Source organism: Capricornis sumatraensis, chromosome 16 (genome assembly GCF_032405125.1).
Source record: "Capricornis sumatraensis isolate serow.1 chromosome 16, serow.2, whole genome shotgun sequence".
Classification (NCBI taxonomy): domain Eukaryota; kingdom Metazoa; phylum Chordata; class Mammalia; order Artiodactyla; family Bovidae; genus Capricornis; species Capricornis sumatraensis.
In genome coordinates, this window is record NC_091084.1 from 32,079,295 (window position 1) to 32,221,280 (window position 141,986).

The 141,986-nt window shown below is 53.2% G+C and overlaps 1 protein-coding gene across 1 annotated transcript; it reads right to left on the minus strand.

Moving 5' to 3' along the window:
• Positions 1-15,313: 15,313 nt before the first annotated feature.
• On the minus strand, positions 15,314-83,760 carry NECTIN1 (nectin cell adhesion molecule 1). Its single transcript, XM_068989008.1, has 6 exons — positions 83,682-83,760; positions 28,883-29,233; positions 28,064-28,366; positions 27,495-27,612; positions 25,772-25,923; positions 15,314-15,858 (listed from the first exon to the last, which is right to left on the minus strand). The coding sequence occupies exons 1-6, from the start codon at positions 83,758-83,760 to the stop codon at positions 15,314-15,316; spliced, it is 1,548 nt and encodes a 515-aa protein (XP_068845109.1).
• Between the last annotated feature and the right edge of the window lie 58,226 nt (positions 83,761-141,986).

A 141,986-nucleotide genomic window follows, 5' to 3' on the forward strand; every position in this document is an offset into this window, starting at 1 on the left:
GTGACTGTGGGGCAGACATTTAGCCTCTCTGGGCGTCTGGTTAGTCATTAGCTAAATGAAGCCTCTTGCTTATCTCCCCAGCTGGCTGCAAGGATCCTGGGATGCCAACTTCCTTCCAGCCGCCCAAGGCTCTTGGTCTAGTCTAGCTGATTCTTGCTACAAACATTTATCTGGAGATCCTCCCTATGCTGAATATTCTACAACTTCAGGTCACTTCTACTTCACAATGTCGCCTCTGATACCATCTTGGTAGGAAATCTTTTTGCATGAGCCCTGCCTGCCTCTAATGACTCCATCTGCTCCCAAGCATGGTTCCCGAAAGCTCACTGGACCCCACCTGGGACTCTTGGTGCTTTGTGTACTGAAACCTGTCAGGCCCACAATCCCCCCAGAAGTTAGGCTGGTGTGACCCCTTCTGCACTATGTGGTCAGGATGTGGCGCTGCCCTTTAGCAGAGACTGTGGGCAGGATAGTTCAGTGGCCTCCGAGGCCAGACTGACTGGATGTGAAGCCCAGCTCCCCACCAGCAAGTTCTATGACTTTCGGTAACTCTCTTCATTTCCCTGGTAATAATGGTAATACTAATTCTAAATCTGAGGTATGGATTTAATACCCTAAAGTAATTTAAACAGTGCCTGGCACTCACTGAGTGATAAGTCTTAGCTATTATTAAAAGATCACCATTCACTTTGTAATTTCCAAAGATTATATAAATGTGAGGAATTCTTACTGTTGTTAACTTTCTGGGACTCAGTGTAGCCATTTGTGGGTTGGGGCAAATGATCTTTGAGGTTGCTCTGGTTCTCACGGTCTGTAGTTCTCAAGTAGGTAGATAGATGTCTTGCTTGGAATCAGCACAAGTTGTGCTGTAGGGGCAGTGGGATAGGGCCCGTGGCGGGGCACTCGGGGACCCGGGCTCGGAAGGGAGCGGCTGATCCCTGGGGCGTGATGGCAGGAAACGCACAAGAGGAGGCAGCGGGTGTTGGAGGGTGAGCCTTCCCAGGCAGGCAGGCCCTGTGCGCCGCTTTTCCTCAGAGCCTGCAGGAGGAACAGTCCCAACCAGCTTTGGACTGCAGTTCCCTTGCAAGCCTGCAATGCCTCCTGAAAGATCTGAATATAAGGGACTCACACTTATCATTGATCAAAACTCCAAATCTTCCTAGGGTGAACTTCATAGGAAAACCCTGGAGATAGAGATAGCAGCTGGTACTCCCTAAGTGACTTGCCTAGTGGCTCAGACGGTAAAGCGTCTGTCTACAATGAAGGAGACCTGGGTTCGATCCCTGGGTTGGGAAGATCCCCTGGAGAAGGAAATGGCAACCCACTCCAGGACTATTGCCTGGAAAATCCCATGGACAGAGGAGCCTGATAGGCTACAGTCCATGGGGTCACAAAGAGTTGGACACGGCTGAGCGATTTCACTGTACTCCCTAAGTGTGCTGTCAGAGGAGACACAGGGAGCCCATTCCCAGTGGGGACCCCTTCTCTACTCAGCTTTTCTGGAGGCTTGAATCTCTGCTCTACTAGCAGAGCAGATCCGTCACTTCTCTGCAGAAGAGGGTGGCAGGGGTTATTCTCACCAGTGAGGGGGAGACTGCCTACACTCCTCCACGTTCCCCCTGCCGCAGCGAGCCAGATTCTTCTGGAAGCTGCCCCTGCCCAATACCACTCCAGACACCTGGCCTCAGAATCAGTTACAGTGGAGAGAGGCGACAGAATGGGGCACAGTGATTCATCACTGTCGGGGCTGCCGGGGACCTGTCACCCCAGGCTGGCTTTATCTGCAGGGATTGCCCAGGAGAGGCCACCGAGCTCCCATCTCCCCGGCTCCTTGTTCCATGTGTATAAAGTGTTGGAATCAGAGAGGTGAAGGGTGTCGCTCAAGGTCACTCTGTGAGAAGCGGCAGAAAGAGGAAGCAGAGCTCAGCATCCTGGCTCCTAGTCCAGGCATCTTTCTAGCAGGTTCCCTGCCTCCTGCTTGTGGTCCAGCCCTGACCACCTGCACTTCCATGCCAACCCATTATAGTCATCAGTGAAAAGCCCATCTGGGTGTGGCTCACGGTCCCCTGCCTCCTTTTTGGTGAAACTCCAGGAAATCTGCATTGCTTATGAATTGATTGTGTAGAGCAAACGAAGGTCTCCCAGCTCACTCCACCTGGCGTCATCATCATGACCCTTCAACAGCTCATTCCAGTCACAGGGCGTTGCTTTGTGTCTTGTGTCAGAATTCCTGATTCCTGGCCCTTTCCCCTGCTGCTCTGGGACTTCTCCTTTCTTCCTCGTCCTCTGGATCTACTCATTCTGTCCTCACCCCCGCAAAGCCTCCTAGGAACCCAAAACAGGGACCCGACCTCAGAGGACCACAGTGTGGCTGGATAGACCCTCCAGAGAATGCATGACAAGTTATTAAAACAATTTTTTTTAAAGTCGAGGATCCTTACAAAACTCCAAATCTCTGATAGTCTTACGGAAGTGTCGACATCCTTAGTCTTCAGGGAAATTCAAATTAAAATCACAGTGAGATACCACTATGCCCTTGGCGGATGGCTAAATCTAGAAGGACAAGATGATATCAAGTGTGGGCAAGGAGGTGGGGACATCAGAACCCTCTTACACTGGAGCATACATTAGCACAACCATTTTGGAAAGCTGGCTGTATCCGCTAATCCTAGTGGGCTTCCCCAGTGGCTCAGGGGGAAAGAATCTGCCTGCAATGCAGGAGCCTCAGGAGACACAGATTCAGTCCTTGGATTGGGAAGATCCCCTGGAGGAGGGCATGGCAACGCACTCCAGTGTTCTTGCCTGGAGAATCCCATGGACAGAGGAGCCATGGGCTACAGACCTTTGGGTTGAAAAGAGTGGGACACAACTGAAGTGACTTGGCACACACGCACGTACTAATCCTAATTCCGCCCTTGCACACACACAAAAGAGAAATGAGTAAGTGCCCCAAAGTCACATACAAGCTTCTTTGTGGTAATTTTACTCGTAATTGCCCCAAGCTGGAAACCACATGTATATCCACTGAGGTCAGAGTAGAGGGCTGTCTTGTGGCACATTCACACAGTGGAATATTACACAGCCAGGAAAATCACACCACACAGGTACATCTCACAGACAGTGGATTGAGTGAAGCAACCCAGACACACAAGTAAGTACACACTGTGCATGATTCCATTTATGTGACGTTCCAGAATGGGGGTGTTGCCTGGGAGGGAGTTTGAGCGAGCCTCTGTGACTTGATCCAACAAGGGTGTTTATATATGATATGTGTGCTTAGTCACTCAGTCATGTCTGTCTCTTTGCAACCCCATGGACTGCTGCCTTGCCAGGCTCCTCTGTCCATGAGATTCTTCCAGGCAAGAATACTTGAGTGGGTTGCCATGCCCTCCTCCACGGAATCTTCTCAACACAGGGATCAAACCCAGGCCTCCTGCATTGCAGGCGGATGCCTTACCTTCTGAGCCACCAGGTAAGCCCATATATGACATGGATGTATACATATAAAGCTGTTCCCTTAAGGTTTGACACTTTGGGAATTCCCTGGTGGTCCAGTGGTTAGGACTCCATGCTTCCACTGCAGGGTTTGTGTTCAAAAACAAATAAATACATAAAATAACATGAAGAGCTCAAAGAAAATAGGACACACCCCAGGCTCAACCCCAGACACCACCTTGCTGACGCATTCCAGACCAGGGCTTTAAAAAAAAAAAAAAAAAGATTTGACACTATACTGCTTGTCATCTTTAATAAACATTTTTTAAAGCTAAGAATTTGTTGTTGTTTAGTCACTAAGCTGTTCTCACTCTTTTGCAACCCCGTGGACTACACCTTGCCAGGCTTCTCTGTTCATGGGATTTCCCAGGCAAGAACACTGGAGTGGGTTGGTTGCCAAGTCCTCCTCCAGGGAGTCTTCCTGACCCAGGGATCAAAGAGCCTGCTCTGGAGAAAATGTGGCCTCATGTTCCCGCAGCTGGCCCCAGTTCCCCACCACCAAGAGATATCTTAGCACAGGGATCCCCACCAAGGCCACGGTCGTGAGGGTGTCCCTCCCACCAGCTAGCAGCTAGTCATGTAAAATGATGCAAATCAGGGAGGAAGAAACTCAGTGGTCACCCCATAGCCAGGAAGGCGTATAGCTGGGATTCTACCTGGACTTGGTGAGAATCCTAATGCCTGAAGTTTCCATGACAGGTTCTGTTTCCCTGCTGCAGTTTGCTGCTGCTTAGGGAAGACGCTCAGTGGTAAAAATAATAGTAAGAGCTAATATTATCCTAGCTTAACTGAGCACTCACTCTGTTCTTGGCATTGTGTTAAGTACTTTACAAGGATGTGAAAGTGTTAGCTGCTTAGCTGTGTCTGACTCTTTGTGACCCCATAGACCCCCCGCAAGGCTCCTCTGTCCATGGAATTATCCAGGCAAGAATACTTGTCATGACCTTTTCCAGGGGATCTTCCCAATCCAGGGATCAAACCTGGGTCTCCTGCCCTGTAGGCAGATACTTTACCATCTGAGCCACCAGGGAAACCCAAAGGATGATTCTCCTTTAATCCCTACAGCAGCCCTCTGTGGTGGGTGCCACTGTTATCTACTTTACAACGAACTTTCTCTATATATAGCTATCTTTATTTATCCCAGAATTCTGTCCACCTGGATTGAGAAATAAAGTCCAGGGAGGGCAAGCGACTTGCCCAAGGTCCACACAGCCCACTAGTGGTAGAACTAGGGATTGAATTGAGGCCAGCGGACCTTAAAGCCCTGCCTCTTTCCTTTCACCAGGTTTTCAATAAATGTCTGCTGTGAACTAAACTGATGATAGAACCAGCATCTGAAAGGATCACAACAGGCTGAAATGCCGCCTCTGTCATTAAGATAAAACACAGCAGAGATATATGAAAATCACCACATTTAGGGGGAAAAAAATAGACAGCCCAAGCACAGGGGGAGAGAGATCTGCTTAGAGGCAGCACACCAAAAAAGACTCACAGGCTTACTCATCCATCTACCCACCATCCATCCAGAGATTTAACCACCAGAATGAAGCCCCTCTGTGGTCCATGCCACCACCATGAGGTCAGCTGGGTTGACTGTGCCCACAGAGCAAGAGAGAGTAGACCAGGTTCAGGGAAGACATGCAGATAATCCCCTGCTCCTCCACCCCCATCCCCTGCTGGTCAGATCAGTTCCAGGAAACTGTGTTTATGCCCTGGCCCTCAGAATGGGAGGGAGCCGGTAACGGTTTTTTTTTTTTTAGGAACAGCTGGAGTAGCTGGGATTTTTTTAAAGGCTGTTTTTTAGAGCAGTTTTAAGTTTCTGGCAAAATTGAGTGAAAGATACAGAGACTTCCCATATATCCCCCTGCCCCTCAAATATTCACAGTCACTGCTACCTAAATCCCACACCAGAGTTGTGTATTTGTTACAATCAATGAACGTTTATAGGTAGATGCTCTATGACCGCCCAGGTTCAAAGATCACAGGCATTTTTGATGCAGGTTTGAGACTTTCTCTGTGCTGGGCATTGTGATAATACTTTCTCACAGCTATTGGTCAACTCAGCCAAGACTTGAACCCAGGTTTGCCTGGCTCCTGAGTTCAGGTTCCTAACAGATGTGTTGCGAAGTGGCCTGGTGCCTAGAGCAGAGGAAGAAACCTACGGAAACGAGGTTTGGCGAGGAGTTGTTGTTTAGCCTCTCAGTCACGTGCAAATCTTTGCCACCCCATGGACTATAGCCCGCTAAGTTCCTCTGTCCAAGGTATTTCTCTGGCAAGAATACTGGAGTGGGTTGCCATGCCCTCCTCCAGGGTATCTTCCCAACGCAAGGATTGAACCGGGTCTCCTGCATCGTCAGGTGGGTTCTTTACCTCTGAGCCAACTGAGAAGCGAAGGACTGTCCTAGGAAGGCCAGGCTGTGTATCTTCTCCGGGAAATACCTAGACTAATGGGTAAAACTTAGGGGAGGGAAATTTCGTCTGAATAGAAAAGTGGCCCTCTGGTGGTGGGGCTTAGCTCCAGAGGTAGTGAGCTGCCCATCTTTAGAGGCACCAGGGATGCTTGGGGACAGCCCTCCCTTGGAGAGTTTGGGCCATGCCCCCTGCAAAGTCTCGTGACTCTCACTTGGATGAGTTCAGTTTGTTGAAAGTTTATTGGCCACCTGCTCTGCCCTCCCTGGGATGGGTGCTAGGGATGGATAAGTCAAGATGCCTGCCCCCAAGAGCGTGCAGCCTGGTGGGGAGGCAGCTGGTGTGGCTCCATCACTTGCTGACTGTTTTCTCATCCATGGAGGCTCTCTTGCGGCTGAAGGTCCCATGGAGATGAGCTGGCCACTAACTGAGGGGACAGTGTGTGCGAGGAGTTCAGGCTGAGGGCACCCCAGCCGGCAGTCAGCCTGAGTCATTCATCCCCTGCAAGGTCTGGGTTCCCTGTGGAATAGAACACCTTGCTCAGAGAAGGCTCTGGGGGCTGGAGGGGGTCCTCCAGCCAGTCCTCAGGCAGAGAGGAAAGGGCTCCTGGGGTACAGGTGTGCTGCCTCCCCCTGCACCCCTCTTGGAGGGCCCTCCCTCATCTGTTCACAGGGCCCTGAGGGGACTGTCACTTTTCTTCATAAACTTCATTCACTTCTTCTAAGGTGGTAACACTATGGAGCAAGGTCTCCATTCGGGATGGACCTGCAGGACTGCCTGCCTGGGCTTTCAGAATCCCACTTTGCTTTCTGACAGGTGCCCAGAGGCCAAGGGTTCGGAAATGTTCTGAAACCAGAAAATCTGCTTTGTTACAAGCACAGCTCCGTCCTGGCTCCTCAGTTTCCTCTAGGGACTGGCCTCTGTTGCAATCACTGTCACCTGGATCCCATCTCAGGCAGGATGAGGATGATGAAGATGATTGATGATGATGATGGTACATAGCATATTTGGTACTCAAACTCTTCTGTGCCTTAATGCACCAACGTGCCCACCTCCCCACCCTTCAGTCCCAGTTTCTTAAGATTTGCCTCTTCCTCATGATTGACACCTCAGACGACCTCTGCCTCTACACTAGGGGCTCTGAATCTGGCTGCCCATTGGACCTCTTGGGTGTTTGTTGAAAATATACCTGTCTGGGCCCCACTCCAGAGCTCTGATCCTACTGGCCTGGGGTGGGGCCTGGATATTTGATATTTAAAATCCCTAGGTGATTTGGGTTGTGTGTCCAGGGTTGAGTTCTCTGGCTCAGTGGAGCCTGTGATATGTGTGTTGATGATGCCCTGGGGCTGGTTCCTGAGCCAAGCAATGTGTCCCCATTCCTAGATGTTTCCCAGCTCAAGAGGAGCTTGGATGCAGCCGGGCCAGTGGGGCCAGCATAGATGAGGCCCCAGGGAATGAAGGGAGGGCACCCTCCAGCTGGGGAGCAGTGGCTGGCAGAGAGGAGGGGAGGGAGAAGGTGGTGCCTGCAGTTTCTCATCTGGGAGTTGATGGTGGAGGGTCGGGGGAATGGGATTTGACCAAGGGTGTGACATCAGGACTGTCAATCAACACAGAAAGTAAGGTTTGGAGGTCGTATAAGCCAGGACTAAGGTGGAGGCCAAGAGCTGCTCCCCCAGAAGCCTCTGGCTATGGGGACAGGGCAGAGGGGGTTGTTGAGGAGTCTGGCTGTGAGCACCTTCCTCAAGCTTCCCCAGAGCCCCTTTCTCCTCCACTTTCCCACCCAACTGTGTGCCTTTCTTTCCACAAAACCAGCACAGGCACCACCTGCGATATTATGACTTATGACAGGGAGTATATACTTGACCTTCATCCTGTTCCTGGTACAAATCCTAAAACTTTTGGAATTTCCTAAGGAATAGGAGTGACAAAAGTGTCTTGATTTTCTTAAGACACCCCTTTCAACCACATTTGAGTCCATGTTAATGAGCTGACTTTGGGAAAGCACCTAGGATCCGGATTGGTTGCCAGGCGAACGAACCATGCGATTAGGGGCTGGGAATTTTGATATCTGGGGAGGGGAGAGGGGCTGAAAACTGAGTTCAGTCACCAATGGCCAGTGAGTCAATTGATCATGCCTATGTGATGAAGCCTCCATAAAACCCCGAAAGGACGGGTTTGGAGGGACTTTTTGTGCTGGGAGAGGGTACTTCCTGGAGAGGGCATGGAGGATCCATGCCCCTTCCTGTATACCTTGCCCTCTGCATCCCTTCCGTCTGGCTGTTCCCGGTTTGGATCCTTTTACACTAAACCAGTTATCTAGCGAGTAAACCATTTTCCTAAATCTATGAGCTGCTCTAGCAAATTAATCAAAGGGAGGGAGGGAATCATGGGAACCTCTGATTTCTTAGCCAGTAGGTCAAAAGCACAGGGAAACCATCTGGACTTGTGACTGGCGCCTGAAGCAGGAGAAGTCTTCTGAGGCTGAGCCCTCAGCTTGTGAGATCTGATACTACCTCTGGGTAGGTTCTGTTAGAATTGAGTTGCTTGCTCGGTGGTGTGGGATAAAAAACTACATCAGAATTGGGACCAGAGTCACTTCGCTTCTTCTAGGAAGTCGTCCCCATGGGCTCTAGCGGGCTTTGACGGCTCCACTTGACACCAAGCGTGGCTTCTGAAAGCCCTGTTTATGCCCCGTGGGTGTTCACGCTACCCCGGCGGCAGGGAACTGAGACACTCGTGCCTGGTGCTGCTCCTTCCGCTGGACTCCTCCTGCTCCTACTGCACACGGTCTTGCCCTTTAGCACGTTCAGCACATGCTTTCTGATGGTCTGGTTGCCAAACTCTAGTTTCCTTTCTAGGCTTCAGTTCTCCACGTGCTGAATCAGTGTATTGAACTAGACCGATCTCTTTTAGAACAATTAATATAAGATCACTGCAGAGGGTGATTGCAGCCATGAAATTAAAAGATGCTTGCTCCTTGGAAGGAAAGTTATGACCAACCTAGATAGCATATTCAAAAGCAGAGACATTACTTTGTCAACAGAGGTCCATCTCGTCAAGGCTATGGTTTCTCCTGTGGTCATGTATGGATATGAGAGTTGGACTGTGAAGAAAGCTGAGCGCCAAAGAATTGATGCTTTTGAACTGTGGTGTTGGAGAAGACTCTTGAGAGTCCCTTGGACTGCAAGGAGGTCCAACCAGTCCGTTCTAAAGGAGATCAGTCCTGGATGTTCATTGGAAGGACTGATGCTAAGGCTAAAACTCCAGTACTTTGGCCACCTCATGCGAAGAGTTGAATCATCGGAAAAGACCCTGATGCTGGGAGGGATTGGGGGCAGGAGGAGAAGGGGACAACAGAGGATGAGATGGCTGGATGGCATCACCGACTCGATGGACATGAGTGTGAGTGAACTCCGGGAGTTGGTGATGAACAGGGAGGCCTGGTGTGCTGTGATTCATGGGGTCTCAAAGAGTCGGACACAACTGAGCGACTGAACTGAACTGAACTGAACTGAATATAAGATGCTAAATTGCAAGTTGGCCTGGAATACTCTTAGTATACCTCTGGTCTGGAGAACTCCTACACATCCTTCGAGCCCCAGGGGACATGTGACCTCATCTACAAGCCTTTCAGACCTTCCCAGACAAAATTAGGCTTGGCTGTTCAGTGCAACCATGGCACTTTGCACATGGCTTTGCTTCAGTCCGTGGCTAGCGTGGCATGGTTTAAGACCCTGGAGGATCTGAATTCTTTGGAAACAGGGATTCTGGATAGGACTATCACAGTGTGGCACAGTGCCTGGCTCAGGGTGGCCAAATGAATGGATTTCATGAGAGGGTAAATGAATCCTTCAATTCATCAAGTTCTTTCCCTTAACCATCTGCAGAGGGTAAGGTAAGGAGGATGGGAAAGAGGCTGCCATGATTTCCAGAGAGAAGCTCTGGCCACCCAGCTATCTAACTTCTAGTCCCATAGTTGAGGTAGGGCACTGATGGGCACACCCCAGGGGGACCTTAGCCTCTCAGATGAATCCTGTGTCTAAGCCATCCAGGGTCTGGCCCTCTGCTCTGCTGAGGGTGGAGATGGGTAGGGGATGAGGGCAAGGGCTGAAGTTTGGGCAGAAGTACCCTAAAGTGAAAGTGAAAGTGAAAGTGAAGTCGCTCAGTCGTGTCCAACTCTTTGCGACCCCATGGACTGTAACCTACCAGGCTCCTCTGTCCATGGGATTTTCCAGGCAATAGTACTGGAGTGGATTGCCATTTCCTTCTCCAGCAGATCTTCCTGACCCAGGGATCGAACCCAGGTCTCCCACATTGTAGACAGACGCTTTACCGTCTGAGCCACCAGGGAAGTACCCTAACTAGCTGGATATTCTTCCAAAGCCTAGCTCGACTAGAAAGCTAGGTATGTCCCAGCCTTCTGGAGTCCTGGTGGATGGGGCTGGGTCTGGCTTCGCCAACCTGGAGAGGCTGTGCCTGGGACTAATCGGCTTGCCCTCCTTCCACTGCCGCAGAAAGTCTTGGCTAATTTGCCGGAACGTTCTAGTTAAATGCCAATTAGGACATCCTGTCCATTGCTCTCTTCCAATGTATTAATAATGTAATTAAGCATTTATTGCCTGCACAAATTAAAAATTAACTTAAATGGACAGCCTGGAAAACTGAGGGAGTGACCGCTTAAGCGACCAATTTGCATCTCATTCAACTATCAATATCCAAACACAGTCTGGGGTGCTGGGTTTGGCCTTTGAGTGAGGGGCCCAGCCAGCTGCCAGCAGCTGCTAGCTTCTCCTACTCCCGCCTCTAACTCTTCCAGCCCCATTCCTAGGTGTGGAGGGTGTGGTCTTGCCCCAGAGGAGCTGGAGGGCTTGCTGCTGGGCCTCCATGTAGGCTTCCAGCATCCCCACCCGCTTTTCTCAGGGGGGGTATGGTGTGGATTTCACTGAAAGGAGATGCCGCTGGGGTGGCTGGCAGGGAGGCAGTCACTGAAGCCCCTGCCACTCCCACCCCAGGATCGATTTGTCCTGCATTCCAGCCCAGGAGATGGGAAGCAGATGGTACTGGATGGGGAGCAAGAGACCTTCCTCCAACCAACCTGCTGGGGCGGGGGCAGGGGGAGGGGAAGGGGAGGTGGGGTCTCTGAGAGCTCGCAGGAGATGCAGCCAGCAGGATCCTCCCCAAAGATGAAAGGATAAAGCTCTTGTCTCTGTCCTCTCCCTGGGGATCTGTCTAACATGACAGGTGTGGCACTGCTGGCTCGCTTCTCCTAACAGCCACAGGAGGGGACTCGGCAGGAAGGAGCAGGACAGTGGGGGTGGGGTGAGGCGTGTTGAAGGAACTTGAGTGGGAGCTCTGGGGCAGGAGGACGGGGATCCAGCCGGCACAGGCCCCTCCCTAGCACGATCGGTCTCCCCAGTATCTCAACATGCAGGTCCTCACTGCTTGTGCCTGAACAGCCAAGCGGGCCACGCACCCTCGTGTGGAAGATGGTTCAGTAGCAGCCTGCGAGCTGTGGTGAGGACCCAGGTGGGACTCGCGTGTTCGCTCTTGGGTCTCCTGCAAGAGGGTAGGGGCGGGGGCTCCTCTGCCCTGTGCAGGGGGTCCTTCGGGGTACGAGTCACTGTCCCAGAACCACAGGACCTGCGGCATAGGGTGGGGGCTGCCTTCCTTGGTTCTTCCAGCTGTACCCTGCCCCGCCCCAACAGCCGTGGGTAAGGACCCAGCTCCGGAGTGACTCGAGGCAACCAGAGAACCAGGGTTGTTTTAAAGACTTTATTTATAAAAAAGTACAATTTTTTTTTCCTCAGTACATTTTTCAACCCATCATTTTTTTTTTCTTATACAAGTAAAAGGGGGTGACGCAAACACCCCCTGGGTTAGAACCAGGAGAATCTGCAGGGCGGTCCCTGGACCAAAGACGAAAACAGTGACTAAGAAATTGAAGCAACGGTAGTGCATCACACTTTGTGGTGGGGGGAAGGGGGGCAGCTTCTCCTGGATTTTCTTTCCATTTATACAAAAAAAAAAAAAAAAAAGAAAGAAAGAAAACCATTTTTGTTTTCCTGGCCAAGAATCCCATTCCTCACAGCAGGAGTTGAGAGAGCAGCAGCACCGGTGGGATGGGGGCTCCTCTGGCCTCACACTCGGGGCACGGCAGCAGCAGCGAGGCCCCAGAAATGCCTTATGCCACAGGGACCCCTGGCACAACTCCAACTCCCTGTGGGCCTGGGGCCTGGGGGGCCCACCTGCAGGCTCCTGGAGTCCTTCCAGGCGAGCTGCCCACATCACCTCACTCGATCCCCAATTCCTCTGCTCGGGAGGATGGCAGAAGATTTATTGCACCAGTGACTCGGGCACATGGCAGGGGTTGGCGGGTGCGGGGGAGGGTGGGGGGCACGCGCCTGGGAGACAGGGCCCGGGTGCGTCTTTCTTATGGCCCGAGTGCTGGGACATCCGTTTTTCCTGAAGGGCTTTCAGCAGGTCCAGGCCAGCCCCCTGGTGTGTCTGCGGGGCTGGGGGTGAGCGCCCGTGTACGGGCTGGGCACCTGTGCAAACGTGCACACATGGACTGGGCCTGACGTGGCTGCACGTGCATGCCTGCGTTCCCCGATTCTGTGCTGCTGCTCTTCAGATCCTTCTGATCAAAGGGGACTCAGAGGGTTGTTACACATTAGAACAATATCAAAATCTTAAGGAAAGGGGGGGTATTGGTGCAGTAGGGGAGGGGGCGGGCAAGGACCATGAGGGTCACAGAGGCAGGATGACAAGTGGGGAGGCCTTGGCACAATGAAGACCAAGTTTATTTCATTTCCAGCAAAAGGCAGAAGCTCAGTTCATGCTGGGGGCATGGAGGAGAAGCAAGACGTCCTGGTCTCTGTTGGGCCAGACCCCCTCCCCCACTTCCCATGCCAGCTGCCTGCTGGCCCAGCAGTAGTAGCCACCTCCCTGCAAACTCAGGGCACACAAAACCCCGTCTCTGCAGCTCCAAGTGCTGACCCCGGTCTCATGCGCGCTCTTGGTCCCAGGTAGCAGCACCCCGGCTGGGCACGCTGCTGATGGGCCTCTGGCAAGTCTGGAGCCTCCCACGTGGCCCATACATGTGGCACGGACCCCCAAATTTGTGCTTTGCTGGAGGGGAGGGCTGGGAGTTGCCTTAAGGGGGACTCAGTGCTTTGGCTAGGCCTGGGGGCCTCCTAAGTCCATCACAGACAGAGGAGGAGAGGGTGGCAGTGCAGGATAAGGGAGACACAAGAGGAGTCCATCAGTCTTGTGATTTCAAGGGGGTGGAGAATGCCTCTCTCAGGCAGGCCCCTGGGACTTCCCCCTGCTAGGGGACAAGGGGGCCAAGCAGAGGGGCCAGAATGGTATGAGGCGGGATGGGGCAGTGATGTAACATGGAGAAGCTCCTCTGCCCTGGGGTGAGGGGACACTAATACTGCTGGGAAATGCAGCCCAGCTCCTCCACCCTCTCTGCCCTGTGGCTAGAAAGACCCCAGAATTTTCTCCCGACTCCACCCCATCCAGTACCCCCAATGCCAAGAGAGGGGAGCGCCGCCCCAGGGCTGGCATGGCTTCAGACTTCTGCTACGTGGCTACTGGGCGGACTGGGCGAGGGCTAGGGCAGCGGGGGCTGGGCGAGAAGGGTCACCCGCTGGTGGGTCCAGGGTTGCCAGGGCAGAGATGGAGCTGGCTAGGGGTTCAATAGCAGCACCAGGGAGGGGAGGAGTAGGATAGGGGGTTGGGGGCTCCCTTGGGAAGCCTATGGCAAGGGTCGGTTGGTGCCCGTGGGGCACAGAGTGGTCTGCCTCCCTCCCCTCAACACTTGCCACCCCACAGAGCCTCTGCACCCTGGGCTGAGTTCACCAGAATCCTCGCAGGCAGACACGAACCTGCCTCTCCCATCCCAGGGTCTCTCCCATCCAGAGTGCTGGGGGGGACGGGCTGGGCAGATGGAGGAACTGAGGCACTTTGAGCCGGGGGAACAGAGTGGGCCCACGAGGGGCCTTCCTCCAGGGTGTCTTGGGTGACTGAAAGGAACCCAGAGCCCCATTCAAAAAGGGAATCTACAACTCAAAGGGAAAGCATCTCCAGGGCTCCCCCGCCACCCCATCCAGAATGATGACCAGGGAGAACAGAGCGGGACGGGGTGGGTGGTGAGCAGGAGCGGCTGACTCAGGATCCTTGGCCCCGCCCCCCCGCGTGCTGTCCTTCTCGTGGGTGGGCCAGGACACGCTGCACTCTAGTCTCACCAGCCCACGATGGTGGAGCTCCTACTGTGCTCCTCCTCCACTCCCGGACGCCACTCCTTTCTGGCGTCCCAGCTCTGACTCCCCAAGAGAATCAAGAGTTGCTAGTTCTTGATAGATAGGGAGAAATTCAAGAAACTTCCATGCTGTAGGAAGTGGCTAAGGGCCGGCCTGAGATGCTAGGGTGGAGGCACCTAGGGGGCTTGCCTCAGCTCTCCCTGGAAGCTTCTGAAGGCTGCCCCTCGCCCCGGTCCCATCCTCTGCTGGAAGGAGGGGGAGAGGCGGAGCAGAGAGGTGGGCCTTGGGCAGTGTCCAGCCGGGGTAAGGCATGTGACCCCAAGGGGAGCACGGGGTAGACACGAACGACGTGTGTGTGCATGCAGGTGTGGGTATGTGTTGGCAGAGGTGCATGGGAAGCGTGGGCCAGAGTGACCTGGAGTCCTGCTACGTGGGGTGCAGACGGCGAACAGGAACCACCAGAGCTGCGCCAGCTTAACTCTCGGGAGGCCGATGAGGGAAAAAAACAAGGAAAACCAGCCTTCAGGAAAACACACTGCCCAAGGCTCCAGGTGGGGACCTCAACTTGATTCACCTAACGAACAAAGACAGCCCTGGGTGCTTTGGAAAAGCTGTCCCCACCCCCTACCTCTGGCGTGCCATGGCTGCCTAGACCAGGGGTCCAAACTCCTACTGTGTCAGCTCATGGTGGGATGGGGAGGTTGCTGGGTTCCCTCTCCCAGGGAAAAACGAGCAGCATCTGGGGTCCAGGGGAGGGGGCTGTTCCTCTTGGAGCCCCTTCAGCCGTCCACCAGCAAGGGGAAGGACACGAACAAATTCCAGTGTTGGGGGCAGGGGAGGGCTGGCTCCCCAAACCCTGGAGGGATGCCCAGGTACACAAGACGAGAACAGGGCTCCCTGCAGAGGGCGGCAGGAAGGGGGTGGTCTGGGAAGGAAAGGTACAGCGACACCGAAGCCACAGTGAACACAACACCATGGGGCAGGGCCGGGGGCAGGGAGGAAGTCAAAAGAAAGCCAGGTCGTGTGCCCTGGGCTCCCAGGTTCCCCGGGCAGCTGCGTGAGTCTCTGGCGAGCTCCTGGAGTGGGCGGCGGGGGCAGGCAGGGGGCGTGCGGGTGGGGCTGGGACGGAGGCTCTGGACAGGGGTCTACACGTACCACTCCTTCTTGGAAATGAAAGACCCGTCGTTCTGAGAGACCATGTTCTCGGCCAAGTCCAGCTGCTCAGGGTCGTACTGGTAGCCCAGAGTCCGGTCCCCGTAGCCGTCCTGACGGGCCTCAGCCTCGTCCACCGTGAAGTAGGGCCGCTTGGCGTCCTCGTCATACTTGGGGTGGGGGCCGCCCACCTTGCGCTCGCCCCCTCCACCCTCCTCCTCCTCCTCCTCCTCGTAGCTGCTCCCGCCCAAGGGGCCGGCTTTCTTGTCGTCGTCCGAGTCCTCCGGGTACTGCAAGCTCTGGGCCATGGGTGGGTGGTGCTGGGGGACGCCCGCCTTGCTGTAGCCGTTGCCGTACACATGCTTCTTGGTGCTATAGTCGCCCTTGAAGGTGTGCCGGCGCCGGCGCAGGGCCACCACGATCCCGCCGACCACAATCAGCACCAGCAGGACGCTCCCCACCACGCCCCCAACGATGGCCGTGGGCACTGGCCCGGCGCGCCGCCCGTGTTCGGGAGGAGATGGGGTGTAGGGGAACTCTGGGTGAGGAAAAGAGAAGGAGGGGGACAGTGTCAGTGCCTGCTCCGGCGGCTGAGTCAGCAGGGGTGGCAGGGGAGGCAGGCGAGAGGGAGACGGGGAGGCGAAGGCAGGAAGTGAGCCCAAGGCCAGCTCTTGTTCTAGAGGCGCCCCAGCAACCCCCACCCCGCAAATCCAGGAGACCAGAAAGCGCGCTGGTAGCTGGAGCCGGAGAAGACGGGAGGAGACAGTCCCGTGGCCCCAGAGCCTCCACACTGACTTTCTCCTTGAAGGGGAGCCAGTCCAGCCACGACCCGCTGTCCACGCCAGTCGCATGACACCCAGTGTCCCTGACACCCTGTAAAGTAGTATGCTATTCATTTCCATCTGGCACACGACGAGACAGGGCTTACAGAGGTTAAGTAATTTTCCCAAGGTCACCAGCCAATGACACATCGTTCTCTTGCACGGAAAGCCCGTGCGGAGGTCACCACTGCCCCTCTGCCCACACCTGCTGGTCACCGTGCCCTAGCAGCATGCCTTGGCTTCTGAGACGCCGAGCCTCGAGCAGACTGGGCACCTCATGCCTGACTTCATCTGCTCCCAGGGTACAGACAGGAGGATGGGCGCCCCAGTGCTGGCCCTGTAGATGCCCTGTGTGTGCCAGAAACCTGGGCTGTGGTTCTTGGCTGCGTTCTGGCCCTGCAGGGCAAGGTGGGGGCCGGGGGTGCAGCCAACGTGGGCTACGAGCAGAAGACACTCAGCCTGACCGTGCAGAAAGGGGGCGTGAGAGCACGTGAGCACCAAAGATGACAAGTATACACAGGAGAGCACGTGTGCGGGCACACACCCTTGCTGTCACACCAGCCCACATACCTGTGCTGCTGTGATGAGTGTGTGTGTACAAATATGTGCACGCTAAGGATGGAGGAGAAACTAGAAGGCAGAAAAAGTGAAAAGAGAAAGGAAGAGGGTGGGTGAGGAGGGAAGGCCGGGTGGGTGCCCCTGGGGCCAGGCGGAGGCCGAAGGGGTCCCCAGGTGAGGCTGAGGGAGGTGGTGCCCAGCACCGCCACAGGGTGGCACTGGAGACCGTGGCTGGCCTTGGACAGGAGGAGCCAGTGGGCAGGTCTGGGGCAGGCCTGGGCGGCTGACCTTGGCTGCTCTCAGCCCTCCTCTCTTCCAGCCAAGGGAGAGGGTCGATGTGGGCCTATGTTTTGGCCTCTGGGAATCGGTTTCTGCCAGCTCACTCCCTGATTCAGCATCACTCACTCCGTGGGAATCCTGTTCCTCCTATGAGGCCAGTCCCTCCTCCCAGAAGTGGAGCTGGTCTGGGGTGTGAGTGTGTGGTGTGCTGTCTGTAGCGGCGGAAGCAGGGCAGGGATTCTAGAAAAGAACATGAAGGGCTGTCCAGGAGCTCATGCTAGAAGGGCTAGTGAAAACATGGGGACCACATGAAGGGGTCCGTTTGTGTAAAGACAAAGCAAAGTGGGTGATTAAGTAGTTAATCCCACTAGGGGATTGTAAGTAGAAAAAATGTGGGAGACCCCTGTAAGCTAATGGTTACTCAAGAAAGCAAGTTTGCTTAACCACAAAACCAAGCAGGCTTGCTTAGCAAAAAATCCCTGCAACAGAAGCTCAGGACCTGCCCCAGGCAATAAAACAGTGGTGACACGAGGCCCACATTCTGACCAGTGAACTCAGTAAATTAACGATCCCTAGGACATGGTCTCTGCACACATATAAAACAGCAATTTGTGGACCTAGCTTGACCATGTGGGGACAAGGAAACTTCCTGCTCAACCTGGAGGAAGAGCTGATGATGGAAGCATGACGTCTACTTAAGAATGACAAAGATGTCTTCTCTCCCTTCCCACTTTTTTTTTTTAATTGTAAAACTGTAGCCCAGTAAGTTTTTGGAGTGTGGCACCCCCTCGCCCACCTGCTTGTAAGCCTCACAAGCATCCTAGTCCTAATAAATCACTTCTTATCTATCATTTTGCTTCTTGCTGTGCTGAGACCTATGGTACCAGAGCTCTTCAGAGCCCCCGAAATGCCACTCGATGGTTTCAGAGCCACCCAGAAGCTCCTGCTCCCGGCCTCTCGCAGGGGGTAGTTGGTAGAAAGAAGCGCACCCCCTGAAGACTCAGCTTTCCACTTGTCACCGTGTCCTTGGTGCGGGTCACCGAGTGGCTGCCCAATAAATGTTTATGGAATATTTGTCCTCACCTCCCACTTCCAGAACAATGTCCCTGAAGCTCAAGTGTCTTCTCCTGGTTCACCAGGTCCCATCTGTCTACAGCCTTGAAAAGGGCTCCACACCTGCTCCCTGTGAGGTGGGAGCTGCCACCACAAGAAATGCCCAAGAGGCAGCTGGCAGAAACCTGACGGCCTCTGTACTTTCAACCTGCCAGCTTCCTCTTCAGTTCTCACCCCATACCTGTGTGCTCTTGCCTCTTGCCACCTGCCTCATCATCGCTCCACCCACCCACCGACTCACCCATCCACTCAGCAAACACGTACCAACCATCTATTTATTTCACTAGTCACAGGATACAAATAACTCAGGACCCAGCTGAGGAACCAAACGACACTCTTAGGCAAAGCAGCATGCAGACATCAAGGGTGCTGGTGGTTAGGGGCTTTAGGAGTGCAGGGCAAGAAAGCATTGTGGCCTGGTGCTTGGAAAGGCTTTTTGGAGGAGAGAAGACTGAGGCCAAGCCTTGAAAGATGATGAGGACTTGGAGAGGCCAGCAGAATAAGGAAGGCATCAGGTAGAGAGACCTACCCTTCCTTTCTGACTTGCTTCCTTTGCCTCCCGAAAAATATAAGGAGTCCTTGACCCTCGGCTTTCTTTTTGGAGAGTTCTGTGTGCAGACTGCACTGTGGGGGCCTTCTCTCTGCCCCAGGGGCCTGGCTGGGGGCTCCATCCTCAGACCTTACCCTCTGCTCTCTGTCCTCAGGGAAGACCTGGCCTCAGGGTCATGAGTTACCTCAATCCTGCTGGCTCTCCAAACCATCTCGGGTAGCTAGCTCTGCCTGCAACTCTGAGGCTTTAACTCCAAAGGCCTCACAGACCACCGTTTCCCAGACGTGGCCATGGAACCTCGAGCCATCGGCTCAGAGGGTGGGCAAAAATACCGGGCCCAAATGCTTTGGGAAACGCACTGTAGATGAAGCATCAGAGCCCATCTTCTTACGCACACTGTGAACTGTAAGGAACACGCAGTGCTTCCTAGCCTACTGGAACACAAACCCCACCCTTCGTGACTCAAGGAGCATTCACGGGACAAGTATTTGGGGACATGCTTTGAACGTTCTTCTGTTTAGCACATCCTCCTTTGGGATCCCCTCCACCCTCATCCTCCCACAACGTGTCCACCATCTTCCCTCAAACCCCTTCCATTCAACACCACATTCAACACCATTTGACTGCTCTTCTGGCTTGGAATTTCATTTATCTTTGACTATTCCTTCTTCATCTCTTGGGTCAAAATCTGCCATCAAATCTTGTGGACTCTTCCTACTGAGCAGCTTCTCTCCTGACACCGTGTTTTACTGTTATAGTGGATCCCTGAATCTCCCACCTTCATTTGGTCTCTGCCCCGCATTAGTCACCCCATCCACAGTCATCAGGTTAATTTTCACTGTGTAGACACTATCACTCCCTTTCTCAAAGACTCGCAATGACGTCCCCATTGCCTGTTGGACCACGCCAGTCTGGTTTTCAAAACTTCATCTCGGGTTTGGCCAACTTGCTGTCCAGTTCATTCTTTACTGCAGGTCTTTGTTCTTGCTAATTCCCCTGCCAGGAACCGCCCTACCTCATCCCCTCCTGCCTATTTTAGTTCTTCTGTCTCTTCTTTGTTTTGCTTTTTCATCTCCAGCTCACACTTCTCTTTTTCCTTCAGAACTGTTACCTACCAGCGGTCTGTAGCTCTCATTCTTATCTAAACAAGAGCTCATTCCATTTTGTTAACCATATAACATATTACAGTAAAGCCTGATAGAGCAACTTGCAATAAATGCAAATTAGGATCTACCATGATTGGCTCTGGTCCTTCTGCCAGTTTTCAAGAGGCTAAAATTCTCTTCTGCAGGAACAGGGAAAGGGGTGGAGGAGGTGGCAGCATCATGATAATTGGGGACTGACAACTCAGTGTGTTACAGTTGTGTACAACATTAGTTCCACTGTATTTACTTTTATGCTTTCTGTAGAAACAGAAACCCAAGAAAAGCAAATCCCTCCTACTTTTCACTTGACTACATTGGATTTTGGAGGGCCTACTCATCATGGTCTGGTAAGGTTAACTGTATTACCCATTTCATGAGTGGCTGGTGTCCCAAACTAGCTGTAAATCCAAATTCAAAGTAAATCTCGCACCTGACCTCTTCTCACCTTCTTCATCACTACTACCCTGATCCCAACCACTGTCATCTTTCACCTGGATTATTGCAATAGCTGCTTAACTGGCTTCCCCAATTCCCTTTCCTCTATAGACTATTCTCAACACGGCAGCCACAGAGACGCCATTAACTCTGAGAGCTGAAGACGCTCTCCATGATCTGTGCCTCTGCCTTCATCTCTTGCTTTCCTCCTAGCTCACTCTGCTCCCAGTTTCCTCAGGGCCTTTGCACTGGCAGCTCTGTACCCTGGAAGGCTCCTGCCCCAGGGGTCCTAGGCTCGCTCCCTTGCCTCCTTCTCATCGAGGTCACCGTCTCGCAGAGACCTTCCTTGACTAACTTATTGCAAATCACAGCCTGCCCTTAGCACTGTGAATCCCTTACCCTGCTTTTTTCTTTTTTCCATATCACCTTCAAAATGACCACATAATTTTTCAAATGTATTTTATCTGTTATTTGTTGTAGTCCTCCTTAAGCTAAAGCGTAAGCTCCATGGGGACAGCGGCTTTGGCTCACCGATGTACCCCGAGGCACATAGGCTGCTTGGCACATGGTCAGAGTTCAAGAACATTTGGCGAGTGAATACTACAAAGGCAAGGTCATGTCTTAGAGGTGAGTCTGTAGGCCTCTTTCCCTTCTAGAGCCTTCATATAATCCCCCCTGCCCTAAGTCCTACTCCTTGCCTGGGGAATTCCACGGACAGAGGAGCCTGGCGGGCTACAGTCCATAGAGTCACAGAAAGTCGGACACGACTGAGGCGACTTAGCATGCATGCGTGCATGCATGCAAGCATGCCCTAAGTCCTAAGCCAGCTTATTCTTCCCTGGAGATTTTTGGGACCAAAGGGAACCTTGGCTATTTTGCCAACTTGAGGGTCAGCCTGCCTAGAGGCAGAGGACTGGTTAGGATGACCTTCCAGCCTTGCAGACTTCAACGTGAAGATGCTGAGTGAGGGTGTGGAAGGAGTGGATGTGGGGACCTAACTCATTTGTAAGCAGAGGTGGCTGCCTGGTGTGGAATGGAGCACCCTCCCCTTCCACCCCTCCAGCTGTCACATTCAGCCAGTAGCTCCTGTCTTCGTGCCAGGAGCAGAGCCTCAAAGGCCGCAGCTGGCGGGAGAGAAGAGTTGGGCTGTGGGGGTCTTGTGTGCTTCCTGGTGGGGGCCCCGCCGGCTCCCCTCACTTCCGCTAACAAAGGGGCAGCCAGGCCCTGTTGCTGAAGGCCGGCAGCCTCCCCTCTGGGATCACAGACTGGCTGGGACCCCAGGGCAGTGGGGGCTCCACATTTCCTTGGGTCTAGGGGTTTCCTGACTGAGGTGGGTGGGCTGGTATGTGGGGGCCTTTGATGGCTCGGAGGTAGAGTGAGGGTTAGTTAGGGTTTACAGTCTGGCTCTAGGATCCAGAGGAGGTTTGGGATCAACGTCTGGGCTTCTCAACGCCCGCTGCTTCTTCAGGCAGGCAGGCAGGCAGAGCGCGGGACCCAGAAGCCTCGGCCGGGGAGGCTGTGAGAACTACACCTCCCAGCATGCAGCGCTGCAGGCCCGGGGGCGGGGGTGGGGAGGCCTGAGGTCAAGCTCTGGGAAGCCCTTCTGCAGCTGCAGCAGCTGCGCACCGTGCAGAGCAGCGGGCAGGGCCTCATCACGGCGGCGCTGGAGGAGAACTGAATCCTCCCAGGGGTACAGACGCAGCTGCCCACCCCACAGGCTCCCCAACGGGCTGCCATGTGTGGCCTGGAGCAGGGCACGAAGGCCCTCAGCCCTCTGCACGCTCAGCACTCAGACAGCGCTCTCCTGCTTGCCCGTGCACGTTTACATGCTCAGAGGCACACGCCTACTCACAGGCTCACACAGCCCTCCCCTCCAGAGGGACCTCCAAGCCCCACCAACCCTGGGTCGGAAGGACTCCCAGCCTAAGGTGCAGACCCTGTTGCCTCACCCCCTCTCCCCACCCCGATGGCTGAGGGGCTCTGCACCAGAAATGGACATTGGGGACCCCCTGCGCTCCAGGGGCTTCCCTGCCGGCTCCTGGGAGGGCTCTGGACACTCTTCTCAGGACACCCCTGTCACATGCACCGGACTGATGTTGCCTCCTTTGGCCTCTTTAGTCTGGTCAAGGCTATACCCTAGGCTCCTTCTCGGCCCCCAGCATTGCCCTCAGAAGGTGGAGGAAGGAGAACTCACAGCTTTGGGGCCAAATCCATGAAGCTGCTCTTGGGAAATGGGCTTCCCTGAGGGCCCCGTGAAGCATACCTGCAAACTCTGGTGGGTCTGTCTCCTCTGCTCTCAGCTGCACGGCCACAGCCTGGCCTGTGGTTTCCCTCTAGAAAAACCCTCATTGTGCACACAACCCCTAACTGGTTCCCAAGTGCCATCCACACAGCCCCGCAGGCGCTCGGTCTTAGTCACCCTCCTCACCTCGCTGCTTCTCTGCTGAGCACCCTTCAGAGGCTCCCCGTGCCCAAGAGGGAGGAAGCCCCGCTCCTCTGCTCCTGCCCACTTGCTCAGCCATTGTCCTTCCAAATGCTCCGCCTGCCAGGGAGCCCCCACTTTCCCCATCATCGCCCACCACTCATCCTTGGAGGAACGACTCAGAGATGACCTTTCCCAGGATCCGGGACTGCCCCAAGAAGTCAGGGATAAAGTGGATCTGTACAGGCGATGCGGTGACCCTGCACACACATGTGTCTCTGGCACACGCCCTGCTGCACGCCTTTCCCCGCCCTGTTCTTCGTCTCTCCTTCTCCAGATGAGCCCAGGGCAGAACTATTACCTGGATGGATGGCCAGAATGAAAAATTAAATTTCCACTTATCCATCTCGTTCATGCATTCCCTCCAGACCAGCAGGGCTTGGAGCACAGGGCAAGGCTGTGTTCCCCCCAGAGACCAGTCGACAGGGATGAAGGCAGGTGGGGTTCGCGGCTGCGCGGATATTGCCCTTGAGTATGAGAACAAACAGCTCTGAAAAGGCTCAGGCCGCCTGGTTGAGTCTTCCTGAGGGGCTGAGAGACCTTCCCTGGGGGACGGCTAGCTACACAGCTCCTGGGCCCATTAATGATTCCGCGAGCATCACACCTCCCTGGCTCCTGCTTAACTGGGCTGTCAACAACAGAGTCCCCTTATACAAGGCCCTTCTCACCCCCGATGTGTGAATCTTTGGTGGCTGCCCCCACCCTGCTCTGTACTCAGGGATACGAGAGGACACGCTGAGCGCCTCTTCTAGCTGGAGCCCTGTGTGACCCCCTGCCCCATTCACCTTTCCCTAAAGACCACCTCGGCCTGACCACAGACCCCACGGAGGGCGCCACTGGTGCGATCATGCCCTAGGAGATGGCTCCCGCTCCACGCTGGTTTCCCTTCCTTCCTCTCTGTTCCCAGCCTGGATCTGGGAAGCTGCCCTCTTTCCTTCCCCCTTGCTCCTGGATCTGATGACTCCCTCTGATGGGCAGCCCTGCTTCACGGTGGTCCCGCGTCTCTTTGGGAGAAGGGAGGCCTTGACTTTTGGGAGAAGGGAGGCCTTGACTTTCCTGTCCTGGCCCTGCCTCTGGGGAAGGGCACACCATTTGGCCTTGAGGCCTCTGGCCAGTCCGCTCATGCTGGGGAATGGGATCAATGGGATGTCATTGCTCTGGGGTTTCTTGGCCTCTGGCCCTGATTTCCCACTCAGCAGTTTCCCCAGAAAGCCTCCCTGCTTGAGGGGGATGTAGTGATTGTGTCAGGGCATCCACGCTGTGTGCTGGGATGTGGAAAGTGGACTTGGCGTGAGTATAAGAAGAGCGAGATAAATATGCTGATCTCCATATGAAGTTGAGGCTCTACAAGGTGAAGGCCACACAGAGCCAGGACGAGCCCGTACGCAAACAGAGTCAGGCCACGTCTGTGCTGTCCCTCACACGACCTGCCTCCCCCAGGGGAGCACGTTCCCTTATGACCAGTGTTCACCCTTCTATGCCGCATGGCCCCAGGGCCAGAGCTTATGCCCCCAGGAGGCTCTTTCTGAGCTTTCCTTTGCTCAGATTTTCTCCAGGGCGTAAGAAGTGTGTGACTCTGGCCCTTCCATCCTTGCCAACTTATGGGAACCCCCCAAATCCTAGATTGTCTCCAGGCTCCACCTCTGACACCTCTTTTTTGGGGGAGGGGGTAAAGTCAAAAAGAATAGGTTTATTATTTTGCCAGGCAAAGGGGGACACAGCGGGCTCATGCCCTTAAAAATTTTCTGTCCCTCTGACACATCTACCACCTTAACCAGTCCGAGAGCCAAAGGCAGGGAGTTGAAGGAAAGAGCGAGTGACAAGTGACTCCACTCTCTTCCTGACCCCTGGCTAGACAGGGGGCAGAACGGCCCCGAAGACAGGTAGGTACAGCCCCTGGACAGCTTTGGAATGTTCTATCAGCAGCTGAGCCTTGTATGTACCCCTAGATGAGGCCTCCAACTTCTGAGAAACAGGTTCAGAGCCAATGCATCCTCAGGACTTGCCCAAGCTCTGCTCCTGGAGCCCAGTAACCACCATCCAACTTCCTATATCCCTGAGCCTAGCTCATGTCTCCATGAGGTCACTTCCTATCCAGCTCTGTAGCAGCATGACACCCTCACAGGTCACTTCCCATCCTAAGAGTTTCTTCCTGTCACTTTCTCACCCTGCAGCTAGCTCAGGTACAGGTTAAAGACACCCTGGTTGCAAAGTTGTGATGGCAGTTTACCCCTCTATCAGCTTGTTTTGATCCTTCCATTAATAATGATAATGACAGAGCCAAGATAATAACCATTGAACATGGGCCATTTATTGACAGACTGGTCTGTGCTGAGTGCTTGGCCTACATATATAAATTCTAACAACAAGTCTTGCAGGCACGTCATAATATGCCCATTTTACAGATGAGGGCTTGTGTGCAGCTGCTGACACGGAAGCCCACACTCTTTTCACACCTCATGTGATGTCTCCCCCAGAACATCCCAACCCGTGTGTTCTCTTTGCCCTAAGAGGTCAGGAGGCTGAATCTCCCTCCCATCTGCCCTGACAGAGAAAAATGCAGGGAAAACAGCAGTCCACTCACAGCACACACAGACCACCGTGACTTTGGGCTTCCTCCTGGCCTTCCCCTCTGAATCCCTGCTTGAGGTAAGCCCCACCCTCCAGCCCATGAGGATTTTCTGAACTACAGGAGCAGAACTCAGAGGAGATAAGGTCCTCCCTCCAGCCCACCCCACCAAGCCAGCATCACAGGTGTGTTGTTGCAGATCCAGGAGAAGGCTCTTACCAGCCCCCAGCCCCCAGCACCCCCAGCACTGCTGGAAACAGCACTTCCTCCTTCCCTCCTGAAGACTCCGCCCTGCCCATTCTGATTGAGCGGGGTCACCCTGTTTCACACACAGCCTTCATAGAGGAAAGAGAGACCAATGGCCACAGCTCAAAGGAGAACCAGAGAAGCAGGAACAGGAGAAGCAAACTTCCTCCCATGACCCAGCCCTAAGGTGGGGGATGCTGGCAGCTGAGGAAGCAGTGGGTGGGGAGAGGCAGGGAAGAATGCAGCTTCCTACCTGTGATATTGACCTCCACCTGGCCTGAGCGGGTGCCGATGGGGTTGGTGGCCTCACAGATGTAGGTTCCTGCCAGGCTGTAGCTGATGGGTCCCCTGAAGAAGAGAGTTCTGTTCTGGGCCTCCACGCCCTTGGGGAGGGAGCCATTCAGCCTGCAGGGGTTGGGAGACAAGGCAGAGCGTTATGATTCTCCAGCCCCACGAAGCTACCCCTGTGTCACCCACCTGACTCCAAGACCATCAGCCCTTTGGCTGCATTAATAGGCAGCATCTGTCTTGGAAGGAGTAAAAACAACAAAAGCAACAGTAATCTCTTGCATGTGGCAGTTTTACATTATTCTGTGTTTCACATTTGCTCATCACAGCACCGAAATGCAGATGGCACAGGTAGATACTGGCCCCACAGCATCTAAGAGACACTATGTAAGAGAAACCAGGTTCAAGGCCAAGGAAACATAGCTAGAAAGTGACAACTGGAGATCTCACCAGCTCTTTGGACTCTCAGCACATTGCTCTTTTTACTACACTGGTTCTTGATAGTTCTTGGTTTCCTAGGCAGTTGGTTAATAACCTAGAGTCCTAACCCCAAATCTGGGTTAAGAAATGGCAACCCACTCCAGTACTTTTGCCTAGGAAATCCCATGGACAGAGGAACCTGGTGCGCTACAGTTCATGGAGTTGTGGGGAGTTGGACATGACTTAGTGACTAAATAACAACAACCTCAAATCTACTAAAGCTGGGGTCCTGGCCTAGAATTTTAACAGGCTACTCGGGTAATGAGACTTGACCCATGTTTAGGAACTGTGTTCCATTTCACCATCTCCTTTCCTTGCTGGGCATATCACAAGTCTTTTTTATGCCGGGAGAGTTCCAGAAGTTTCCTTTTCCAGAAGACCCTTTTCCTTCCTCTTGATCCTCAGTGCCACAAAACTTTTGGACCCAGAACTGAAACTGGCAAGGAAGCCCTGGCCACTCACACCTTCAGAGCCACTCCTGGTCCCAGGAAGTGGATGGTAACAAACAGCTAGGGTGTGCCAGTGCCTCTACTTCCTGGAAAAAGAACGCAGACACAGTCTGGGCAGCCATCCTCTGGCCACCCAAGTCAACCTACTTCTTGGCTTCCCCATGCCCCTCTCCTTCTGTGTGTTCCATCCAGCTGTTCTCTGGGAAGAACCTTGGCTCAGGCTGTCACAGCTGGCTGGAGGGGGAGACTAGACCCGGAAAGGTTTAAGCCCCCGAACCACGAAGCCAAGAATGGGACTGGCCTTGGGGCAAGCACTCCATGGACACAGGTGTTCTGGGCTGACTGCCGCCTCTCCCTGAGAATCTGGGGGTGCTGGAGGGAAGGAAAAGAAACCGAGAGATCTGAGATGCTCCAGAAAGCCAGCCTCCCTGGGGACACCTCGGTAAAAATAAATACTGGGGGCTGGGATGGGAGTGACTCAGACTGAATCACCAAAGGAGAATGACAACGTTCTTGATTAGGGAGCAGAAAGGAGGCAGATCACGAGGGAAGCCCCCTGGCAGAATGGTTTGTCCTGCTGACCCTGATGCAGTCAAACATGGGAGGGTGTGTGTGTGTGTGTGTGTCTCATGGCCTCTCTCCTTCTCACTGAAAAACTTGAATCTAGACCTTCATTTCCTCCCTGCCCAAGGTTTCTGCAGGTGGAATGGGTGCAGCAAGGTTCCTTGCAAGGCAACCCGCCAGCCCCGCAGCACTTACGTTGTCCAGTGGTACTCAGTGGCTGGGGGGTTGGCATCGGCTTTGCACGTGAGCTTCACATCCATCCTCTGCAGGTACCAGTTGCCATCAAACCCCTCGATGGTCACCTCGGGCTCGTCTGTGAGACAAGGGGTGATGTTTGGAAAGGATGAGGTCAGGAGAACAGGACTTGGGGCGGGGGGTCGGGGGGAGCCTCAGAGGGTGATGAGCCTCAGATGGGGAAAAGACAAGGAAAAAGCCAGAAGATGAGGGAAGAGTGACAGGGGTTGGGAGGTCACAGACCCTCAGAGTAGAAGCAGCAGGGGAACAAGGCAGTGGGGAGAGGGCAGGCAAAGGGAGAAGACAGGGCAAGAGAGGACGGGAGAACAAAGTGCCCCCAGAAAGGGAGGCGGAAGGAGAAGAGGAAAGAGGAAGGAAGGATAAGCCGGTGAGGGAAGAAGGGGTGGGGAGAGGGGCAGGAGGTGGGAAGAAAAGGAGGGAGGGCTGGTAAGAGCGGGGGTGGTGGGAGGGGACAGTATGTGCCCCGCCCCCGCCCCGAGGCCCCGCCCCCAACGCCCTGCCGCGCTCACACTGCACGTTGAGGGTGAGGCTTTCCCAGAAGCGGTCCATGTGGTAGTTGACTATGCAGGCCAGGGACTGCCGGTGGGCTTCTCGGCTGGGCACCAGGCGGTAGCGGCTGATGACGGTCACCGTGCCGTTGGGGTTCCGGATCTCCTGGTACTCCGCCTCGCCCTTCAGCCGCGTTTCCCAGGACACCACACTGGGAGGCTTCCCATTGGCTGACGTGCAGGTGGCCACCAGGACCTTTTCATCCTGCCCCTTCCTGGCTCGAAGCACTGCCTGGGTGCCCTCTATCCAGTTGGTGGGTTTGGCTGCCGGGAACAAGAGAGCGCAATGGGTCTGGCTCTGCTGCCTTATCAAGGACGCACAGGCTGGGAGGGCAGGCGCCTGCCAGGCCTTGCTTCAAGGTCACCCTGGGCATCCTTGCCTCTCAGCTGTGCTTCACCAAGGCCCCTCCCAGCACTTCTCACAGGGACCTCCTTGGGTCTCACCCATGCCTTTCCTGCTCTCTTCTTTGTATGAGCTTTTGTCAAGCACAAGTCTTCCTGGAGTCGGCATGCTCTCCTACCATGGTGTCTGCCTGCTTCCTGGCCACCCAGAAAGTGCCCCACAGTGGGGCTTCAACCTGAATACTGATCCTCAACTCTGCCCACAGCTAAGGCCAGCCTCCATCCCTAGTGAACGGGGACAGCATGACAAGAAGGGACTGAAAGTGCCACGTCCAGAGCTTGGGAGCATGCCAACCCAAGGAGAACCTCTGCATCCACTGAAGATGGCCCAGCCCCCAGGATGTGCCCAAGCAGAGAGGCACGGTCAGGTCAGCTTACCCATCACAGTGAGATTGAGCTGGCTCTCTCGGTTGCCTGCAGGGAAGGTGGCAAACTCGCAGATGTAGACGCCCTCGTCCTCCAGCTCCAGGCGGGAGAGGCGGATGGTACCATCTGTGAAGGAGGGCCGCAGGAACTCCACGCGCTCGCGGTATGGGGCCAGCACCGAGACGCCCATGGCTGGGTTGTAGATGGCCACGTTCTGCTTGGAGCCATTGGTGGCCTTCTGCCATGTGACCTGGGTGATCTTCACACCCGGCAGCGGGTTGGCGAAGCTGCAGTGAAGCACCACGTCCGTGCCGATGAAGCCGTACATGGAGTCGTTGACCTGGACCATCTGGGCGTGGGCACCTGGTCGAGAGAGAGGGCAGAGGGTGGTCAGGGTCCGCCAGAGCCCCCACCCCGACTCCCTGTGTGCTGGTCTTTTATTTTCCAGCAGTCATTATTTTAAAACTTCTGACTATAAAAATAATAATTATCTGTTTTTAGAAGAACTGGGGGGTTATTGACAAATACTGAGAAGAAAATGACAACCCATGATTCCACCACTCAGATGTATCACTGATCACCTGATGGGAAGTCACCTCTTGTTCAGGCTTTTCAGTTGGCACTAGCGGTAAAAGAACCCACCGGTCAATGCGGGAGACAGAAGAGATGCGGGTTAGATCCTGGGTCGGGAAGATCCCCTGGAGAAGAGCATGGCAACCCACTCCAGTATGCCTTCTTGGAGAATCCCATAGACAGAGAAGCCTGGCAGCCTATAGTCCATAGTGCTGCAGTCAGACATGACTAAAGTGACTTAGCACGCACGCACGCACAACCTCTTTTACGTTCTTCTCCATGTATCTTGGTAACCATGTTTGTTTTTTTTAAAACAGTCATACTGTACATACTATTCCTTAAGCTGTATTTTCATTTAGAGATATATTATCAGTGCTGCTCCATGGCAGTAAATATCCCTCCACACCCTTAATTTTGATGAGGGTTGAATGTGCTGCTTTTTGGGCAGAAGCCCAGCTGAGGAGCCACCAGCTTCTTCACCTTTCTGGGCCTCAGCTCCCTCGTCTGATAAATGGGGTAGATAATCCAGTCCTCTCTAGCTCACAGGTTGCTAAGAGAACCAAATACTATGATGGATGAGGAGGTGTCAGGAGGCAGGAAGCGCTAGGGGAGCCCCAGGGGCCCCATCAATAAGGCCACTCCCACTGTCTTCTCCCCATAAAGGGCTGAGTGCCTGGGCCCTGGAGTGCACTGGCTCGGCCCCCCTACCCAACCAGGCTGAGAGATGCAGGCACTGCATGAGGCTCAGCCTCTCTGGCTCACGTTCGCCTTCTCAGTCATGTCTGGCTGTCATAACTTGGCATTTGACGTCCTCATCATCTGGGCTGTGCCATTCTGTCCACATCTCTCTGTACACGAGGCCTTCCAACCACATCCAACTGGACTGTTCCACGGAATATGCCATGTTTCTGAGTTTCCTTCCTCCTTCCTCCCGTTTTTGCGCCACTTTTTGAGTCTGTTATCAGCACTGGAGTCATGTCAATGAGTGATTCAGTCCCAGCCTCCAAGGAGCACAAAGCTGTAGAAGCTACACATCTAAGGCCACACAGTGAGACTTGTGAGATCAAATTGGGGCCCTTGGCGGTGAGAACATAGAGTCCTAACCACTGGGCCCCCAGGGAATGCCTGATGCTACACGTCTAGACTCCTGTCCCTGCAGTTCCCTAGAAGGCCCAGGCCCTTTTCCACCTATGGCTGTCCCGCTCAGGCCACCTCCTCCGGGAAGCTTCCCCGATCCTCTCAACCCTATAGTGGCTCTTTTCTGCCTGGGAATGTGGTTGTTCACACCTCTGGCTTCTCCTCTGCCAGATGATGACCTCCTCAGAGCAGCCTTTGAGTCTTTTCCATCCCTGTATCCCCAGTACCGGGCCCAGCCTCCAGTCATAGTAAGTGCTCAGGAAACATTTGTGGCCAGACAGATGGCAGTGGAAGACGGAGAGGAGAGACTTGCAGGCAGGAAGGAGTGATCAGTGGCATCAAGTGAATGAATGAACGCCCTCTAGTCTCCCTGCCGATTTTGCTTTATTCCCTCTCGAATGGCTTTTGTCTGAGCTTTTCCTCAACTCTGAACTTGGCTCAGCCCCCTAATCTACCTGGGCCTGCCATGCCCTCCAGTGGGCTCACTCCTGAGTTCTGTCATCAGCCATCCTTGCTTTCTTATTTCACTCAGTTACTTTATTCAGCACCATCAGTTAAGATCAACATCAGGCTCTGGACTGACCCTGAGGCAGGGGAGGGCCTAAATGGGCCCCCAAGGAAGTCTGCTTTCCAGAGTGGGAACTCGGGGCTACACTTGCCTCTGCATGATGGAGGTGGGAGCAGAGCATATTCCTCTGAAGGCCCCTAAGACTATGGTCAGTGAAGCATGCTGCCCTTCACACCTCCCCTAAGAAGGTACCAGCCAGGTCTCTCTAGGTCAGAGTGGTATCCCCATGTTTGGCACACAGCCGGCACTCAGGACATGCCTGCTGAGTAAACGTATCTTTGGCACTCGAAGCCAGGCCCTTGCCACGTTCTGAAAGCTTCCCTATGCTCCCCTCCTCTGCGTCTGCTCACATCCACACAGCCCTTCAAGGTCCACCTGGGATGCCATCACCCCATCTCTCCAGCTGTCCCCTTGGCCAGTCTGTGGGGTTCTGACATGTCCCTGGCAGAGAACACTGTGGGTTGGTGGGGGAATCATGGAGGTGACACTGAGCAGCGGGCTGGGGGTGCTGGCTTCTAGTCCGGCTCCGTCTAGAGCTTGCCTTGGCACCTTGGCAGGTCACTTCCCCTTTCTGAGCCCTATTCTCCTCCCACGGGAGGGAGCAGACTGGACTTCACTATCTCCTTGGTCCCTTCTGGCCTCCACTGTCTATGATTCTCTGAGCCACAGCCCAGCCCAGCCCAGCTGTGCCCCGCCCCAGACACCATCCCACAGTGAGGTCAGTGGGCCAGTCAGCCCAGTACTCCTGCTGACTGGCCAGTTGGCAAGGACCTAAGCCCTAGGCCCTCCCAGCAGTGTAAGCGGGTGCTCCCTCCCCCACCCCCCAGCCTCCACTCCCCAAGCCTGCTGGAGGCTGCCCAGCAGCTGAGATAATGTGGGTATAATTGGGGAACTTTCACCACACAAAGCTGGGAACAGGAAAAGCCAGTTGGGAGGGCTCGGGCCACTGGGGGAGGGGGGAGGGGGGAGGCGGGGTGGGGATGGTGGGGGCAGGAGGGATGTAGACACCAGGATCCATCTTGGGATTGGTGCCAGGGCATGGTGGTGGGGCCTAGAGTAGGACACAGCCTGCCAAGCCCGCAGCCACCCCGTCTCCTTCCACCGTCCGGAGTGTGGGGCCACGTGGTGTTCAGCGCCTGGACACAGACTGACATTCATTTTCACATCTTCAGCAGCGACCTCACCCTGCAGAGTGCCAGGAGGGGAGAAGGTGGACAGCGGCCTGGGCGTGGGGAGCAGAGGCTGCTGCAAGGGGCTCAGGTGCCCCAGGGGCGCTGCCTCTCACCCATTATCGCCTCACTAGGCTGAGGTGACCCTCCCCACCCTGTATGTGTTTTGGGATGAGGCTGCTGTCTCCCGTCCTGTGTGACTCCCCCAGAAGCAACCCCATGGTGGGCGGGGCAGAGAGGAAGGTGCCTGAGTGCCCACTCACTGGGCACCAAGTGGGTGGCCTGGGCCCTTGCCCCTCTGCCCGGTGATGAGCAGACAGACAGGTGAGAGGACTTCCAAGGGGCAGGCAGGGGCATCCTGACTTGGGCCTCTCTGCCTACGGCCCACTGTTAGCTTTGTCTGCTATTTCCACCTTAAGCACCTTTGCCACATTTTTGCTGCGTAACTAATTGTCCTTAAGGCAATTTTGCCGAAAAAGATAAAATAATAAAAAATAAGAGGGACATTAAAAAGGACATAGTGAAACAGGAGAAAGGCGAAACAAAATTGTTGTTTAGTCGCTAAGCTGCATCTGACTCTTTTGCGACCTCAAGGACAGGCTCCTCTGTCCATGGGATTTCCCAGGCAAGAATATTGGAGTGGGTTGCCATTTCCTTCTCTAGGGATCAAACCCACATCTCCTGCATTGGCAGGTGGGTTCTTTACCACTGAGCCACTGGAGAAGGTGTGTGTGAAAGCATGGCAATACTGTACCGAGAACTGATCTTGTTTTGTGGGTTGTCCTTGTATAAGCAGTAAACACTTGCCTACCAAGTCTTTCATTCATAGTATTTTATACTTTTTTTTTTGCTTGTTGATTCATCTCCTCATCTGGCATTGAACTTTTTCTTTTTTTACTGAAGTTTCTTCCTTCATTGAGAGAGGTATCACTTTCCAAACATTAGGGTGGATGTTTGTAATTGACCCTTGAGTTGCATTGGGAAAGCCTCCACACTGTAGAGTGTTCTTAACACATTGTCTCATGTCTGTTGATTAGACTCAAAAAAGTTTTATGGGAAATACAGGCTCAACTCTGTACCTTGGAGGCTCTCGGGCTCTTTCTCCTTGGCCTCTTTCTCCTCCAGTGTAGTTTTGTTTAAAAACATAAAACCAACTCTTAGGGCAAACTGTTATCTTCTGTCAGCTCAATAAAGCCATCAGTAACATCACTACCTGGAAGAAAAGCATCTCAACCAGATGAAACCAAACTGTCAACCAGTTATTTCATCTTTCATGGCAAAATTGCCTCATAGCCAACTCGTCATGTGGCCAAATGTTTGCAGTAAAAATGCTTTCAGTGAAAGTACCTAGAACTGCTATTGTTAGCAGGGTCAGGTAGGGCATAAGGGAACCCTTGGAGTTTGGGGTCACTGAAGACAAGGATCCCAGAGGTGTGAAATTGGGAGGCGTTGGGAAGACTGATAACAGTTGAAGACCCTCCCTTACCTTCCCCCCTCTCTAGGCTCAGGGACTCAGAACCCAATCTGCCCTGCACCCCCATCCATGGGATGCAGGTGGGGTAGAATGTCCCTCATTCTTTAGATTGGGTGGATTGGGAGGTTTTCAGAGAGGGGGGCACACCCCACCCCAGCGACGCTGATAGCTGCAGGCACCACCAAAAGAGAGGAGAAAGGGCTAGATAGGGGTGGGGCCCAGGAACAGGGCCCTTCTCTGTGCAGAAGAGGTGGGTCAGAAGCCTTCTCTGAGTTTCATCACCATCACCAACATCATCATTTCTCATTTATGAAGAAGGAGGCCTCCCTTCCTGGAACTTCACTCAACAAATGCTTATTGGACACCTACTGAGTATTAGGCGTGATCTGGGGTGCCCCTAGTTCCCCTCTTCCAGGAAGCCCTTCTGGACTCTCATCACCTCTTACTCGGCCGACACCTCTATTCTATTGCCCAACCGCATATTACTTGAGTCTGCACCCTTTTCTGTTTCCTGACGTGTGTTTAGCATGTTTTCTATTGTATCCCCACTGTCTCTAAACAGACCACAGTCCTTGCGGGAGAGAGGAGGAGCCGGGTTTGGCCTTGGGGTGAGCTGATTGTGTCACGGCTGATGCCGGCAGAATACCCTACAGACTCTCTCTGGTTCCCTTGACAGCTAGGGCTGGTCCATCAGCTGTCTGGTGGGCAGAAGGCACTGTCTCTTCTTCCCCACAGGTTCCCTCTTTTCTTCTATGAACTTTTTATTTTGTGTTGGGATGCAGCCGATTAACAATGTTGTGATAGTTTCTGGTGAACAGTTGAAGGGATTCAGCCGTACATACACACGCATCCATTCTTCCTCTGATTCCCCTCCCATCCAGGCTGCCACCTAACATTGAACAGTGTTCCCTGTGCTATACAGTAGGTCCTTCTTGGTTATCCATTTTAAAGACAGGAGTGTGTACATGAGAAGTAGAGGCTGCCCCATATGTGAGAATCAGGATCACCAAAAAGATACCATGGTGGAGCTCAAAGGACCAGGCAACGCATCATTTTACAAAGGAGATGAAGGTCCAGAGTGGTTGGGTCACTCGCTTGGGGATACAGAACAGTAGCACCCACCCCAGTGCTCTTGCCACTCTGCTTTAAAATAAACCCAGGCTCTCAAGCTAACTTTCTCGGTGGTGTCCCTCCTGGACTGTAACCTCAGTGTCTCCACTGGCACAAAAACACCAGTCACAGTACTGCAATCACAGGGCCTGGGCTACCCTACACTGGGCTTGGTGGGCAGGAAGGTCAAGGGACTCGGGGCAGGGATGGAGGCCCTGTCGGAGTCCAGTACTGGGTGTCAGGTGCTAGGTTAGGAACAGGGACTTTTAAGAACCCCGGTTGGGGGCACTTGCAGGGAGCTGCTATGTGCAGAGCAGGAAAAAGCCAGGGAGGTGGGGAGTGAGGGGGGAGAGTGCCCGTGTCCTTGGCAGAGGGGTTCTTGCATCCAGGGGATATCAAAGAATTAGTCTGTGGCTTTTCCTGACCTTGAGCACTGCTTATTTTATCCCTGGTCATCCTATGAGCTCTAGGGTCTGGGATCCAGGTCTGCACCCGTGCCTCAGTTTCCCCACTGGTGCTGAGACTGGGCAGTTTGGGCCACCTTCATGGCTTCTGAGAAGTGCTGAGCCAACAAGGCAGGCGTCGGGCCGGCCTCCGAGACGTCATGGACCTACAAAAGCCCCAGCTCAGCAACAAAACACAAAGGCTCCTCAGTTGTGGCCGACAAACCTGCTCCCCAAGGCCCTTCCCTGCCTGCCATTGAGCTAATCCAAGGCTGGGGCCACAGGTTCCCACGCAGTTGGGTGTGTCTCAGAGTGTGTGTGTGTGTGTGTGTGTGTGTGTGTGTGTGTGCGCGCGCGCGTGCGCGCGCGTGCAGGCAGGCGGGGACGGAGGGGGCGGGGTACGCTCTCCTACCCATACCACCTGGACCAGTTTCTCCTCCTAAGCTTTGAAACCTCAGACCCCTCTTCTCCCTAGCTGAGCAGGTGGGACTGGGCCCGTGTGGTGGGTGAAGGCTGGGGAGGGGCATTCAGAGCATTCGGACATGGGCTGCCTCTTCTTCTGTTCCCCACTCTTTTCCAGAGACTCTGCCCTGGTGCCCTCAGTCGGGTGGGCAGAAGTGGCAGGTCTGGGTGGGAGATGCTGGGCTTCCCAACAAGGCCTCTCTGAAACCAGCATCCTTTGGGATCCATATCTAGGGCTTTCTAGGGATGCTCCGTTGCTCCCTGCCCTGGAACTGGAAGAAAGGAACAGGACATCCGGTGAGAAACCAGCTAAGTGCTAAGTGGGGATGACTCACTCACTCTGGGGGGTGGGGCAGGGCCGCCAGATGAAACCTTGCTGAGTTAGCACAGTGACCTAAAGGTTATAGGTCCCCTCCTCCCAGCCCTGCTACATTCTCCAAATGTCAGCTCCCAGGGCTGGTTGGCTGGCTCTTCTCTTTCTCAAGTCACAACCTGGCCTCCTGGGGGACAGGCTGGTGGGGCAGAGGGGGAGATGTGAAAGCAAGCCCCATTCTGGGGTCGTCTTCTCTGGGAAAGCCTTGCCAATCAGTGTCACCTGGACCCAGTCGTTCTGTCAGCAGGAACCCACCTGAGCAAGGCTCTCACTGAAGTCCTTTGAACTTGTCCTATCTCGTATCTATGCCCTGGGCATATTTCCCTGTTGGTTCGGGAACTTTCCAAGAGCCCAGGCTACACCTCCAGCCTCCAGCCTTCCTGCTACATCCAGGATGGGGCCCAGGGTGACAAGGGCAGAGGGCTAGGCGAGGAAAATGGAGAACGGCAGCTGGCCCAGCTCTTGTGCCTGCAACCCTAGCACCCCTCACCTGGTCCGGGGGCATGAGGGCCCGAGTCTGCCCCACGCCCCTGTTAGCTCAGCACGAAGGCTTCCCTTGCCTCCTGCAGCACGTGGCCTTTGCCTGGTGGGCTTCTCTCTGGGAGTGGTGCCTCCTGAGGTAGCCCCAGGCTGTCCTGGGTCCTTGAGTCCCCTCCACACTAACCTTGCCAGCAGAGGTGATAACATCCCATGATCCCACAGTCGGCGGCTAATTGCTACTGTCCGAATCCAGGCGCCTCCGCCCTCATTTGGGGTCACAGAAACTGCCGATGTTTTCTTCTTGGCTGATGCACCCCCCACCCCCAACTCCCCACACAGGGCTGGCTAATGATGGGCTGTGGAGCTGGCGCCCGGCGCCTCGGGCGGGTCAGCACAGTGCGTGGGAGAGGAGGGGGCACGGCAGCCTGGGAAAAGCCCCAGAAGGAGCTAGAGTGGGAGCCCAGGATCTTCCAGGCAGGCCGGCCCAGCCCTGCTCTCTGGCAGTATGGAAGCCCAGGGGGGAGTGGCGGTGGTGGGGCTGCTCCGGCAAGTCCCCTCTCTCCCTGAAACCCAGCAGGACGGGCTGGGGGATGGGGATGAACCTGGGAGCGAGGCTTTGTCTTCTCCCACTGAGGAGCAAGTGGCCAGGGACGCCTGGACAGCTCTCCTACAGGCCTGATTCATGCTAGCTGCCCATCCCCAAAGCCCAGGGCAGCCTGGTCCTGAGCAGCTCCTGACTCCCCTCAGCATCCTGGGAACAGGAGCTTCTCTCCGTTCTGCCCCCTCCCTCCATCGCCAGCCTCCAGGGTCCCCCTCCCGGTCCATCGCCAGCCTCCAGGGTGCCCCTCCCGGTCCTCTCTCTTCTGTTCTTCATGTACCTGCCACCTCTTCTCTGACCAGGTGGTGGGAAGAGAGGATTCCTAACTGGACATTGGGAGAGGCAGGCTCTGGTCCCCATTACTTGGCCCCTTTATTCTGTATGGCCTTAGCTAGGGCGGTTTGCTTTTCTGACCTCAGTTTCCTTCTCTGTAAAATAAGAGTTGGACCCCCTGACCCTGGAGGACTCGGCTTTGCATGTCGCCTGTCCAGCCCTCTCTCTGCCCCAGCTCTGCACGTGGCCTTGGATCAGCCTCTGGGACTTCTCTACCCAGCAGTTACTCTACCTCTGGATACTGCCCAGCTCCTCCAGGAAGACCTCCCTGATTACGTGGCAAGCCAGGAACATCCAGGCTGCGCAACAGCAGAGCTGGGGTGCACAAGGCTCTTCCAGGGACACGTAATCACCAAGCACAGCAGATACTAGCTCCTAAATGCCTTTGATTTCATCTTTGTTCTCCATTCCCTCTGGCCCCAATCCAGACTTCTCCTAAGTCTCCTCCCCCCAGTTCAGCCCCTTCCCTGCCTCTCCACCTCCAGCAGAGTCTCACTTCCTTATTTTCTCAACATTCCTGGCCTGGGAAACCCCAGTTAAGTAAACCTCAACCCCTTTCCTTTGAACCCAGCACCTGCTATCTCATCCGGGTGCCTTGACCCCTACTCCCCAGGCCTTGCCCCTGGGGCAGGCCACAGTCGCCTCTCACACTGCCTACCGTACTACTGAGGCAAAGATACATACCTGCCTCCAGGCTTGCCCATTTACCCCATTTTCTACTCTTTAAAACATAAAATCATGATTTAAAATCCTTCCATGGTTTCCTGAAGCCCTGAAGATCAAGTCCAAAGTCCTTTTGGGCTCTGGGTCTCATCTTGGGCATTCCAGCCTCCAGCAGGCTCCTCCTGCTCTTTCTCTCCCACCACATGGGACAAGACCACCAGTTCCCTGCCATGTTCTTCCCTCTGTTAAACACATGCCCTAGGGACTTCCCTGCTAGTCCAGTGTCTAAGTCTTCCCGCTCCCAAGGCAGGGGGCCCGGGTTTAATCCCTGGTCAGGGAACTAGATCCCACATGCCTCAACTAAGAGTTTTCAAAAGTGAAAGTGAAAGAGGAAGTCACTCAGTTCAGTTCAGTTCAGTTGCTCAGTCGTGTCCGACTCTTTGCAACCCCATGCATTGCAGCACACCAGGCCTCTCTGGTCATCACCAACTCCCGGAATTCACTCAGACTCATGTCCATCTAGTTGGTGATGCCATCTAGCCATCTCATCCTCTGTTGTCCCCTTCTCCTCCTGCCCCCAATCCCTCCCAGCATCAGAGTCTTTTCCAATAAGTCAACTCTTCTCATGAGGTGGCCAAAGTACTGGAGTTTCAGTTTTAGCATCATTCCTTCCAAAGAAATCCCAGGGCTGATCTCCTTCAGAATGGACTGGTTGGATCTCCTTGCAGTCCAAGGGACTCTCAAGAGTCTTCTCCAACACCACAGTTCAAAAGCATCAATTCTTTGGCACTCAGCTTTCTTCACAGTCCAACTCTCACATCCATACATGACTACTGGGAAAACCATAGCCTTGACTAGACAGACCTTTGTTGGCAAAGTAATGTCTCTGCTTTTCAATATGCTATCTAGGTTGGTCATTCTTTCCAAGGTGCAAGCATCTTTTGATTTCATGGCTGCAGTCACCATCTGCAGTGATTTTGCTCATTCAGTAGTGTCCAACTCCTTGTAACCCCATGGACTATACAGCCCATGGAATTCGCCAGGCCAGAATATTGGAGTGGGTGGCCTTTTCCTTCTCCAGGGGATCTTTCCAACCCAGGGATCGAACCCAGGTCTCCTGCATTGCGGGTGGGATTCTTTACCAGCTGAGCCATAAGGGAAGCCCAAGAATACTGAAGTGAGTAGTCTATCCCTTCTCCAGTGAATCTTCCTGGAAGTTAGCCGGGGTCTCCAGCATTGCAGACGGATCCTTTACCAACTGAGCTATCAGGGAAACCCAAGAGTTTTATGCCACAACTAAAGATGATGTAATGTGCAACTAAGACCTGATGCAGTCGAATACATAAAAACCAGACAGAACACACGCCCTACTACCTGCGCACACCTCTTCATCCTTCCTGAAAGCCCTTAGCCATGACTTCTGGGGAAGCTTTCTCCCCCAGATCCCATGAGTGAGGTGTTCTTGCACCCTGAGGGCCCTAGGATCTCAGCTTTCACAGGTCATGGTATTTCCCCTACTGAGTGGAAAGACCAGAACTTCAGCCCTGTGCCTGGGGTCTAGAAAACATAAGGGGCCTCAAGGTGTTGCTGGAGAAGACTGTGAGCCAGCTAGCGTCCCGGGCCAGGCTTCGCCATTTCTCAGGTCTGACTGCGGCTTCCTGCAAATTCTACTTTAGCTGAGGGGCAGGGCCTGTATGACAGGACACAGTATGGTGTGGCCAGGTAGGGCCGGAGGACAGAGGCAGAAGGTGAGGCCTTGCATCTGCCCAGAAGGGACGCAGGTGAGGGTGTGAATCTCCTTCCAGAGGCAACCAGGAAGCCACACCCTGAACAGCGCAGGTCTGTCTGACCTCTCATAGGTCCCTCAACCCCACGTCCTCTGCTTGCTCCCTGCTCGCCACTTCCAGATTCTTCCCTCTGTCTTCTGCCCCAGTTCCTAGCACCCAGTCCCACTTCCTTCCTCACTCCAGAACATAAGGTGAAAAATGTTCTTCTCACCTTAGTGAGCTGTGGCCCTGAGGCCCCAAGGCCCTGCTCCCCAGGTCTCAGCCCTGCTAAGCCGGCACACTCCCCAGCTCCACACCACTCCCTCCACAGCCTGGATTTCTCCCCACCTGGCCAGGCTTTTTCATGCTCCAAGGACCTGGAAGCACCTGGCTCTCAGGCCAGCATTCGGACAGGTCCCTTCTCTGCGGCTGACACCAGCCCTCTCCACCCCAGTTGCTGCAGACGACACGTCTCCCAGCAGACACATGGCAGCCTGGATTCCCCTCGGCAAGTGTGTGTTTTTAATGACACATCTTGGGAAGTGTAGGCAGCAGCCTCCTTGGAAGGCTAGTGTGGGGGTGGGAGAGGCTGGGGGCTGCGAGAAAATACAGGGAGAATCCCCAGGCCTCCCAAGGAGAACCTTCTAAAAGCTCAGGGGTGACAGATGCATTGGGCCAGCCCTTGGCTTCCATGCCAATGGTCACCACCTGTACAGAAGCGGAGGTCTCTTGGTCTGCCTCTTACCGGGAAGGGCCTGTCGGATCACCCCAGGGCCCAGCTCTGCCAAGCTCTGCAGAAGCCCCGTCCAGCTCCAGGCAGCTGCCTGCCCCAATGGCTGGAGGCTGGGCCTGTGCGGGGAGGGAAGGCAGTCAGGTGGGTTTATAGTGCCAGCTTCAGGGAAGGTTCATTCTAAAAGGGCAGGGTTGGGGAGATTGATAGGGGAGGGGTAAGGAGGATATGGGGGTGGGGAATATAAGTAGTTCATTCATCCATGAGCACTGACTTTGGACTCAGATAGACCCAGGCTTCTGTCTGCTCCTTATTTGCTGGGTGACCGAGCAAGTGGCATCAACCTCTCTGTGCTTCAGTTTTCTCACACAGAAGCTCAGGGCTTCTTTGGGGGTCCAGTGGTTAAGAATCTGCCTTCCATTGCAGCGGCTGTGGGTTCAATTTCTGGTTGAGGAACTAAGATCCCACATGTCCCAGGGCAACTAAGAAGACCCAGTGCAGCAAAAAAATAAATAAATAAACCATAAATAAATAAAATTTAAAAAAAAGGCGGGGGGTGGGGGGGAGCATATAGGACTGTCTCCTGGGGTGGATTTGAAAATTAAATAGTTCACATCAGCTCTTAGCACAGTGTGTGGCATAGTTATACTACACGAGTGGTTGTATTATTGTCAGTATTGTGGTCTTGGGGAGAGGAGCTGCGGAGGGGTCGGGCAGGCTGGTTTCCAACTCCGCTCTACCAGCCCATGCCTGAGTGAGTCCCTGTCATGGGAAGACCAGTCTCCCAGAGCCTGGGCCCTCAGCGTCGGCACTGCTGACACTTGGGGGCTGATAATGCCTGGTGGTGCCGGCTGTTCTGTGCACTTAGCAGCATCACTAGCCTCTACCTGCTCCATGCAGTAGCAGCCGCCCTCAGGTGTGACAGCCAAAAACATCCCAAGACATTGCCAAGTGTTCCCTGGGGGGGGGGGGTGGCAAACCTGCCTCCAGTTAAGACCGCTCGCCTAGGGGAAGGGGCATGGAGCTCAGGCAGGGGTGCTGGAGTGTGGGATGGATGTCCAGGGCAGAGCCTGCTGGGCGAGGAGGGCCGGGGGACAGGGCTGGGGGCACTCTGGAGGGGATGTGTCCGCAATCTGTCCGAGGCAGAGAACTTCAGGCTCCAGTCTGGAGAGGAGGTACATGTTTGGGGGGCATAGGTGGAGAGAACCAGAGGCCCGGGGAGTTGGGATCTGACCGCTGTTTGCTGTCAGAACACGGGTGACAGAGCGGCATGTGGTCCTAAGAGGACGGGAAAGCATGGAGAAGGGAGAGTCAGGGAAGAGACGCAGACAGGGGGACACGTGCAGAGAGGCCACGAAGACAAGAGGGCTGTGTTTCTAAGAGCAGGAACGTGGTCGGCAGCATCCTCCTTCGGCTGGTAAACTGCTATCATTTCGGAAGGATTTTCACCTCATTTGGTTCCTGCTTAAGTGAAATCCACAACATGTGTTCTCTGCATTAGTGGAGTGTTTGTGCCTAATTAGTGGCAAATTCTTTCATATTAAAGTCATTACATTTTGCTGTTTGCTCTTCTCACCCCAGGCCTGGCTCGCCTCTGTCTTTCCTTTTAACACAGGCAGCCTGACATGCAGGTTGCTCAGCCTCGAGGACTCAGGAGACGAGCTCACGTACACACTTACGTACACACACACACACACACACGCTTACATACACACACACATGTACACATGCACACACACACTTACGTACATACACACACACACACACACACACACACACACTCACTACCCCTACTTGTGGCATTTAGACCCTCCAGCACCAGCCCTTGTGCCTGTCCCACCCTGGGCTGGCATTTGTGGCTCCCAGCATCTCTGTCCACACCCCAGGCTCCTCCACGTGGGCGGGCAGCTCTGAGTCCTACCCCACCCCCCAGCCCCCATCTCTGGGGGCTCCTCTTAGGAAAGGCTTTAGGGTCAGAATTCTTCCTGCTGGGAGGGACTCTAGGGCTGGAGTGAGGGGGTTCACCCATCCAGGCTGCAGGGTGGCGGCTGGGGCACTGCTGCTCACGGGCCAGTGAGGAGGCGGTGGCCCTGCCACTCAGGAAGCCATGTCCACTTACTCCAGGGCCACACGCCCACCAAGGGGGCAGGAGTGTGCTGGACTTGCCCTGCCCATGCAGCGGTGAGGGTCTTGGGAAGCATGCTGGGGTGGGGGCGGGGGAAGATGGGCTGTTAACCAGGCCCCACAGGAAGTCCTGGATCTCAACTCTAGTGCTGAAATGCAGTAGCCTCTAGGAAGACGCTTTGTAGCCAAGACACAGTGGTGACCCTGGACTCTTGGACAAGGTGTGAGGGTCAGAAATTAGGGCTCAGGGCAACCTGTTCCCCTCCACTTGCTTCTGATGAGCCTTAAGAAGGAAAAGGGGCCTGAGAAGGGAAAGGCGGCTGCTGCAGGCACCACCAAACCTGCTATTTCATCTCTGGGCAGGAAGTACTGGTCCGGACCAAATGAATGATACCATAGCCACATTGCAGCCCGAGGTTTAGCTCAGACGTAATATTTCCAGGCAGGGCAGGAGGGGCCCCCTCACTGTACTCGTGGTACAAGGACGGAACCAGGTCTTGGGAGGGGGGTCTCCTGGGACACTTCCTGCAGATCATGGGGGCAGGGGATGGGAATAGGGTGGGTGTTCCAGTGGGGCCTCCTCTGAACCTGGCCTTGGGTTCAGGGAAAGGGTCTTGGGTGCAGCAGGAGGGCCCCTCACTGAATAATCACTCCTGGAAGTCTGGTTGCCACAACCTGGCCCCAGACTCCAGCAGGTCAGCCTCTCTCTCCACACCTCCTGGTTTAGAATTGCCTTCATCACCCCAAAAGACTTTCCTGCCAGCCTATGAGATCTGCTCCCAGGCTCCAGATGGGCAGGGAGCAGACTTGATCTGACCCACTCTGGGCAGCCTTAAACTTCCTTACTGGGCAGGGTCTAGTGTGCAGACAAGACAGGGAGGCAGGAAGCAGGGAACCAGCGAATACCCGGGTCGTGGTTTCTCTCTGATTGACCTTCAGGTACTGTTGTCCCAGGAGCCTCCCCGAAGGGTCTCCACCGGGGGAGCGGAAGAGGGGGTGGCTTGAGGGGGACCAGGAAGCGTCTAAGGACCTGCTGGGGTAGAGAGGAGGAGGAGAAGCCCAGTCCTGTGCTCCCTTGTTGCATGGGAGAACCCAGTCCCTACAGAGGAGAGACTTCTTGATACTGCAGGAATTCAGGCTGAGGTTCGGGTAGCATGGTGAGTGACACCTGAGATGGCCTGGGTCACAGGATGGGACAGGTAAGCAGAGCTTCGGGCAAAGGGAAGGGAGAGCCTTTTACTGGTCCTTCCATTACATTCAGACACCCTCCCTTTTCCATATCCCTACACTCAACCTGCTCTGGTTCAGCTACCCCCTTCAACACTGCTCCTCTCCCCAGTCCCAGGCTCAAGTGAAAGTGACCATTTCTCCTCCAAATGTAAGCCGTCAGTGCTGGATCCTCAGCCTCTCTGGTAACACCCCTTAGCTGTGAAACCCCAAATTTACCATACCCACCTCAGGGTTAACCCAGAATAGCATCCTCCTCAACCACCAACGTGAACCCCAATACCAGCCCCAGCCAAGTCTCCATGTTGGTGCCAACCTAGACCACAAGACCTGGGTCACGACCCTAACACACGTGCTAACCTCTTCCCGGTTTTAACCACAGAATGAAGCAGAATCCTACATGTGATTCTAACCTCAGGTCTGAACTCAGCCTCAGCTTTGTGGCGTCCAGGAAGGCAGGCAGTCATGGCTCATGGTTTTCTTCCTGCCCAATAGTTCCCCCCTGGGGTGGCCAAAGAAAGGGGGGGTCTTCTAATGGTCCTGACAATTGAGTTTCTGGGGGAGGCCAGCTGAGCTTGAAGGCCTCCCTATGGGGTGGGTCTGTGTCTGACTGGTGGCTCATTCAGTTTTCTCCCCACCCTACACCACGGCCCAGGACCTTGTGGATACACCCAGTCCCTGGGTTGGTCCTTTCCCCAGCACCCAGGAGGCTGAAAGGAGTGATACATGCTAGCCAATTTTTCCCGCTGCAATTTTAGCATCAGCGATCACTAGCAGAGGGACCTATGATCACGCCCCACAACCTTCCCAAAGCCCAGCCTCTTTCACCTGTAAAATGGGCTTAAGCACATACACCCCTTCGGCTGGAGTAAGGATGGAGTGAGGGCCTCTGTGTAAAGTGACCTCCATGGTCCCAGGGTCTTGGGACTCCTCCTGCCTGCCCTGCAGTGCTCCCAGCGCTGGGCTGCCATCTGCCCGCCCTTGCCCTTCACTTTAGCTCCTTTTCCTGGCCGCAATGAAATCATCTTCCTCTTCTTGGCAAAATGCTGAGAGGACAGGTCCCTGCCATTGTCATAGGCCGTCCTCTCTCCACCCTAGCGAGCAGGTGGGGTGAGAGGGGACTCGAGAGGCAGGAGGAGAAAGCCCCAAGCCCTGGTCATTGCCCCCCCACCCAGCCTGTGCACTCTCCCTTGCTATTGGCAATGCCAGAGTTTTGAGTGTGTGTGGGGGGGGCCTTCTTCCCATTCTCCCCACCTCTCTTCCCTGCCATCCCTCTGTCCAACATAAATCTATCAGGAACCTCGCCCAGTCCTACTTCCAGCTCAGACTTGTTGGGGTTTCAGGAGTCGCTGGGTAGGGGCTGGCATGCCGGGACCTGCTTCTCGTCCTGCCTTGTGGAGAAAGCGAGCACGTAGGCAGCAGGGCATGGTGCCCGGCTGCGAGGATGCAGCCCAGCCTCTGCGGCCACCTGCCTCCCTTCCCTTCCCCTCCCTCTTTCCCTCTCCTTCCCATTCCCATGCTCTCCTCGCCCTGCCCACCGCTCTGCCAGGCGTGGTCCCTGAAAGCCCAGCAGGGGCCCCTGGAGGGAGCGTTTGCACGTGGGGGATGGGTGGGCCCCCACGTTCCGCTAAGTCTGGGAAGGGTGTTGCTCCCTACCTGCTGCCTCTCCAAGACTGAGCCCCTACCCTTAGCAGCTGAAGCCTGGGGTCCTGTGTGCTCCCCACCTCCCGAGGACCGAAAGGACAAAAGCACGACGTTCCCCGCCAGGGTCCTGCCAATGGCAAGAACAGGTAACACATGTATATTACCTGTCTGTGCCAGGCCCAGGTCTGGATGTTTACAGATATTAACTCACCTATTCCTCACAACAACTCTGGGAGCTCCATACCACTGTTATCTCTGAGAGATGAGGAAAGAGAGAGGTCAAGTAACCTGCCCAAGGTCACATGGTGGGTGAAGCCTGTTTGGTGTGGCAGTCTGGCTCCAGAGGCTCCTCGCCACTACACTGGCTGCTCGTGGCCTCCTCCTCCCTGCTGCATGAAGAGACCAGCGGCCAGCACACATATACCGAGGCCCAGGATCATGGGCGAGGGCACACGTGACACATGGGACCCTTGCCTGCTGGCAGCCATGGTGATGGGGCTGGGAGGGCAGACGCCCTCTCCTCTCCTCCTCTCCTCCAGGCTCTGGGTGAGGCTGAACCGCCAATCCCACTGCTGTCCGGAACACAGGGCCAGCTAGGCCCAGGGCAGCTCTGGCCAAGGGGATAATTCCAGGCACCTCAAAGATTCTTCCCCTGCATTCTTTTCCTCCCAGTCCAGGAGCTAAGACACTCGGTCTGGTCTCTGGCTGTGGATCTTCCTTTCTGTCCCCGGGACTCCCTTCCTGTGAAAGGCTGGTGGTCATCTCTCCCCCCGTTGCCTCTGCAGCTGTGGGGCTGGGAGGACCCGGCCTGCAAAGAGCTAATGCTGGTCACCATTGATTAAGCACCTGTGATGTGTCAGGCATTGGCATATATAATCTCAGTCTTCACAGCCATCCTGGGGTGGCAGTGGGGTCTCCCCAGCCTCGGGCCCAGGAAGGAGAGTGACTGCTAACTTCCGCTTTTCCCAAGGCCCCAGAAATGCAGAGTTTTTCTTTTCCTTCCCATTTTCCATCCCTTCTCCTCCCATGTGTCCTGCATCACCCCCCCAGCTGAGCCCCACCCACTCTGGGTTATTCTCTGCCCTGAAGCCCAAGAAGTGGGCAGCAGGTGCTAATGAAAAATGGGCAGACTCTTCATGTCCCTTCCCAAGCAGGCAGTTGGGAGGGGGTCCTGGGGGGCCCAGCTCAGTCCCCACGATGAGCAAGAAGCTTGGACACATCTCTCAGCCAGCTCCTCCTGCGGGCTTCCCATCAGAGGCTGCTGGGTGGGATGGGAGGTCAAATTAGCTTAATGAGTGAGGCCCCAGTTTTAATTGGGGCCCTCTGCTCTGCTGTGCCATCTCGGGCTTTTATTTTTAATGCTGGGAAAGGGTGGATTTTCTTTCTCTCTCATTCCCATGCATTTTCACCCTGGCTAATGGCTCCTCACTCAGAAAGGCCCCTATACTAGCTAATTGGGTTTAATTACTGGGGGGTAATTAATGATGCTATTGGAAAACTAAAATGTTGTGGGTGAATTTTGTGTATAAATAGATAGGAAAGTCAAAGGGACAGAGAATTCAGACAGACACAGGGAGGAAGGACCAGTCTGAGAATCCTTCCGCTGTGGTGAGTCCCTTCGCTGGGGACCATCTGGCCTAACCTCCCCAGTTATAGGTGAGGAAAGGGAGGTAAGGAGAAGAGCAACTCATCTGAAGAGGCCAAGAAGTTGGTGGGACTGGGGGAAGGAGGAATTGGCAAGGCTGGGCCCTGGAAGAAGAGCAGTGGGAAGGTGTGACTTTAGCAGCCTGAGCTCAGTCCTGTGACCATGTCCGTGAGAGCACCCGGGCACGGTTATCAGCCAGACACCAGCCCATAGCGATGTACTGTGGGTGTTTCTCTTGTTGTGGTTACAAGGGCCCTGCCTCTGGGTCCTTAGATAAGCAAACAGCTCATCAAGCCAGGAGGCAGTCAGGTGTAGAAAGAGTGGTGGGCGGCAGTGGAAGGCTGCCACCTCCACACCTCCTCTAGCTGGGTTCTCTCACCCCTCTGGTTCATATGGAAAGGGCTGGATGGGCGTCTCCCCAGCCATCTCTTAAGGCATCTCCCGTGTCTTTCCTACTTGGCTTACACTCACCAGCCTCACCCAGACGTGATGGGAGGATGGTGAGGTGGATAAGACACTTGCCCCTGGAAACTCATGGTGACCTGCATGTTTTGTACTATTCTGGGGAGGGAGAAGGCTGGAGGAAGGAGCAGGAGGTGAAGGGAGGGGAGAGGCCAGATGCCTGGCAGTGGACGTTCAGTCCACTCTACGTGGGCCCACGTGCCTCTGTAGCCTTAGTGATGCCTCTATGTCAAGGGCCCCCAGCACCCACCTGCCAGCTGAACACTTCTCTCCAGCTGTTCCACCCTTCCCAGGCCCCCCCCCCCCCACATCAGTCACCTCATTACATCCACTTGTGTCTCCTTCCTCTGAATTCCTGGAGTAGAGCCCTCGACCTTCTGATCCTCGTGCTCAGTCGCTTCAGTCGTGTCTGACTCTGTGCAACCCAGTGGACTGTAGCCCAACAGGCTCCTCTGTCTATGGGATTTCCCAGGCAAGACTACTGGAGTGGAGTGGGTTGCCATGCCCTCCTCCAGGGGATCTTTCTGACTCAGGGATCAAACCTGTCTCTTACGTCTCCTACACTGGCAGGCGGGTTCTTTGCCACCAGTCACAAAGACTGGGGAGCCCTTCTGATGCTTATTGCCGCTCAGTTGGGAATTTAGGCCTCTGGCATTTCTAATCTGGAGTCTTGGCACAGATTACACTAAAAACAGCCCACCTTTAGTGAGTGCTCACTACCTAAGAGGTATTGTTAGGCGGTGAATCTCATCTCATCCTCACAAAATTCCTCCCAGAGAAGTCTTCTCATTCACGCTGGGAAACTGAGGCTCAGGTTGGTGAAGTGGTCTGTCTAATCCACAAACGGATTTGAACACAAAGCAGATCTCAGCACGCCAGTCTCCCCCTGTTCTTCACTGCCTCGGGGGAAATCTAAAGCAAATCTGAGCTGCTTATCAGCCTCCACAGTCTGTCCCTGCCTGTATTCCCAGCTCCTTCTCCAGCTCTCCAGTGTCCCCACCCTCCGCAACAGTCAGGTCCCTAGTGCCCCAGGGCCCACAGCACCTGCTCTCCCTGGGGAGGGGGAGGCAGTACTGGTTATCTCTGAGTCACTCTGAAGCCCCTGCACCCGCATAAGGCAGGACCCCCATCCACATTTGCTTCATGAGCTGTGAGCCCGGCTAGCATCAAATCTCAGACAACAGACTCTGGGACAGGGTGCTCTGCAGACTGCTCCAGTCACCAAGACCTTTTAATCAAGAATTCTTAGAGAGCTCACGATCAAAGGAGAAGACCCTGGAGAATGCCATGATTATGTATAAAAAGGAAGAATTCTCTATAAGAGAAAGGCTGAGAGGCCCCGTATGTGAGAGATGCACCGAAATCCAGGCCCCAGTGGCAGGGTGGGAGGTCCCCTTGTAAGGACAGAGTAAAAGGACAAAGTAGGTGAATAAATAGTTAATCCCTCTAGGGGACTGTAAATAGAAAAGGTGTGGGAGACCCCTATAAGTTAATGATTACTCGAGAGAGCAGGTTTGCTTAACCACAAAACCAAGCAGGCTTGCTTAGGAAAAATCTATGCATCAGAAGCACAGGGCCTGCCCCCCAAACAATAAAACAGTGCAGACACGAGGCGCACACGCTGCCAGTGAACTCGGTAAATTAATGATCCGTAGGACATGCTCTCTGCACACATTGTTGTCGTTGTTCAGCTGCTAAGTCATGTCCAACTCTTTGTGACCCCATGGTCTGCAGCACACCAGGCTTCCCTGTCCTCCACTCTCTCCCAGATTTTGCTCAGATTCATGGCCTTTGAGTTAGTGATGTTATGGAACCACCTCATCCTCTCTGCACACATAAACAATAACAATTTGTGGACCCAGCTTGACCAGGTAAGGACAAGAAAACTCCCCTGCCCAACCTGGAGGAGCCGATGCTAGAAGCATGACATCTACCCAAGAATGACAGAGACGTTCTTCTCTCCCTCCCCACTTTTCCTTTGATTATAAAGCTGTAGTCCACTAAGTTTTCGAGTGAGGCATCCTCTTGCCTGCCTGCGTATAAGCCTTACAAGCATCCTATTCTAATGAATCACTCCTTATCACTTTGCCTCTCACCAAATTCTTTCTGTGAGGAGACATAAGGACTGTGGTTCTGGAGCTCTTCAGAGGCCCTGTAAACAACATCAAACTATAACCGGCCCCCTGGCCCCCCACCCTTCCTTTGCAATCCAGTTCAGCCTGCCAGGGCTAATCCTATCACTTTGCTTTCAGACCCATTCAGACCCATTCCAGACCCCTGATGATCCTAGATTCTGGAATGATCCAGAGGAAGGCGCTGCCCATTTAGTAGATGTTGAAATTGAGACCCAGAAGGGTGAGGTGATTACTTGAGGCTATACAATAAATTGGGCTTCCCAGGTAGTGCTAGTGGTAAAGAACCTGCCCGCCAACGCAGGAGATGTAAGAGACTCGAGTCGATCCCTGGGGTCAGGAAGATCCCCTGGAGGAGGGCACGGCAACCCACTCTAGTATTCTTGCCTGGAGAATAATATGGACAGAGGAGCCTGGTGGGCTATAGTCCATAGGGTCGCAAAGAGTGAGACATGACTCAAGTGACTTAGCATGCACATGCATGCATGCACACAATAAATTAACTGAGAGCAGAGAGTGAATCCAAGTCTCTTGATGTTCCTTTTATTATCCTGGTCCCAAAGGGATGAGGAAGAGAAATGGCATAGACACAGCACCTGGCTGAGTGAAGATGTCTGGGTAGGAGTCATTGGTGGGCAGGCTGGAGTCCCATGACCTGTTTTCAGAGACCCAGGCAGGCCCAGATCAAGGTGAAGGTGGGCATCTCCCCTATTCCCCTTGGTGGCTCTAGGCTGGGCCCCTTAAGGCTGCAGTCAGGAGGTGTTCTGCAGTTCACCCCCAGCCTGCCCCCTCGGGGTGGGGATGGAGGAGCGAGGAAGCCTGAAGAAGCAGGTCAAAGCAGATCCTCCCCATGTGCCCCACCCCCACTGAGAGCAGGCAGTTGGAGCCTGTAGGACCAGAACCCAGGCGCCCTGTCCCAACACGTCCCAGAGAACAGCTTGAGTGGGAAGCGAGGCAGTGAGTCAGGGCCAGGGGAAGGAGGAGGAGACGGGGAGGAGGGGAGAACCAAGGGAAAAACAGAGGGACAGGCAGGGGGCTGGGAGGCCTGTCCCGTCTCGGAAGCCACGGGGACTAGGAACTGGCAGGAACCAGGGGAAGGGTGGGTTTCCAGGGTGGGAAGAAAACAGAGCTGGCTCAGCGGGCTTTGGCCCAAGGTACCTGCTTCCCTGGTTACAGGCTCAGACAGGCCCGGGGAGCAGGACTGCTGGCTGGAGGGCCAGATAGGAAGCAACATCTAGCCGCCATTGTCTGGGGAAGAATCTGGTGAGGCCTGATAGTGAGATAGCTGTGCCACTTCACTTTGACAGTGAGCTACAATCAACAGGAGGCTAGCAGGCAGAGGTGGGGGAGCTGCCTTTATCTCCTATCTTCCATCTCTACCGCCCCCTACCCCCGCCCCTTCTCCCATCAGGCCTGACAACTGGGTGCTGCCCTCCGCAGCGGGCAGGGGGTGGCCTGGGGAGGGGCAGTGCCCACGCTGCTCAGGGGAAGGGCCTCCTCACCCACAGTAGTTGTAGGGGGTGGGGAGGTCGGGGTGAGAATTAGGGCGGGGAGACGCTTTGAACCCAGGACAGACTGGTGGGAACTGGTTCTTGACTCATGGCAGAGAAAGCGGGGGATGGCCAGGGCTTGCGCTTTTTTTTTTTCTTTTATGAGATGTGAACTTAAGCAATTAAAAATATGCATTTTATTTTACACCTGCCTTGCTGCGTCTCTTCATCTTTGCTTCAGCCCTCATCCCATCAGAATGGTTAGCATTTCCCAGCAACTTTTCATTCTCCAAGTGATTAGACAGATTGCATGTGTCCCTAAGTTTTCACGAGGCCCAGTTCCCCTCCTTTGCAGACTCCCTCACCCCTGAAAATAAGTACTGGTATTTGCTTCCTGCCTCCCAGAATTCTTGCAGCAAGTTATTTTATTTCCTCCAATAATGACTGAACCCCTCCTATGTACTAGGAAGTGTTTTCCACCTCATATCATTCTCACTTTTGTCCTTTGGAGCAAGTATTGACATACCCATTTTACAGAGGAGGAAACTGAGGTCCAGTGGTTGAGAAATTTGCCAAGTTGCATTGCCAAAAAGTGGTGCATCCAGAACTGAGCTGCTGTCTGCTGGTTTCTGTACACTTTTAGAATGAGATGGCCCTCTGTTTTTCAGTCTGTTCAATTAGAACCTCTCCCAAGACTAGAGTCCAGCTTTCTAGGAGGGCAGTGCTCAACTCACTGGCTGACATTCGGAGGTTTTCTGCAGATTTGCTGAAATGAATACAATGGACTTTCCCAAAGGACAGGGCGGGCATCAGAGGCCGAAGCCCTTGGTAACGTGCCCAGCCCATGTCCCCTGCCAGCCCAGTTCTGGGAGCAGGGGAGGGAAAAGGAGCAGAGACCGGGGTTTTGGAGTGGCTGAGCTTTCCTCATGGAACTAAACGGTGCCTGGACAGATAGCCGAGTGCCACACCTACCCAGGCCCTACCCTGCCCATCCCCGCCTGCTCCCTCAGGCGCCAGTTGGCAAGGGCTCCAACTGGACTTGGGCAAGAAAGCATGTCCTGGGAAAGGTGACATCCATGCCTGACCCTCTGGGCCAGGTGGCAGCAGCAGAGGGCAGTCAGCAGACAGAGGTGGAAGCCTGAACTTCTGAACTGCCCAACCAGAGGTCAGAGGTCAACTACCCTCTGCCTCTGACAAACCTTGACCCCCCCCAAAACTTTGCCCAGGTGACTCAATACATTTCTTCCCATTCTTTCAAGGTCTTCATCGGAGGGGGTCCTACATTTTCCCTGGGAACTACTAAAATGTACTAGACACTTTGTTGACAGGGAAGTTCTTTGTGAAGTCTGTCCTTAATCCTTCTTACTGCGGAGGAAGTACACTCTGTCCCTCGGTGGCTGGGGCCTGCTGGATCTGGGGCCAGAGCTGGAGATCAGGCAGGTCCTCCTCTTAAGGAGAGAACATGAGAGGTAGGGAGGGGATGCAGGAAGCAGACAGACCTGGCTTGAGCTCTTCTACTCACTGGCAGTGAGTCCTCATGAGCCTCAGTTTCTTTATCTGTAAAATGAACTTAATATCACAAAATGGGCTACAAGGAGTCAATAAAATAATGTATGTTCGTGGATAGTGTGACAAAGAGTAATTGCTCAGGAGGCGGCCACTGGTCTGTAGGTACTTTAGGGTCACGGACAGAACCGATAGGCTGAAACCGTCCCCTGGGATTGCAGCAGGCTTTTTCTAGCACCCCAAAGTAGACTCTAGACCCTTCCCAAAGACTAAGGTTATTCCCATTTGTCTGGATTCTAGAAGCTGCCCCATGCCCTTCTGCAGAAGAATGGGCAGTTCTAATGCTCTATAACAGATCTCAGATGACTCAATTATTTTCCCCCCTCCAAACTGGCATCTTTAGTTTGGTGCATAGCTTGGCCTCGGAGTCCTAGGGCTACTGGGCTGGGGACCCAGGAGAGCTTGGAGGATGCTCCCACAGAGGGTAAGGGGTCTCTGAGGGGGTGGTGCCAGCACAGACCTGTATTCACACCATGGGCTCTCAAGATGCAGAAGAAAGCAGGACCAGAGGGGCCAGAGGTTCGACTTGGGCTCAGGGGCTTCTCCCAAACTCCATGCCGGGAGCCTAAGGAAGTTCTGTGTCCTCACGGGAACTCTGGGACTCCTTCCCAGGTCTGGCCGGCCGACGCCAACTCCACCAGCCCCGCCCTCTCCCCGCGTCCTTCTCCCACCACCCCAGGCAGGCCGCACCCAGCACTGTCAGGGCCCAGCCCGAGTCCTGGAGAGCAGAGGCCCCTGTCCAGCTGCCCGCCACACCCCTGCACTCTGGCACCTCAGGCCTCAGGGCTGGAGTCACAGGAGGGCTGGGAGGGCCCTTTCTGACATTTCTCCAGGCTAGCTCGCTGCTCACACATGTGTGAGGGACAGTGGCAGGGGCCTGGCGTAAGGCCTTTGGAAAGACGTTAGCGGACTCACGGGGCCCGGGCACTGCCTTCCAGAGCAGGTGTTGGGAGATAGGCAGGGAAACTGAGGCTCAGAGACGCTCGGACCACCAAAGTCAGTGGGCAGGGGGCTGTGGATGAAACCCCCTCCTCTCAAGGCAGAATGAAGACACTGCTTTTCAGGCTCACGAAGATGGGGAAACCCAGTGCCTCTCTGAGTCTCTGTTCCCATCTGTACAGTGGGAATTCCAGCCCCCATGATGCCGGCACCTGTGCGTCAGCTGAGGGCAGCAAATGGACAAGCTCTGCAGAGACCGGTGCTGCTGCGACAGAGGTGTCTGGTTACTGTGGGGCCATGATCTGAGGGCAGGGAAGCGTGGCCGTGTGCCCTGCAGGGGTGAGGCCGCTCCTGAGAGCTCTGCCAGGAGGCCCAGAGGGCGCAGTGGTAGTGACCTTGCCCTTGGACCTGGGCCTTGTGGTCTGGCCCACAGGGCAGCTGTCCCCTCACCCCCAACCTCAGGCACGCTGTCGTGTCCCGCTGCCACCAGCCCTCAGCCTGTTCTTGGCTCTGAGGATCCCTGATGTAATACCTTCATCCTTTTGTGATGCCACTTACCAAGCGCTAACACCTAGCTCCTGAAAGGGCCGGGGCTGGGGGTCAGGAGAAACCCAGGTGCGGACCCCGATGCTGCCATGAGCCCGTGAAACTTGTGACTTTCTTTTCGAGGCCTCAGTTTCCTCACTTCAAACACAGGAGCTGGACATTCCATGCTTCCTTCAGGTACCTACCCCCCATATGCCCCCACGCCAGCCCTGACCCTGGCCCGGCTGGGCAGGGAGTCTCTGCTCCGTAGCCAGCTCCCACCCCATTCCACGTGCAGAAGGCAGCGAGCTCCGGGGCCGCAGGGGAGATGCTGCGGGGTGGGAGGCGTTCACTCCACATGTTCCCAGGCCCCAGGGAGCTGCCGATTGGCAGAAACCAAACGTCTAGGACGCGACCACAGCATGGCAGGCGAGAGAACAGACTGGATTTTGCAACCCAGGCGTGGCTGGTACTCAAGGGCTTCTCCTTTGCCTGGTTGTGGAGAGGCATTTCTCAGAGCTGGTTATTCTCTGAAACGGCAGGGCTGGGCCCAGTTCTGGGATGGGGACAGGAGGCAAGGGAAGGCACCCAACTCTGTCAGACAAATGCCAGCTCTCACCCAAGTCGAGGGCCAGCCTGAAGGAGCTCCCCGGCAGGAGTGGGGGGCTTCTGGGCTGAAGACCTTGAGCTCAAACCCAGGAAGTGAGGCAGCTATTAGTAAGTGAGACTCTGGTGGTGAGTCAGGTCTCTGCAGAGGTCAGGGGTGGGGGTGGGGGGATGAGACAGGCAAGCAGAGCAGGTGCCCAGCTGAGTTCTAGTCCTGTGTCCGCAGCAATTCACTGGGTGGTTTCCATAAAGTTCTTAAGCACTCTGTGCTCCCTTTTGGACATCTGTGACATGGGAACACCAGTTAACTGTTTCTTAACACCTCTTGAGGTTGCTGTTAGGGTCGAACTAAAAATGACTTTGTGAAAATGAAGGAACTCGGAGATCCTTCCAGTACTGTACTGAAGTTCCGTCTCCCAGAGTGACATGGAGAGCTGACTTTGCACCAGGAAGGTAGTGGCTGCTTCATATCCTCCTAACAGCCCTGAGGCACTGACTCAGTTTCTCAGATGAACTGGCAGAAGCTCAGAGAGGTAAAGCAGCTGAGACCTGGTGCAGGGGGTTTTTCTGGGGCTCCACCCACCGAGCTTTATGACCCACAGTGCGACTCAGCACCCCAGGTAAGTGGACCAGAGAACTTGGTGGGGTGCCTTTCGGCCTGAAGCCCCTCGAATAGGACCCTGAAGCCCAGATCTGGCCTCTCCCAGACTCCTCCCTCCCTCCTGCTCAGGGGGGCAGCTGGAGAGGAGATGAATCTGGGGGAGACGTTAATTAGTTCTGACAAATTAATAAAGAAAGCCTCATTTATTCTCCAGATCTAATTTCCTTCCCTGTGCTTTATTTTTCTGCCCAACAAGCTGCTGCTAGGGAAATGGAGGGGAAAGGTGCTGGCTGGTGGGGTCAGTCTGAATGGACGCAGCCCCATCACCCTGCTGCCTCCTCAGGGCGGGCTGCCCGCGCCCACCCCGCCCCACCCCTTCAATGCTCTGGGAAGCCAACCCCAGACATTAAGCTGTCAAACCACTCCCAATTATCTCCCTCCGTGCCCGCCGGCTCCAGGGGCAACAGTTGTAGCAAGCTGGCGTTGACTCATTCTGTCACCGGCCTGCCCTGCTCTGGGAAAATGCAATTTAATGAAGTCCGATGGCAGGACTGGGGCAGTCAGGGTCCCCGGAAAGAGGGTGGCACCAGCTTGGTGATGGCAGATAGCCTCTTTCTGTGGGACAGTGCCTGCAACCTGTCTGACATCATCTCACCTTCCAGCCGAGCCGAGACCCAGCGGGAGGGGTCATCCCATACCTCCCCTGCCTCCACTCCCCTCTTCCGCAGCTCTGAGTGACCAAGACATTGACCTTCTCCACCAGGGGCCTCCACCTCCCTCGGCTGCCTGTTTTCATAGCGTATGCTTGTGACAGCTGGGAAATTCTTCCTGCTGTTTCCTCTTGATCCCTTTCACTAAACAGCAAGGGCATTTCCCCACGTCTTCTGATATAGAGCCTGGGAGAGGGTCAGCCTCTGCCAGACTTCATCCAGGCCAGTCCTGGGTTGGGGAAAAGAGGCTGTCTGTAGACTTCAGAGCCAGCTCTGTGCTGCGAGAAAACGTGTCTTCCCTTTTGATTCTGGCTGGGCTGGGCCTGCCGCCAGCGCCCGTTCTCGTCCTACCTCATCAGGGGCACCTGCTGGGGACCCCAGGTTCTCTCGAGTTGAATAGCAGAGAGGCTCTGGCTTCAGGCTCCTGGGTTCAAATCTCAGCTCTGCCTCTGGCTAGCTACGTGATTACATGCTTTCTGTATTGTACTTGTATACTTCTATACAGATGGAGCTGCTGCTGCTGCTGCTGCTAAGTCGCTTCAGTCGTGTCCGACTCTGTGCGACCACATAGACGGTAGCCACCAGGCTCCCCCGTCCCTGGGATTCTCCAGGCGAAGCTGCTGCTAGCAGTCGCTAATTCACGTCCAACTCTCTGCAACCTGATGGACTGTAGCCCACCAGGCTCCTTGGTCCATGGGATTTTCCGGTCAAGAATACTGGAGTGGATTGCCATTTCTTCCTCCAGGGGATCTTCCCCACCGAGGGATTGAACGCATGTCTCCTGTGTTGGTAGGTGCCACTGAGCTCCCTGGGAAGCCCCAAAGACACAACACTTGCAGTTAAAGGCTGGGGAGGGGGATCTCAGCAACTGACACAGGGATTTGGCTACTGTGAGGACAAAAACCACGGTAATGTGTCCTCAGGGAGGTCATCCTGTGTACAGGTGTTTAACAAATCAGAAGACATTCATGTGTGATCAGTAGGTCATACAAGGAGCAAATGCCACTGACCTCCTCATAGGCTGTTGGGAAGATGAAACAGATTTCTATGAGCAGAGCCCTGAGAGCAGAGCTCAGCGCGGTGCTGCTGCCCGTCATGCCGACTGGCCCCCAAGGGCACCACGCCTGCTGTAGAGGCAGGGCCCCCACAGGTGCTCTTCCCTCCTCTTTTTCCCCCTTTCTCTGGTGCTCATCCTTCAGGTCCCCCCTGTCTGTGTGCTCCAGCCAGGCCATCCCATTTGGCCACTTCCACACCCACAGTGACCTGTTCACTCTCTGTTTCCCACTAGACCATACGCTCCATGAGAACACAGATGGCACCCAACTGCTCAAGGCTGGACTCGCCAAGACCTGCATGTGGGCCTTAGTGATTGGTCATCGAGGGTTGACCAATGCCTGACATGACCTGAGGGAGCCAAGGCGCTGAGCTTCCCCCACCCCAGTGGAAAGAGTCTGGGACCCGGCAGGTTTGAGAAATTCTGACAGAGACAGAGGGGGCCTGGTCCTGCCTGGCTCTATTCTGAGGCCCAACAGTAGTCAGGAAGGGCTTTCATGCCAGCTACCAAAGGGACAGAGAGACGTCTGATAGAAAAGGCATTTGGACATCTCCAGGGTTCAGGGACCGGCCGGCCTCTGGGAAGCCGCATCCGCCCAAGCCCTTCTCGTCTCTGAGTGCCATGGACTTCCCCAAGTGGTTAAGTCCGGTCACTGGCCCCACACACTGGTTCATTGGCCACCGAGTATGGGCCGGCAGGGACTCACACGGACACGTAGTCTAACCCTCCTGCTGTGGTGGTGGTGGGTTAGTCTTTAAGTTGTGTCAGACCTTTTGTGACCCTATGGACCATAGCCTACCAGGCTCCTCTGTCCAGGAAATTCTCCAGGCAAGAATACTGGAGTGGGTCACCATTTCCTTCTCTGGAGGTCTTCTGGACCCAGGGATTGAACCTGCATTTCCTGCATTAGCAGATGGGTTCTTTACTGCTGAGCCATTAGGAAAGCTCAACCCTCTTGTACAGATGGGGAAACAGGTCAGAGAGTGCCCTGGGTGACTCAGCCAGCAAGTGGCTGAGCAGGACTCTTATACCAGAGGCTGGCGCTCTTTCCCTGAAAGTTCATAGCCCATGTCAGCAAAGCCGCTTCCGGTGAGACTAACAAATTTGATTCCTGTCACCCTGCATTATTGCCAAAGTAACTCCTGCCTTTAATACTCCAAGTAAGATTCCCAAAGGATCAATTACATACGATGCCAGGTAGCCTGCTGCCAGGTTAATCTAATGCACGCTCGGTCCTTCCAGACCGTCCACTCTACTCCATCGTGCCTCTTCTCCAGGACCAGTCACCACTCTTTTCAACCCTCTGGGCTCAGATCCATCAGGAACCTGCTTCCACGAGTCCCTCGAGCTCCCAGCTCAGGGACCCTCCTTAGCACCAGGATGTGGATCTGCGGTGGGAGGAGTGCCTTACCCAAGGCCGCACAGCGGGTGTCCCTGTGTCCCTGCTGGTGGGGGGCTGGCTGTCTCCCTCCCTCCTCCTCCCGGATCTTTCTCAGGGCTCCCCCAGTGTTTCTTGAGATGCAGAGAGCCCAGAGTTGCGAGAGAAGGGCTTCCAGAGGCAGAGAGCTGACCTGAGCCCAGGAAGAGGTCCCCCAGGGCCCTCCCAGCGTCCACCTCTCCGTCCATAACTTCAAGTACTAAGCACTGTGAAGGCTCAGAGGGTGCCTGACTCTCCTCCCTGGGGTGGAGACAGGCCACCCTGCCCCCTCCCAGGAAGGTCTCTCCAGCCAGGCAGATAGGTGCAGAAAAATGGCTGAAAGACCATTTGGGCCTGTGTGCACACCAGAGAGTGAGGGGAGGAGGCAGGAGGGAACCCAGATGAACTGGGGCCTGGGGCAGCAGGCACTGAGCCTCTCCCAGGACAGATGGCCTGCCTCCTAGGCCACTTGTCAGGCCTGAGGCTGCAGGAGGGCTCAGACCTTCTTCCACTCAGCCTAGCAAAGGCTTCTATGAAGAATGTGCATGGCTCTGGCTGAAAGCCTGCCACTCACAAGTGGGGTTCTCCAGCGAGTCCTGGGCCTCTCAGAACCCTTCTCAAGGATACATCGCGGTGCCCACCTTGACCTGCAGAGGATGCTGGGAGAATGAGGCGTGCACACTCTGTAGACGCTATAAAACCCTGCAGGAAGCGGGGCACTGTCAGAGGGGCAGGGATGCACAGGTCAGGGACAGCTCTTGGAGCAGGTTGTGGCGAAAGGACCTTCAAGCTGACAGTGTGGATGTATCTGTGTGATTCTATGCGATGGCTGCTTAATTTGAGATCGACGGTGGCCAGCGAAACCTCACTGAGGCAGGGGGCAGCTGAGGAAAGAACCAGGGAGGCAAGCCCACTGACCGACCATGTGGCCGGCTGGGAGAAGCGCATTTCAGGTGGGAGGAGAGTTGCAAAGGCCCTGAGGTGGGCATGGGTCTGGTAAGCTTGGCGGGCTTGTCTGGAGAGGAGTGGTGCAGGGGCCGGATGATGGAGGGCCCAGGCCTCCCTTCCAAGCGAGATGGGAGCTGCTGGGGAGTGTGACCAGCAGGAGCTGGGGGGACACATGAGTTAGGGCAAGGTTGCTGATTCAGTAGGGCATGCAGGCCGAGGCACTGGTTAGGAGGCTCCTGCAATCACCTGAGACCTCTTAGCAGACTCTGCAAAGATGGGGAGAGCTGAGGCCAGAGGCAGTGCGGGGTGGGGTGGGGTGCACTCAGGTGTTGGGAGCCCCCCTCCCACCTCTCCAGGTGAGACAGCTGGCAGCCCACTCCCTCTCCTTGTAGACAAGCTGTCTTCCCCTTCCTGGGCCTGAAACAGAGGCCAGGAGGGGCAGGGGTGAGGAGGAAGCCTGCACCAAACAATGGCCTTGAGCCAAGACAAGAGCGATGCTTGTTTCCCTTTATTTATGATTGTTATGGGGAGAAATAAAGCCTCAGGTCGGCCAGGAGCCAGGCCCTCGCCCTTCTCTCTCCTTCCACCTTCCCTTCCGTCCCACCTCTTCCCTGGGCACAGGCCTTCCTCTGACACAGAGATCAAATAACTTCTCACTCAAAGGGAAAGATACTATCTCCCCTTACAATTCAGCACCGACACGAGCAGACCGACATCCCCAGATTAAAAGGCAATTAAGCAGCTTTGTTTTTGCAGGGGCAGAAGGTCTGCCTGGCACCCTCCATTGGAACTGGATCCCACTGTGGGGAGGGCCAGCGGCTCTGGTGACTCCCCATGGAGAAGGCTGTGAGTCTTGCTAGGTCCCAGCCCACCCCGGCCGCCAGCCCCTCATTGTTCCCTCAGCAGCAGGAAGGACCGTCTTCCCTCAGTTGCTGGTGTCCAAGAAGAGGCAGGGCCCCCCACCCCCAGTTCAGCTCATTCTCTTTTTCCTACAAACCCAACCCTCGGAGTAGGGGTGGAGGCTTAATTTGTCTCTCTCACCACCCTCCCTTCAAGAAAATCCAATTCTGATTGCTTTCCAGCCTATTTCAAATAATAATAAACAGCATGGAACTGCTACATCAAGGTTTCTAATCTCTGGGAAAGGGCATAAAAGACAAGCAAAGAGAAGGGGCCTTAGTGATTCCTTCAAACCAGAGGCCTTGGGCCTCCACTTCCTTCTCTCAGTTAATCTGTGCCGATAGCACCCTTGAGAATAAATAAATGCACTCCCCCACTCCAGACCTTTCAGAGCATTTGTTTGCCCCCTCTCATTTAATCCTCAATTAAACTCTCGAAGTTCCATACTATTATCATCCCGCTTTTATAGTCACTTGACCAATATCTATAGGAGAGAAGGTCAGAGAGGACCCTCAAGGGACTTCCCTGGTAGTCCAGTGGTTAGGACTCTGCTTCCACTGCAGCGGGCAGAGGTTCAGTCCCTGGCTGGGGAACTATAGACTTCCCATGCCCTGTGGTTTGGCAAAAAAAAAAGGAGAGGACTTTCAATTTTTTCCCATGATGCTGGTGAGGAGCGAGAGGTTTTAGAATCATCATTTGCTTTCTAGTAGTTTACGTCTACTATGAAAAACCTAGACAGCATATTAGAAAGCAGAGACACTCCTTAACTGACAAAGGTTCGCATAGTCAAAGCTATGGTTTTTCCAGTAGTCATGTATGGATGTGAGCGTTGGACCATAAAGAAAGCTGATCACTGAAGAATTGATGCTTTTGAACTGTAATGTTGGAGAAGACTCTTGAGTCCCTCGGACTGCAAGGAGATCCAACCAGTCCATCCTAAAGGAAATTAGTCCTGAATATTCATTGGAAGGACTGATGTTGAAGCTGAAACTCCAATACTTTGGCCACCTGATGTGAAGAACTGACTCCTTGGAAAAGACCCTGATGCTGGGAAAGATTGAGGGCAGGAGGAGAAAGGGATGACAGAGGAAGAGATGGCTGGATGGCATCACCGACTCAATGGACATGAGTTTGAGTAAGCTCCAGGAGTTGGTGAAGGACAGGGAAGCTTGGTAGGCTGCTGTGCATGGGGTCACAAAGAGTTGGACACAACTGAGTGACTGAACTGAGTTTCTATCTAGTAGTTTCTGTCTGTCCAGGACCATAGGACCACTGATACCCCTGCAGGCTGAGGTGGTCAGGGAGAGTTCTTCCATCCTGAAGGGACCCTTGAGGGATGGGGAGGTTTTCTTCAGACACAGGTATAAAGGCTACCATCCTTACCTTGTCATAAATATCCCTGGGCCATGGGGTTCCCACTCACCCTACCAGCCTAAGCCTCATGCTGCCCTCCCTCTTCCTGCGCCAGGTTCTCTCCTCCAGGATATTTCAGGCACTGACCCTTATGTGCCTGTGAAGCGTTACTGTGTGCCAAGCACTGTGCTAGTTCATTGGGTAGAGGCCATGGTGACAGTGGCAAGAGGCAGGAAGGTAGAGGGATAAGAGAGGAGAATAAAACATTTTCTTTTTCTGTGCAAGTTCAGTCTAGCAGGGGACCAGTTCAGTTCAGTTCAGTTCAGTCACTCAGTTGTGTCCGACTCTTTGCGACCCTATGGACTGCAGCATGCCAGGCTTTCCTGTCCATCACCAACTCCTGGAGCTCACTCAAACTCATGTCCATCGAGTCAGTGATGCCATTCAACCATCTCATCCTTTGTCTTTCCCTTCTCCTCCTGGCTTCAATCTTTCCCAGCATCAGGGTCTTTTCCAAGGAGTCAGCTCTTCGCATCAGGTGGCTAAAGTATTGGAGTTTCAGCTTCAACATCAGTCCTTCCAATGAATATTCAGGACCGATTTCCTTTAGGATGGACTGGTTGGATCTCCTTGCAGTCTGAGGGACTCTCAAGAGTCTTCTCCAACACCACAGTTCAAAAGCATCAATTCTTCAGTGCTCAGCTTTCTTTATAGTCCAACTCTCACATCCATACATGACTACTGGAAAAACCATAGCTTTGACTAGACAGACCTTTGTTGGCAAAGTAATGTCCCTGCTTTTCAATATGCTGTCTAAGTTGGTCATAGCTTTTCTTCCAAGGAGCAAGCATCTTTTAATTTAATGGCTGCAGTCACCATCTGCAGTGATTTTGGAGCCCAAAAATATAGTCTCTCACTGTTTCCCCATCTATTTGCCATGAAGTGATGGGACCAGATGCCATGATCTTAGTTTTCTGAATGTTGAGTTTTAAGCCAAGTTTTTCACTCTCCTCTTTCACTTTCATCAAGTGGCTCTTTAGTTCTCCTTCGCTTTCTGCCAAGCAGGAGACCAAACATGAAAACAAATAATTACTGAGTGATAAGCGCTGTGTTTTGTTTGTTGGTTTTTTAAAGTATGAACCAAAATCCACGGGAGCTCATACAAGGAGCGATTCTGAGGATGGTGGAGGATCATGGAAGAGGTGAGATTGTTTAGCTGGGTCTTACAGGATAAGCAGGAGCCCCTCAGAGAGAGAGGAGGGAACGGGATGAAGGAGGAGGATCTTTAAAAGCCTGGCTGTGGGTGCTGGCTGTGTGGTGCGGAGGTGACAGGAAAGGGAAGTGAGCACCAGTTTACAGACAGCCCTGTTCCAGACAAGGGTCTGCCCTTCAGTCGGCCGCAACTGAGAGCCGCTGGTGCTGCTGAAGCAGAGGGCCGACATGGAAAGAGGCATATGGGATGCTCAGTGCAGGGTGCCACCACAAAGGCTACCCCGTGCGTGCTTCCACTTACACTAACTGTGGTGAACACGTGAATCCAGATGCAGAAGTAGACAGTGATTGCCAGGGGTTGGGGGTGGCTGGGATCATGGGGAATGGCACATGGGCACAGGGCTTCTTTTTGGGGTGACAAAATTGTTCTGTATTAGGGAGTGGTGATGGCTGCGCAACTTTGTGAATATACTAACCCCACCGCATCATACACGTTAAGAGGGTGAACTTTATGGTAGGTGAATGACATCTCAATAATAAAAGATGAGGCACATGAAGAATGATGCGTGGCAGGGAGCTGGACCCCACTTGGATAGAGGAAGGCTGGCCTCTAGACCTCTGCAGGACAGCAGCATCCCCCAAACGTGGGGGTCCCTGGCTCAGCCCTGCTACTCTAAGCATTGACTTGCTGAGCTCTCTCTTCCTTCCCTGCCCTGGGCTGGTTCTGCTGGGGTTGGGGGGCACTAGAGATCCTGGAACCCCACCTCTGGACAGGCTCCCCACCCCATGTCCCCGCCCCACATCCAGGAGGTGTGGTGGCACAGCACGTTACACCTGGGACCAGAGTGACAGACAGGTCACCTGACAAGCCACACCACTTATTTTTGAAGACAGGCAGGTCCCCTGGTAATAGAGCAGGCACGGAAGCAGCTTTGCTGCAGATGGGGAAATTAGGGCAGAAAATAACACCGTGAAAACAGAACTGTCTGTCCAGAAATAGGAAAGAAAAAAGCCTCACCCCCCATCCCAGTGTGTCAGAGCCTGTCTGAGCTCCTGGGAACCCTGGGGCCACCCCCCACCCCCATCCCCACTAGGCTCAGAGATTTTCCGTCTGCCATGCACTTGCTGGGGCCACTCTACTCATCAGGGTTGGGGGGGTGGGGGGATGGGAGAGCCCTGGGCACAAGGGCTCTAACAGAGTCCTTTGTGTGGGGGCCCTGAGTGTTTCTAAGGTGGCTGAGGGAGCACTCATCCCCTTGGGAGGGAAGTAAGGGATTCTATTCTCAAAGTCCTGTTATCTGGAAGGTTCGTGGGGACTGAGGTTTCCTGGACACGGGCCAGGGAGGGGAAATGTACTGGCCATCAAAGTGAGTTGAAAGTTCTGATGCTTGTAAATTGGGGGGTTGTGCCTGTGTTTGGTCCCTGGTTGCAGGACATTTTAAGATGCCTGGATGGGGTGAGGCAGCGGTTTGGAGGCAGGGGTGGCTGAGACTAAAAAGCACACGCAGAAGCTGCAGGCTTTCAAGCCCCTAGATTTCCCTTCCAGCCCCATATGTGGGTAAAAGGGCAGGGCTATCTCTCTAGCCGGAGCTTATGAATGGAAGCGGGAGGGAGCCGTGTGTGGGGAGCCCAGAGGAGCCTGGGAGAGAGCAGGCCAGCCGGACAGGGAGAGGGGTGCTGGGGGACTTCACGCCCTGGCAAGCAATCACTTTATTTTCACTCTGGGCTTGGGGGTGAGGGCAGGGCAGAGACGAAAAGGGGAGGTGGAGCCGGACTGAGGGGGAGGACCTCGCTGATTTTTCCCAGCATCCCCCAGGCCACTTCTCTAACCACAAACCTCAGTCTCAAGCCACTTGGTTGTCATGGAAACAGGACGGAATAGAACAGATGGTCTCCACTAGCCAAATTCCAATTAAACAGGGCAGAGATGGATCAGAAAGGGGGTGTGATATGACTGGGCCATAGAAGGCTCTGCCCTCCAACCCCACCTGCCCATGCTGGGCTGCCACAGGATGGACAGGAAGTCCCCGGTCACTTCAGCAGACCAGGGGCAGGGTCAGAAGGGAATTCTGGAAGGAGCCTCTCAGAAGGGGTGGAGAAACCTGCCTGGAGGGAGTCATCCCTGTCTCCTGTACCCTCAGTCTCTCAGTTCCCAAATGTGAGCGGCTTGGAGAGTGGCTGCACTGGGGGAAACACACATTTAAACCTACAGAAACACCGAAGCACACGCCTGCCTGCATATATGACCAAGCACACCTGTGCAATTAAACACTGCTGTATACATACAGACGTGTGTGTTTGTGCATGTTTGCAGGCACAGAAACACATACGGGCACACGCAAAAAGGTTAAGGAAAGTCATTAATCAGAGACACATTCTTAGAACAGTACAAAGAAAATGCTTTAGGAGATGAAATAAGCAATTTATTTCAATTTACTTAATAAACATGTATTAAGAATCTATCAAGTGCCTGAAAGAAGGAATTATATACACACTCTCTTTCACACACACACACACACACACACACACACACACACACACACGAGTAAAAGAGTGATATGGTCCTGGGCTCAAGGGACGATGGACTAATATTGCAATCAAGTGCCATGACAGTAACAGGGAGGAAATGATGAACTTGGGGAGGGGTGTTTAGAGAAGAAAGGGCCTTGAAGGATGAATGGGACTTTGCCAGGCAGTGAAGTAGGACCCCTAAATAGAGAAGATAGTGCGATCAAAGGCCGGGAGGAATGAAAGGCGAGGGATGGCGAGTAGAGGGGGTGAGGCCAGGGTGCAGCAGCTAGTGGAGGAGCAGGCCCCCTACAAATTTGCACTCAAACACAAACGTGCCTAGAGATGCACCAGCTCACACACTCGGAAACCACATATCCATGAACACCTTCACACACACATGAAAATCAGAGCCCCCTGCTCCCCAGAGCTCCATGCATGGGAGGTACTTAGTAAATGTTGACTAAGTGGGAAAGAGATGCTTTTGTTTGCTGCCAACAGCACGAGGGGAGGATGGGAAGTGTCAGGAGAGAGGGAAACATCAGAAGTTTTAGCATCTTGATTATGTTGCTGTTGTTCAGTCGCCAAGTCATGTCCAACTCTTTGCAACTCCATAGACTGCAGCATGCCAGGCCTCCCTGTCTCTCACCATCTCCCAGAGTTTGCTCAAGTTCATGTCCATTGAATCAGTGATTCTATCTAACCATCTCATTCTTTGTTGCCCTTTTCTCCTGCCTTGGTCATAGGCTTAGACAAAGGGCCAGGAAAGCAGAGAGGTATGCAGAGGAAGGAAATCTCAGAGCTTACTGGGCTTGAGAAGGAGGGCAAGCCAGAGCTCCCACTGGCGTACTGCACATTTATGGAGCACCTACTGTGTTCAAAGCACTGAGCTGGAGCCTGAAGACATTGTAAGGTTCAGTTCTCCCCTTCAAAGACCTCAGGGTCTAGGGTGAGGGGTGGAGAGAAAGTTCCAGACAACGCAGTCCCAGAGGCTGGTGAAGAACTCAGGGGATGGGGCCCTTTGGCAACCAAGCATTTCATGGCAGTTTTCACATGGGGGGCTTTGGACTGCCCCAGCAGCAAGAGCCAAGGCCCGGGGCAGGAGTGGAGGAGCTGAGAGGGAGCTGTTAATTCCTGCTGGAAACTTGAATGGGCTTCTCTGGTGCCTCAGAGTGTAAAGCACCTGCCTGCAATGCAGGAGAGTTGGGTTCGATCCCTGGGTTAGGAAGATTGAAGACATGGAACCTTGAATGTGCCCATGGCAGGCCAGGGGAGATAGCTTTGGAAAAGTAGCTTCTGACTACAACAAGAGCCTAGGCCAGTGGTTCCTAACTGGGGGTATCTTTGTCCTAGGGAACATTGAGCAATGTCTGAAGACATTTTGGAAGGAATGATGCTAAAGCTGAAACTCCAGTACTTTGGCCACCTCACGCGAAGAGTTGACTCATTGGAAAAGACTCTGATGCTGGGAGGGATTGGGGGCAGGAGGAGAAGGGGAAGACAGAGGATGAGATGGCTGGATGGCATCACTGACTCGATGGATGTGAATCTGAGTGAACTCCGGGAGTTGGTGATGGACAGGGAGGCCTGGTTTGCTGCAAATCATGGGCTCGCAAAGAGTCGGACAAGACTGAGCGACTGAACTGACTGACTGACTGAAGACATTTTTTATTATCCCATGGAGGGAGGTGATAGGAGGATGCCACTGGCATCTACCTGGATGGAAGCCAGAGATGGTGCTGAACATTCTATTATGCATGGAATCACCCAGCCCAGGATGTCAGCAGTGCCAACTGCGGGTGGGAGCACTGGCCTTGGTCACAGAGTCTGTGCTTTAGGAGCAGCACTGGGCGTTGGTGGGGGGGTGGGGGGCACGAGGGTTTCAGGCAGAGCAGGAGTGTGACGTGCCCCAACATCTCCTTGCTCTGTGTGTGCAGGCCACACGGGAATAGGGAGAGCCCCCTGCACTCCTGTGTCTCAGAGGGTGGCAGCGTTGAGACTGGGGTGGGGATGGGGGTCCTGTAGAAATGGGACCAGTAAGAGCTGACAACAAATCAGATGCAGAGGACAGAGGAGAGAGGGCCCAGCTCCAGCGAAGGCAGAATTGGGGTTCTGAGCACAGAAATGGCGAAAGCCCAGTGAGGGCTGTGTCCTGGGAAGAGAAGGCCTGCATGCAGGGCCTGAAGTGGGACTGTCCAGCCGGCAATCCGAGGAGCTGACCTGGAGCACAGGGCAGGCTGAAAGTGGACACAGCAGGTAGAGGAGGCTGTTCTGAGGCCCCACATCCTCCACACAGCCTTCCCAGCCCCTCCCATGGCCCCCCGTCCTGAAGACAGGCCAGAAGGCTCCAGGCACGGCTGGCCTCTCAGGCTGCCCTGGTCACTCTCCTGGTGTTTCCTCACCACTGCCACTCGGACTCCAGGTCTTACATCAAGGTCACGTCCCCAGGGAAGCCTCCCCTAGGTTAGGGCCCAGGTGTCTTTCTCGAAACCCTGTGTGGACTTTAATCACTTAAGTAATGCTCAGAGCGGGCAAACCACCTGTTTTCCGACAGTACCTCATGGCTTGGCTCAGCCCCAGCTCTTGCCAAGGACTGAAACGGGCAGGGGAGGCTCTGAGGTCCCTGGCACCAGCCCACTGCCGCCTTTCCCTTTTACATATTCCGCCCTGCCCTCACAGCTTACAAAAGAAGTGTTCTGAGAGCCACCAGGATGGGCTGGCACCAAGGGTCCAGGAAAAGGCTTGGAAATCTGCACAAACTGCCAATGGGAAGTTTTCCAGGAATTACAAATCAAAAACGCCACCCAAAGGCCAAACCACAAGGACATGTGCCTCCCTTCTCCCCATCCCATTCTACCACCCCCCTCCCCCACCCCGACACATCAGTCTTTGAATAAAGTCTTTAACCTCAATTTAAATGGCTAAAAGTACTTTTTCTTGCCAAGAGGTACCTGGTTCTTAAAAGATGCTCAAAGAGCATCTGTTGACTAACTGACCTCACCTAAAGGATTAAGGAAGAGCTACCCACAGGATCACCCCAGGACCCCATCTGGCCAGCAGAATGGGCCCAACCAAGTGAGTCAGCGGGCACCAAGGAGAGTGATTACAGGGATGCTCTGGGGTGGTCCAAGGGCCTGCCCTCCCAGGAGGAAATATCTAGGTGCATCCAAAGAGCCTGTGGGGCAGGCCTGCAGTCAGTCCCTAATCTCTCTTGGAGATTAAACACCATGCTGGCTCAAGAGACCAGAAACCAGGCAGGGGGGTGGGGGTGGGGGGCGGCGGCGGGGGCGGCACAGGGCGGGGGGTGGGGGTGGGGGTTGGGGGGGAAGGTGGGCTTCTTTTCAGAGGTCCAGGGAAGAGCCTAGAAGGATCTCCAGGTTGGAGGTGGGGGAACTGAAAGTGGGAAGAAAACACTAAATGATTGATTAACTCAAGTTACTAATTATTAACCAGCTAGACTCTTGGACTGAAGGGCCCAATTTCTGGCCTTCCCCCTTCACCAGGGTTGCATCCCAAGCACCTCTGGGATGCCCCACCCCCACCCTGCCTGCTGCCCCACGCCTCGCAGGCATCTCCAGCCCAGCCTTGCTTTTTATCTCTCCCTGCCCTTCCTGGTGGCCGCTACCATTGAGCATCAGCTCCTACTCCCCACTCTGGTGGGGTGTCTGGAGAGAGAGGGATGACAGTGATGGAAACTACTATTTGGGGACATGACCGGGTGACCTAGGGGGCAGCTGGGGGGAGGAGCCATCCCCTCTTCACTTCCCACCTCCTCTCTCCCACCTTCCAAGGGCAGCTCAGCACCTTATCTCCCCCTGCTGAGCTGCAGGGTTTGGTGAGGGGGCCAGGGTCTCCTGCAGGAGGGAGTGGGGCAGTTGGCAAGGAGCAGTAAGCCTGTGAGATGGGGGAGAAGGGTCTCCAAGCCATGCCTCCTGGGTTCCAGGGACGGGGTACTGGAGATGAATAGGGTGGAGACTTGGGGGAATGGGTCCTGACTGACCTCCTCTGGGGGTTCAGGAAGGAGATTTCTGGTTTACTGTTAGGATAAAGGGAAGCTCAGACTCTCCAGTGGCCAAAGACTCATTTCACCACTGGCCCTGGGAATTCACCACTAAGAAACCCACAATGGTCTGTCGGGTGGGGCGGTAGGGGGTGATTAGTGCCTGGTCGGTACTGATGGACTGCCTGTTGGGGGTGGTGGTGGACTGGCAGCTGTAGAATCTGTATCGCAGACTGTAGATCACAAGGTCAGACGGTGAGGTGCCACACCCTGCCACAAGCCGTGGCTTGCTCTCCCAGCCCTGGGACATGCCATAGAGCGGCTGCACCATGGCATGAAGTGCCAGGCGACAGAAGCTGCAGGGAGATCATCCCACTGGTGGCATCCTTCTGTGCACCAGTGACCACACCCATTCCAACCGGTCCCCACCCATGCCCACGAGGACACAGGCTGCTGGGAGAATTTGGGGGCTGCCTGGACTGCCTCCTGGTGAAGCAACTGCAGGCAGAGGGTCCCCTGCCCTCCCCACTGTCCTTGTTATGCCCTGAATCTCTGCAATATGGTCCCTCTCACAGGTCCCTCACCAGCTTAATTCCTTAATTCCCATAGGAGATAAACGGATCTCTCACTGCAATTTATCGTTAATCCAAAGGAAAACAGGGGTTGGGAATGGGTGAGGTGGAGGTGGGGAAGGGGTGGGGTGGAGGTGGGGAAGGGGTTCAGAGGAGATGGGGAGGGCAGCCAACCCACTTTGCCTCCTCTTGGCCCTGGGGCAGTGGCTGTGGCTGGGGACTCCCAGGCTGAAATCCCTGGGTCAGGAAGCCTGTGCCTGGAGCATCACACCTGTTACTGGGGATCTAGACAACTTGCTTCCTAGGAAAGCATCTGAGATGGAGGGGGTGTCAGACTTGGCTGGATGAGGGCATGGGAGAGAAGACCCTGGGTGCCAGAGGCTGTCTTTAAATGCCTGAAGGACAGGACCCCCTGTGCAGAATCAGACGTGTTCCACACAATTCCACTGGGGTAGAAACAGGAGTAACTGGTGGGGGCTTCAGGGAAACAGATTGCAGCTCAGCACGAGGAAGAATTTGGGGTAATCACAACTGTACTGGCTTCCATGTGGGGTGGTGAGCTCCCCGTCACTGCAGGTACTCATGCTGAAGCTGGATGATCATCCCACAGGTCGGATGTGTTTGAGGGGTTTTAAGAAGTGACTGGGTGTTATATTATTTGATTCCCCTTCCAACGCCGAGACTCTGGGTGTTCTGTGACCTACCCTTCTGGTCTTCCCTTCCCCTTCAGGGCAGGGGGTACCCTCTGCTGAGAATCCAGCTGGAAGGCTCTTTCCAGACCTGGGGCTGGGAGGGAACAAGTGGGCTCAGATGTGTAACCTGGCTTGAAGGGTGAAGGAGCACTCACCCTCCTGCCTAGTCACCTCTGTCCCTTCACGTCCCAGGAGGGAGAGTTTAGGGAGAGGACAGGCTTCAGTAATAACCACATGAGGCCCCAGCTCCTTCGCCATCTCCCAGTCAGGCCCCTGCCCTATGGGCATGAAGAGGTGGCACCCTGAGGTGTCACCGGCTGTGTTGGGAGGTCAGAGGGCGGGTGCTATCCCATGCTGGACTAGAAGCTCCAGGAGGCACGAATGGGTGCAGGAACGGGCACACCACCCCTCTCCCATTGCACACCCAGGGCAGTGGGAGCCCCGTAAGTGCTGGCTCTGGGCTCTCAGGGCAGCTAGACTCCTGCACCTGGCGTAGCTTGGTTGAGAGCATGTAACGCTTGCTTCTAACTCCCTCTAATAAGAGCTTCCCTGGTGGCGCAGTGGTGAAGAACCTGACTGCCAATGCAGGAGAAGAGGGTTCGATCTTTGGGTTGGGAAGATCCCCTGGAGAAGGCAACAGCAACCTGCCCCAATATTCTTGCCTGGGAAATCCCATGGACAGAGGAGCCTGGTGGGCAACAGTCCACCGGGTCACAAAGAGTCAGACACAACTTAGTGACTTAAACAACAACAACAACCCTGTAAGAAGCGAGCACAGGATGGCATGGGTCACCAGATACCTTCCCAGGTGACCATGTGGGTGGTTTTCCAGGAGCCCAGGGGCCTGAGTACTTGACCCTTCCTGAGTTGATCACCCTAGAGAGGTCATAGGAACCCTGCAAGGGATCCCCTCCCCCTGCCAGCGTGGTGGGCCATGAACTGCTGGGAGGCTCCTGGGCCTGGCTTCCAGCCCTAGGGAAGGGACCTCCCTCCAGACCCAGGCTCCTTGGGCAGGCGGCAGCTAATAATAGCCAAGTGGTGTAAAGACTCGCTCTGTACCAGGCACTGTGCTAATCACATTACAGGCATTGTTTAGCTCGTCTAAACCTCCCAGTATTGCATCCCCATTTTCCAGTGAAGAAAACTCAAGTTTAGAGAAGACAAGACACAGATATATACTTCGCCACATGTGAGGAATAAAAGGCAGAGACCACTTGGCTCCAAAACAACCAGTGGGTTCAGTCAATTTGCTGGGAAAAAAATAGTCAAACCAGTTGTTTGTGATCCTATAGACAAAACAATTATCTAAGATTGACCTTCCGCATTCTCCAACTGGCGGCTGGGGGGCAGTGCAAAATGCTGCCTCAACAGTCATCATCTTTGCCCGCCCTTCCCCACTTCTTCCCCTCAGGATCCAGATTCTGCCTTTCTCCCACCAGGGAGCTGGATGAGAGCCCCCCACCTCCACGGGGGAGAAGATGGCTATCAGAGGCTGCTCAGGAGCAGACACGCAGACACACACACACACACAGAGCACGTGACCTCATGTGCAGGCACACACACACACACACACACACAGAGCACGTGACCTCACGTGCAGGCACACACACACACACACACAAGCCATAAACCTCTCTCATACACACACAGAGGACATAAAAACCCTTGTAAAGAAACACATAAACCAGCACAAATTATCATTACAGTGCAAACTGTGTACACAAGTGCCGAGGGGGTAGGAGTAATGGTGTGATGGAGACAGGAGAGGATAATGGAGCTCTTTCCTGGCAAGGGTGTTTCTATGCACAGCTGGGGTGTATGCGTGTGTGGAGGGGTGACCTGCAGAGAAGCTCCCTGGTGGCACTGTCTGTCCCCTGTCCCAAGCTCCCAGGAGGGAAGGGGAGCCACCAACACCCTTCCCAGTTATCCCACAGCAGTGCTGAGAGGTGGGGGCCAAAGAGTGTTGCCTTCCCTCCTCCCATGACTAACACTGCCCCTACCCCCACCCCACTCCGCTTCAGATCCGACCTGGAGGCCCATTATCTGACTCCTGGGAGGTGATGGGGGTTGGGAAGGGTGTTGAGGCCCAGGCAGGGGTGGGCACAGGGGAGCAGGGGCCAGGGGCTGTCATCTAAGTTCCCCAAAGGCTCATCCATCAACCGAGCGGAGATAATCAGAGTGCGCAGCCGGCCCAGGATGCTGATTACTCTCTGGGCACCACAAACACAGGGGATAAATCTGGGAAGGGGCTGGGAAGGCGGTGTCTCGGTAGCAGGGCCGACCACCCTGCCTGGGAAGGGAGAGGTGGCCTATCCATCATTCTGAGAGATGCTGCAATCTAGGCCACTGAGATCAGGTTGTTTGGGGGTGGGGGAGGTGGGCAATCATCATAAAATAATCTACAGTGCAGTGTGGCTGCTCTGCTCTGGTCTCATTTACACTCGAGGAGAAGCCTGTCCCTGCCCCTGCTCCAATTTTTCACTTGGGAGCCACTGCAGAAGCTTCTGCCACTGACTTAAGGCCCTCAAAGGAGGCCTGGCCCAGAAGGGACACAAGAGGAGCATCCAAGTGGCTTGACTCAGAAGCACCAGTGGGCATCACAGGCCCTGGGGTGGGCAGGCGCAGGGCAGAGCTGGCTCCTTTGTGCTGACGAGGCAATCCTTAGGTCTGCATGGAGGTCAAATAGGTCTTAAGACCTCCTTCCGCCATCACTTCCAAGTCCTTCCCAGGGAGGGTAGGGGGGCAGATTCCAGCCCCAGGAACCGATCCCGCAGCTCTGGCCTAGGTCCGGGCCACAGAGGCCACTCTGTAATTCAAGCTAACGGAGCATGGATAATCTAGAACAGCAGAGAGTCTGGGAGGAATTTCTCTTTGGCGTCGAAACATATCAGATGACTGTTTTGCAGCCGAGTTACCTTCCTAATTAAGCAAGGGAGTTTGTGAGGCCTGAGCGCACATGCTGACCTGCAGGGTCAGGGTGTGGGGCAGGGGTACTGGCCCCAGGTGACCCTCAAGAGGACAATCCACAGGTGGGCCATCTGGACTCCACACTTGGTCCTCGGCCACAACACTGGGAAAGGGCGTTGATTTTTCTGCTCCCACGATCGTCCTTCCTGGGAAGTTCGCTACCCTAGCTGTGAGGTGGCCAATGCCTCTGTCCCCTGGGTCCCCATCCTGAACCTGCCTGGGGCATAGGAAGCACCAAGCCCTTTCATCCCAGGAGATCAAAGCAGCTGGCACGGGTAAACACCCTAAATCCTCTCCCTGCCCCGCTCCCCAGGTAGGGGCCCCTCCCTTGCCATCTTTTGGGATCTCTGGGTGAGTGCAAGAGAGAGGGGAACCTTCCAGAAGCTTAGAATAGGAGCTGGCATAGGATCAGTTTGCTGAGCCGTGGACCCACCCAGGATGTGGAACCAGCCTGGAAACACCTGCTGGGGGCAATTCCAGGCAGATTCTGTGAGGGGCGCTATTATACCTGCCTCTGGTCTCACAGGGAGACATGGTGGGAGGCCCTCAGATGGCATCAGTGATGCTCAAAGGCTCAGGGGATGGAAGAGCAATAATGTCAAGACATCTCCCTCCAGCAAAGGCACATTAACAGTCCCAAGACACAACAGTGACAGTGGCAGGATACACCAGGAGTATAACAACTGTACTTCTAGTACCTATAAGGTATCCAAGAGATAAGGTAGTAACAACCGCTGAAAATTTCTGATGATAAGCATTAATAAGCCCCTAATGCTCCAGGAAGGCCCCAGTTCATTCCTGCATCATCAAAGGGAGCAGGTGGGTAGGCTCTACGATGTTACACAGGGGTGATAGGCATTCTGGAGGCAAGGTCCTATGTTCCCCAGGCTTATTAAGGATCATGGACATTGGGCCTGATTTCCTGAATCCAAATCCTGGCTCTGCCACTAAATAGCTTTGCGACCAGAGGCCAGTTACCTAACCTCTGCTTGGGCCTCATTTGTTCATATGTTAAAAATGAGGAGAAGAATCCTCCACAAGAAGTAAGTATTGTTATAGAGATTGAATAAGTTATTACCGGCAAGATGTTCGTAACAGTCTCCGAGTGTCTAAAAACTCTTGAGAACAGTTTGCTGTTGTTATCATCATCACTGTCCAAACAAACAATGATGTATCCACCTAGTAGGTACTATGCAATGATGTATCCACCTAACATTGGACTATGTAACGAAGTATCCGCCTACCGTGTAATCGGTCCACAGAGTGGCCAACCCTGTGCAATGCCCTGGGGAGTCCAAGCCCCCTCAGCAATGGACCCTGTCCTTTTGGAGCTCTCAGTCTTATGAAGATAAACCCCAGGCCCAAATAACTAATGGAAAGATGTAGAGTGGCTATTGCCATGGGTGGCATGGATGAGGTGCTGCAACAAGGGGTGGTTCTCTGAGTGAAAGAGGTCATCTCCAGTGGGGGGCTTCATGATGAAATACTCTCAACTTCAGTTTTTGGATATGGGAAATAGGGGAGGGTTGGGGGGAATGATGCGTGCAACGGCACTGGGGTGGGAAAGTGCACAGACTATGTGGCTGGCTGGGAGGGGTGGCTGGAGCTGAGCCAGGGAGGGGGCAGCCATCAGATGCTTCTGTGCTTGTGAGCATCCTTTTCAGGCGAGGATTAAGTATATTCATCCAAGAGACAGTACAGGCAGTTTGGAGCTGGAGAGCCAGGAGTCGGGGACAGAGGTGACCCAGGGGCTGCTTCAGCGGTCCCCTGAGTGAGAATACTGCTTCCAGCCTCTCCTGCAGTGGGACCCTCATCAAGCTGCAGCAAGGCTGGCTTGGCTCTGAGGCACCTTGTCTACTCACTTTGTCCTAGGAGCTGACAGCATTTGCCCAAGAGAGACCAGGACTAAGGGAGGGGATACCTGGGGTGCTGCTCAGGGGCCAGAGAATGGACCCCATGGGGGCAGCCGACCAATCCCACTTGGGGCTCAAATTCCAAACAAGCTTCAGGGTCTTACAGGGGAGCATCCATCAGGGGCTGGTTCAAGTCTCCAGCCCCCTTTTCTCCAGAGCAGGGCTGACTTGCTGACATCTGCCCAAACAGATCAGCACTCCCATCTCCGCTGACTCATTTGGCGGGCGCTCCTGACCTGAAGTGTGGGCTGGCCTGCATGACCCCTGCACGGAGCACTAAAAACCAGTTACTCCGGCCTGGCACTCTCTTTCCTCTAGAAGACTGGGGCACTAAGACGGGGCAAGGTTTCCTTTGCCCTCATCTTGCTTTTCATGGCTACATCCACTGGGCCCTGGTGATGTTTTGGTGATGGGCTGGTCTGCAGGTGGAAAGAGAGATAAAGCAGAAGGGGGGGGGGGGAGGGCAGAGAAGCTGGCTGTCAACAGGCACCAGAATTTGCTAAGAAAGGAATAATCCTGTCTTTGGTGGGACGAACCCCAAGATGCAACCAGTGCTCCAACACAGCCATTGTGGGCAAGTTAATCTACCTCAAGGAGAGGAGTGCGACCAGGAAGCTCCCCACTCCCATCCTCCACCACCCCAAGGCCGCCAGATGGTGAAACTGCATCTGTAGGGGATGAAAAATGCTTCTGACATGGGGCCCCCAGGTCTCTATCCCCACCTTTCGGACAGAAAGGTGGGCTACCATTCAGACGTGTCTCTTGAGAGTATCCCCAGACCTGTGGCTGTGAGTGGGCTTGTTGTCCCTGTCCCCAAAGGCCTCCTCCATGGAATGACAGTGTTTTGCTGAGCTTCTCAGAAGGTGGACTCCCCTGCCCAGTTCTGGAAGGAGCTGTGTCCTTATTTTCTGAAGGGAGGGGGCAGTGGTGGTGGTGGCGTGTAAAACTGAGGGTCCAAGTGGGCAGGAGGAACCCCATGTTTCCAGCTTTGGGGAACATGCATTCCAAGAATGCACAGATGGAGGTGGGGAGGGAGGACCCTACTCAAGCCCGTAGATCAAACTCAACTCCCAGTGGGACATTCCTGTGCCCATGGCCACTGGCCTGTTTTGCTGCCTGGGCCACGCCCGCAGCTGTGTCCCAGTGGGGCCACCAAGCCAGCGGAACTAATGTCCTCTAATGAGATCCGGGCCAGAGTGGCCGGGCGGGTTTTATTGTCTGTGGCTTGGTAATGAGACTCCTCATAAACTGGGAATGAAACTGGGATCTGCATGGACCAGAGAGGGGTGGGGGTAGCCCAGGAGAGGGACTTAACTCTGCCTACCAAATCTCAGCCCCTCCCGTTCTCCACTGCTCCAGTCAAGTCCACAAAGCTTTCTGAGCATTGCCAGCACACCGGCTGTATGCCTGCCTGTGTCCTGGAGCTCTGTGCTCACACCTTGGGGCCATGCCCACGTTTTGGGTCAGATCCTGGGAGTGATGCTCTAGCATTTGGAAGGATATGCTCCCCTTGACCCATTCCCCTAGCTGTTCCGTTACTGGGCCTCTTGTGCTTTGTGTCAACGTGAACTGCGGTAAGCTCCAGCAGGGCCACCCTCTAACCTATATATATCTCCATGTATATATACCTCGCTTCACCAGGTGGGGGATGGTATAAGCTGGTGGTTGCTAGCAAAGCAAATGACTGCCCCACTGGACACATTCTGTCATGATCTGGCTCAGCCTCTTTTGCATCTGTCCGTCCCAGTCCATCTCATCTTTCCTCATCTACTGGATTTGGAGTCAGAAAACCTGGCGTCTAATCTGAGCTGGGCAGCAAGGTACTAGATCTACACCTCACTTTTCTCATCTGTAAAATGGGAGAACTATTGATACCCTGTACATGGGGTTATTGAGAGGACCAGGTGAAATTATGAGCTGAAAAGAGTATCACAAATATCTTTATTATTATTGGTGAAAGCATTCAATCTGCAGCAGGAGAAACTGAAGGACTTTCTGTCAGTGAGAAGGGCATGACCTCTGGAGGGATCTCTACTTCTCCGGCTATACCATCTTGCCTGAAGAGCTGGTGCATGGACTGCTGGGAGAGGGGCCTGTGGCCCGTAGAAGTTTGCAGGGGCTGAGTCCCGGGTTCTCCATGCCAGCCTTAGGCTGCCACCCCAGCCAGTGTTCCAGATGGGCCGCAGTGCCTAGCTGGGTTGCAGCCAGGGAGTGAGGTGGGTGCTGGGGAGAGCCCTTGGCAACAGGCTGCAGAACAAAGGCCACACAGCACCTTCTGGTCGTGCAGTGCACGACTACCAGGGCTGGGCTCAGGTAGATGCCTGCAGCCAACCAGGCCACCTGAGTCCCCCACGGCTGCTGCAGCCCTTGCTGTCATTTCCAGGTGGGGAAGCGAGGTCAGCAGTGGGCAGGCAAATGAGTGGCTCTTTCTCAAGAGAGTGTGCAGTTGGCAGCGCCCAGCTGGCAAACACAGAGGGAGCCAGGACCACTCAGAGGAAAGGCATAGAACACAGGAGTAGCTGCCACTACTGCACATTTATCACAAGCTGGGCAATGCACTGAGCACTTTTCAAACATTACTGTTGCTCTAATTTTCATAAACCTTTGAAAGTGTAGTAGCAGAAACCCATTTTACAGATGGGAAAACTGAGGCCTACAAAGCAATTTAACCGGGCCCATCAGGCTAGCAAATGGTAGAGCTGGGATTCAAATACAGTCCAGCTGGCCTCGCTTTGCTGCCTTACTCTCCTGGGCAGTCAAGATGGGGTGATCTCCAGGTTGTGGGGAAAGGGACTGAGCTATCTGCTGTTCCCTCTGAACTGGGCCCTGGGACTACAGCTGCTCGGCCCCTAAAAGACTGTGAAGGCACAGATCTCATGAGCCACTGAGAATACATACCTACTGCCCCTCCCCGACCCGAGGATAACCCTTGGGGTTACCCATTGCCCTGAACAGCCTACATACAGTCTGTGATCAGGAAGGCTTTCTTTGTGTCCTTAGGTTTCTCCTGTGGCACTGAGTTAATCTCTCCTTGTCAGAGTTCAGATATTAGGTCCGATGTGTTTTCGCTTATCTTTCCCCTCTCCCTATTTTCCAGTTCCAAACAGCACAGGAGAATCCAGAGCTTAAAGGGTTAACTGGGCTAAGGAGTGTTATCTCCAGCTCAGGGCTTTCCCTGTGCAAGGTGATCCCAGCTCAGATCTTAAGTTACTCCAGCCCCAGCCAGCACATCTGCTGCTGGCTCTACAGACCTGGTCTCTATGGAGAGAGGCAGACACCACAGGGCAGAAACACTCACCAGCCTGACTTGGGCATCGGGACCTGGGCTCCCAGGACTGCCCTCTTCCCCACCGCTTGCCCTTCATTCCCACTTGCCTTTCCAACAAGGGGACTACTGCTTTCTGCTCTGTGAACTGGGGTGCTCCAGGCACGTGTATGCTGCTGAACTGGGCACACATATGGTTCTACAGGGTTTTTCAGAGCCTATGACTCAGAGCTCCTTTTTAAATGCCCAGAGTACATCACCTTTCCCTAGATGACCCTTTTCCTCAAGTATTCATGCAGGAAGCAGAGATGCCAAAGTAGTAGCTGAAAACCTATTTCCTGTGGCCCCTCCTGGCTGCTCAGGAATCCTGAGAAGCAGAGGAAAATCTCTCCAGGTGAGCATCTCCCTGTGAGGATCCAGAGGCCCAGCCTGACATCAAGGGCAGAGCAGAAAAAGAAAGGGGTACTCAGGCTTCTTACCCCCAAAGGGTGTGGCAGATCAGTCTTAGAAGGAGCTGGCTAAGGGCAAATCCTAGGTCTCCTCCAAAGTTACCCTCACTGACACTGATATAAACACAGGCCTCTCACAAAATCCCAGTCAGAAAGCCATAAGAAATCAATTGCATGTGACGATGCATTTGCTGTATATTTATGCCCCTGTCCCATGGTGACACACAATCCCAGTGCACACACTTGTCCTAATCCCCGTGGCTCTGTATGTGCACAGTGAATTGTAGATGGCCAACACAAGCACACAGTCTTGCACACATGTGTGTGCACCCACTCTATATGATGGTGAGGCTATAAGCAAATTATCAGAAATGTTATAGCCTAAGTCCCATAGCTGGCTATTACTCCTTCTAGCCTGGCCCACAGGCTGACATTCAAAGTTTAAAAAAAAAAAAAAATCAGCAAAACAGGTAAATATACATAGATACCCTTTCTGCCCCCACAGCAGGTAGGAGCCATTCGATTTACCAGGTTAACCAGGAAAGACACAATCAGGAAAATTGAAGGTAAATTTACACCTCCCTTGGGTATTTTCTGTTTGTGCTGAACAATGAACATTAGTCAGCTGCTAAACAATGGCAGTTATCAGAGGCACAGCAACTGGGGCTGCCCCCCGGTCCCCACCCTCCCCAGCCTGGCCCACTTGCTCAGTCGTCAGCACTAGGGTTCTGGCCCGAGACCATCCTGGCTGTGCACAACTGGGTCCTGGATCAGGCCAACGAGGTGGATTTATTGTGCAAAATTGAGTGGCCGAGAAGGGAATGGACATCATAGTCTCGGCCAGCATCAGGCAACCAGGGGCTGCCTGTCCCATAAACACAGAGAGTCAGGCTCAGAGACACCTTCTAGACCGCTCAGCCCCAGGTGCTGGGCCCAGGCACTGCAATATCTCCTCCTCCTGCCTTCCAGCCTTGACTATTTGGCCTTGAATCTGATTCGGAGACACTCCTCTGACATGGGCACTGGGATTCTTGCTTATATTCGCTTGCAAACCCCAGGCCGGCGGAATTGGTTTTGCCATAATGTCCTGCCCAGCAAGCCTGGACACACCACTGTCTGTGAATGATGGGGAGACAGGAAGATAACTCAACAGTCCTGACTCCCCGGGTTTCAAAGAAAACCATCATGACAGCGAGTTCTGCATAGGCTGCAGAGAAGAGGGTGCTGCTGTGGCCCGACAGGTCTTCCGAGGGTGTGCATGACACCTGGGGTGTGTGTTCTCTTCCCAGACAAAAGGTTTGGGGAAGCCAATTAGGGAGGGTGTGGTGTAGGTGGGACACCAGCTCAGCACACCTGCTTCTAAGGCAGGTTCTCTGCCTCCTCTCCTGGGCTGCCCCTGTTCCTCTGGGATGCAGCCCCCGGGGTCCCACTGGCTCTCTCCTCTGAGTGATCAGGCAGAAACCCCAGACTCATTTCAGAGGCTGATGGGGCTCCACTACCCTGCCTGGTAAAGTCTGTGTTGCTGAAGACACACTTCAGTGTTTACACACCAAGAGCCAAATTTGGAGTGTTTTGAAGTCAGGGGGCCACCACACAGCCCCAGGGTGGGGGGGGGGGGTCCCCGTCTCCCATCTCATCAACCTCCTCTCCTCATTCCTCTATACTCCTTGCCACAGCCCAGAGGAACCCAGAAAAGAGCATCAGGCTGGCAGGTCCCCGTGGAGAAGGAGGTTGCCTGAGGGTGATGGTAGATGGGGTTTGGAAGGTGACTTCCCCCAGCCTCTGTCCAAGTGTCATGTGGGCACCGCCACATCCACCTGTCTTTTCACAGAGGCACCAGGGGCGCGGGCACCACGTAGAGGAGCCTGGCTGGTCGGGGAGCTCTGGCTGCCCCGCTGATGCTACCCAGCCATGACGATTAGGATTAATCAGGGAGTGCTTATGAAGTGCCCATCTGAGCTGTGATTCCTTATCTGCGTCCCACTCCCTCATCTGGAGTTTTGGTTGGGGGGGCTGGTGTCCACACTTGAGCAAGGTGAGAGCATCACCTCCCTGCCCCCACTTCCCGAGTGGGATGGAGCAGCGCAGGCCTCCACCCCTCCAAAGATGGAATTAACTACAGGGACAGCACCACAAAGCTGGGAGAGAGCGCGACAAAAGGAGGGGGGTGAGTTCACTCCCCCTCCCCAAATCTTCCGCTCTTTGTCTGACCCAGGATTACATTAACCCCTAGTAGGCTGGACTAGTCAGGCCCCAGGAAAGCTGGTCTTTTGCTGGGTTCTGAGTGTGGGCAATATGGAATTGAAGGGTTCCAGAACCCCGGTGGTCAGACAAATGCTAGAACCAGAGCTTTCAGCATCTCCTGTTGGCTTCCCTGGAGGTCCAGTGTAAGATGAAGACCTTTCATTCTCACCAGAACCACCCTTGCTGCAAGGGACTCAATCATGCACCTTTGAAATGGGCAGTGACACCTGTGTGCCCTGGAATTTACCCTCATCGACACAGCAGGGCAGCACCCCTACCCCCTACCCCAGGCTGCAGGGCTGGGGGCACCCTGGTGCGCCTTTCACAAGCCACTTTGGAGCCATGGGCCACTCGGAGACATTTGCTGAGCCCTGGCCGGGAGCTGGCGGCAGACAGGGTATAGAAGTGAATGAGGCCAGGTTCCTGCCTTCCAGGAGCGCACCCCAGCCCCACGTCTAGGCAACAAACTGCCGTTTGTGTCTGCGGCATGGAACATATCTCCTCCATATCTCCCTCCGCTAGCAGCGAGCGGAGCCCAGACCCAACATTCTTGCCCCACGCAGAGCTGGTCTCTGCACTTTCATCCCTTCTTTTACCACCTAAGGCCAGGGCCACATGCTTCAACCGAGCCCCCACAGTACCCCGCCCTCCCCAACTGCCCCCGCCCCGACCCCAGCTAGGGCGGGAGGTCGTCTCAGATTTCTTCCACGAAGGCTGGAGGAATCTCCACCCCAGCCGCGCCGGTGTCCCCAGCCACCGTGGGAGCCGGGCAGCTTCCCCAGGGACACAAAGGGTTAAATCCAGCCGCGGGGACTCGGTCGGATTTGCCTCCTAAACGCATTTTCCAGTTCATTCCCCAGCACAATACTCCCGGACCGGTCCCAGCCTCCGCCCCTACCCCATCCGTCAGAGGGGCCACCGGGGGCCACCCCGGGGGTCGGGCGTCGGGTTAACCCCTCGGCCGCCAGCATCTCAAGGAAGGACACGCGGGGCATCCTCGGGAAAGTGGGTCACGCAGCCACCTGACTGGCACGAAGCCCGCGGCGCCTCCTGCGGGAGAGCCCCCCAAACTGGGACCGGAGTTCCAAGGCAAAGCCTAGCTCCGCGCTGGGCGGGGAGATTGCGATAGCGCGCCGCCGGGCCTCACCCTCCCGGAAAAGAACCTCAGGTGAGCGAGAAGCCGCCTCTGCCGCAGGAGCCTGCTCCCCGCGCGGGTTGGGGGGGAGGGGGGCGACGGGAGGGGGCCGGAGCGCCCAAAATCTCTTGGCAAAGGGGCTGGAGGAAAAAAACCCGAAGCCCCCGCCACCCCTTCCATTCGCCAAGCCCACAGCCCACCAGCTCCGAGACTGACGCCTTCTCCCTGGGGCTGTTGTCTCCTACCCCGAGACGGTGATTACGGTGATTATTTTGCATTTATGTAACATGCAGTGTTTCCAAACTGCTTCCCGAGCTGAGAACTGGTTATTAAATAAATAGAACGCTATTACATATTATTATTTTTTGTGTGTGAAAAACTGCGCGGAGAAAGTGCTTTCTTGCTACACAGAAACGTGCATCCGATTGCTTCCCTGCAGGGCAGGCTGTTGGGCTCCTCAGACTCTCTCTCCGCTGAACCACCCGCACCCCCCTTACCTAAGCCGTGACCCAACTTTTCTGGCTCCTCTCACTCCCTACAACCCAGACGTGCCCGCCATCCAGCTCCCAGCCCCGGGGAGGCACTGGATGGGGGGTTGGGGGGTGGGGAGGCAGGGGGCGGAACGCGCTCACCTGGGAGGAAGAAGGCGGTCAAGCCGAGAGCGAGTCCCCACCAGCGTCCAGCGGCGCCCGCAAGCCCCATCCGAGCCATCGGGGGCCGGGGGTCCAGCGAGAGGAGCCGCGAGGAGAGCGCTCCTCGCGCTCCAGAAAGCAGCCCGGAAGACGAAGGCGATCCCTGCCGGCCGGCGGGCGCTCCGAGGATCCAGGTCAGCCTCAGCCGTCGGCCGGGGCGGGGTGGGCTGGGTGAGATCGGCGCGGCCGCAATCCGGGCCCCGGGCCGCCGCCGGCTCAGAGGCTCGGCAGATGCCCGCCGCAAGTTGCACGAGTCATGCCCCTTCTCCTCCTCCGCTCTTCTCCCGGCGCCGGTCCCCGCCCTCTTCTTCTTCCACGCAGAGCCGGGCAGGGGAACGGGACCCACCCCCGGCGCGCCCGGCTGCCCGGCGCGGGCTCCCGGCCCCCGGCGCGCTCACACCCTCCCGCTCGGCTCCAACTTGCAGGCGTCCATGGCCGGCCGTCCTCCGAGGGCGGCGGGACGAGCGAGGGCGGCGGGCGGGCGGCGCGGTGGGCTCGGGGCCCAGGCGGCGGGGCGCGCGACTCGGCAAGCCGGGGCGATCGGGCGGCGCGGCTAAGCACCAGGCGAGCTATCGGGGGGCGCCGCGTCCCCCGCCGCGCCGCGGCCGCTCGCTCTGCCGCGTCCCGGCGATCCGCAACAATGTGGAGCTGCCCGGGCGCCGAGTCGAGCCGCGCTCGCTCCTCTCCCTCTCTTTCTCTCACTCGCCGAGCTCCAGCCTCTCAGCCGCTCTCCCCGTGATGTCAGCCCGAGGGGGAGGGGTTAGCATTAACCCCCTCCTGGCTGCCCACGCGCGGCCCGCGCCCGGCCCCGGCCTCCGCCCCGCCCCGCCCCGTACACCCTCCGCCGCGGGCAGAGGCGGGATCCCCGGCGAGGGCCGTGGGGGTCGCGCTCAGGCCCACTGGCTCGGGAGATGCCCCTCGGTCGCCTTTCCGCCGGGGAGAGGGCCGGAGGGCTAGCCGCCCTTCTCCGTCGCTGACAAAGGGAGGCAGTGACCCCTAGCGGCCGGCGTCGGGGGAGAAGCTGCTCGGTGGGCGTGGAGTTAAGACCGGGTGGATGGGCGGAGTCCGCGGGGGTGGCGGGGAGGGAGACTGTGGAGGAGCCCGCGTGCAGTATGGAGAATCCGGGATCCCACAGTGTCCGAGCTGAATAGGGCTTCTCCAGGCCCTCTCTTCCAGCCCTCGCCCCGTTTTGCAGATGAGGAAACAAAGGCCCGGGGAAGGGTAAGGCGATTTCCCGGGGCACGAGCAGAAACGTGGCAGGCCTCGGACTCGAACTCAGGAACCAGAGCTCTCACGCCTCTGCATCATGTGAACACTCAACCGGGAGGCCGCTATGCGGGGACCTTACGGGAGTCGGTGGTGGGCGCATTCGCGGGGTGAGATGGGGCCCCTGAGGATTCTGATCTTTTCTAACCCGCTCTCCCTTCAGCAGTTCCTTTTCCAAACACTGAGGCCCTCTCCCCTCGCTAAATAGAGCAAGAAATCGACCTGTACCCACTTCGGGGGGAACCTCTGTTTTGACCGATTTTGCAGGGTACCCGAGAAAGGGACTCATCCAGTTAGTGTCCACGAGAAGCAGGGACTCTCCGCCAGATCCCGTTGGCCACCCACCACATCCGGGTGCGGTTGGCTTCCAGCCAAGGCGGCTGAGCCCTCCGATCCTTGGCAGCCCAAGGCCTGCCCTCTGCTCCTTCCCTCTGGACCCCATCCTCACCCCCGGAGGAGACAGTGTCCCACTAAGGAGAAGCAGTTTCTTCCCAGATGCCTGACCAGACAATGCTCCCTTTGCCCATTGCTGCCCTTTGCCCAGCAGGCAGAAGCAGAGGGGAAGTGGCCCAATCCTGATAAAATGTAAATTCTAGTTCCTGGGAGTAGGAGGAGCAGGAGGATGGGCAATAAGGGCACCACTTTCCAGCTGTTTGGAATCTGGCCCTGGAGTGTCCCTGGGTTTCTTGCTGAAGTCCGTAGACTAAAGTGCTCCTATGAGCATTTACACTCCTCAGTACATCTTTTACACTGAACAAATGTAATTGGGCTTTCTTGTTCCAAACATCACATTAGGCTTGGGGTTACAGAGACTTGGTCATTGCCCTAGGAGCACTCAATCTAGTTAGGGGACAGAGGGGGAAGACAGACAGAAACAGATGCTATAAACAAATTTTAACGTGTGTGGTGTGTCCCAGAGATGCGCACACATGATTTAATGGGTCGCAGAGAAAGTGCCCTGTTCAGCCTGGGGTGGGGATCAGGGAAGTCTTCCCTGTGGAAGGGACACAGGGGCTGAGTGAGTCATCTATCAGACAGAGCCATGCGCTGGAGGAGAGTGGCATTAAGCTGTAGCCTGAGACCAAGACGTGGGGAAAGGAGAGACCTGCAGTGAACCCTGGGTAGGCACCAGGAGGGCTTTAGCTGAGGAATGTCTCATCAACTTGTCTTGTTGTAGTCCAGTCTGGCCCTAAGTACTTTGAGGAACAGGGCTGGATTGAGTTCATTGCAATGGTTTCAGACTCTGCCTCTGAATACTTGATTCACTCACCATTGGACTGTCAGCTCCTCCAGGACAGGACCATGTTATAGGAGCTGGACCCCATAGGTTAAAGGGGCAATTCCAGATGAACCAATGCCCACTAGTTTCTTGCTTGTATTCTTCCATCTCTCCATTCTTGGATAAGGCTTTTTTTTTTTTTTTATTCCTGCGCTTAAATAGGCTTCCAGAGAGAGTGTGTCTGGAGGTTGGAATGGCTGCCTAGGGATGGGTTGGGTGGAGAAGATGGAGGTGGATTAAACCAGTCCCTGAAACAGTCAAAGCACCAACATGAAATAGTCAAAGCACCAATGGCAGTGTGTGTGTGTGTGTGTGGTAGGTTGCAATAGATATAAAATGGAGCCAGGAAGGGGTGAAGGGAAATAAGATAGAGCTTATTTACTCAGATAGATGATTCACTGAACAGATATCTTTTTGAGCACCTACTATACTGTGAAGTGAGGATACCAAAGTAAGCAAGAGCCAAGACCCTACCCAAATAACTATCTTATAGGATGGAGGTTGCATGGTGCCAAAGAGAACCAAAGGAAAAAAATGTCAGCATCCAGAGGAGAGTCTGAATGCTTCTCACTGTGGAGAGCACAGAAGGCTTCCTGGAAGAGGTGGCCCTGAAGTGTGGATCAGATTTGGACCCAGGGAGATGGAGGAGAGAATTTTGGTGGAGGAAACAGCTTGTACACGAACATGGAGATGGGACAGGTCGGGGCCTGTTGGGGAGCAGCAGGTGGTCCAGTTTGCTTTGTATTTTGAAGATAATAAGAGAAAGCGACAGGTAGGTTGTCCCTACACACAAGACTGTGAAAGGTCTGGAGTGTTTCTCTCAGTGATGGGAAGAAACACAGGACCAAGTTTCTGGTCCTTACTGTTAAACTGGAAGGAAGCCCAGGGGTTATTCTTGCTTCTTCCCTTTTCTCCAGCTGAGAGTGTGGGCATGTGTGCATGCTAAGTCGCTTTACTCTGCGTCCAGCTTTTTGCGACCCCATGGACTGTAGCCCACCAGGCTCCTCAGTCCATGGGATTCTCCAGGCAAGAATACTGGAATGGGTTGCCATGCCCTTCTCCAGGGGATCTTCCTGACCCAGGGATGGAACCCATGTCTCTTACATCTCCTACATTGCCAGGCAGCTTCTCTACCACTAGCGCCATGTGGGAAGCCCCTCTCCAACTACCATATTCCAATTCAAAAGCAGAAGCTGAGTGTGTCTCCAACACATGTCTTAAGTCTAGTGACTTGGCTCCATTTCTATTGGTCTCACCCTAGTCCTCTTGCTCATGGTTTCTCCCTGATCCTTGCAATGTCCTCGGGCAGTATAGCCAGTGCACACTGAGGGGAGGGTGTACAATGTAATGGTCAAGCATATGGGACTCTGGAGCTAGACTGCCTGGAGTTGAATCCTTAAACTCCCAGCTCTGCCACTCAGCAGCTGTGTGTCCTTGGGCCACTGACTTAACCTGTCTGTTCTCAGCTTCCTCAAGTGTAGAATGAAGGCAAATAAAGTACTTACCTCATGGAGTTGGGAGGATTAAATGAGTTAAACACATTAAGTGCTTGGAACAATGCCTAGTGAACAGGAAGGACTGTTTTAGTGTTAGTCATCATTATTACTATAACCTCTCTCCCCACATCCAGTTTCGCTGCTCTCTGCCGTAGTGCCAGAGGGATATATATATATATATGTTTAAGGCTTTTTTATTTTAAACTAGTTTTGGATTTACAGAAGAGTTGCAAAAATGGTACACATGTCCTTCATCCAGCTTCCTCTAATATAAACATTTAACATAACCGTGATACATTTGTCAAAACTAAGGAATAAGCATTGGTATAATACTATTAACTCAACTACAGATGTCTTGTTCCTCCACTAATGTCTGTTTTACGTTCCAGGATCCAATCAGCAATGCCACGTTGCATTTAGCATCGAACTGTCTTCTAATACAGATTATTAGGTCCCAATGCCTGAGAACACTTCCTTGGCCAGTCAGCCTCTGAGATGAGTGTCAAGTCCCCAGGAGGCTGGTGAGGCTGCACTCTCACCCACTGTCATTCTGCTCCAGGGTGTTAAGTCAGAGTTGCTGGGCTTTCCTGGGATTCTGGCCACCAAACTGGCTTCCTCAGCCTTCACCTGCGCTGTTCCATCTGCTCCAAGGCTCTTCCGTTTCTTTTGACCAGCTGCTTATATGCCCTTTAGGGCTCAGTTTACATGTGCCCCTGCCCCAGGGTGGTTCACTCTGCCCTTCAGACCAGGCGAGTCCCTTCCTAAATGCTCCCTCAGTTTCCTTTGCATCCTTGTGATCACTTCAGTAGTTTATAATATGTGGCTCACACCCCCCTGGGCTGTCAGCCCCTCCAGGGCAGGACTACTTGGGTCTTGTCCCAGCTTTATTGTTGGCGCCTAGAATGCGCCTCGGTAGGCACTAAGCGAAAATGTGTTGATTGACTAACATCCTGTGCCACTTTCTACCAATCACTTCTCCTCTCTGGGCCTATTTTCTCATCTGCGGACTGAGGAATTTAACTTTTTCAGTGGCTTTCCAACTGTGGTTTGAAAGCCCTTGAATTTCCCGGAATCTCCATTCCCTGCTTCAATAGGAACCATGTTTAAACAGCATACTGTTTCATTACACTCTTTCTTTCTGTACATCATGACATTTATTTATTTATTATTGGGTCTTAGTTGTGGCATGCAGGCTTCTTTGGTTGCAGCTTGCAAGCTTCTGTCTAGTTGTGACACTCAGGCTTAGTTGCCACACAGCACAGGAGATCTTAGTTCCCTGACCAGGGATTGAACTCATGTCCCCTGCACTGGAAGGCAGATTCTTAACCACTGGACCACCAGGGAAGTCCCAGCATACTGTTACCATGCTCTTTAAATACTAGGCTTCTTCTTAATGGATTCTGCTGCTTAAAAAGTTTGAACCCTAAGACATATTACCTTGTATATTATGTGTTGCATAGAGCTGTTGGAACTGTGCTTCCAGGAGATGAATCTGGCAATAATGTGGGTAGGACAGACAGATGAGGATTGGTCAGTGAGGGAGGAGGGAAGCAAGGAGAGCAGGTTGTCATGGAAGCCAAGTGAGGAGAGAATTTAACAGAGGAGGTTGCCAACAGCGTCTGACGCTGCAGAGAGCAGGTGGGAATCAGAGGAGGTCATTGGATACAGTGGCAAAAAGACTGGTGACCTTTGGGAGAATGGTGTTGGGGGTAGAGCAGAACCCATATCAAAGTGGGAGGAGAAGGGGGTGGAAGGTGAAAAAGCAGAGGCAGCTGGTGTCCACCCTGCTCTTGACGAGTTTGGTGGTGAACTGAATCAGCGAAATGGATCAGAAGCTTGGAGAGGATTAGAACAACAGAGACCAAGGGGCTTGTTTCCTCCTTGGTGATGGGAAATCAAAAGTTCCTGAGCATCTTGAGGCAGCAGGAAGAGAGCTAGTGGATGGCAAGGATTGGCAAAACAGGTGGGAGAAGCAAAAGGAGGTGTGCTGTCGTGGGCAGGTCCTGCAAGAGGCGTGTCTGGTGGGACTAAGGTGGAGGAGGGTCAGCCTTGCAAAGGAGAGGACTCATCTTTCTCTGACCCTGGAGGGAGGTGAAGAGAGCAGTGAAGATGGAATTCTCGGGAGTAGAAAGCAGGGAAGTTAATAATAAGGTCGTGGCAGTAAAGTAGGAGCTGGAGTTCACGTGAGAGAGAGGCTGGAAGGTGGCCTCGGATCTCCTAAAGGAGAAGGAGGTGGAAGGATGGTGTGACTAGCAAGCTTCCAAAACCCCGAAAGGCAAAGGAGCAACCTATCCTGTGTACTTTCACTGAGAAGAATCATGGCCAGTGAGTGCATGCAGTCAGGGAAGCAGATTTCAACTCAGTCTAAGGAAGATTGTTTAGGGAACCCCATCAGTGGAACAATGGAACCAACACCCCATCCCTTTTCAGACTGAAGCCCCAGGTACATTTATCAGGGGCGCCCTGGATGGGACTGTTGCCCTGGATGGGGAGGGATTGGATGAATTCCATCTTCTGTCCTGACTCAGACTCAGTGATTACTGGAATGACACCTCAAAGAACTGGCCCTCGGGCTCAGCTTTATCACCTTCTCAACAGCTGAGGGCAAGGACTAGACAGAGACAAGAGGAAGTTGCCCTCCCCAGGAAACTGTCCCTACCACCCTCCCTTGGCTTCCATGGACTCTTGCAGAGAGACAGCTGTGGGGCTTGGGAGAGGCTCAAAGTCAATACAATAAAGACGTGCCCTCCTATCCGTCTCCCAGGCCCCTCTCTACCTTTTAGTAATTGGCTAATAAAGCTCACTTTGATGTGAGGGGAGTCCCATTAAGAAGTCCCCAAGATCCCCCAACCCCCTGAAATCTGTTGATATGACGAGATGAACCTGCATTAGAGTGATAATCTGAATGGGGGTCCCCTCTCCTGTGACCCTGGTCCCCAGTCTGGGGTCATTTGAGGCTGAGGGCAGGGGGAGAGAAGAGGAGGAGGAAGAATCTCATGGAGGAAGTGTGTGGCTCAAGCCCCAACCAGCTCCAGAGAGAAGCCTCTGGCATGGGTGCCCCCTTCCCTAACCTGACAGGCCAGCCTCACCCCAGGCAGTGTTCCCGGGGGGGTGGTTGGGAAAACCACAGCATTTAATTACTGTTCTCATCACCCTGGTAGCTGTGGTGATTATGATGGTGCCTCTGTATCCCACAGTGCTTAGCAACATCTAATTATTGTTATTCTTACAGAGATCCCTGCAGAGCCTCTCTATTGCCACGGCCGCCATTGCTCTGGAAGACGACAGATCAGCTGAAAGCAGCTGCCCCCCGGGTTCGATGATCTACTGTGTCAAAGTGGTACCTCGATGGCTAACAGGCAGCTAGCCTCTCGGGCCATGGTTTCCCAAGGATCTCCGTGGCTCTGGGGCTGGAGCTCTGAGTGATGGCTGAAAGGCCCCAGTTCCCTCTTGAACCACCCAATTCTCTAGAAAGATGGAACTCCCGAAGGCAAATCCAGGTGTTCCTCTGAATCAGCACATCCAAAATCCTAAGGAATTGCGGACGTGACAGCAGGATCATTCCTGATTTGGGGTGGGAATACTTCAAACTCAATTGCAGTGCTGAGAAGAGAGCTTCGGTGAGGATCTGCATGGACCAAGAGATGGGAAGAGGATGGGTGAACTCCAGCCTGGAGCGTTCCTGATGCTGAAGGAGGTGAAAGGGAAAAAGACTTACGGAAAGGAAGAAGGCACTCAACCTCCCACCCACAGTCTTTTCCCAGTCGACAGTGACTTTAGATCTGAAAAAAGAAAGCCTCAGTTGCTCAGTCATGTCCACCTTTTTGCGACCCCATGGGCTGTAGCCTGCCAGGCTCCTCTGTTCATGGTATTCTCTAGGCCCCTTTAGATCTGGGGTCAGGATAATTATCAGGAGGGACTACTCATTGAGAGGAACCCTTTTTTTTTTTTTTTTGAGAGCCATATGGAAGCCAAGAAATGGAACAGAGGGAGGAGGAGAGTTCCTGGATCAGCCCAAGCCCTGCAGAGAAAGTGCATGGTGGATGCTCACCCTGGGAGTGGATGTGAGTCTGAATGTTCTTCTCAAGGGTGCTGATCTTTTCAGGACCAGATGAAAGCTGTGTCCCTCTGCCCTGCAAACAGCACACATGCACAAAGACGGTGTTTACATGGCAACCTGCAGAAGCCCAGCTGGGGCCCTGAGCTAGCAAGCCCTGCTGAGAAAGGGGTTTTTCAGGAAGGAAGCGGCCCTGAGCCCAGGCTCCCTGTGATCTAGGCTAATGGGTGTTAGTGACATGGAAGACTCAGAGGAAGCAAATCTAAACAAGAGTTCAGTAATGTGAAGTGAAGAAAGGCACAAACACGATGCTTGCACTTTTTCTCAGTTCTGTAAAAAACACACTGAGAGAAGACTGCAAAGGCAATGTGGAGAAATGAAAACTTTTTGAGTGAAGTTTTTTTAATTCTAAAAATTTGCTTTAATATCATGAAGTTATTTTAATAATAGATTTAATTTTTTCTATGTTACGTAAAGTGCCTTTCCTCCAGAAATAAGCCTCTCTCTCAATTGGATTTGATTTAGGTTAATATTAATGCCCTACACTCCTTGAGCACCTTCTTCTGAGAAGAGGTGCTCCAGGACAGTGCTAAGTGGCTTGGAGGGGACATCCAAAGGGCAGGCCATTGAATTCTAAGAACCCTCAGGAGGCAGTCAGGGAACAGTCACGTGATTTGGAGTCAGGCATCCTAGGTTTGTATCCTAGACTAGAAGCGTGACCAGCTGTCGTGCCCTGTCTACTCACGACCGAGGGGGTCCCCAGGACGCTGTCAGTGCTAAAACTAGGAGAGTCCTGGGCAAACCAGAGTGAGCTGGTCCCCTGTGAATGAGACACTTTAACCTCCCTGTGCTCAGTTTCGTCGTGTGTAAAAGGATGCTGGTGACTGCCAAGACCTTTGTAAAAGCACTTTGTAAACTCTACCATCTTCAACCCAGCTGGGGATGATGGTGATGATGCTTATTGGTGGGGTGGGACGAGGGGAGGCCATAGGGGGAGGGATGATTCTCCCCAGCCTTGAGATCTGAAAGCCCAGGAGCATGTTTATACACACATTATACGCACATTGTGATGTGTATACATGGAGCGCTTGAGGCAAGCACTCTCTCTCAAAGGCTTTTAACAATAATCCATTCACTAAGTATTCATGCACCACCTATGACCTAGGCATTGGAATGAAGCCACGGACATGTTCACACCCCCGCTGAGGCTGGGGCCAAAGTCTAATGCGGAAGAAAGGCTCTGCTAGGAAGTGGGAAGATAAGGAAATCTAGGCCCCCAGGGGAATGTCCAGTGAATGGGAACCCTTCCCTAATCTAAGGGGTCAGGAAGAGTCAGGGAAGCTTTCCTGTGGAGGTGAGCTGAGCCCTGAGGGGTGAGGACAGGCTAGTCAGAGATACCCTGTGGAGAAATCAGACAGAAGGAAAGGCAGTTAGATGGCCCAGGGGGCTGCGTGCATCCAAGGACTGAGAGTTCAGTCCCATGGGTGCAGTGCAAGGGGACGAGGGCTGGGTTGGGGGGTTACGGCTAGGAGGTGTGTGCCCAGGTGGTGTGGGCCTTAAACACTGAAGTTTGGACTTAATCCTGAGGTCAGTGAGGAGCCATGGCGGACGCAACAGAGAAAGCAAGGACGTTTCACACCTGGCCACTTATCTGTGCTTAGACACACGGTCGTGTCTGACTCTTTGCAACCCCATGGACTGTAGCCCACCAGGCTCCTCTGTCCATGGGGATTCTCCAGGCAAGAATACTGGAGTGGGTTGACATACCCTCCTCCAGGGGATCTTCCCAACACAGGGATTGAACCCAGGTCTCCTCCATGGGCAGATTCTTTAATGTCTGAGCCACCAGGGAAGCCCAATAATGTTGGAGTGGGTAGCCTATCCCTTCTCCGGGGGATCTTCCTGACAAAGGAATCGAACTTAGGTCTTCTGCATTGCAGGCAGATTCTTTACTGTCTGAGCCACCAGGGAAGCCCATTCAGCATCCCACCCCTATTATGGCAAGATGTTGCTCTGGGCCAGGCACTGGGTCTGGCCTGTTATAGCCCTGTCCTCTGGACTTACGGCCCCAGCTGTTTTCCGCTCCCACGCCCCCCAAGTCTGGTCCATCTGCTGAGTGCTCCTGTGGCTTCAAGCATGGAATAGTCAATTTGTACTTTCCACTGGCAGGGGCCCTCCTGCCTGGCACAGACCGGGGCTCCAGAGAGTAGCATGGTGGCCCCTCCCAGGCACACTGCTGCCACCACAGTGGGTGTGTGAGCTTGATGGCTGCGTGACAATGAGCTCAGGGCATGTGGGGGGCTCCCGCAGCCCAGGTGGCTGATAAATCAGTTAACACCATCGACCCAGGTACAAGGAGCTGTATCTGGGTGTGCAAGCATGGCTGTGCACTCATAAGCATGTATGTGCACACCCATACTTGTGTATACACACTCAGATTCCCTGAAACTCAGGCAAGCACACAGAGAGGTTCACTGCTATGTGCATGAAACGAATAGGTACATATTACATGACACTCGCCCAGCACTGACACACAGATGTCACAGTTGCTCCATAGCCAGCCTCACGTCGATGCCTGTACACCTACACGGGCCCAACCCCCACCTCAAGTGTTCAGCGAAATGCCTGGCACATAGGGTTATTATATTGCTACATTTGATGTGATATTATACTAAGACACTTGAATGAGTGCCCGTGTACCGATACACTCACAGCCACATACTTTGCTCATAGGCATCTTTAAAGGCAGATGTTGACACAGGAACTCCATCTTTCCACGAGCCTGGTACATACACCCCTGTGCCTACAAACAAGCTCCCTCTCAGAGACACACAAGTTGCCATAATCGACTTTCCCAGCTGCACCTACACACAATCACAACAGCAATAATAATAATAGCCAAACCAGGCTGGGTGATTGCTTTATATTTTTCAAAGGCCTTTCAGGGCTATAATCTCATATGATCCTCACAGCGGCCTGGTGAAGTAGGTGGGTGGAACAGGCATTATTACCCCAGGTTTACGGTTGAAGAAGCAGAAGCTAGAGAGGTTAAATACACCATCTGGGAGGCAGCCTGGAACCCAGCTCTGACTTCTCCATTGAGGTGAGCTTCCCATGGCCTCCGAGGCCCGTTTGACAGCTTCTAGCTGTGGCTGTGGAAAGCAGTACTCAGGGTGGGGGGTTGGAGGGGGGTCAGGGGGCCTGGTGCTAGATTCTGGATTCCTGGTCGGAACACTTTCTGGAGCTGACCCAGGCTGAGGAGTGGGAATTGGAGACTGATAAAGGGAAGCCGTCTTCATTAGAAATCCCATAAAATCTCGTTTACAACTCCTGTCAGATGAAAGGAGCATCTGTAAGGGCTGTGTTGGAGGGAAAAGCAAATGCCGATTTCCTTTAGGATTATCCAGCTACGGACAGCTGATCCCAGAGGGCCAGAGGGCCAGAGGTCCTGGGTGGGGTGGGGAGGCTGTCCCATCTGGGCTGTCTCCAGCTCCGCGCACTTCCTCTCACCTCTGTCTGAGCTGGCCCTTGGGTCCTTGAGCTCTGGTTCTAGGAGAAAGGGAGAGAAAAAGGACAACGAAGCCACCTCAGCCTCCCTCAGACCCCTCTCTCCTGCCACACTGCAGCCCAAGCCTGTCTCTTTTGCCCTGTCCTAAGCCGTTAGGACCCGTTCAGCATCCTCCCCAACCTGGCTGGGACAGAAATGCAGAACAAACTGCCAGCCAGACACCTGGCCTGTCAAGTCCATGGAAGCCAGGCCCTGAGGTCTCGGATCCAAGAACTTTGAAAGTGATGAGACAGCTTTCTTCAAAGGCCCGTACTCCACAGGGGAGGCGGCCTCCTGGTGAATGAGCAGGCAGAGCGATCCTCCCTTCCTGGGCTTCCTCTGGTGCTGGTGGTTCACTCCAGCTCCATCATCTTAGTTCCTGCCTTAGTTTTTGCATCTGTAAAATGGGCACCGTAAGACCACCCTTAAGGTGCTGCCATGAGGATGAGATGAGATGAGGTGTGTGAGCCCCCGGCACCGTGCCCCACTGTGGAAGGAGGGCCTCCCTTGCCGGGGCTGGAGGGGCGGCGTGGCAAGAGGCGTTCCCCAGCCTCCTGGGTGTGCCGGCTCTGGCTGGGAGGGAGGGAGGGAGGGAGGGACAGGGAGGGGACATCTGTTTGACACTCTTGTCAGCATCCATTACCTGGTGTGTATTTTCCCAGGAGCTGATTACATTACAGCATGTGTTGATAAACATTTGGAGTCGGAACGGAATGGAGACTGAGCAGAATGTTAAGCGGGTGGTGGTTTGGTCAGGATGTTGAGAAGGGGCTGGCTATGTGAACAGGAGGTGGTGACGGGAGCCCTGATCTGGTGACGTCCTAGCCTGCCAGGCTCCTTTTTCTTTCTTTCTCTCTCTCTCCCCTCCCCTGTACTCTTTTTGTTGGCCCCCGGCTGGGCATCCAGACATGGCCCCAGAGGCAGCGAGTTATGGCAGAAGAGTGGAATTAGGACCCCGGTAGTTATGGATTTCAATCCTAGCTCCTCAGACTGGCTTTTGGCAAACTGGGCCAGTTCCTTAAACTTCCTGAGCCTCAGCCTCTTTTTCTGTAAAGTGGGCTTAACATCCACTCCACAGAGTGAAGTGAAGACTAAATGAGAAGCCATCAACCAGGCTGGTACCTGGAACTAAGCACTCAGTAAACATTGGTTCTTTTCCCAGTTTACCCAGAGGAAAAATGTCACCCTCGCCTTGATTGTGCTTTGGATGTTAGGCAACTGTTTCCTCTGTCTGCTAAGAGGGAGTGGCCTATGTTCTTTATAATGTAAACTTTCTGCTTCCAACCCTGGTTGGGACTGGAGCAGGCAACCCAAGGTGAGAGTGGAAGCTTCCCCCTAAGTCTCTATACACTTGTACAGGTGCATGCATGCCAAGTCACTTCAGTTGTTTCTGACTCTGTGTAACCCTGTGGACTGTAGCCCGCTAGGCTCCTCTGTCCATGCAGCTTCTCCAGGCAAGAGTACTGGAGTGGGTTGCCCTGCCCTTCTGCAGGAGATCTTCCCGACGCAGGGATCAAACCAGCATCTCTTACATCTCCTGCATTGGCAGGCAAGTTCTTTACCACTAGTGCCACCTGGGAAGCACACACCTGATCATGTATGACAGTTAATTATTTGTGTAGTTAGCTGCCTGGTGTTTCTTTCCCTCACACATCTGCACACTTTCTGAGGACAGGGACTGTGTTACCCAGCCACAGTCAAATGCTCAGGGTCTAGTGCCATGCTTGGCCCTGGAAGGGATGGATGACTCTCACCCATCTGATTGGTCCAGAGCAGAATGGTCAAGATAACCCCTACCAGACCCTCTGTTCTGTCTCCTCCCACAGCTGTTTCTGAACTCAGAGCACCGGCTGTACTTCCATTTGGCCTAGATTACCTCAGATTCACATTTCCTGGATCTCTTGTCTCTCTGAGGTTGTGGGCTTCTGGAGGAGTGGGGCATTTAGAACTTCAAGAGCAGGACGTGCACCATCGACAGATGAATGGACAAAGATGTGGAAATATATATATATATATATGTATATGTGTACACATACAATGGAATATTATTCAGTCATAAAATAGTGAAATTATATTATTTTCAGCAACATGGATGGACCTAAAGATTATCATGCTAAGTCTGAAATAAATCAAAGACAAATATCACATATCACAAATATCACTTATATGTGGAATTAAAAAAAAAATGATACAATGGAAACTTATTCACAAAACAGAAAGTCACTCACAGACATCGAGGACAAACTTATAGTTACCAAAAGGGAAAGGGTGGAGAGGGATACAGCTGGAGCTGGGGGTTAACAGATACACACTACTGTGTACAGACTTGATAAACAAGGACTTACTGTGTAGCACAGGGAACTATATTCAATACCTTGTAATAACCTATAAAGGAAAAGAATCTGAAGTATATTCAGATTGGTGCAGTGGTAAAGAAACTTCCCAGGTGGTGCAGTGGTAAAGAATCTGCCTGCCAAGGCCCAAGAGACTTGAGTTTGATCCCTGGGTCAGGAAAGTCCCCTGGAGTAGGAAATGGCAACCCACTCCAGTATTCTTGCCTGGGAAACCCCATGGACAGAGGAACCTGGTAGGCTACAGTCCAGGGGGGGTCACAGAGAGTCAGACATGCCTGAGCCACTGAGCAGGCAGACATATATATGTGAATAACTAAATCCCTTGTTTATATACCTGAAACGAGCACCATATTGTAAATCAGCTATGCTTCAATTTAAAAGAGAGAGAAGGGCATCCTCAGTTCCTGAGGACTGAAGCCTTATAAATTCCTTGGACATGAATAAATGAGAGAGGGAATGGGGCTCCTCTCTCCCTGCCCAACCTTGATGCACCAGCCACCCATGCTCACCTCCAGGCTCCTGGGGCCTCCAAAGTTGCTGGGGTGGCCCGGGGGGGATGGGAGGAGCACGACTGCCCAGCGCCACCTAGCGGGCATGGGCCCAGGGAGAGCTCGTCTTCCCGGGACTGTGGGACGGACGACTGCCTCCGGAAGTCAGGGAAACTCCAGCCGCTGCCCCTGACTGCCTTATCTTGCAAGTCCAGAGGTATGGAGACCCTTCTTGGGAGCCCTGGACCCGAGGGTAGCAAGCTAGGGTCGTGTGTGCCCAGGTGCCTATAATGTGGCTTCCCCCAACCCCAACCCTCCCCCTACCTTCTCAGCCACAAAGAGGCCATTGATTGGGAAGAGTAGCTGGGTTGTGGTAGGGAAGCTGGAGGGGATGTGCAGCACACACACACACACACACACACATACACACACACACACACACACACACACACACACACACACACACACACACACACACGCACCCCGCCCCCTGCAGAGTGGAGACTGGTGCACTGGTCCTCAGGGAAAGCTCTCTGCATCCTTGGGAGGCTCCTTGTCCCCCTCCTGTTCTGCCTTCTCCTCCCTCCCTTCCCCCGCCTAATTTTTGTATCCACCTTTGGACCAGTGCAGGAGCAAAAGGTTCATCCCAGGCTGACCCAGTTCCTCATTCCCCCCAGTGTGTGGTCTCCTCTCCTAGCAAAGTGTTCCTGGCACTTAGGGGCCCTTTTTAATACCAGGCGAAGCCAGTATTGTTAGGAAGGAAGAACTGCTGTTGCAGCTGCTGCAGACAAATAATATACAGCAGTGCATCCTGGGCTGATAGGAAGGTTTGAATGTGCTGCTGCTCTGATTTATCTGCACTTGGCCCTCTGCACAGAATGGCTAATGGATGGCACACAGCACCCAGGGGAAGTGTTGGGGGACTGTGTGAGGTGGGGTGCTAGTCAGAACAAGGCAGGGGTAGGAGTAGGTTTGGCTGGAAGAGGGGTTGCTAATCTGTCGTTGTTTAGTCACTCAGCCGTGTCTGACTCTTTGTGACCCATGGACAGCAGCACACCAGGCTTCCCTCTCCTTTACTGTCTCTTGGAGTTTGTTCAAATTCATGTCCACTGATGCCATCCAACCATTTCATCCTCTGTTGCCCCCTTCTCCTCCTGCCCTCAATCTTTCCTAGCATCAGGGTCTTTTCCAATTCTAATCTGACCCTCCTACAAATTCTTTCTTCATTCCTTCTGCAATAGGGAAGTCCTTACCTCTTGTAGCATCCAAATTTTGTGGTGTTGGAGAAGACTGTTGAGAGTCCCTTGGACTGCAAGGAGATCCAGCCAGTCCATCCTAAAGGAGATCGGTCTTGGGTATTCATTGGAAGGACTGATGTTGAAGCTGAAACTCCAATACTTTGGCCACCTGATGCAAAGAACTGACTCATTGGAAAAGACCCTGATGGTGAGAAAGATTGAAGACAGGAGGAGAAGGGGACAACAGAGGATGAGATGGTTGGATGGCATCACCAACTCAGTGGACATGAGTTTCAGTAAACTCTGGGAGTTGGTGATGGACAGGGAGGCCTGGTGTGCTGCAGTCCATGGGGTCGCACAGAGTTGGATATGACTGAGCGACTGAACTGAGCTGAACTACCCCTTGTAGCGTCCAAATGCTGTATGCCCTGGTGCTTTCGAGGCCAGCATTCCCAGGACTGCCCTAGGTTCCCAATCAGTCCACCTACATCAGAGGCAAAACCAACACCCAGTTACCTTGTCCCATGCCTGGCCACCTGCTCCCACGCGCTGTCTTGGAGCTGGCCTGCTGTGGGGGCGGGGAGGTTGGCAGTGGGTGCCTGTAAAAAGACAACTGGGAGTGGTAGGGAACAGGTTTGTTGAAATCCCACTCAGCGCCTCCCTGAAAGGTCCTGCCTGCCACCTGGCTGCTGTGTGTACACAGGAATAGGTCAGGTGCTAGGGGAGGGGCTGGCTGGGGACGCTGGCTTGCCTGGTATAAAATACTTCTTTCTGGTCCCCAAAGTCAGTGTGGAGAGTGCACCCTTGAATGTATGCCCTCATTTGTATGCAAGGCTGTGCCCATGTGGGTGCCAGGAGATGCACATTTATTCATATAGTCACAGTTTTTGAGCTTGGAAGGGCCTTTGGAAGAGACCCCTCCACCCTCACCCTACTTCTGCCACATCCATGCCAAATGTTCATCTGGATTCCACTTGATTGTTCCTGGTGGCAGGGAGCTCACTACTTCTTAAGGAAGTCCATCTCTGCTTAGACAACTGGAATACTGAGTTGGGAATTGTTCCAGGCAGCCTGGCCAATCTCCTCCCACCCCTGCCCACCTAACACTGTAGGAAAACAGGGCCAAGACAAGGTGTCAAGAAACAGCACCCCAATATATATGTTACAGCCAGTGTTTACTGCATACCTGCTATCAATCAGGCACTGCATTAAGTGTTGCCCATTAATTCACCCTTATAATCTTCAGAAAATTCTTTGAGGTCATGTTTGTCATTAGCCCATTTTACAGAGGAAGAAACTGAGAGACAGAAAGGTTAAGTCCTTTGCCTGAAGTTTCTCAGCCAGGTAGTGGCAAAGCCAGGATTCAGAGCCAGGAAGTCTGGCTCCAACTGAGGTTAATCACCACATTATACTTGCAGGCAGCACCCAGAGAATGAGAGAGAGCAAGAGAGAGAGCACGCTGTGCACACGCACAGGTGTGTATCTTCACCACCATTTCCCGAAGCACAGCTCAGTCATGTTACAGGCAACTGGGATCCCAGGACAAGGAGCTAATGCATTAGGAACTGCTCTTCATCTTTTTCTCTCTCTTCTTCTGCCAACTCCTCTCCTCCTCTATCACCACTGCCTTCACCTTGGTCTAAATTAAAAGTCATCTTCTGAGCCTTTGTCTGTGTACAGGAGTTCTCCAGAAGCAAGAAATTCATTTGGGAGTTCCCATGCTAAGACAGATGTACTAGCCTAGACAGACATTCGGGGACATCCGGACAGTGAAGTAGCCTAGGATAGATGAGGCTGTGGACAGGGAATAACTGGGGAAGAGCTATATTCACGTTGCACACCAGCCAAGGGTTAGGTGGTACACGGTTCAGAGAGTTTTATGTTCAATTTTATGTCTAGACAGAGTTTGGGATGAGGTTATCACTTCTCCTCTAATTAGTGCAAGAAGGCTTCCCCAGGCGCTGGTTTCAGGAGCTCTCCTGCTGTTTCGGCTCTGCCATCTGTCCCCAAGAGTGAGAACTGGATAGAGTAGGGGGAGGGAGAGGCCCTAGATTGGGAGTTGGGATGCCTGGATCTTTGGTCTTGGGTCTGCCTCCAGCCTGGTGTGTGACTGTGGCCGAATGACCCTTCCTTCCTGGGTCTGTACTTCCTCACTAGTGAAATGAGGTTAAGACTTGTCTCTTAGGCTCCTTCAGTGGGTGTACTCCCTGAAGTCTCATAGCTCTGTGCAGGTGGGCAGGTTGTACACTGTGCAAGGATTCTCAGTCACGAGGTGGACAGGGGCTGAAATCCAGCCTATGCCCTTCTCACAGGCCATACTCCGGGGTGGGGCCTGTGTCCATTTGGAGAAAGAGGCACCTGTTTTCTCCTTTGCACAGAGGCATCACACAGGTCAGCAGTGACCTGGCAAGAGAGGGCTCAGGTGAAGGCCTGGGTTGTCCTGCACCCCGAAGGACTCTGCTGTACTGGCCCAGAGCCCCTGGGAGCCAGCTCACCAGGCCGACTATTCCTACCATCCATCACGGTGGGGAATGGGCCCTTGGTGAGCCTGGGACCCGCAAATCATGGAAATTAAGATCAATTAGAGGGGAACCAGCAGCCCCTTGGCAGGGCTTGGGGCCTCAGAGGCGGCTCGGGTACTTTATGGATGTTTCCTCCTATTTTGTGGTCCAGCTGGGAGGTAGAAACATGCCAGCTCAGCACAAGGCTTCATCTAGATGTTTCTAAGCCACTTGAAGGGACGGCATGTCCTCAATAGGATCTGCAGCTCCCTCCCCAACCCACGCAGGCCCTGCTTTCCTGTCCATGGGGGCCGCTCAAGTCAGTAGCTAGTCCATGGGGTCCTCTCTGCCTCATGCAGCGGCTCTTTCCTCTTCATCTCTGCTCTGTCCTCCACACAAGGCCTCTGGAGACTCAAGCCGGGGGCCGGAGGAGGGAGAAACAGCAGCAGGTGGCCTTGTGGGGCTGCGGGCAGTTCACCGCCCTGCCCCTGCTCCCCTCCCTCTGCGCTCCCACATCACCTGGCCCTCCTGCTGACAGGGCTCCCCTTTTCCCACTGGGGTAACCCCCGATCAAACCCTTCTCTCTTCAGGAGGCTGAGCTCTCAGAAGCCATGCAGAGCCAAGAAGGAGGGCCCCATGGCCCTGGTGGTACTGGCAGGATGGTGCCACAGATGCAAGGACAAAAGTGAAATGAATTCTGCAGCTCCCCAGGTCCTTGGTACCTTTAATCCATGGCCTCTCCTTTCCCTGGTTCAGCACCCCATGTTCTTCCTGTGATGAGGATGGAGGTGAGCCTGTTCTTGGGAGAAGGGCTGGCCCTGAAGGGCCTGAGAAGGACAGAGACTTAGCTGGAATGGGAGGGAGGAGAACCCGGGAACAGGAGAGCTGTTTGTCTGAAATTCCTCAGGCTGGGAGCTGTGACACTGCATGGGGCACCCTGAGCTCCTGCTCTGCCTCGGGTCTGGTTTTTTAGGGTTGAGGTCACCTTCTGGAGGAAGAGACCAAACTGGTGTGGAAGGGCCATCCTGCCCTGAGGCCTCGGAGCTGGCCGTCAGCTGACCTGCTCTGTTTGCTTCTTCCATCACTGTGGGCAGAGCAGCCCTGAATTCGCAGCCTCACCGGACTCAGTTGCTGATAGAGCCTTCTGATGGGGGCCCAGGGCCAGGTGGTGAGTCCCAAGCACAGAAGGGAGACAGAGTTGGATGGAGTGGTGTCCACGCCCTGGCTCACACGGGTGAACCCAGGAGAGGGGATGGGACAGCAGGTCCGAAGGGAAGCCTAGACATGCATCCTTGGAGGCAGGTGGGTGAGAGAGGCTGCAGGGGGCAGAGATACAGGCTCTGCCCAGGTCCAGTGGCTCTGCCGCAGCCGTGAGCTCATCCCTGTCTCCCTCAGGCTCCACGTAAGGCTGCTAAGCTCGTTACACTCCACCATTCTGCGACCCTCATCATGATTGACTTGACCTTATGACTCATCTAAATGGACCTGGGCACACAGCTTTAGCTCTCTGTGCCTTGGTTTCCTCGCTTGTAAAATGGGAATAACCATAGCATCTTCCTCTTAGGGTTATTGTGAGGGTTAAATGATTTAATGACATTAAGTGTATAAAAGGGTACCTATCACATAGAAGATGTTATATAAGTGTTAGCTATTGTATTATTACTCATGCTATTGAAAAAATCTTACTATGCTTTTTTAAGACTTCAGATCTGGAGTCAAGCAGACTCAGGTCAGGGCCCTAGCTGTTCCAATGAATAAGCTGTGTGACCTTGGGAAAGTGATTTAACCTTTCAGAGCCTCAGTTTCCTTCTCTGTAAAATAGATCTGATAATAATAATACCAACTTCATGAAGTTGTGATGATTAAGAGAGACAACTGAAATACATTTGCTAAAGGAATTGTAACGTTCCTAGCACAATACTTTGCTTCATCTTCCTGGCTAGATATTAGATTTAGGACCGTTTCTAAGGGAGCAGGTGTTGTTCAGTGGCTAAGTCATGTTTGACTCTTTGCGACCCCCATGGACTGCAGCATGCCAGGCCTTCCTGTCCCTCACTATCTCCCAGAGTTTGCCCAATTTCATGTCCATCTCATCTTCTGCTGCCCTCTTCTCCTTTTGTCTTCAATCTTTCCCAGCATCAGGGTCTTTTCCAATGAGCTGGCTCTTCACATCAGGTGACCAAAATACTGGAGCTTCAGCGTCAGCGTCAGTCCTTCCGATAAATATTCAGGGTTTATTTCCTTTAGAATTGACTGGTTTGATCTCCTTGCTGTCCAAGGGACTCTCAAGAGTCTTCTCTAGTGGGTTGGACCCCTGACTGATAGTCATGACCTTCTGAGCAATTGCTCTTGATTGGACACCGTAAGTACCCAGAGCAGGACTTTGGCTCTGCTCAGAAGCAGATCCGGAAATGGGGTAGTGGTGGTGGCAGGCAAGGCGATGGGGACTCAGCCTACCTGGGCTTCTCACGCAGAGAATGAGTGGTGGGCATGGTTGTGGCCAGAACTGTGAAGGGCACAGATGAGCTTTGTCCCTAATGGGTGCCTTCTGATGGCGATGGCACCCCCTCCCCCAGGATGGTCAGAATGAGCAGGGAAGAATGAGATGGAACATCAGACCCCAAATAGCAAATTTGTTAGGTCCCCTATATGCTCTCATAGCTCTCTATCTTTGTCTTTAACAGCTCTTATCACGATTTGTAAACATGTAAATTTTATTAGTGATTATTGAATGTTTGTCTTTCCCACTAAAATGTAATCTCCTGAGGGTAGGGACCATGTCTGGATGGCTCATCATAGGATTCCAGAGTTTGGACCAGCATCTAGTACACAGTCAGTGCTCAATGACTTTTTGATGGTTGAATAAATAATACTTTGTACTAAATACAAGTACAGTTAGTGCTTATTTAGCTTTCACTATGTATTGGCCATTATCCTAAGCTTTTGACATTTGTTGACCTGTTTAAACCTCACAGTGTTCCTATGAGGTAGTTATTAATATTGTCCCTACTTTGCAGGTGAGGAAATGAAGGTACAGACGGGTTGAGTTACTTGCCCAAGATCACACAGCCATCACTGATCGAGCCAGGTAGTTTGGCTCCAGAGTCCTTGCTTTCAAGGACTACGACTTTCTTCTCTAAAGGAATGAATGAATGAAACATGTTAGATGTTTGTCACGTGTACTACACGTGGACAAATGATTTTTGGAGAAGGGAGTGAATAGTGTGACCCTGAAGATTAGGCTACATGGTCCTGATGAGCAGGACACAAATGGCCTGTAAAGACTCCTTGGAGGAAATCTCCTTTCCATTGCTCAACCTCTCCCCAGCCAGCTGCTGAAGGGTAGGCAGTGACTGTGCACTCAAGAGTCTCTAACTTGCCCTGGTTCCTGGCTGCCTCTCTCTAGGATTAAGGAAGTGCAAGAACAGACCTGGGCTCAGGAACCTGAATTTCCTGTCCTGACCTCCACCTCCTCCCCGGGGCTCCGGTATCCCTCCTGCTGGTAGGGTGGGGGTGGGGGACTGCTTTGTCACCGCAGGAGAGGGTGGGAAAGGTGAGTCTGGCAATGCTTCTACGTTTTGGTTCCAAGTTCCTGCCACGTGGGTTCCCCAGCTGTACTCCTTTTTGCCACATCCATCCCCCCTGCACCTCCTTCAGCACTCCCCGTCCCCCTTGCTTAGTTTCCGGCATGTGCCCATGCACTAGCCTCTCCCAGGAACCTTCCTGTCCTGGGTGATGAGCAAACACAAGGAGCGTGATTGCTGCTGTCCTCTTGGGAACCAGCCTTTAGCTCCTCCCCTGGGACTGCTGTCCTCCAGGGAGGGGCTGTGTTTCAGCATAATCCTGTCTTCCTCAGCTCTGGGGGTCCTTATCATGACTGAAGCATGATAAGAACACAGAGCCAGATAGAGACAAATGTGAGGCTGTTTTGTGGAAAGTTTTACTTTCGTTTCAGGTTTAAAGGATTCCTTAACAAAAGAAACCACTCGTCACACACAATAAACAGTTTCAATATTTAATAGAGGATTAATTGACTTAACTTCAATATATAGTCATTAAAAGAAGAAAAATATGGAAACAATAGTGAAAAGTAACAGCACATACATTACCAAATTGGGCCAACCAGCATCCAGACTTAAACAATGTCCTGGGAAGTCCCTCATTAACAGCAATCTGGAGTCGCAGTTGGGAAGAGGTCCCAGGCGGTGTGTCCACCCCATGGGTGAGACTTCAAATTGCAGTTTTGGGGGCTCCCTGCTTATAATCTCAGGCTACAAAGCGACATCATCATCAGTCTGTGTGCAAAAAGGTAGCTCTGGTTTTACTTTAACCTTCTTACAATGATGCTGTGTTTCACCTTATGAATCATAGGATTTCATTAGACCCCGGGGGCTTAGCCAGACCCTCAGTGGCTCAAGAGTTCTAAGATCCACTCCCACCTGCCAATGCAGGAGACCTAAGAGACACAGGTTTGATCCCTGGGTCGGGAAGATCCCCTGGAGAAAGGCATGGCAGGCAAACCACTCCCATATTCTTGCCTGGAGAATCTCATGGACAGAGGAGCCTGGCGGGCTGCAGTCCATGCAGTCAAACAGAGTCGGACACTACTGAAGTGACTTAGCACACACGCATTCCCTTTCTTATCTAAAGTGTTGCCTAACTTGCTGCACTTGCAGGCAGGCATGGAATCCAGATAGTGTCCAGGCAGGTCAGAATCAGGTCAGAGGCCTGCTCTCCAACAAGACTTCCTCCACTTTAATTTACCTAACAGGGGTCTGGAGAGACAGGCATCTGCCTGGCATTGTGGGTCTGTGCTACAGAAATATTAAGAAGTGGAGAAGCCTGCCATGACCTTTCAAGGTGTAGGTGGAAGAAACCCTTTGATTACTTACAATGGATGGGGGGGTCAGTTAACCCCCCAAGGGACCACATGAGACAGATCATGAAAGCTTCTTCTAAGTGGCAGGGAAGGAAGTGCTGAGGGGATCCAACTCTTTCCAGAGCTTTGGCTTTGCTACTGGGGATTGCAAGTCCCCAGGATTCGAGGGGAACGTGGCTCTGTCCTGTAGAGCCCTCCCTCTCCACCCTCTGTCCCAGCTCACACCTCAGGGCTCAGTCTCACCTCCAAACCAAGGGGGTGCAAACCTTTCAAGAACATCACTGTGAATATCCTCTGGCTCTGGCTAAAGGGAGAAAGCTGAAGGTTGGTGGTTGTCAAGCAGAGGATCTGTGTTCTAGTCTCGGTTCCATTATTAACGTAAGTTACACGTCTTCAAGCCTCGTGTTTTCACTTACAACAAGGGATGAGGTGCTTACACCACAGGACTTCTAAGGTCACTTCCAGCTTTAGGGTTTCAAGGTGTTGGGGCTGCTTGGGAAGTCCCTGTGGCTTTGGAACAAAACCCTTACCCCTGGGAGCATGCATTAAGAAGCTAGAAAGGGAAGGTACTTTGTGGTTGGCACAAGGCAAGGGGCTCCACATGTGTGATCTCATGTAATCCTCACAAGAGCACTATTCTTTTTTTTCCTCTTCTAAACAGAAGAAACTAGAACTTAGAAAGGCCTAAGTATTGCTCAAGGTCACACAGTATAAGAGGCAGAGATAAGATCTGAAGTCGACGTTGTGTACCTGGAGGTCTGTGCTGCCCTGCTGGGAGGCAGAAGTGGATGGGAGTGGGGGGTGGGTTGGGTGTGGGCAGGGATTTCATGGTTGCTGGCAGAGAGCAGAAACTTGTCCCAGACTGGAGACCATCATCTTCCTTGGACATTAACTCCTGGGACGGAAGGAGGGAACTCCCCAGCCGAGGGGTGGGGTGCAAGCATGCGAGGCGAAGGCAGGAAAGGACATTTACAGCAGCTGAGGGGGGCCATCAGCAGGGTCCCAGGGAAGGGGACATGATGCGGGGGCTGCCTGGCTCCCAGAAGTATGAGGGCACGCGTGTGCAGGGCTTCGGGTGCTGTGGGCTGCCCGCCCTCCCTGCTCCCTCTCTGGGTCCCTGGGGCGGGCTCCACCCTGTCCACGTGTACAGACGTGCCCTGACAGCCTGTGTCACACACTCCATCGCAGACACAAAGGGCCTGCGTGCTGGCTCGCACCAACAGCTCTTCACCTCCTGGCCTCACCTCAGCTCTCCTGTTCCCAGCCCTACCCACATCCAGTCTGTGTGTGTGTGTGTGTGCATGCACGCGCATGCTAGCGTGCTCGCAGATGTGTTCCTCCTCAGCCTGCAGAATTCTCTGCTGTCTGTTGATTTCTCTTGGGTTTGCACAAACACATATGCACAGTCTGATAATCTGTTGTGCGTCTTCTTTACACGGGTGCACACAGACACACACTTACACACCCTCTTTCTGTCCCTCTGCTTGTCTGCTGATGTTTAATGTCTCTCCAATTCACACACAACTCTGAGTTCCAGAGAACCCCATGAATCTTTCAAAGGCCTGGGTGGTTTTTTCTTGTGTTTTCCTCCTCTGTGCTCTCCTCGAAGGCTCTTCCAGCCCGGCTGCAGGGTTGGGCAGTCGCCCCCTGGAAATGGCATCTTCGGGAGCAGCTGGCCGGGGATGGCGATGTGGGTGGGGGCAGGCAGGGCTGGGAAGGGATTTGTTTGCCTTGGAATCCTTTCGGTGAACATTTTTGTCCATTTGCCATGAAGTTTCATTGGTTTCAGCTGACATCATCCTGGTGCCTGAGAGAGGCTTGACGTCCTTGCAGACCATGTAGGTGGGGGTGGGGTGGGGTGCAGAGCACTGACCCAGGAGCCAGGAAACCCTGGTTTTAGCTTCAGAAGAACCTCAGTTTCCTTATCGGATATGCAAGGGGTTTGGAACTGATGATCTCCAGTGTACTTCTGGAAGGCTGAGATTCTAGGAGACCTCTGCTTTATTTAAAATCTGTCCACACCCTGATCATTCTCCGTCTCTCTCTGTAGCTCATTTGTATGCACGGGCATCATCCATGCAAACATACAGATACACGCATGCACCACCCGTACCCCATCCGAAAGCAGCTCCACTGTGTTTTCCAGGAACTGGCCCCAGGCTCCTTTTCAGGGTGGGGGTTGTAAGTAGAGGAGCATGTGTGTGTGTTTGTGGGCTTGTGAATGTGCATATAAATGTATGCACGTGCATGCACACACTTGCACACATGTGCACACACTCACATCACTTTGAGGTGCATCTCTGTGTTGAAATGTCCCCCGCCAATGACAATGACCTCAAGATCACAGCCTCACCACCCATCCCCACATCCCCCGCGAGAGTAAAGACTTGAATCTATAGTCTCGTTCCTACTGTGCTCCCCACTCCTTTTGACTGTAAACAAGAAAAAAAAAAGAGGTGAGAGAAGCCCAGGAGAGATATAGAATGAACATGGGGGCCTGGAACATCGCAGCTGGAAGGGGCCACATTGATCACTAGTCTAGTCGGCAAGTTCCAAACATTTCACTTAAAGCATGAAAACTTGGTTCTGGCTAAACCTTACCTGGGTGTACAAACAAACAACACTGGTTAGAGTCGAACTTCTGGGGCTGGGGGCTGGGGGCCAGCCTACTCAGCATCCCCCACCCCCATTCCCACTCCTACTGTCTCTCAAGCGAGTGAGCTTCCTGAAGCCCCAGGGAGCTTTGATAAATATAGCTTAAAACCCATCCATCCAGCCCACTGCTTCTCCAGTATGGGCCTTGGACCAGAAGCAGCAGCAACAGTTGGAGACTTATTAGCAATGCAGGTTCTCAGGAGTCCCCACCCCAATCCTGCTGAGTCAGAGATCTGGGGTGGGCCCAGTGATTTACGTTTAAACCCTCCAATGATTCCATGGCAGCTGCAGTTTGAGAAGCACTGGGCTAGTACAACCCCTTGTTATAGAGATGAACAGAGGCCCAGAGAGGAGCCTATCCTTTCCAAAGTCTCAGAAAGCACCATGAAGTCAGGTTGACTCTTGGCCAATGACCAGTCTGTGGGCGTCTGTGTGGGGAAGCCCTGAATGTGCTTCCCTTGTGGCCTTTCCTCCTGCTGGGATGGGTTGAAGCTCTTTCCTGCAGGGGCGCTGTGCTGAGTGGTGGGCAGTGAGTGCAGCCTGGACTGCCCCCTTAAAGAAGGGTGAAGGTAAGGGCCCCGCTGAGGGTGAAAACTCAGGGCGTGGCTGGTCATCACGTGTGCAGAACATCTGGGGAGGCTTCTTGGAAGAGGCAGATTCCAGAAGATAAGACTTCAAGAAGCAGAGGTCGTGTTTGACACAGGCCAATGCAACGGATTGGGGAGGGCGAGCCCAGCCATGGAGGAGCCCCCGGAGGACCCAGGCTGGCAGGGGCGGGGACTGCCTGGGGGAGAGAGTAGGGGGAGTGGAAGTACTCAGCTCGCCAGCCCAGCTACGAGTTCCTCAGATGCGTGGGGACTTGTCCGGAGAATTAAGGAACATTTAACATCTCCAGCTAATTAGCCACTGCCTGCTACCGAGGAAGGAGAGAGGAGTTTGGAGCCAGGCAGCTTTGAAAGGCAATGCCGCTCCTTGACAAAGCCGGCCTGGGGAGGTTTCAAAGGCAACTTCTGAGCGGCCTGCACGTTTCATGTTCATTAGATCCTTGCTTCCCAGGCTCCAAAGACAAACAGTGGGATTTAAGGGTTTTCTTTCCTTTTTGGAGACATTGCATTCTGAGCTGTGAGCTTTCAGCTGGGGAGGAGGCAGAGTCGGCTGAGATTCTTGCTCCTCCAGATTCAGAGCCTAAGCAGAGCCTGGATCCATCTTCTCTGCACATTGGAAGCTTCCCAGGGGTTTCAGAAACTCCACATGAACCCCATCCTGCAGCCTAGTTGAGCAGGTACCCATGGCCAGTGGGGCATGGGCTATAGAGGGGTACAGTCCAGGTGTTGCAGGACACATAATCCTTGTTTATCATTATCTCCCCAGCACCTAGGGATTCCCAGGTGGCTCAGTGGTAAAGAATCTGCCTGCCAATGCAGGAGGCATGGGTTCGATCCCTTGGTTGGAAAGATCCCCTTGAGAAGGTAATGACAACCCATTTTAGCATTCTTGCCTGGAAAATTCCATGGCCAGAGGGGCCTGGCGGGCTATAGTGCCTGGGGTCACAAAGAGTCAGACACGACTGAGTATGCATGCACCTCAATCCCCAGCACCTACGTGTTCAATAAATGTCTACTGAGTGAGTGAAGTGAAGTGAAGCGGAGTGAGTGAAGAAATGAATGAGCATGCTGGTCATTTCCTTGTTGCTCCCAGACCCATGTCCAGCCTTTCTCTGCCCTGATTTGTGGCACAGGGAGCTACATTTCCCATATGCCTTTACCTACTGGTTTCTGGATGGGTTCAGCCAATCGGAAGTGCTGGAGTAAGATAGAGCATGGGAGGAGGGGGAAAGCCAGGATGTTTTGCCCCTTACTCTGTTTCCAGCCAGATCTCTGCGACATCTGTGTTTCCTCTTTGCTCCTGTGGAAAAACCCCTTCTTGTATGGCCCAGCTCCTTCTGGCAGGCCAGCAGCTGGTCCAGTTTCTGTTTGGAGGCCTTGGCTCCTGAAACACTGCCCCCTCTATCCAGCACTAGGAAGGTGGTGGCTTCTTGCTGATCTCTGGGTTGTCCTACTCAGACAGTAAAGAGTCTGCCTGCAATGCAGGAGACCCAGGTTCGATATCTGTGTTGGGAAGATCCCCTGGAGAAGGAAATGGCAACCCACTCCAGTACTCTTGCTTGGAGAATCCCATGGACAGAGGAGCCTGGTGGGCTACAGTCCATGGGTCGCAAAGAGTTGGATACGACTGAGCAACTAACACTTTCACTTTCACCTATTCTCCAGCTGTACAACTAAATCCCTAATTTAAATCCCTCTGCTTGAAAGGCCTGTTGTGGTTGCTGCTCTCTCAGTGAGCTGAGCAGGGTGCATGAGTGCCTGTGCTGAGTACTCCCTGCAGAGAAAAGCCTGTGTACCAGCAGCAGCTCTGACTGGGTTGACTGGCCTGGGCCCTGGAGGCCTACAGCCATGGCTGCCCTGTTCTGGGCAAGCCACCCCATCCCTCTGCCGGAGCACGTGCCCCGGTGCTGCCAGAGCCCAGGGCTGCCTCCCTCCTATCCCAGGATTGTGCGTTCCCTCGAACTCTACTGCCAAAGCCTAAAACGTGGCACAAAGGAACAGCGAGGTACAAAAAGGAGAAAGCCTTCTACCGCCTGCAAGACCCCGTGTGAGCCTTTAGTTTTTGCTCCGAGAAGGCTCACAATGACCCTGTTGGGTAGATCATCTTATCCTCATTTGATGGAGGAGGAGGGTGAGACTAAGAGCTTAAGTGACCTCTTTCCTCAAATGGTCACTTGGTCTGTTCGTTCGGTCTCACTTTTATGCCTTTCGCCTCCCTGCCCAGACTCACTGTTTCTGTCACTTTAAACCCTCACAGTCCTTCTCCAGTCTCTGGGCTGAGACTGGGCTGCCTGCCCCCAAGCTCACCATCCAAAACATCCTCCACACCCTGCCAGGGCCATTTTCTAAAATGAATTGAACCACATATTCCACTGCTTAAATCCTGCCAGAATCCTTACTGCTTAAGGAATAAGGTCCGGTCTCCTTGGCACAGCAGCAAAACCCTCTGAGATCTGGTCCAGTCCCCTCCCCCGCTGTGTCTCTTGTCTCCCTCTCATTCACACCCTACCCATAATTCAGCCTCACGAAGCCACTGGGAGTTTCTCTAACAAAGCTGATGGGTCATCCCTCTGTCTTTTCCAGGCTGTGCTCTCAGCTCTAAGGACCTCCCCACCTTGCCTCCCTCTCCTCCAGCTCCCTGGGAAGCTCTGGCTCTTTCTTCAAGACCAGGCTTCAGGGGGCTTCCCTGGTGGTACAGTGGTTAAGAATCCACGTTGCAATGCAAGGGACACTGGTTTGATCTCTGGTCTGGGAAGATCCCACATGCCAAGGGGCAACTGAGGCCCTGTGCCACAGCTACTGAGTCTGCGCGCCGAGAGCCTGTGCTTCACAACCGGAGAAGGCCCCGCAATGAGAAGCCCACACACTGCAACTAGAGAGCAGCCCCCGTTGGCCGCAGCTAGAGAAAGCCTGCACGCAGTGACGAAGACCCAGCATAGCCAAAATAAAGTGAATAAATAGTTTTTTAAAAAACAGGGCTTTCGCATCTCCCTTTGTGGGATACCTTGCTAGCTCCCCTGCTCCAGGCAGGTCTGTTCTTCCTGCTCCCGTACACCTTTGTCTTCTTGTTCCTATCTTGCACCCATCCCACTGCATTGCAGCCGTGGGTTCACATCTCCACTCCCCTGGCTAGATTGCAAGTTCCTTGAGGGCAGGAACTATGTTTCATTCATTCACTTATTTAAAATGCTTATTGAGTGCCAACTTTACATTAGGCACTGCATCTGATGCTGGGACACTTGGCTAGTACCATGGAGTACATAGTATAGTGTGGAATAATCCATCACACCAATAACACTAATAATACTTAATAAATGATCACACCAATAGGTGTATAATTATAGGTTATGATAGAAAAGTAAAAGATGTGATATCCCTGGGGTCTGATTTCAGGAGGTATTCAGTAGGTGCTACTTTTCTTCCCCAGTTCCATGCATGAGGGTGTATATTTATTGTTGTACATGTAGCCTGGCTCCCACAGTATGGACGTTGCCCACCCGATGGGTTTGCAAGCTTTTTGGGGGAGGGACGCTGTCTCTGCAGTTCTGTCTCCAGGAGCCGGCATATAGTAGGTATATGATCTATGTGCGTTGAGTTTAAAGTGGAATTGCATCCCCTTGTGTCAGTCAGGGTGGCTTTACTCTCCAGAGGAGCCCAGGCCACTGGGCAGTGAGGTCAGGGCTCTGGACACGGCTGCCCTTCCTCTTCCTGAAGACTACCTCCCACTGGGCAGTGGAAAACAGGAAAAAGAGAGTCCCTGCAACTCTGTTACTTACGAGTAAGTATGACTTTGGACAAGTCACAGAGCCTCTCTGAGCCTCAATCTGCTCACCTGTATAGTGGAGCTAATAATAGCACTGATGTCATGATTGCTCTGAGGAGGCCTCAGTTAACACACAGGAGGTATGAGGGCCATCCATGCCTGACATGGTGCAGTCTGGAAGGCTGCACTGTTTTTATTATCACGACCATTGCTACTGCAGAACTGCAGAGAACAGCTGGCTGTCCCCTGCATGCCTCTCCCTGCCAGCTCCCACACCCAGCCCAGCCCCCTCTGGCCTGGCACGCGACTGGAGTCCCATTCTTTCCTCTGGCTAGGAAGCTGTGGGTAACTGGGGCTTAATTAAGCATGCTTGACTGGGGTGTGATTAGCGGCTGCTGTGAATCAGCATTGGGCCAGAGTTGAGGAGAGGACCAGGGGGATGCAGATAGAGCGGAACAGAAGGCTGCTGGTGCCCGGGGCTGGATTTCTAGGCTCAGTCAACTTGCTTTGTTCAACAACTGAGGGGGACAGGGTGAACGTTCCTCAGTCTTGCCAGCCACCCTGCCCTAGCACCAGAGCTGTAGCTCTGTGGTTACTACCACTCATTCATTCATTCATTCAGCAAACAGTGCGTGCTTACTACTGCCAGGCATTGTCCTGAGTGCTGGGCTGGCAGGGTGGACAACATGGATGGATACAGGTCATCATCCCCAAGTAATATACAGACTAGGAGGAGGGGCAGAGAGAAGTAAATAGAGACTAAAATACACTGTGCTGTCTGCCATCATGAGGGGTGGCAGCCAGGTGACTCCAGGAGGAGGTGGCTGGTTTCAGTCTGCTCTGAGTATCTTATCCTGTATAGCCTCCCATCATCCCTGAGGTGACCTTATTTCCTCACCTGTCTACCTCCCCACCAGCTGTCGGCAACCTGAAGGCCCAGACTGTATGACGTCATTCTCTGTACCTCCAGCTCTTGGCATAGGGCTTGGAACTTAGCAGGTGCTCAAAAAATTGTTTAGTTGAATGAAACCCAGCTCAGGAAGCAACTGGTTGTAGGATCCCTTAGAACAGGAACTGGCCAACTATAGCCTGTGGGTCCAGTCCTGCCTACAGCTGGGCTATTTTGTATAGCCCTCAAGCTAAGAACAGTTTCTACATTTTTTAAGGGGTGAATTGCTTAAAAAAAACAACTTAAAGAATCATATGCTGCAGAGACATCTGTGGCTGCAGAGCCTAAAATATTTACCCTGGTGTTTTACAGGAAAAGTCTGCCACTCCTCGTTCTAGAAACTTCTGTCTTCCTTTCTCCATCTATGGAGTGAGGAGCTTGGGTCAGATACCACAAGGCTTCCTGATGTGAAGTCATGGAATTCTGTCCTCCATGGTTTTTTTCTCTGGCTTTGAGGGTCCCATGTGGCACTCATATCACCAGTGGCCCCCACAGCGCCTGCACAGTGGTGGGTACTCAGGTGATGTCACCTGGCTGGTGGGGTGGTGTCAGGAGAGAGAAGCAGCTCAGAGCCTGGCTCTGTCGCCACACATATGTGTGAGTTTAGGCAAGTTACTTGGCTCCCTGAGCCTCAGTTTCCTCACTTGCAAATGGGGATAATAACTTAGCACCTGCTTCCTAGGGTGGCAGTGAGGTTTAAAAAGCAGGTCATTAAAGTGGAGTTGCTTTGTAAATTCTACCATACTGTTCAAATGCTAGAAGCTATTGCTACTCTTGGGGCTTCCCTGGTGATTCATTGGTAAAGAAACTACCTGTCAATGCAGGAGATGCAGGAGACGTGGGTTCCATCCATAAGTCAGGAAAATCCCCTGGAGGAGGAAGTGGAAACCCACTCACTTCAGTATTCTTCCCTGGGAAATCCCATCGACGGAGGAAGGATCTTGATGGGCTACAGCCCCTGGGGTTGCAAAGAGTGGGACACTACTATCTGCCTGAGCATGCACACATATGCACATTGCTCCTGTTACAATGGGATATATATACTTATATATATATAAGTTTGAACCACTTGATACAATTTAACTCATGGGGTGGTTTCCATAAGAAGGATGGTTCAGTTTTTGAAGGTCAAGGTGGATTCTAAAGCTGCCCATCAGAAAGCCCAGGGTGAGTGAGCCCAGATGGGGTTATCTATGTTCTTGGGGGTCCCCAGTCTGATCTTCAGACTGTGGGAAGGGGTAGTTGATTAAGACTTGGGTAGGGTGAACCCTCAGAATCTTGATCCCTGAGGATTCCCTGGGGCAATGGGTGGAGCCAGACCCACGCAGCAGATCACCTCTGTTTCCAAGAGGGAGAACTTGACTTTCCTGCCTAGCCTGGTGGCCCACCCTGCACTCACTGCCCATGGATCTAGCTTCATCTCTCCTTAGCCTTGATTGATCTTTGTTCGGCATTTTCCTTTCAGTGAGCTCTCCCATAGGTATCCACTTTGTTTTCTGCAAGATCCCTCTGTAATAGAAATATTGCTCTCCTTTTTATCGATGAAGATACTGAGATTCAGGGAGGTTAAGAGACTTGCCCAAGTGAGTGTCCCAGCTAGGATGAGACCTGTGTGTCTAACTTCCAGGCCTGTTTCCGTCACACCAAACTGCCTTATTCACCTGCCTCAGTTGTACCAATGCATCTGTCTTCTCCCAGCCCCTCTTCCTCTCCTAAACTGTTGCTTCATCCTAGCTGACTCACAGGCCAGGGAGCATCCCCTTCTATCTACCTCCATGCTGGTGTAGGGGAAGGCTTGTCCTGCAGAGGAAGCCTGTTGTGAAAACAGTAGGGCTTGGGGTCCTCCCTGGCCTGGCCCTGCCCCTGGTGTGTCTGAGGGTAGAGTTGGCTGGGGAAGGCACACACCAGAGGCGCCAAGGAGGAGATGTCAGATGCAGTTACCATGACATGGATATTTATGCTGCCATGGGGTCCTGGGTGTCACCCCACATTAGGCAGGCACTCAGGACCTACTCCTGCCAGCTAAGGGATCAGCTGCCTGGCCCTCTTTCCCTTCCTCCTCCTGGGTGCCATGCTTGGTGGCATTCTTGACCCCTTGGGATACAGTTAGGGGCTTTTGGGTGTCCAGCCTTTGGAGATGCTACATTTTAGGGTCTGAGTGTTCAGCAAGGGACAGGGAGCCTTGTTCCCTCAATAGTTCGGTCTAAACTTCCTCAGGGCAGGCTCTTTTCCTAGGTCCTCATTTGATGGGCGGAATCCAGGCTTTGAGGACCCCACAGCCCCTCTCTGTGGGCTTGGCCCAGACATGGTGCCCTACAGACTCTTAGATGCAGGGGTAACCTGTAATGCAGGAGGTCCTCAGACCTTACCTCTCCCAAGAGAGTACCCTGACGAGCTTCCAGGGAGACCTGCAGCCCGTTGCCCCCAGCGCTGTTCCTCTTCGGCCCTGCCCATCTTCAGCTTTGTGTCTGCTATTCTCAACCATTCCCTCTGTACCCAGCAGTAGGTTGAGGATGGGGAGGGGGTCATGGGCGGTGAAAGGAGAGCAGAGAGGGCACAGGTCGACATCCCTGAGGAAGGAACTGCTTAGAGGGCACATGGCTTTGCAGGTACCCAGCCTAAGGAGTGAGGAGTTGGGGATAGAAGGCACAAGCTGGGCCCCAGAGCACTGGGGCTGGCCGCATCCTCCCCTCCTCGCCTGGCCTTCCTGACTGTCCCCTCAGGGTCTGGCCTGAGCCTTCCCTTCCAGCTCCATCACACATGTGCCCCCCAACTCCGCCCCAACGTCTTAAGTCTTCCCCATGTTTTGCCTGCAGCCTTACCGCCTTCATGCCTCCATTGCATCCATCAGGCTGCAAACATCCCAAAGGCTGACCCCTGCCAGGACTGACTTCACCACCTAGAAAGATTCTACCCATCCGTCGCATCTCTTTTTCAGACCCACTTCCACTGAGAGGCCTCCCCTGGCCTCTGCTTGTAACTGCCTCTGCCTGCATGTGGATTGGTTGTTGTCTCTGCCTGACTCTTGACAGTGAGTGACTGAGGGCCAGGACAATGTCTTCATCACCTCAGGACCCTCAATAGTAGCTCTATGCTTGGCCTACATTGCTGACATTTAAAACTGTTTAAAACATGCTTGGATTAGTCGGTTGATCAATGACAAGGACCACGGAAGTGCTCAAGGAGTTGTCTCCACCTCCTGTTCCTGCCCAGTGTCCCCCAGTCCTCCCCATGGGACAAGGAGAGTCAAGTCTCGGAGCCCACAGTCCAAACCCCCTAAAAGGGGTTGAAAACCCAAGACTGGGCTCCCAGGAAAAGAGTAGCATCTCCAAAGAGGCTCCTTTGGACAGGCCCCCCCCACCCATCATTCTCAGATAGCCCCCTGGACACTGCTCTGTCCAAATATCTGACATTTAAAGCTGACTCCAGCCTCCGAGCTCAGCATGCTAAGCCCTGAGGAGCTGCTTCATGCTGGCTCATCTACCTCGGCCGGCTCCAAACTAGGTCAGGCCCTACTGCTGGCCGGCAGGAGTTGGCCAGCACTGACTGCCCAGCGGTCTGGCCACGTGGTTGCTGCTCCTGGGGAGTGAGAGCGGGGAAGCTGCTGGAGAAGGTGGGGGTAGAAGCTGGGGTGGGTGGGGCAGGGGGTGGAGGACAAGGTCTGACACCAAGGCCAAGGCAGGTTGCAGTGTTTTCCTCGCTCCATTCTCATGAGCAGATTTGCTGATTAGACACTTGTTCTTTGATTTATTTATTCCACAAGTGTTTGCCGTGTGCTCGCCTTGTGCCAGGCACTGTACTGGGTGCAGAGTTTGGATGAAGAATTCCTGGGCCAGACACATACCAACCACTGTAAGATATGCCAGAGCAATGCCAAGGTATGTACCAGATGCTGTGGGGCTGCCCGGGGGGCAGAAGACAATGGGGGAGGTCTATGGAAATCAGAGAGCTAATGGGCCCCGAGGGCCAACAGCTCACACTGACTCCCTTAGATATCTACCTACCGCCTGCCCCCACAGATATGCTCTAAACCAGAGCTCCAGGGTAGAGACCAAAGGCATCCTCCCCATGCGCATGGCTGCCACACTAGTCCAAGCTTCCTCTCATTTGGCAGCTGCAGCTGCCTTTTAACGGGGCCCCTTTTGCAATCTAGCTTCCATGTAACAGCAAAAATGATTTTGTTCTAAATGTATATTTTAGCTTTACTAGGTAATACATGCCCTTCGTACAAAATAGATTAGCTTTAAAAATGGGAGTCATGTCACTCCTTTGCTTATGATCTGACTTCTCCTATCCAAATTCGCAGTTCTCTACCTGACCTACGAAGCTCTCCCTAACTTGGGACCTACCTGCCCGTCTGATCCCACTTTGCATCACTTGCGCCCTCCCCAACAGTGGACCAGTCTGCTCCTCAAACAAGCCAGTCTCCCTGCCTCCCAAGGCTTCTGTACGCTCTGGTCCATCTGCCTACAATGCTCTTCCCCAGACCTCTGCTCTGCTGCTGCTTCTCATCACTATTTCAGCTTCATATCACCTCCTCAGAGAAGCCCTCTGTGATTGCTAATCTCTAGCAGCCATGAGATATTCTATCTTACCACTATATTTTTAAAAAGCAGCTTTACTGAGATAAAATGTTCCGTGGATACATTTTGACATATGTAACACAGGTGAAGCCATAACTACCGTCAAGATAGTCAATGTATCCATCATCCCCAAAGTTTCTTGTATCTTTGAAATTCCTTCCTCCTCTCCTTCCCAACCTTTTCTCACCCACCCGGTGACAACCTCTGATCTGCCTTTTGTCACTACGGATTAATTTTCATTTTTAAGAATCTCATATAAACGGAGTCATATAGGATGTACTCTTTTGGGGGGAAAGTCTGACTTTTTTCACAAAGCATGATTATTTAGAGAATTATCCATGTTGCATGAATCAGTGGTTTATCCTTTTGTACTGCTGAGTAACACACCATTGTACAGAGCAACCACCATTAGTTTATCTGTTTACCTGTTGATGGACTTTTGAGTTGTTTTCAGGGATTGGCTGTTATAAATTAAGCTCCATGAACATTTATGCGCTAGCTGTTTTTCTTTTGTAAATACCCAAGAACAAAAGGGCTGGATCATATTTAACTTTTTAAAAAGTTATACAAGCTCTTTTCCAAAATGGTTGTACCATTTCACATTCCCAACAGCAGTGAATGAGAGTTCAGTTCTTCTACATTCTTGACAAAAATTGGTGTGGTTAATCTTTTTATTTGTAGCTACTCTTAACAGCTACGTAGTAGTTGCCCATTGTGGTTTTAATTTGCATTTCCCTAATGATGAATTAATATTAAGGAATTGTTCTTGTTCTTCTTTGACATTTGTAGATCTTCTGTGGTGAACTGTCTGTTTAAATATTTTACATCCATTTTCCAAAGCTGGGTTCTTGTTTCCAAACTGGGTGTTTATTATTGAATAGTGCAATGCACTTTTCAAACTCTAGATATATATAAGTGCTTTATCATATACGTGATTCACAAATGTTTTCTTCCAGTCTCTGGTTTGTCTTTTCATTCTCTTAGTGTCTTCCAAAGAACAAAAGTTATTAATTTTGCTAAAGCCAAGTTTTTCAATATCCTTTTTCATGGATCATGCCTTTCGGTATTATATCTAAGCCATCTCCACCTGCAAGACTAAATTCTAGAAAGACAGAGACTCTCATTTTATTTTTGTACTTGGTACAGAATATGGGCTTAACTCATAACTGTGGAATAAGTAAATGTCATTTTAATCTTTGTAAGAATACAGCAACATGGGTGTTCCCATTTTATAGCTGCATAAACAGAGTCTTGGAGAGATTAAGTAAATTGCCCAGTATGTACCACATGATCCAATAAATGAACCAAGATATAATCTTGTTCCTATAGTTTTCTCCTTGGGTATTCACTTGGTACCAGAATATGAGTAATGCTGGCAAAGAAACTAGGCAATGGGTCTCAAACTTCAGTGTGCATGCAGCTGCAGGCCAAGAACTGGCACCTCTAACAAGTCCCATACTTTGAGAGGCTCTGACCCAGCCTATACAGAGGTAGGAGAGGCAAAAGGTCTGCTCTGTTCAGAGGAGGGGATACTTGGTCTATATGGACCCAGAAGCACTAGAATGAATGGTTGTGGATTTTGAGTGTTCAGGAACTCAGCCTTGGAGGATGGGCATTTGTAGCTATGTACCAACAAGCCCCAAGGACTAAATCAAACACAGCAAGTCCTTTTTCAGGGCCAATGGCTTCTTGATGAGCCAGTTTCTTTTCTCTCTATTCCTGTGTTTCTCAAGTTTCTATAGACAGGGACTATTTCTTTGCTTTTAATAAAATGACAAACTGTAAGTGTCTTTCAAGCTCTTGTGGGATGAGGCTTAGAAACTCCACTGCCTTGTATGGCCTCGTTTCTCACTTCCTGCCTGCTCCAAGGGGAGGTAGGGACAGGGGCATGACAGAAGGAAGATAGGGAAACAGAGAAGTTCGGGGGGCACTTTTCAGGGGAAGAATTAATCAACAGGGACTTCTATTCAGTGACTTGGGGGCAGCTGCCGCTTTGGCATGTTGAGGCAAAGGCATGGGGAAAATCAAGAGACTCTGGGCCCTGGGACTGCACCACAGGACTTACTCATTTCCAGAAGTTCTCCTGGCTCAACCTCAACCTGTGCAGATCAGGGAAGGAGTAGGGCATCTGTAGGGGGGATAAGAGGAGGGTGGGAAGGGCTTTTGGATAAGGGGGGTGGAACCTCTGCTCCACTCGCATCCCCTGAGTCTTGGTATGGCACATTCCAAACCCTCTGCTGGGTTCCCTGTCCCTCTGCCCTCTGGTGTCACTTTGGATAAGGCATCTGCTGCAGTAAGGCAGAAATGCCAGGCAAAGGCAGTGAATGCTGGTATCCCATGGGGCAGGCAGAGAGGGGGCAGGAGGGAGCACACAGGAGGAGGAAGTACAGAGGGCAGGCATCAGGACCAGGTGCCAAGGGGCTATGTTACGGGAGGTGGGAGTGGACACCGTCCTAGAGGCAATTTACATAACACATGGCATGGCCCATCAATTGCCCTGGGAGCTAATAGAGTCATTTGCATGTTACCACCAGATTGGCTGGGAGAAATAGAAGGGCATTTGTCCCCTGGGGTGGTCTCTGCTATCCTTTGGTTGGCACTGCACTGGACAGATGTCATAGCCTTCATCTGGGAGAAGGCAGCATCTCCCTGGGTAGCATAGCCATCTTTGCAGCCTAGGCTCAGTGACTGGGGTCAGAGTGAGGGTCTTAATCAATTCTCAAATAGCAGAGGTGAGCCACACTTGCTTGGCATTAGAGTCGGATACAGGCAAAATCCTATTAAGTAGTGCTAGTGTGTGGAGTTTTATTTATTAGATATTCGTATTCATTTTCTATTGCTGGGTAACAAATCATCACTAAACTACCAGCTTAAAACAACGTGCATTTTATCATCTCCCAGATTCTGTGAGTCACAAGTCCAAGGCCAGCTTAACTAGTTCCCCTCACAGGGTCTCACACAGGTGAAATCTAGGTGTCGGCTCACCTGGATCTCTCTGTGGAGTGGGATCTTCTTCTAAGTTCACGTGGTTGTTGGCGGAATTCAGTGCCTTGCAGCTGTAGAGTTGGAGTCCCACTCTCTTGCTGGCTGTGATCCAGGGACCTCTCTTGACGCCTAGAAGCACCCAGTTTGCTGCTCTGTAGTGCTCTCACAGGCTCGCTTACCACATGGCAGCTACATTCTTTAAGGTCACCAGGAGACCGTCCTTGCTCGGGAAGGGCCAGTCCCTCTTAAGGGCTTTCACTGGTTAAGTCAGGCCCACTCAGGATAACCTTCCACTTAATTAACTCAAAATGAAGTGATTTGAGACCTTAATTACTTCACTCCATCATCTTCACGAATCCCACCCGCACTGCAGGGGAGAGAATTATACAGGGTGTGTGCACGAGGGAGGAATCTTGGGGCTACCTTAGAATTGTGCCTATCACAATATTTTACTGAGAGAGAGAAATTGGATATTTAAAGATAGGAAAGAGTGGTAGGTATAGAACAAAAGAGTTGCACAGACCCCACCTGCAATTCTGTTCTGCTCTGCACTCCCCTTTCTTGCTTGTAATGAAAACAGTTGATAATTCAAAATTTTAATTATAAACAGTGACTGCCACATGGATAGGAACCAAAAAGAGCATTTGCTCTATGTGCTCATTTCTTACAGGCAATTGGTGGGAACCAGCTCAACCAATGACTATTGCCTTTGGCCATCTGCTGGGACACACACATAGCTTATAGAATCAAAGGATTACAGGCTGCTGGCGCCAGCAGGGGCTTTGGGGATCTTGTAATCCAACCCAAACATCGCACAGATGATGGAACCAAGGCCCAGAGAGGAGACGCAAGTTGTACGAGGTCACACAGCTAGTTGGTGGCAAGGTTTACGGGGAACCAACTAAAGGCCTCTCATTCAGCCAGCAGGCTCCATGTGAGGATTGGGAGGGGACGCATGTGTCCTAGGCCATCTCTTGCCCTTTCCACTATGCCAGGTTGCCTCATTGCACAGTCCTTGCCCCTCTAATAGGACTGGCTTCCTGGAATTCTTACGTGTAAAATACTAAGTAGCAGTCGCCTTCCTTGTCCTGGTTGGCCAAGGGGAGTAGACAGAGGGGCCGCAGCCTGGGCACAGATGGGGCGGCAGCAGGAGGAGGGGGCTCTGCAGCCTGCAGAATGGCAATGTGTGTGTGTGTGCGTATCCAACTGAGATTAAACCCTGAAAGCAAGACTCACCCCTACCTCCTCCTCCCCCAGGCAATAACATCCTGTCTGTGACTATGTCACCACCATCCCTCCAGAAGCCTTTATCAGTATCACAGATGCTGATTCACAAGATGCACGTTGCCAAGGAAGGTGATTAATGATGGCAGCTGCTGTCCCCCTCACTCTTCCAGCCTCCCTGACCTTGTTCATCCCCCTCCTCTTTCCAATTTCCCCCTGTCGTCACCATCCTCTAAGAAAATAGATAAACATGCCAGGCAAGAGAGGGGAAGGAAGGGGAACTGGGCCCTTCTGCAGTAGCTGCAATGGGTCAGGCACCGTGCCAAGCTCTTGCATTTGTTATTTAACAATGTACATAGAGAGATCCCGTGGGCTGTCCTGGGATGCAGGGGAGGGCTGTGTTCTTTCCATGTCCCCATAGAGGGCAGTGCCAGGCTGATTTCCCACAGACACAATTGCCATCCTTTGGCACATATGTTGTTCATGTTGGCTCTGATGTGCATGTTGTCATCATGCCAGGCTCCAGAGGACAAACCCATGTAACCCTGGAGTCTTCAATGTCGAGGCTGTCAGGGACCTCTGCAGTCATTCACTTTCCTAGAAAGGGTGAGATGGAGGCACAGAGGAAAAATGACTTATTCAAGGTCATACAAAGCTAGCCTTCCTTGGCTCCTGCTCTAGAGTCTGCTTTCCTATCTAGCTTCTATTTTTCCTGCTGTGCTTTTATTCTCTGGAAGCAGGGACAGTCACTAGATGTTCAGAACTGCAGGGCAAAGGGTAAAAAGGGATCAAGGACTTTAGTGAAGGAGATTTAAGGCAAGAAGATGGTTTCTTCCTATTTCCACCTCTGAGCTCCTTCCTTGAGTGATGGCCCTTGTCATAATGACTAGAATGGGCTGCCAAAAAGCCTACTGACGGGGCCAGGGATGAGACAGAGCCTCTTACACGGAGGCAGTCTCCATCCAGTGGACTAGTTTCTTAGTTCTTTTCTTTGTGTCCATGTATGTGTGTGTGTGTGGGAGGGGAGTGGAGTCAGGAAGAGCCACAGAATATACACTAATTGTGCACAGATTGTATCAGTATATGTACAGCACTCTAAGCCCAATTTCTTATCTGTGGGATGACAGTGGGATATTCACTTCCTCTTGTTTAGGGGAGATTCAATGAGTCATGCTAATGGGAGATGGAATCCAACTCAGAAAAGCCAAGGAATGCTTTGTCCCTGCATCTGTTGGCTTCCTCTGGGTCAGGCTGGGAGCTTTGGGGAGAGGGCTGGGCCTGGCCCTCATCTTCCTACCTTCTGCAACTTTGTCTTTCAGTGAACTTGGAGAGAGATGGAGAGACAAGACTGAGAATTCAAGTCTGGCAGATCTGAGAACATAAGCTAAAGTCCATGGCCCCATTTTCTTGAGGAATGTCTTGACTGAATGGATAGTAGAGTCAAAGCAGTGTTTTCCCCCTTTGGAGAAGCTCAGTAAATTCAGCACCTTGGACAGGGCTCATGACAGGGCTGCGAAGGCAGGACCGCCCTTCATGCCCTTTGGTGCCCCCACCAGGCCTGTGGGTTGAGTGCTAATGGGTGCCAATGCTCAGAGCTCCCAGGAGATCCAGAACTGGGACCTGAAGATACTGGGTGAACTGGTTTTTCATGACTGGACTCTCAGAAACCTTTACTGCCTAGGACTGGTCAGCAAATGCGAAGGAGTCTTGGGGTTGGGCTGATCCTTCAGTGGGGGGACTCATGGACATGTTTCTGGAACTGTTCCAGGTGCTGGAACTGGGTTTGTGGATGTCACGCTCTGCCTGTTTGATGTCCCAACTGTAAACTCCTTGCAGACAGGAATGGAGAAGAAGATCTTGTTCACTGCTGTGCCCCTAACACACAACACAGTGCCTGGCAGGTGGTAATACTTTTCAGTGATTAATTTATTGACCCAGTTTTGAGAAAAGAGGCCACAGAGAGTGAAGTTTGGATTGGGATCCTGACATAAATAAAGACAGGACCTTGGATGGGCTTCTGCTGGGAGCTATCATTCCTGCCCTGATGCATTTTCTGCTGCCCTCACAAGGAACCTCTCTCCTCAGCCATGCTGGCCTGCCAGTGCACCCCACTTCCCCACCACGTGGGTCTCTTCCTTTTAACATCTGTCCACCTCCGATTCTCCCACGGCCACCTCATCACCCCTCCCTAACCCCTTCCTCACACTGCAGCGAGCTTTCTCTTTCCTAAACTCCTGGACCACTGATTCTCTGGACCCCTTAACACTGACAAGGAGTTCATATTCTGTGGGTGTGTCTTAGTTCCATTTTGGCATGCCACAACTTAAGCAGTTCTTCTTTTTTTAAAAAAATAATATATGTAACCCAACAGTATCATTTCAATATTAAAAAATATTAATGAGATAGTCTACACTCTTCTTTTTCAAAATCTATGGCAGATTTTATACCTTGAGCACATCTCACTTCACACTGGTTACATTTCCAGTGCTCAATAGTCCCAGGTAGGGTGGGCAGCATGTTTAAACGGGTCTAGGTGCTGAGAACAGGCCATCTGAGTGCGTGTGGCATACACGCCACCCCAGGCCTCTTTGCTGGGTGGCGAGGGTCTAGAAAGTCCATGGGAGCCCGCATCTTGGGTTCCTGCGCCATCTCTCCTGCTCTTCACTCTGTAACTAGCGGGACGGGGCCTCTGTGCTTTGTCACCTGCTCCTGCAAAAGTGGGGGATCATTTCTGCTTCCTCTCTACAGCACCAGAAGGCTCTAACCTTGCTTTCTCAGGTTTCCCACAAATAGAAGGTGCTATATTTCTTTTCGCATAAAAGATTTCAGCCTATATGACCCTACATTCTATTTTGCATCACCTCTCCCTCCTCTCACACCCCCACCCCCATGCTGTTCTAGAATATTGAAAAGCTCTTATTCTAATGGAATTGTCCATCCAATGCTGGAATAGGTGACTTAAGTGGTACTGAGCTCTCCATTACTGGAGGTGACCAAGGGAACATATTCTTGCAGCTGGGCTGATGCAAAAGGGAATGCTGCATGGATAAGTTGAGCAGGAGAACTTCAGGAAGTCAGTTTCCACTTTGAGATGCCATGATTCCATCAAGTACTCGGAGTGGAAATAGATAGTGGGGTGTCTGAAGACACATAAAATACAGTCTCTGGCCTCAAAGACTATATACAGTTCAGCTGGGGAGACAAAACAGATACACAGGAAATCTCTAGAACACTTAGGAGCTGGCATAAGTCCTCCAGGAGATTCAGACAGTTTAGAGAGCAAGGGTGCCCTGGACATAGCACAGAGTGGAGGTGAGTGAGAGTCCAAGCTTTCTCCTACAGAGTTGTGTTCTGTCTCCGTGACATTTCCTGGTGCCCCGGGCTGCTGTCTGGGATCACCGGGCACTGACCCCACCAATGCCTACAGGATAGGCAGCCCTCTGCCTGCTGTTCTAGAATCTCCTGTGTGCTAAAGAGGACAGCAGGTGGGTCTCCTTCTCATTTCTCTCCACTACTGTTTCTACACAGCACTGGTGACCAGCTTTATCCTCTCTACGGAGCTGATTCTTAGTTATAAATCAGTGTTTCCGAACTGTGGGTGCTCGCTTCCTCAAGTCCATGAAGCGTGTCCCTGCACAGGACCCTCAGTTGGGGTGATGCCACTACAGAGAGGCAGAGGCAAACAAGGAGACATGGGGAAGACTGAGAGGCATGCAGGGTCTCCCAGGCAGACCCTGAGAGCCGCTCAAAGGATGGACCAAGAGGAGAGAGGGATGGAGGGAGAGGTTGAGAATGGAGTCGCTGATCAGTGTCTCTGCCTTTCTAGAATCATAGAGTCAGAGCCAGGAGAGACCTCAGGGACCTTGTGCACGTGAAGACACTGAGGCATTCCCACCCCCATCTCCCACTCTCTCCTTCTCTGCTCTTTCTGCTGCTCTGCCCCTCCTGAGACCTCCTCCCTCTCAGCTCTGACTGTTATTGGCTTGGAGGGTGGATGCTCCTCCTTCCTCTTGGGAGAAGTCGCTGTTCCCTTGGCTGTTTTTGGAGAGATGCCAACCTTCTTCTTCTTCATGCAGTTTCATTCTTTTGCCCCTCTTCTGCATCCTGGCCAGCCCCTCTCTTGGTCCTGCGTAGCCAGCTGCTTTGGGGGTATTTCGAGCCATCAGCAGAGAACCTCCCAAGACTCAGAGAGAGCAGTGGCCAAGCCTGCCACCGCCCAGCAGGACAGCCCAGGATGGGGGCCGGCACTCGGCTCTTCCGTTGCTGCTGGGTGGGCGGGCATCACCCATCTCCCAGGCTGAGCAGCAGTGGCAACGAGAGAGCCAGTCGCCCCCTCCCCCGACTTCGCCCAGCCATCTGCAGTGGTAGGTGTGTGACTGAACCTTCTGCAGGCTGTGGGGCCTGAGGCTGTCAGACAGCAGATTCTCATCCCGCCTTCTGAGGTGTTGAGGAAACACGAGATGCACCATCAACCCACTCCATAGTGACGTACATGGCTCTGCCATATGCCAGCCTTGGGTGCTTGAGTCTGCATGCCTAGGGGGGTTGGGTATCCACCTTCCAGGTGGGAGGACGTGATGCCTGTAGGGCAGTCAGAGACAGGTGGGGAGCACTGGGGTGTTTCCTCCTGCCACTGACTCCGGGAGCACAGGGCCCTACAGAGAAGGCAGCCCGGGGGCTTCCCGTGCCTGAAGGGGGGCTCATCCAGCTGCTGAACATCTGCAGGGCCCACCAGCCCTGGAGCACATTTGTCTAGGGCATTCTGCGAAGAAGATGCTGACGGGACATGGCTGCCACCAGGGGAGTGAGGCAGGGGATGGAAGGAGTGACCTGTCAAGGCGTCTCTTCATGTGAGGTGCCTGGCTTGTCAGGCACCCACTGGGGGAAGTGTGTCCCACTGGGGGAAGCACGGGGGGGCGGGGGGTAAAGGGTTCTAGGACAGGCAGTGAAGTGTCTTCTGAGACAGCACGCCTGCCAGCTGAACACTTCTGAGGCAGGTTGACGCAGATTTACGCTCCTCCACAGATTCAATAAACACCTCCGTCCTGCACGCCCACCCACACACTGGCTGGCAGATGACTGCAAAGCCCCCACCACAGCCTGTCTGTGAGGCTGAGGGCTCAGTTGGGGGCAAATGGGGGTTCTAAAGACCCCGAAGGAAGGAGCACTTGAAGGACCCAGCGTCCAGGAGAAGGATGGAGAGAGCTGACCTGGCTCCGGCTGTCCCATGCCCGCCTTCACACAGGCACACGTCTGCCTGGATCACTGGTGCCCTTTGTCTGTCAGCTCACTTCAGCTCCAGGGTTTGCACAATGAGGGTACGGGGCTGCCTGACCTTTGGAGTCCCTTCTGCTCTGATAATTCTTGGTTCCCGCTTCATTTCCTGTTCTCTCTGCGCCCCCACAGAACCCTCTCAGCTCCCACTGGGGCAAGATCATGATGCCCAAAGATTCCCAGTTTGACTGGTCCCTTGGGCTCTGGGAGGAGGCACCGAGAGTCCCCCTGTCTTGCGCAGCCCATCTCTATCCCGGCCAGGAGTTCTCTGCTCTGAGATAGGGGAGGAGGTGTGACCAGAACCCCTGAAGAATCCATCGCTCTGCACCCAGCCTGCTGCCAACTCAGAACACAGGGTGTCTATGTCTTACGCCCACTTTGTCATTTTATAGATAAAGCCATGGTGGCCAGAGAGAGGAGGCTCTTGCTTGAGCCCCGAAAGCCCTCACAGACAGAAGTGGCTCCAAACCCAGGCCTCCTGGGTCTCAGTGTGATGAACGCACTGCCCTGCTGCTTCCTGCAGTGCCCGCCCTGGAAGGGACGCTGTCTCGGCAGGGGATCCCTGCGCAGCTCCCCTTCCTATCAGAACAGGGAAGTGAGTGGCAGCAGAGGCAGCAAGAGTCGGTCCCCCTGTTTTAGTGGACACGACAGGCCCCCTGTGTCCTGCGCTGTCCAGCTTTCTCGGGGTTCCTCCATCCTCCGGCCCTGAGCATCCCTGGTCTGTATCCCCTCCCCCTTTCACCCTCGGCTCCCCAGGCACCTGCCCTTGGCGTGGCAGGTACTGATGCTAACTGTGGGGTTTCTGGCACAGTAAACAGCCGGAGTGAAAGCAGTGCTTTGGGGCAGGGGTCTAACTCCTGGATGCTTCAGGAGCATCACAGGTGGGTCTGGGACATGAACGTATGGAACGTGTGACCTCAGAACCCCAACCTGATCTAGGAGGCTGTTCCCCTATCCCCCCTCGCCAGCTCGAGGGCCAATAGCTTCAGATGCCACAGCTGCTGCCCTGCCGGGTGCCCCTCGCCCGCTGCAACTGATTGCAGCGTGTGCCGTTCCATTTTTAACAGCCCTGCTCGGCCCAGGCTGCCTGAGCCGATCCAGAGGCGGGCCCTGTTGTTGATTGCAGTGCTAAAAATACCGGCGTGGTTTCTGATGAGAGCAGGGGCTTGGCTCCCCCTTTGCCCGGCACCTTGGCTCTCTGCTGCCTTCCTGCAGAATGCTTTGTGGGGGACCGTGGGGGCTACAGGCAGAGAAGCCAAATTACTCTCCTGCCCTTTGCAAGCATTTAGATGAAAAGCAGAATGGCTTTCCGGATATTTGGGGACCTGATAGCAGCCAGGGGCTTTCTGAATGTTTTGAGTTGTCCGTATTTTGTGCTATGTAGACAGCCTTATGCTGTTCTGTGATTTGAGAGGTATGATTTGCTGGATCCACGCTGGGAGGAAAACTGGAACTTTCCCAGGCTACCTCCCTTTTCTCCCTCTCCATGGCTTCCCCCTTCTTCCCCCTTCTAGACAGTGACTAAGTCCTGTGGGTTCCTCCTCCTGTAGAATCTCTCCCATCTGCCCACTCCTGCCCCTTTCCATCCCCTCTCCCTCTGCCTGGGGAAGACCCTCTCCCAGCTGCTGGGGCCCCCTCCTGCCATCTGACACTGGGGCCTCTGAGTCTGTGTCACTCAGTGCTGTCAGCATATTTTCCTAAGCTCATCTCCCATCAGCCACCCCCACAGTCTGAAACCCAACTCCTCAACCCAGCATGTAAGACCTTCCATGATTTAACCTTGATGGATTGCTCTGGTCTAATTGCCCTCCAAGGCACCATCAGCAGCAGTCACACTGGGCTATTTTGTGTTCCTGGTATAAGTCCCAGGGTCATGTTGCCTGTGTTCCCCAAAGGTGGTCAGGGCACCACCATTTCTCCAACCATTTCAGGGAAATTGCAGATTAACATAATCACAAAGTGTATTGTCCCCTTTGCTGAGGAGTGGGCTTTAGAACAGAGCAGTTACAGATGTTCTGGGAGCCTGGTCATCCAGTGAGAATGTGGTTGAGCAACCTATTGGTGTCTTTTTTGCTCTCAAACCCATGTGAACAACCTCACCACACTGGGTGAACACAAGGATGTTCTCCCTGAGGGCAACTGGATCTTGCCAAGCTATTGAAGGTTCTTGGTCACAGAGCACTTCACTCCTGAACCCTCACCCAAGGGGCTAGCACCCAGAATCCACCCCCTGTTGAATTAACAATGTGTTCACAGAAAGAAGGATGAGGTGGAGTCTTACCAGATGGGGCTCCCCTGGCCTGGACTAGGGGCAGTTGCCCATCTGGCTCAGGCAAGCTGCCTAGAAAACCACTGAACAAAATCAAACTGTAGAAACTTTCCTCCCATCCTCCCTTCACCCCCCAGCATCTGCCACTATAGACTCTCCAATGCCAGTGCCGCTAAGTCAAGCTCCCTTGTCGACAGATGGGAAACTGAGGCCCAGAGAGGGGAAGGGGTTTTCTTGGTTAATGACAGAATCAGAACTACAACCCAGGTGTCCTGCATCCTTGCCACAGGTTTCTCCTCACTGCATCCTGCTGGCCCCTCCAGTGCCTCATTCATGATGATGTCTTTCTCCCCCATGACAGATCCTGTCCATTCTTCACAGCCTGACCCTTTCCCACAAGCTCTGAAGCTCTGTCATGAGTGTCCATTATGAGTGATCTCTACCTCGAATCACTCCTCCTGGGCTGTGAGCTCCCTGAGGTCAGGGATTGGCTTGGTTTCAAGTTTGTATCTGGTTCAGGGACTTCCCTGGTGCTTTAGTGATTAATCCACATCCAATGCAAGAGGCATGGGTTTGATCCCTGGTTGGGGAACTAAGATCTTGCATGCTTCAGGGCAACTAAGCCCATGGGCCACAACTAAAGAAACACGTGCTCTGCAACAACTGAGCCTGCATGCCACAAGGAAGACCCAGCAGCACAGACAAAAAAGAGTTTGCACCTGGTTCAGCTCAGTTCAGTTGCTCAGTCGTGTCTGACTCTTTGCAACCCCATGGACTGCAGCACGCCAGGCCTCCCTGTCCATCACCAACTCCCGGAGCTTGCTGAAATTCATGTCCATCGAGTTGGTGATGCCATCCAAGCATCTCATCCTCTGTCATCCCTTTCTCCTCCTGCTTCAATCTTTTCCAGCATCAGGGTCCTTTCCAGTGAGTCAGTTCTTCACATCATGTGGCCAAAGTATTGGAGCTTCAGCTTCAACATCCATCCTTCCAATGAATATTCAGGACATTTCCTTTAGGATTGACTGGTTGGATCTTTTTACAGTCCAAGAGACTCTCAAGAGTCTTCTCTAACACCACAGTTCAAAAGCATCAATTCTTTGGCACTCAGCTTTCTTTATAGTCCAACTCTCACATCCATACATGACTACTGGAAAAACCATAGCTTTGACTAGACAGACCTTTGTCAGCAAAGTAATGTCTCTGTTTTTAAATTATGCTGTCTAGGTTTGTCATAGCTTTCCTTCCAAGGAGCAAGCATCTTTTAATTTCATGGCTGCAGTCACCATCTGCAGTGATTTTGGAGCCCAAGATTTTGGTACCTAGTTCAGGGCCTGAGAAATAGAAAGGGCTCAATAAGTGTTTGCTGAATGAGGTGATGAATAATTCAAAAGTCTGTTCCACTTAACTTTCATTTGAAGAGGGGTGTGGTTATTGTTGCAGAAATTCACATTGCTTTAAGGCTGTATACTGTCATCCTGCTTATTTAACTTATATGCAGAGTACATCATGAGAAACGCTGGGCTGGAAGAAACACAAGCTGGAATCAGGATTACCGAGAGAAATATCAATAACCTCAGATATGCAGATGACACCACCCTTATGGCAGAAAGTGAAGAGGAACTAAAAAGCCTCTTGATGAAAGTGAAAGAGGAGAGTGAAAAAGTTGGCTGAAAGCTCAACATTCAGAAAACGAAGATCATGGCATCTGGTCCCATCACTTCATGGGAAATAGATGGGGAAACAGTGGAAACAGTGTCAGACTTTATTTTTTGGGGCTCCAAAATCACTGCAGATGGTGACTGCAGCCATGAAACTCTCAATGAGTTGACTCACTGGAAAAGACTCTGATGCTGGGAGGGATTGAGGGCAGGAGGAGAAAGGGACAACAGAGGATGAGTTGGCTGGATGGCATCACCAACTCGATGGACATGAGTTTGAGTGAACTCCGGGAGTTGGTGATGGACAGAGGGTCGCATAGAATTGGACACGACTGAGTGACTGAACTGAACTGAACTGAAGGCTGAATGATGCAATCTCAGGGCAAGAGGAGCCATGAACAATGCAGGAAGTAGCTTTCTAAGGTGCTCCACCAGTCCCTCTGTTTCACCTCTCCTTCCCACTGGCTGTTGGCATCGCTGCCCAGGGCAACACCAACACCATCTACTTAGGGCCACCTTGTCTGTAACAGGGGCCACACTGTCTTACCAGCACCTGCTGCTTAGGACCATTTTGTCTTTTCTGTTCCCCTCAGCCCAGAAGGAACTGAGAGGGGAATCATCTGTCAGATTTCATTTCTCATTGCTGCTGGGAACCAGCCATGGGAAGAGTAAGGAGGAAGACAGGGAGGTGGTGGTATTGGAAAAAAACATCAGCGTGAGAGCTGAGAGGTGCCACGTTTTGTTTCTCCGGATTCCCTGGGCTTCAAGAGTGTGTGTGTGTGACTGTTACACTCTTACCCAAAAGTCCTTCGTGGTGGTGTTGCAACCAGGCCACAGTCCTTCTATTTCTTCCACCTCCTTCAGGTCTTAGACAGGATTGTTTGCCTAAAAAGAAACCACTTCAGTAGCAAGGGATTTAGCACAAGGATGCAAGAGTGCCTCATGGGACCCACAGCAAGAACACCCAGGTCTCAGGAGAGCTGAGAAGCACCTGGGCACCCAGTGAACTGCCCTTCCTGCCTGCTCTCCCCTCTGATGCCACACAGTGAATCAGCCCTGATGCTTTCCGTGCTCCGTTTTCCTGCCTTACTTTGCAGATCAGCTTTCTTCGCTTGCTCATCAACACAAGTTCCTAAAATAGCTGCTCTAGCCTCCCCCCACAGCCTGTCCTAATTGCCTGACCTCCAGCTCCAGGCCTTGCCCCAGACTCGCTCCTAGACTCTGATCCCTTAGTGCTAAAAATCGTAAGAGAGGGTATCTGATTGGCTGCTGCTCAGCCAATGACTTGTCTCTTGCTGGGTCAGGTGTCTACTCATCCAATAGTATGAGGCCAGCAGGCAGGGGGTCGGTGGTATAAGATGCTGGCTTCTCAGGATTGTGTGTGGGCAGGTTTGTTAGAAGTGGGAGTTGGGGACCCTAAGTTTTTCCTCTAAGCCACCCAGGATCCAGTGGAAGGCAGATTCCTTCCCATACCTGTGAGCATTGTCAAGGGTGTCCTCAGAAATGTTCCTGTTATCCAGGCAGAGATGGAGCCCTCCCCCGTCTCAGCTTCAGGCAGGGTAGCCAGGGGCCAGGACTCTCCTCCCCTCACGTGCTCAGGCTTGAGTGAAGGTGGCCTCCACCACATCCTAGAAACTCTCTTCTTCTCCATCTCAGCGACTGCCCTGGGGCTTCTGGTCCCCTTGATCCGGGGTAGCCCCAGTTGTGTGGTGGTGAGGACAGGAGGCGGGCGCTCTGGCTGGGGTGGGGTGGGGGGGTCCTCCCGGTGCTGCTGGGAGGGCCTCCAACCTATTGGTCCCAACCTGCAGATTGTCTCCGGCTCCTGCTCCGAGCACACTCTGCCTATCTGAGGGTGGTTAATCCTTTATGGTGGTTTAAAATACGTCCACACATTTTCAGATGCTCCCTTTAAAGGGGGGAGCCCAATTCTCTCCTGAGTGTGGGCTGCACTTTGAGATTTGCTTCTAACAAATAGCATAAGGCAGAAGTGATGGTATGTGACTCCTGAGACTAGGTCATAAAAATACTGTGGCTTTCTTCTGACTCTGGGGAAGCAGCTACCATGTCACGGCACTCAAGCAGCCCTATAGGAAGCTGATGCAGGGACGAGCTGAGGCCACCTGCCCACACCCATCTGAATGAGCTACCTTGGAAGTGAGTCTTCTTTCAGATGCTCAAGCACCAGCTAGCATCTTGACAGTAAACTCATGAGGGAGCTTGAGCCGGAACCAGCCCACCAAGCTTCTCTCAAATTTCTGACCCCCATAAACTATGAGATGATAAATATTTCTTTTGTTTAAGTTTTGGGGTTATTTGTTACACAGCAATAGTTAAGGAATGTTAAATAATACACTTCCTGTATCTGTTGTCTTCCTCAAGTGTTTGACATTTTGTGGGAAAGGATTTTAATTCACTTTCAAATTTCTGCTAGGGATGTGCATGGCAAAGTGGAAGTCCTCTGGGGAAGAAAATCCAGACCAGAAGTCAGGAGGTTTTCATTCTGGTTTTGTATACTCACGAATTCCTGTGGAATTTGCCCTGTTTGTTTATGCTTTTCGGTCACTGTTATCTTGTCTATAGAATGGGGCTAAGAGTGTTGGTCCCATGTGCTTCTAGGATTGTTACAAGGATGAAATGAGATCATAAATGTGAAAGTGTTTCATAAATAATGAAACTCTTTGTACATATGAGGATTAAAATGTCAAGATTAAACATGGACTGTGATAAAATTTAAGGTACATTCGTCATCTGAACTGTCATTCTTTGGAATATTTACTTTCTTTAATCCTGACAAGTATTAGTTAGGTTGGTGCTTCTGTCCCCATTTGGGGATTAGGGAATCAAGGTTCACCCAGAAGTCCATGCTCTCACATTCATGCTGTTCCCACTTATACCCTGAAGAATCCAGAGAATTTCTGACCTCCATGAATAGCCCCGGGCTCCCTTGCTGAGTTTCTCACGCTGCCCCATTCATCTGCTAACAACCCTTCCAAGGCTCCAGCAGCTCCAACAGTCAAGATCCTGACTGCTTCCTTTGCGGCAAGAGCCAGGCTAACAGGCTTTATCTTGAGTGTGTCCTAGGAGGGAACAGGAGCAAGGGGTCTGGTTTGGGGGATGGGGGTGACTCACTCTGACCACCTCAGGAATGATAAACCAAGCCCTACGTGAAGGAGAAAAGGTTATAGAACTGCCGGGGGAGATCTGGTCGGTGAGAAACTAAAAGCCTGATTTGCTTCTGTTAAGCTCTGTGTGATGACCCCATAGGGAGGTCCTCATCCATTAGCACTTGTGGCCCTGCAAAGCCTGCAGACCATTTCCCCCCTGGGCTGAGAGCCTGCCCTTCCCATCTAGATGTCTTGTTTGGGGACAGGGGAATTGCCTCAGTGAGTCAGGCCACACAATCCGGAGCCCAGAGGCCTTCTGCCTTACAGACAGGCACTGCCTCTGCATCTGATCCTGCGTCCACCCTCTCTCCCCTTTGTGGGCCTGACTTCTCCGTATACAGCAGAGGATTTCTGAGACTTCCCCCAGGCATGCTTTGCTCATGTCCAAGGTGTCCCTGTCTGCAACCTCATCCTGGTGCCTTGTGCTGGGGCCAGCCATTCATATCCCTTTGGCCTTTTGAGAAAAAAGGTTTCTTTGCATTTGAGTGGTCCTGGGAGGAAGCCATTCTCTCTTTCCCGGTCTCAGAGCCACACACAGCCTCTGGGGTGAGGTGGGGACAGCCTCCTTTGGGGAGCTTGGGGACAAGGACAGAGTGGCAGAACCTGAGGGTGGGGAGACTTCTCTCAGAGCCTGAGAAATCTCTCTTGTTACAGCTCGTGGGCCAAGGCAAATGTTCTCCCAGCCCTGGGAGAACCCGATTACTGCCCCCTCTCCCTGGGGCTGGAGCATTTGTCCCTCACAAAGGGAAGGTCAAGAAGCTGCTGAATTGCACTTTCCTCTCCCCATGCCATGTGTCTCTGTAGATGAGTCATTCTCTTTCCCCCTCCTGCCCTCCTCTGCTCCCTCCCTCCCTTCCCCACCAGTCATTGGGTCATTGGATCCGGGGTGATATGACTGCCCAGCCTGGCTGCCTGGGCCTCTCTGTAAGGGGTGGGCTTCCAGTCTCCTCAGTAGTACAGGGAAGCTCCATCCTAGGCCTGTGGGGTTCAGGCTTCTTAACTGAATTCCCTGAATGCATGATTTCTGCACTCACAGGACCTAGAGGTGACTGGAGGGGAGGAACTTTAAACATGAAATCACACATCATACACATAGTCATATGTAATAAACACGATGATGTGTGTCATAAGGAAAAAAAGCACGGGAAGCTTCGAGCAGGCATGAGGATCACCACAGGAAGATGAAGTGAGGGGTGGTTAGGAAGGCCCGCCCTCTCCCCGTGAGAAATGGATATTAAGATGAGACCTGAAGAGCAGAAGAGTGGGAAAAGCATCTCAGGGAGCAGAACCAGCGCATACAAAGACCTTGTGGTCAGAAGAAGCCTGGTGTTTTGAAAGAACAGCAAGAAAGAGAGTGGTTGGTATGCAATAAACAAGCGAAGAAGAAGAGGAGACGGGACTGAAAAGGAAGGAGGGCCAGGGCATGTAGGGCCTTGTTCAGGCTAAAGAATCTCAGAATTTGTCCTAAGGGCTAGTGGCAGTTTTTTTATAGCATTAAAGGCATACTTACCGTATCTAGTGTTTTATTTCAATTTCTGTATTTACCCAAAAGAAATAAAAATACATATACACGAAAAGACCTTTATGTAATACTCACAGAAGCTCTATTCATAAATAGCCTCCACACTGAAACAACTCAGACACCCATTAACTGGTGGATAGATAAACAAATGGTGTATCCATACAGTGGACTACTACAGAACAAAGGAAAGAATGTATTAGTGATTGACACGTGCAGCAATGCAGGCGAACCCAACACTGCAGTTACCCTGGGTCAAGGGAGCAGGTACAGAAGACTGCATGCTGCGGAAATTCTAGAAAAGGCCAGACAAAGTAACAACGATAGAAATTGGACCAGGCATGGGAGGGGGCTAGGGGGTTGTCTGGTCAGAGATATACGTGAACTTTCTGAGGTGATGGAAATGGAATGGGCTGGTGGTTACCCAGGTGTATATATTTGTCAAAATTCATTACCTATACCCTTAAAATGGGCTTCTTTGGTGGCTCAGACAGTTAAGAATCTGCCTGCAATGCAGGAGACCCAGGTTTGATCCCTGGATTGGGAAGATTCCCCGGAGAAGGGAATGGCAACCCACTCCAGTATTCTTGCCTGGAGAATTCCATGGACAGAGGCCACAGTCCATGGGGTTGCAAAGATTTGGACACAACTGAGTGACTAGAATGGGTGTATTTTGTTTTATGTAAGTCATATGTCAATAAAGTTAGTATTTGAAAAACAGCACATTGTGGTCCTGAAACGATTATAGTTTCCGTTACCCATTAGATGTCCACACTGTTTGCACAAACAAAACACAAACAGGTTGTCATTAGATTTGTGTGTCTTTTAAAGCCCTCTGGTTCGTGCATGGAGCCAAAATTGGAAGGGAGCAGGTGTGGAAGTGGTAAAGCACTGGACAAGTTCAGACAAGCCAGGATGTTGGTGGGGACTGTGGGAATGGTGGGGAGGAGAGAAGCAGGAGACGGAAGGACGCTGTGTCCTTCCCAGGCTGGAAGGTGTCGCCCCCGCCCCAGGGTCAATGGACAGTCCTTGGCTTTCAGTCAGGCCTGGGCCTGGGGTGGAGCTGGTGGTCCCAGGAGAGGACTCATGTTCTTTGAGGTGCCCGTCTGTGGGCAGACATGCTCCGCCAGCCCCGCGCTCATGCACATGTGAGCCCGGCTTTATGGACATATGACATATGACTTACATTAAAAAAAAAAATACCCATTTTAAGTGTGAAAGTGTTAGTCTCTTAGTCATTCAGTCATGTTCAGCTCTTTGCGACCCCATGGATGGTAGCCTCTGTCCATGAAATTCTCCAGGAAGGAATACTGGAGTAGGTAGGCATTCCCTCACAGCCACCCCGTCTGCACACTCACAGACACTCAGTCCCACCTTACTGCACACGCAGGCTCACGTTCATTGACTCTCAAGCCTCCCCGCCCCCCCCGCCCCACTGCACGCTGTATATTTGTACCACAGAGCTTTTGAGGGGAGGACCAGATTGAATCCTGCTACCCTTACTGGTTAACTGCATGACCTGAGCCCAGGGGCACCCTCTTTGCCCCCATTTTCCTTATCTGGAAACTGGCAGCAACCGTGGGGCCTGCCTCCCAGGTGGCTGGGCAGACCGGCCATTGATGACAGGCAGCGGCCGGTTCACGCTGTTCCTGCACGTCAGTCCTCAGTGCTGGTAACGAGGACTCACACGTCACATTCACTCTCACTTCCATTCACACCCCAGAATTAGCAGAAGGTGCGGCCAGAAAGGGTAATTCACTTCTCCATACAGTCATTCACCCTGCGCATTCCCCTCCTGTCCTGTGGTCCTGCATCTGCTCTGGCCCTGCCTGCTCTTCTGACGACTTTCTCCGGGAGCCCACACTCACCTTGGTCCTCCTCTCTGCCCCCGTGTGGGCTGCCTGGCCTGGGGGTGCAGAGCACAACCTCTGCCTCTTGCAGCCTGGCTCCCTCCATCAGCCCATCCTGAAGCCTCACACCTGGTCCCCAGGAGCCGGGCCTGCTCCCGGCCCTCCTGGGAGGCTGAGGTAATTGGCTCAATTAATCAGCTCAATTAGCACCTTCCGGGTGAGTGGATCAGCTCAAAGCCTACCCAGCCTCTGTTAAGTGGGCTCTGCCTGTGCCAGCATGGTGCTAAGCACAATGGCAGGGGCAGAGGTCATGGCTAGAGGGGCTCTCTGCCCTGGACACGCTGGACATAGGGTGTGGAGGTCAAGCTGCCCACAATAGGGCACTGGACCTGTGTCCTTGCAGAGTGGTCCCAGGGCTGCTGGTCATGATCATGGTCAATGGTCATGATCAATAGCCTCCACCCTCTCCTCTCCTGCTCCTGGATCTGCACCTCCTTCCTGCTCAGGCTCAGACTCCCCTCTTTCCAGCAGCCTCCCATGCTGAGTCCCCGGTTAATGCTTGCACCTACTCTGAGTGACTGCATCCAGAGGTCGGCTACCGTGAGAGAGGTGACTTGCTCCCTTCACTCATCAGTACCTTCCAGGTAGGTTTACAGATGTGATCCAGTCCTTGTTGGGGAGGGGAAGCCAGCACCTGCCTGGGAGTCATGGTGAGTGGGCCTGACCTCTCAGACCCTTTCTGTTTCTGGGTGTCCTTTCAGAACTCCTGTCTCAGGGTTTGGCTTCTCGAGTTCCTCACCATTCCTCCTGGTGTCAGTACTTCCTTCTATCTCGCAGCCCCCAAGACTCCCCAGCATCTGCTCCGCTCAGGCGCTCCTGCCTCCTTCGCCCCCTGCTGCTGGTTTCTGGGTGCAGGCAGTCAGGAAGCCTGGCTGTGTTTCTGAATGGCAGCGACGGTGATTCCGGAGCTGCAGGAGGTGCCCCAGGTACCCACCCCCAGCTGTGTCTCATGGGTGGAGATGCCTGTGTCCTTCTGTAGTATTTTCCAACTCAGTCTATCTTTTCCCAGAGGTCTCTCTTGCAAACAGGCTGTCTTTCTTCTAGATCAGAAAAATCTAGCGTTTTCAGGGAAGTGGTTGAGGAGGTATGGATGAGGATGAGTGAGGTTAGGACAGCAGCTGGCTCTGAGTCACACGCTTCAGTCGTGTCCGACTCTGTGCAACCCCATCGACGGCAGCCCACCAGGCTCCCCCGTCCCTGGGATTCTCCAGGCAAGAACACTGGAGTGGGTTGCCATGTCCTTCTCCAATGCATGAAAATGGAAAGTGAAAATTGAAAGTGAAGTCTCTCAGTCGTGTCCGACTCTTCGTGACCCCATGGACTGCAGCCTACCAGGCTCCTCTGTCCATGGGATTTTCTAGGCAAGAGTACGGGAGTGGGGTGCCATGGCCTTCTCCAGGACCAAGAGCTAGGGGCTCTGTTCTCAGACACTGGGTGACTTGGGCCTCAGTTTCCTGCTCTGTCAAATGGGGAGAGAGACTTGGGATGGAGTGGTGCCTGGGGTCTGTCTGAGCCTCATGTTCTATGGCTCAGACCAGGAAAGGGAGTCTTCAGAGCCAGCCCTTTCTCAGACTCTCCCATCTCTGCAGTCCCCGGGTTGCAGTTTCTGTTCTTCACGCCCGCCCTGGCCCAGGGGTGTTGAGCGGAAGCACAGGGCCCAGGGGCGTCCTGTCCTCTCTGAAGGATTTCTCTGTAATGGTCACCTTGTTGGGAGCGCCTACTGCTTCTCCCAGCCCTGCCCCCAGAATTACAATAACCATGAGGCTAGCAATGACCATTTATGGAGTGTTTGGGCTTCCAAGTTCTTTGCATGTGCTATCTCTAACGCTCATGGCAGCACAAGGTGGTCATTAACTGTCTGTTTCATCCGCAGATAAGGAAAATGAAGCTCAGAGATGTTTGGTGTCTTTCCTGAGGGCACACATCGTAAAGAACTTGTTCCTTACAACACACAGCTTCCTGCTCAACAACGTGTGCAAAATAGGGTAGGGGTGAGGGTGGGAAGGGGCAGACTGGGAGCTGGGATGTTCCAGCTCTGGGTGGAAGCTGCCAGGATCTCTGGTCAACTCCCACCAAGAGCTGCCCACCTTGAGGAAGTGGGCTGCTCACTGCAGAGCTGAAGAGGCACGCAGACAAAGAGGGAGCTGGGGCCCCTGCCTGGTGGAAAGTGGGGGACAGGGCAGAGGGGAGAGCCAGGAGGGCAGAGGCAGCTGATTCAAGAACCTCGTCCAGGGAGTCTTTGCTGACTGTCGCAGCCCTGGGGGCCTCGACGGAAGTCACCTTTGATGAACTGTGGCTGGCTATGACGGCCACCACTTGGTGCCCCCTCGGCATGGTGCTCCGGACCGGAAGTCTGCCGACTCTTAATCTGGTCTCCTGTCTCTCCAGCTTTGTTGTTCCCACTCAAGAGGCCCAGATGACCTCTCAGCCCCTTTCCTGCCTGACTTACTTTCATCTCCACCTCCAGGCACTATCCCTCGGCCGCTAGCCCAGGGCCAGATGCACCACTGGGAGGTCAGCTGGGCTGCCTGCAGAAGCAAACCTCAGTCCCCAACTCTCCTGCTCTCTGGCCCATTTTT

Excerpts from the sequence above, each read along its gene's own strand:
- NECTIN1 (XM_068989008.1), bottom strand. The coding sequence starts at position 83,760 with ATGGCTCGGATGGGGCTTGCGGGCGCCGCTGGACGCTGGTGGGGACTC. Across the intron at positions 25,924-27,494 it reads ACTGAGTACCACTGGACAAC|GCTGAATGGCTCCCTCCCCA; the intron begins GTAAGTGCTGCG and ends CAACCCCTGCAG. Across the intron at positions 15,859-25,771 it reads GGTGGAGGTCAATATCACAG|AGTTCCCCTACACCCCATCT; the intron begins GTAGGAAGCTGC and ends TTCCTCACCCAG.